The sequence below is a fragment of the Strongylocentrotus purpuratus genome, unplaced genomic scaffold (genome assembly GCF_000002235.5).
Source record: "Strongylocentrotus purpuratus isolate Spur 01 unplaced genomic scaffold, Spur_5.0 spur5_scaffold_7, whole genome shotgun sequence".
In the NCBI taxonomy this organism is placed as follows: Eukaryota; Metazoa; Echinodermata; class Echinoidea; order Camarodonta; family Strongylocentrotidae; genus Strongylocentrotus; species Strongylocentrotus purpuratus.
The window spans coordinates 37,624,471-37,768,649 of NW_022145613.1; the positions used below are offsets into that span (position 1 = coordinate 37,624,471).

Here is a 144,179-nt window from a genome sequence, read left to right on the forward strand (position 1 = left end):
TAACTCTTTCTTGGCTGTTTACAACTGTTGCTGTTCCTGATGTTGTGCACTGCTGTTGTGCAATGGCGGAAACGAATTATAGCTTACATTGTTATTTTCTTTATTGTTCAGGCGCGGTATGCATGTGGGATATTGATACAGAATGAGGACAGGTTAAAGAAGGGTGCATGCTTGCATACCACTCTCCCATTGTAGATGATGACTCAGTATAGGGTTCATGCTAAACCACAGGTAACAATCTCACTACCACAGACCACGTCTCTGGCTCACAACCAAAACGAGTAAAGAAAAAAAAAGTGAACTCTGACAAGAAAGAGAAGTTTTATTTCTATCCATTTTCAATAAATGTAATGTAGGTTTTTTTGGCTTGGCTTGGCTCTTCCCGTTTGACACCGAGCCAGCTAGCGTTTTATGACCAATCAATTTACAATAAATCATGAGTATCATCATCTGAACTCTTTTCTTAAATAGCAGCTCACGTGTGAGTTCGTTCGACGTTCTCATTTGGGAACGGCGTGTTCATATTTTGATCTTCACTCGTTTCGTTGTGATGATATTTGCCCCATTACTATGCAAAATGAGTTCAAAAACATTAAAAAAAATTTTTTTTAAAGCAATCAAACAAGCAACAAACAAGCACGAAAGAGAAACGAACATGTACTTGGTAAAACATGGAAAGGGGGCAGGGAATGGATAATTGTCTATAGCTAATTGATTGAAATCTTTAGTAATAGATGTCTTCATAGCCTTCGAAAGTTAAATTAACACAAATTGTTTTGATCTATTCCTCCTGAATTCGCTCTTGAAAGCTAGCAAGCATGAAGTTTATTTACCTCAAAAATAATTATTGCCACATGTCGTCATCATAAACTGTTTGAAGGTATATAAAGATCAAGGTACCAAGGTTTTATTCATTAGCTGGCATCGGAAAAATAGGTCGATGGAGAAATCAAAAATCAGATAACTGGATCTCTGATTCGAATTTCCTGTCAATGAGAGCCAAGTTGTGAAGCTAATGTTTGGAATAAACTGTCAATGTGTTCCTGTGTTATAACGTCCTTGTTTTCACGAAGTGACGGTAGTGAGGAAAATCGTAACGCAAAGTGAATGCAATTTTTTTTCACTACCGTCACTTCGTGAAAACAGCGACGATAATATGAAAATCCTAAATACGACGTCATAGTGCTAGACCCTATAGCCTATTAACAAAAGTATGCAATGTTTAGGTAATGTTCATATGTTTTTAAAGGGGTTGCAAAAAATATACCACAGAATGATACTTATTTCACGGAGCCATTTCAGCCTTCTTCTCATTCCATGTTGCGTTTTTTTTTGTTGTCAGGCTTCTAATTTCTTGTCAGTAACTTTTTATTCCGTAAAAATGTCTAAGGAAGTACGATGTACTGACGGTGGGCAGTGTGTACACAATCATTTAGTCAGATATAATTATTCAGTCAGTTGGTGCACCCAGTGTTCATGTATTTTTTGTGTGATTTGCGATCAATTAATCATTTTTATTTCTGCATTTTTATATCATGTGTTTTCTGCCGAATAAAGTAATAATAATAATAATAATAATGTCAACTAACTAACCATTCATTCAATTAATCAATCAATATCAATATATAGATTGATTTTGATTTAATATCAGCAATGGCATACGAAACTGCACTTATAACACAACTGCCAGCTTTTCCCTAAAAAACATCCAAGACACTCTCGCATTAGCATAGCACCTCACAATGAGTGACACATTAGTGAGTAAGAGCGCAGTTGACTCCACACTTTAAATCCTATAAATCCCTTGGTCACGTGATGATCTATTTATGTCGGACTGACCTTGCTGTCTGCCAAATATGGGGACAACATTAATTCAACAAATGAATAAAACCAACAAATATTTATGATATTATTAGTTTTAAGTGTATTTCGACGGGGCCCTTGTGACTTTCAGTGTATCCGTTGGAATGTATGGACAAAGGGTAACAAGGACTTCTTATTCATTTTGTCCTAAGAAAATGTTGATTTTGCAGTTCTTTTGATTGCACTTGCTCTTATTAGTTCTAGTCCATTTATTTAGAGGTTGGGAGAGATGAAATAACACACGATGGTTATGAACAGGGAGCAATATGGAGAGCCGAGAGGGAGAGAAATGAGCAGGGGGAAGGGCGAGATGGAAATACAGATAGACAGACAGACCGATAGACAGGCAGACGGACACTGACATACAGACAGACAGACAGATAGACAGACAGACAGACTGACAGACAGACCGGGAGACAGATAGATATTTATATTACGGATATTAGGGAGGGAGATAGAGGTGATAGAAGAAAGAGAAAGGAGAGAGAGGCAGAGGGAAGGGGGGGGGGGTCGGTCGGACCGTCGGAGGGTATAAGTGCAGTGGAAGGAGTTGATTTGAAATTGAATAGTGGACGGGTACTGTCAATATCCCGTATTAGGTATACGTATAGGTGGGAAGTAAGTGAAATAGAAAGATCATAAATTTATAATTATTACAAGTTTATCTTGTTTATATGATTATTACACAGCGTGTTAACATACTCTCTCCCACATCTTCCAACTCTGTTGATTCCCCCTTTTTTAATATGCCGACAGTTGTGATTTTCTGGCACATCAGTGTACCCTTTTATCTCCTTGATGCGATTGTGTGCGTAAATCCGGCATTTGTCAGAGGAATTGATGTGGTGCCTTTCACGCAAGTAACATAATTCGTCACGTTGAGTAATTCTGGCAGTTCTCCAGATACAACATTTGCAGTTTCCAAAAAAGTTTCAGCAGATTATATGATTAGCCGCTCCTGGGCCCTGTTTTATATCAAGAACAAGTTACAATATGGGCTACTGAGATTAATGTATTTGATTGATTGCGAGCAGTGTTGTCAATGGATTGTGGCAGTTGTTATTAAAAATAAGTTTTATGAAACGGGGGCCCGGTCTTTTAGAATAGAGGGAAACTGAGGCCAGTTCATGTCTGTGTTTAACACGGAGACAATACACTTGAATGTCATAAAGAGAGCGAGTTGATACCCCCAAAGTTCCCATGGCTTTTTCAAAGTGAATGACAAGTTTTATCAACAACTATTTCAAGATAAAATATGTAGAATCACAGATGAACAATAATCGTGGGTGCAAAGAGGGATAGCGTCTCTTGCCCTTTGAACGACCAGCAAAAAAAAAAAAAAGGGGGGGGGGGGAGGGCGGAGAACCAGATATTTATCATACATAAAAACTGTAAGCTACTATCAAAACTCAAATCAATTACACACATGCACGCAAAGATATTATGCGTCTTAAAATCTCTTTATTTCTGATTCATACATGAAAATTAGAGCTGTTTTATTACAAAAAGAAAAGAAAATCATCTACAAGCAATAATTTCATTACAAGGAATTTTAAAGAGTATTTTCATTCTAACAAATAGCAATACAAAAATCACAGGAAATTCAATTGGAATAAAAAGCAAATAAAAAACAAATTGAAATAAAATCTGCAAAGTGCTATATAGGAATCAATCCACGCAATAGTATAGGTACATGTAGTACATATTAAGCAAGTTTCAGATATCTATGATAGCTAATTTTTTGTAGTACTTATCTAAAGACAATAAGAAATCTGTTTTGCTTCCAGGCAAAACATGTGGAAGATAGAAAAATACGAAATTAAAATCCTTCACAAACTAAATTGATATGATGACTATCCAAACCTTGTGCACTTTGCAAATCAAACAATGTTTTGAGCAAGTCAAATACATAAAAGAACGTGAGTATATTTTTTCTTTCAAAATAAGTGTAATTGATACATTTATCTCCACTATAAATTGCAATCTGACACTCAGATCAATGATAATAATAACTCTTACCAAAGTGGTTTGAAATCTTGATATGCCATTACATGTTCATGTATAATGAGCATAATGTAGTTTTGTACCTGCCATGAGAGCTTGCCGATCATCTATGATTCACACCTGCTCTCCTTTTATCCTGTTTTAATTACAGAATTTGACAACAATCATTAATTTCTTTCGCTCTCTCTTTCTTCACTTGAAGATAAGGTATTTTGGTAAGACATGAGAGGTATCTTCCAACTCAATGCATTCATAAGCTTTGTTATTACATTCAAATGCAAGGGAAAACCTTTTAATCATAAACTAACGAATATGCCTTACTAAATTAGCAATAAGAGCTCTTAAAATGTCCCATATTGATATAGACAGTTACATAAATTTCAGTTTACATTAACATATTGTACTTCAGCCATACCTCTAGGCACATTTCTGTTTCTTTTCTACAGCAGGAGAAAGTTTGAACAGCTGGATTCTAAAAAGTTAACCTTTCTTTCCATTAGTAACATTGCACCATTCCTCAAAAAAAAAATGATTATAATAATTAAAAAATCTTTCACACACATACAACCCTTTCTTCGTCATAATCTGAAAGAACTACGGAAATAGATAGAGAAGGCCAACAATAATGTTATAACTAACAAGTTGTATTCTTAAGTAAAGATTATATGCTGGTTAAAACTATGCGAAATATACATTTCAATTCCTCTTTGTTTCACACAAATACCTCCATTGTTATTCATACAATATTAAAATTCAAATACAATATTTCAAATCACATTGCATCTTTTAAAATGAAAGACAGCAAATGTCACAAAGCAAAAGACTTATTTCCCGTCAAAGACACACTATCCTTTGGTACTGTAGAATAAAGCAGATGGTCTTACGATTATATTTAAAACAAATTTTGATAGTCCAAAGATTGTACCACTTTTTGTTTACAATGCACAAATTAAATCAGTTTAACAAAAATGTGAAATGATCACATGATACAACATGTAATAAAACAAATTAGGTTCAATCGTCACTATTACTATATAACCTAGTAAGTTTGTTTGCATATCAGTAAGTAACAATTATACATAGAGATTTCAAAGTCTCTGAACACTTTTCACATGTTTGCAATGATGCATCTTAAGCATATAGAAACTTCTACAGGTTGTGCTAGATATCATATATACATGATGGTGAAAGACTGGAAAAGAAAGAATGTAAAAGAAACATGTGCAGCAAGCAACAACTTAAATTTGTGCTCATTCTGGTCATTTAAAAACAGATACCACACACATTTTAATTGAGTTTTAATGACATACATTGTATTTGAATGTTAACTTTTGTAATTCACATATATGTAGCAATTTTCCTCCGAATATAAATATACATGTATATATTAATGTATCTGTGAAATGCACAATTAGGTTTATATATATATTAAATAGACATTTACCCTGGAAATTTCATTTTCGTTTTTTACAAAACTGTGCGTTGTTCAATTGTAAATTCATTTAAAAATATTTCCCTAATTGATATCATAATGTAAACACAAAAATCAAAGATTGGCATATAGAATAAAATTCTTAGTATTTTTGCTTATAAAAGTTCAAGGCTTTTACCAATGTTTGGTCTTCTTCAGAACAGTTGAATACTAGGCACTTTTGGTTTAAACAGTGAAATATCTGACAATTTTTTCCTCATCAGTGAGTAAGGATTGAATAAGTAGTCGCATACAATCTACAAGTCATATCAAACTCTATCCAAACATGAATACAATTCTAAAAACAGATTTTTGTTTTTTTTTTGTTTTTTTGATTACAATTCTGATTGAGAAAAAAAATTGTACCGTATACATGTATGTAGCTAGCTGAAGCAATTAAAGCAATCTATTACTGGTGCATCTAGTAATCCAATAGGATTGGTGTGTGCTCAACAATGCTCAACAATCCACCCCCCCCCCCAAAAAAAAGAGAGAAAATTGCAGTGTGTCTCTACGACTTATAGTTACTAGTTTGTGGATACGCCACTACTCAGTAGAAGTGGTATCAGCATAGTGAATACAAGTGGAATGGATTACATGTCCCATACTTCATTGTAAGTACTATTTAAATGGTGAATACAAATGGAATGCATTGTACCAAACAAGCTGAATTTTTTAGACATTGTGAAAGTACTGTGATGAATACAACAATGAGTGCATTATATGCATAACATTTCTAAAAAGAATGTTATACATTCCAAGTTGAATGAACTATGACATGAAATCAGAATACAATATACATGTTCACGAGTGAAAGATATAACAACTGATGAAAGACACTGCTGATATATATAGCAAACAAAAAGTGAAAAGTTATGTTATGTCAGGCCGTCGTCTTATGATGATCTGTCTAACAGATCAACCCTATTTCTTCATGGAAAATTTGTATTTTCAAAGATTTTTGTTTAGACCTAAGGCAGTTTATTGACTAAAACCTATATTCATTGTTATATAACCATCATTATCAACACCACAGCGAATAGACTGATTATCTGAAGCGAACCTTGAATTTTCAGCATGTTACATTGAAAGTATATTAAGAATATAACAACTCTTGATAGGTCAACAATAAATCAGTGAATTATTGTACTCATCTATTTAACATAGCATTCAAATGAGAGATCAGTGAGAACTGTTGATTGATCAAATTCAAAATCAATAAGAAATACATAGTACTTGACATAAATCATGACATGTACCATAAGACAGAATTATTAGAAAAGAATTCATTCTATAATGGAAATTACAAAAATACATATCTATTAGTAAGCAAAATATACAAATACTGTCTTCCTTTGCTGATTTAATGGAATTATCATTTTTGGTACTAAAGAATCAATTTGACAACTGAAGACACAGTGACCCTATTCAAGTAAAAATCTGCATCGTCAAAAATGTTGGATGCAACTGCTCAGATTAAAATAAAGAAAGAATACATCTGTCTTCTTTTGAGCATTCAATTTCCAAAACAGTCTTGTAACAAACAAGGTACTCATCTAGTCATATATACAATTTCAATTCAAAAATTTCTGTCTTATTCTTTTTAGAATATATATCTACAAGGCTAAAATCTCCTTTAAAAATACATACAGAATATTTGATAATTTGATTGATAGTGCCTGCCACAACATTCACAAGCGTTTATCGACATCATTACCTAGTACCATACATGTATATCGTCTGTTTGGTGCCAGAAGGGCATTGAATCACACAGTAAGTGCTTTTCTTGCTCTGAACAAACAATATGAGCCTAGATCTGTTTTAAACCATCCTTCTTGGTACTGAATGAATAAGATAAGGAATACAATTTTTTATAAAGCATTTTTGAGCAGTACTGACGGCAGAATGTGCATAGATATGCATACATAACTCAACTGTGCACTGTCTTTATGATGTAATGTACATTACATGCTGGAAATGTTAAACTTAGAAAGTAAAATCCAAGCACTAATTGGCTACATTTATGTTTCCATGAAAAATATACCAAAACAATAAAATGTAGTGGATAAGCAGGACATTAGGATGACAATTTAAATGAATAAAAAAGGACTGTGCCTTATCATGAAAAAGGCAGTACTGAACATACATGATAGTACATAATCAAGCCAAGGTACATGTTGTTTAAGGCACTACTGATCTATCACACAAAGAACTATTTAAGTACCTAAGTTAAGAAATAGGATACTTGTATAATATTTCTAGAAAAGTTTTCAAAGATAGTACAGGGGTGATTACAAGTGGTTTATCACTAATACATGGACCCTTGATTCAAGTAAGCATTTACAACTCCTGCTCACTCACAAACTTAACTCTTTGCATGCTAGTTCAGCCTGTGATATGGGCCTATCATAGTGCAATTAAACAGAAGTCATTTCAACATTTTCAGCCTAATATACCTAAATTAGAATGTAGAAATGTTACTATTTTGAATGATGCTTGAGTAAATTGAGCAACATTGATATGAATTGTGTGCAGTACATCGTTGATGTCATCAGTTAGTCTTGACCTTCATTATCTACCAGACCCCGTTCATCATTGCCTGAGGTTGGAGCATCGAGGTGTACATCATCCACCCTCTCTCCGTGCCCTGCCTCAGCCCTGTAGGCCGGGGGAGGTTCAGGCATGTGGGCATGGGGCATGGATGGAGGGGGCATACCCACGTAGTAGTTTGGTTGGTTGGGATACATACTGCTATACATGGCTAGTTTCTCGGCATCGCTGAATTCTTTGTCCGGTAGAGCACCTGCTTCCAGGTCTTCATCCCCTGGTAGACCAGTCTTCTGAGGTCCGGGGTGAGCTGGGCCTCCGGCTGCTCCCATTGGAGGTACAAAGCCACGGTTATCATAGGTAGTGGGTCCAGGGTTGAAAGTATTCTGAATAAAGAAAGTATTGGAGCAATATTAGATGAAATCAACAATTCCTTCACTAAATCTTATACAGATGAAAGGAATAAGTGAAAGAATGGCTGGATGAATGAATGATCGGATGCATGAATAATGGCTGAACCACAGGAATGAATAAAAGATTGGAACTTGAATTATTTAATTAATGAATAGATGAATAAATGAAAGAAAGAATGAATAATTTATTGAATGGATAAATAAATACATGAATGACTGAAAAAATACATGTAGGAGAATGGATCCATGAATGAAAATATGAACAAAACAAAAAATGGCTGAATGGAAAGATAAACAAATGACTGAATCAATGAATAAATGAAAGAAGTTACTCTTACATCATAAACAGGATTGGATGCAGTGGGTATATTACTAGGGAAGCTGTTGGCATTTAGCTGTACATTGGTATTGCCATTGTTGTACGATACTTCTCCCCCAGTAGTTTCTCGCTTGGACTTTGTTCTGAAAATAAACACATCAATATTAGGTTTAGAGAAATATTTCTATATTTCTTGGTTTATTCTATCTAAGAACCAGAATAAACATGAAAACAATTACAAAAACAACATTCTTCTTCACAAGATACTTGTCAGGCCTATGCAATCACACAATTACTGCATCAAATTGGCTTGTCACAATCTGATGCTGTGTATCAAAATGTGAGCTTCTGTTACTGGCACCCTTGTATGATGTTGAATGGGCCTTGTAGCAGTGGCATCACTGTACCATTGACTAGGAAATTAAAGAGAGTGAAAAATGTTCATTCTTCTTTAAAAAAGTACTATTACATCAATGTTTCTCCCCATTCTTCATTTAGGTATAGTCGTCTGCAGAGATTTGTTGTCACACACCTGTGCACTGCTTAAAACAAGGGTGCTAACCTTCATGTGAGAGTATTATTGAGAAATCTATTAAAAGTCTCGTTTTTTTTTAACTCAAAGCTGTGTAAAAATATTTATCCAATCACTTAAATCCATAACAAAGGCAATTTTCATAACGGCTTTAAAAGTTACCATATTAGATCTTCAATAATAATATGGCAGTCATTGTGAACTTTGAACTTTATAGTTGATGCAACTCTATGACAGGTGCAGATCTAAGGGGGGGGGGCAGCCTTTTACCTCCCCCCCCCCTAAAAAAAAATATATACATTCACATAAATGTTCAGTTTATTCATTCAAAAATGCCTCTGAATGTACCATAGAGCAGCTTAAGGTTCAAATTTGTTACCTGACCCCACGCCTTAAAGGCATTTAATGCCCCCCCCCCCCCCCATTTTCAGAAAATCCTGGATCTGCCCCTGCATGGTAACCAGAGTTGGTTATACTTACTTGCGTTTGTAAGCATAGAGGAGCAGTAGAAGCACCAGGACAATGATGATGATAACCAAGGTCGATGATACACCGGCAAGGAGAGGCACCTGGGATTTGGCTGATCAATCAAAAGGAGAGAGAACAAAAATCTTTGTTAAAGGTAAAGACCAGTATTGGAAACGCCCCAATTTCAAAAAATAAAATGGAAGCTCTCATTACCAATCATGTGAAAGAATATGTTTTGACTAATACATGATGATAAAAAATTTGCCGGGAAACCGCCTACTAATTCATATATTTGGTAAATTTGTTTCTCTCATGGTCTGTGAGAGATATAGGGTAGTCCCATCTTTCTGTGTATAGTGCTTGTAACTTTACGAAGAATGGGCCAAATTTCTTATCATTTTGATGATTCCAGAACCTTGCAGATGCTAGATGCTAGATGATCAACCTTTTCTGATCGATTCCACAACGTTTCTTTCACAATGCAATCGCATGACCATAACTGGTCTTTACCTTTAAGAAATGTAATGTTCTCCTGGAGTATGAGAGTGCTTGATTGGCTTGAGAACTATGAACTAGTGAACCTTTTATTTCACTGCCGTGCTAACCAGTCATTCACATTAATACCATCAAGCACTCTCATTATCAATTTACTTTTATTGCTTTCTTATATTCACAACTATATTCTCTATAACCTCCTGTCCTCAGCTGTTCTAGTTCACTGCTGGTATGTAAACATGTGGTTTTGTATGTGTGTATTGATTCCACATTGAATTTACTTGGTCGTGATAGTTGCAAATTATACTTGCATAAATTATTTAATTGAATGATAAAATATCTTTCCAATATTTGTAAATTTTAATCTTTTAACCAAAAGTTAAATTTTTTTAAAAGAAGGTTGGTATCCCTTGATTCCACATGAATGTGTCTCAATGAAAAAGTTGAAATCGAACTTTGCAGAAGAAACAGGAACACAAATGGAAAACCCAACTTGACTCACTTTGTTTGGCAGGACTTGTGCAGAATTCACCACCCAGGCCATTGGGGCACCTGTATGAACGAAAGAAGATGATATTGATGTATTGATTCGAAATACACTCCTGAAAAGTGCTACTGAATGGTTAATTTCTATATTTTAAAATCTAATCTTCTTATAACTGAATCCTAACATTTTCCATCAACAATGTCCTATTTTTCAATCTTAATGAAATTTCCTGCGGTAATTATTGTTTTGATTTCTATTAAATATGTGCTTTACTTTGTGCACCTACATGTATGTGATGTCACTTCATTGCCACAATAAATCAATCTATCTGAGGCTAAGCTCCACAGATATTAGCAAGAATGTTACATGGAAGGAAAATAGTATTGAAAGCAAGTTATATAACATTTGAGTGCACTATTGATCATTATGGAATATATTAATTACACTCTTTCTGTAGTGTTATTCAGGAGAATGTGATTTCCAAAGTGTTATAAACTTTGGCCTATATGCAATCATAAACTTCATACAGAGCCATAAAGTTCTTAATTGTTTAACTCAGAGACATCAATTTAGATTAGACACAGAAGGGAATCAACTTATTGGTCAGATTTAGTCACAAAAAATTAAAGGTTCCAAAAATTAAACTTGGATGAGGCTCAACAGTTGAACATTATATTGTAAGGTTTCTGAGTACTAATTAAATAGAATCTAAGAACAGAAGTGCCATCTTTCAAGGTTCTCCTTGAAAACAGGGGTTCCTGTATCTGACTAGCAAACTGATCACTTGATCAACTAGTCATTTCTTACCAAATATTTTGTATGCACCAAGACTGAATTTGAATTATATTGATGCAATAACCTGCATGGTCATTTGTACGATTATACATATGTATTTGCATGGACCAAGGAAAAGTCAACTTCATCGCAAAGATATATTTTCAGGTTTGCTTCACTGTCAAATAATTACAAAAACATTATTCTGACAGTTTGATTAATTTTGTCATAATTGAACTGATTAATTGCTCTTTGTTGAGTTGCAATTGTCCAACTGATTTTAGGCTGGTGGACAATCTGGTTAACTTGATGAGCTAAAAAACTAATCAGCTGTATAGCAGCATGTTTAATGGACTGATTGATCGACCGACTGGCAAAATCTAGTGCTTGTTGTCGGAGAAATAAAATTTATAAAGTTATCATCAACATTATCATTACACTGATATCCATTGACACAACCCCCCCCCCCCCACCCCCCTTCCCGGCTAAATTAAATATTTTCAATATTCCCTTCTTTCCATTTTGGATTGTGATAATGATTTGGATGTAATTCAACTTACCTGCAGCTACCATCACTTAGACATGTACCTCCATTCTCACAATTGCAACCTGGAGAGAGAGAGAGAGAGAGAGAGAGAGAGTATAAGAGAGAGAGAGAGAGAGAGAGAGAGAGAGAGAGAGAGAGAGAGAGTATAAGAGAGAGAGAGAAAGAGAGAAAGAGATGGAGAGAAAGAGTGTCATAACTCAATATTCTGACAGCAAAAACTTGTACCATGCACTCAGTATAAAGAAATATTCTGCATGTACTGTATATACTACTGTTTATATTTCTAAATTCAATGTTACAATCACGTCATAACTATATTATATTGACTGGGCTTGAGGGGCACATCAGAAATATTGACCAAGCTAAGACCATATCGCCCTGAGTCGAAGACGAGGGCAATCTGGTCTTAGCGCGGTCAATATTTCTGATGTACCTCAAAAGAAGCCCTGTCAATATAATTTTTATTACCTTTACAAGACATTTTTTTACAAATAATAAACAAATTTGATATCAAGCACGATTTTTAGCACACTGATGGAATATGGCAGAATGTTGCCCTCTGATTTAGTACAGTGGTCTACAGTGAAAACCCGGAAGAGGGCGATATGGCAAATGTTGCCCGCTCCTGTTTTGTATTCGGAGTAGCGTGCAAAAGATGACTTTTTATTTTGCAGCTAAAATGACTTGTATGAGTAATTAAAAGTCAATAAATATGACATATAACTAATGTTTTTGTCTAGTGTCACTCTGACATGACTACATACATTTATTCATAAATTATGTGTATGTGTAGTCAGTAGGCTAGAATGTATTAGTCTGGTACAGAATTGTCTATTCACATCATGTTCAATCCTAGGTATAGTGTACATATATATATATATACTAACCTTCATCACATGATGCTTCTATGCCCTTCCCTGATAGACTGGGGTGTAGAAGACACAGATCTCTGCAGTTTTTACCTGAACAAGGATTGTCAACTGCAAACAAAGATAGAAATTACAAACATGTCATATTATCTTTTTTTCCAATATGGTGACAGCATTTTTGTTTAAGACATAATGGACAATTTTTTTTTTAAACTGGAAAGCTGTACACACTGGAAGATAAAACACATTATTAAGGCCCATATTCTACTAAAATCAAAACCTGATGCTTGATTTGAGCTTATGTTCGAAATTGAAAGTTACACATTCATTGAGAAAGCAATGGTCACCAAAGAGGTTGGTTGAATACTATCGTTTCTTGACAGTATTGTGACTCCTACTTCTAGTTTGCGCTATCGGATGAGACCATGGAAGTCTTGTGATATAAGTGTTGAAGTACACACTTTAGAAGTATGGTCAATCTTGTATACTGAAGACACCCAAGCGAAACAGAGAAAGTGGCCACTGTAGACAAGTGGCCTTTCTGGACAGGTTCTACATACATTTCTTTCTCAAGGGAGACAAAAATACATGGCCATTACAGACAGGTGGTTTTTGTAGAGAGGTGACCACTTAGACAGGTTTGATTGTATGTAAAATAAAGGATTTACTCCACAAAATACATATGTCTCGTTCTAAATAATTTGATTTTACTCACTGTTTTGAGGATATCGATTGACCTGGAACATCTTGAGTCCACCAGGGTTGGTCAAGCGACTGACCTCGGTCAGATTCTTAGATGGGTTTAATCGATTGGCCTTTCTGACCTCTCCGCTCGAGCTAGCTGTCCAGTAGAACTGGTCTTCAAACACTTCTAGGTGGAATGGATTATACAGGGCTGTAGGAGAAGTGAATCACAAACAAATACAGATGTAAATTCAAGGTTGATAGCAGCTTAAACTTCACATTATGAGCACCCCAAAAATTAAAATGACATTTGTTTCCTGCTTGTTTTTCAACTCTTTACCAATTTTGGTCAGCTAATAGAACCGTGGAGAGCTGCGGTCGACTCTTGTCACATTGACAGTGTTTATGGAACATATACTCCAAAACAATGTGGCAGTTTAGGATTTCAATGCACAGCAAATAAATCCATCTATTTGCTTGCCCACGGTACTCTTTTTCTTTCTCTTTTTTGGACAGGTTATGAAATCAAAAGTCAAGTCAGGGTATCGAGGTTAATTGATTTAATCCTCGTTTCAATAACGAAATTGTTTTTCTTAATCAAAGTAATGTGATCTGACAGGTATTGGAATTGCCTGGATTCATTGGTCATTGTAAAGCCTTTTCCAGATATGGGGCAATAACCCATACTTGCTGAGTACTTGCTAAATACAAATGGAACACCATGAGTGAGGTGGATGTAAGCACTTTTCTAGATTACATTACCAAATTGAACTTGCCATGATGAAAAAAAGCAAACCATAGTAATATTCATATATTCCTTTTGAACGTAACCTTTGGTAGCAATTAATAGGAAAACCTGTATAAAATCAGATAATCTCCATGAAATGAACCTTTGTAGCCCAATGGAATATACATGTATCAAACAGATTAGCACAAAATAAGTGAGAAAGAAAGGATAATCTGTTTCTATTATTAAAACTCTCTCTCAAGTAGACACACAAGTGCTTTATAATCATTAGAAAAAAAGAATGCATTTGGAATAAGCTAAGTCACACAGTGATGAAGATTCAGAAAACTATACAGATAATGTTTAGAAGGTCTGACAATGACAAAGTCAGAAGAAGTACTGCTCGTTGATTAACAATTCACTACCTATAGCAATCTTCACAGGTATATGAGCTTATATTTATCTTGTTTCAAGGCAAGACACATGATCCTTTGACATAGACTGCCTTCGAATTGCACAAGAGCACAGGAAGTAAGAAGTCACTGAACAGTTTCAATCTGTGTGCTTCTGAAACAAGTGATCTGTTTTGCATTCACACAATCTAACACATGTACATGTGTATATTAATGTACTGTGATTATATGAGTACTCTTCTGGATATATCTGTACAAGAAAAGTGCAGAACCATAATTTAAATGATTCATTATTAGCATTTCAACATAAGCTCCTATATACATGTACGATGGATGTATGATGGATAGAACCCTTCTCTTTACAATTAGTATAGAGATCCACAGAATTACATAGCAGAGAGTTTCTTTATCATAGCACCCGGTATAGGTTTTTTGGTTTAAAAGATTTTAGGATTAGGATTTATGAAGAAAGTGAGAATGTGAAGGTTCCGAGAAATTGTAGAGAGTAACATCAACTTTGGTACCATTGCAGAACATGTACATACACACAGTGTATCAACTACAATGAACACCAGCTAAAGAGGGCAACATGTAGTTTTAAATATAGAAAATGGAGAAATTTTCAAGATTGAGAGATTGAGAGAGAGAGAGCAATTAATGAAGAGAGAAGATGATATGAGGTTTTGTGAAGCAACAAGGAAAACATTAAACTGAATTCTCCTTCATGGTTCCTGTCTTAACTGTGACACATCCCCACAATTTACATGGTAAAATTGATAAGAATTATATGAATGCATTTCAACATATCTAAATTGTATAATGACATATTTTGTGATGATTCAAGTTTCGACAGGGGATATTTTTCTCAGATATGACCTAATCTTTTCATGCAGTCTCTAAACTCGTGGATACTATGAAAATATGAACTATGGCAATGAATCACTTTCTTATTTGTTTGTTTATAATACATACCCTATATGAATTATTGTATTCAGTGTACATTAGTTATATACCCCCAAACCTGTGAATAATGCCCAGAACCTAAAGCCTGTAAAAAATTGCCCAGAGTGGGTTTGGGAGCTGATATATGTTATACAATATGAACCATGAACATAGCCAATCAAAAAGGGAGGAAATGTTTTGATAAAATGCCACATGGAAAGGGGAGGGGGATGTTCCATCCTTATTAATACACCACATCATATCACCCTTGAACCTCTTAACTAACTTACTATTGAATAAACTACTACGTTTCAGAAGTTTATCTAATGATTTTTCAAACATAGTAGAATATACTAGCCCCTCTCAACTTATGAACCACATAGATATCACTGGACAAGAGATGGCGCTATAATATTTTCTCCATTCTGAAAATTGCTGAACTGTGCTGAATGGTGACCACACCGAGGGTAATTTTAGGGGAGAATAGTCCCATGAAAGAGGGGGGGGGGGGGGGGGGGGGTAATGATAATGATTATTAGTAGTGGTAGTTGCCCAGATGGGTTGTGGAATAGCTAGGGCATGCTAGTCCAGGGTAGATTTTCTGTTAGGCATTCTAAAATGTACAGACAACAAATAATGTCTCAAATATAGACCAAGAACATGACCAATAAATAATTGTTTTATATCTCAAAGTGACCAGATTATCTGCAGCTGAGCATGACCGTGTCTCAATATGAGACCTAAATCTAGCTTGATCTCACCAGCATTTACCACGCTTTATCATTTTGTCTTTTTTTTAATGAAAAGAGGTATGAATGTTAAGAACTCTTTTGATTAGAAAAAATGTGATTATATCAAAGAAAAGGGCGAGTGTCAAATTAAAGAAATGTCACAAAGTAAAGGTAAATATTCAAATACCATGTAAATCACCACTCAGATCTGCATTAAGTGGAAGCAAACAAAATCAATACATGGTAAACTGAAAGACTATGAAATTAATCACATAGTGAAGTTATCAGTCCTGAATGCATGCAATGATACATCAAAATATTAGAAAAACAAAAGAATTCTATATTTTGATATCTGCTACTTAAACCTTCACCACATACTACAATGTCTACACAACATAAACGTTTGCAAAGTGAAGTGACATGTAAAAATATCCCCTTCACTTTCAGTGAGTTTGATGAATATAAAAGGTACACATCTCCATGACATTCTGGTAATAGCATTGCAGATCACAGTAGTAAAGGTATCTTGTCAGCTCTTGATTCAGTGTTAGCTCTAGCTACAAAACATAATCATGGTTTTCAACAAATCATGCACTTTCTATTCAGGACAGGTCTTTATATGCAGTACTATCTTTCACTGTGCTGCTGTACATGCATGCACCTAACCTACTTTGTATATTATATCATTAGTGTATGCACATTCTACTTAGCATTGACTACATTGTACATGTAGATATTAGTGATTACATGCAAAGCCTTCATGCTATTACTGTACTTCATGCTACAATTAAATAACAGAGTTTCAATAAGTGATTCAAGAAATCATGCTAGGTTTGATAGTTTCAAGAAATGATTCTTTACAAAATTGATAGTTTCGAGAAATGATTCTTTACCTCCACTCATGAGAGTTTTCCTGTTGGACCCATCAAAGAGCATCCCTTGTAGGATATTGAGCTTAAAGTCAACCCAGAACACACGATCGTCATTGCTGAAGTCAACGGTCAGTCCACGTGGCTGGATTAGACCGTCAGTGATGACCTTCTCAGAGTTCTCTCCATTCATGTACGCCATAGCAATGAAAGCATTGCCCACACGAGAACTCATGTCGGCCCAGTAGATATACCTGCATCAAAAGTCAGATAGTATGCACATAAATACTGATGGAAAATAATCATACTTTAACACACTGACTAAGAACATAAATTTGTGAGACATTAAAAAGCAAGTAGCAAGAGTGCTGGAAATTAATAATAGATGATAAAATCAAATGAAATTAGTTTGTATTCATAATGATGAGACACATACCGACATGGAAAATCATGATCTAGGACTAGTTCCATTATTATTTGATTATTATTATTACTTATACCGCGCTTTTCCCATAAGGCCCCTAGCGCTTACAGTGAATGAAAATCAAAATTACATAAATACATATAAGAAAAACATTCTTACAACTACAAACTACAAAAAAATTGTGTTTTAAGGCCTTTCTGAAGGTAATAACTGATGGAGACAGCCTAATTCTAAGTGGTAGATCATTCCAGTATTTTGAAGCAGATACAGTAAATGTCCTATCACCGGCTAATGTGCGGGTAACTGAATATGTGAGAAGGAGAGACACTTACCCTCTTCTTGGATTGACAGCAACAGAGGTTGGTTTCTCTACATTCTCCTTGGTGAGAGTTCTCTCATGTAAACCCTCTAGATCAGCTACGGCAATCTTAGGGTATGGATCGGCTACTATCTGATCAGATTGACGTTTGGATCTTGAGGATTGCGTTACTCCCTGATCAGTGAAATAGATGTTCCTACAATGTGAGAGCAAAACAACAAATAATGTTCAATATTAATAATAATATCATCTATGTACATCTGTAATTTAATGCTCCATGTGTATCTACGCACGGAAATAAACACCTAGAAAAATCTAGTATTTTTGCTATGTAAACCGAAATGAAAGATTGCATTTTCTCAATGAAAAAGGTTATTTCTCAAGTGAGATATAATGTATAGTGAAGGAACAAAACAAAACAAAACAATACAAATATTTTGGGCACTGATTGAATGCCAGGAATTTTATTTATATAAACTTTTATATAGAGAAAATTTGCTCTGTCGACAGCAAGGCAGTGGTGTAATCTCTGAAAATAATTAATCTGGAGGGTTCAGATATCAAGAGCTAGATTCTCAGTGCTATTCTACTTTCAAATAGTAAAGAGTAGGCACATTTATACTGTCAAATACCCCATTAAAAAAAAATTAAATACAAAATATATAGATTTATTTTCCCCCTACCATTTACACTTGCGCTGAAATATCACTGACTGAAAAGCTCAGTGATGTTTTGGCGTGTTTTGGTTTGTAATGCGCATGTGCGGTCTACCCGACCTTCGACCTTGGCCCTGTCATTAAAGTGGTAACAATCAGGAAGTGCCGAAGGTCACGTGACAAACATCGCAATTTTTCAGCTGCTACCGTTTACCTTACCGAACATCACGCAGACATTTAACAAAAATCACACTTTGGCGCAGTTGCCCAGCAAACTTCACCGAAAGATCGCGGTCAGGCCCCATTTAATCTTTTGGCATGTTTGGTTGCAAGTGTAAATGGCCGTAGTGTCATTCAATCTTACCTTCCTATCCAATCTACTGAGATATCAACAGGCAGATATACATTATCAACAGCCAGATTCTCAGGAGCTATATCACTGTTATACAGTAAAGAGTGTCGTTTGATAGAACGCGATTCACTATCTGTGAAGTACAGAGTATCTGCAAGACAAAGCAATATAAAAGAAGAAGTTTGAATAAGTTTGTGATAATTTCTGAGAGAATGAAGGAACATATACCCTCTATTTTGGAGTCGGAAGGGAGTTCTGACTCGCATCATTTTACAGTGTTAATGCCCTTCTGGCTCCAAATAGGCACTATTCTATTAGCTCATAATGATGCAAACTGCTAAACTATCTGCCTATAGTTGATTACAGAAATTCACAATGATTATACCAACAACAACAAATATATCCATGAGAATACATTATACAAGGTATACTAGTACATGTATCTAATCCTTATATATCTCTGTAATAAATACAAGAATATACTTCTATCTTACAATTTAGGCAAACAGGAGCATGTGTCACCAAGGTATATTTACTCCTCTGCTTTAATGTAAGTGGTAACTTTATAAAGGTGGGAATAACACTGTAAAAATCTTAAAGGAGTATTAAATAGAAGTGTCGTGGTCTAGTGGTTACTCCGTCGGACTTAGGATCATATGGTTTGTGGTTCAAGTCCAGCCCGGGCACTAATGTCCTTTGGCAAGGCATTAATCTACTTGTACCATCCTTTTTGTTTGTTTATTGTACATTTACAAATATCATATTTTTGTAATGGGGTTTGCCATTGATATGCCTTTGGCCTTTGCAAATCCCACCTTTTTTAAAATCAATTTGTGTTTTATACTTGTTATTTTCTTGTTTAATCTATATGTTAGAGTCATTGTGATTGTTCTTTTTATTCAAATGCGAAAATAAGATGAATTGAATTGAATTATTATTATCATTATTATTATTACTTGTTTCAAACATATAGTCCAGGCCTTCAATTCTGCTTTGGTGATCCACGATCGTGTCTCTACCTCCATCCACATGACGGATGATAGACTGCCCATCAGATATTATCAAATACTCTGTTGCTCCTGTAAGTAAAGAGATGAAAAAATGCAGCAGTGATCAAATACATTTTCTATCTTGGTCCTTCATCAATGGTTCCCTAGCTGCACACCATAAATTACAAAATAGTGAACTGCTTGAGAATGGATATAAGATACATATGTAAGCACTTTCCATAAAATTGACATTAGATTTGAGTAATAGAGATTAGCTTATGCAATAACTATAAATGATATACATATTTGAAATAATCATGAATATTATTCACTAGTATGATGTAAATTTAATGGCATGTGCATTGATTCAAACAGGGAACAATGCCAGCCCCCTTTAATAATTCCATTTTAACCAAATGTAGAAGTCATAAATATGAAGTCATTAGATTAGTGAATAACATTCATGATCACCAATCATACCAAACGACAAAAGATCAATGATAAAAGAGCAAAAGAGGAAGTAAAATCATATGATCTGAAGACCTGGAAAGTAGTTAACCAGTTGCCTCCCAAATGATAACCAGAATGCTCCTTTATTAGGCTCATGGCCGGGAATGAGAAAATTCAGAAGTCGAAGGGTTAATTACCGTTAGCAAAACAGCTGTTGTTCTGTCCAGTGTAGCCCTCTGAGCAGGAGCAACGGAAAGTACCCTTAGAGTTGGAGCAGGTTTGGATGCAGTCAAAACCAAGACACTCATTCACATCTAGTCGTAGTACAGGATAGAGTCAAGAATTAACATAAAAAATATAATCCACATCAAGAGAAACATTAAAAAAAAAATTATTCAAGTACACCTGTACATAGTCCAACGCTTTACCCAACAAGGTACCTGATTACAAGGTAGGTTCTTTTGGAAGATATTTGTCAGAGCAATATGATAGAAAATTTGATTGTGAAATGAATAGAGAAAAACTTTGGTACTAAAAGAATATCATTTGACTTAAAGTCTGGTAAGCACTATACATCCACATTGCACATATACATTGTTTTCTTTCAAATGTTGGTTTTCTTTAATATGTAATTGTTTGTCATTGTATTTTGTTTGTTAGAGCGCTTAGAGCCTTCGATCAAAAGAGCTTTATAAGAACCTTTTTAAAGATTATATTTGTTATTATATACATTGTTTCTTAAGAGCCAGAAGTAAGTGCGTTAAAATCCTTCTGGCTTTCAGCAAACGATAAGAGGGATTCTTACCCACGCAGTTATGCCCATCTTCCGCTAAGACATAACCTTGCCTACACTGGCACAAGATGGCACCCGCTGAGCTGATTGGTGTGCAAATATGCTCACAATCACCATTGTTTACCGAGCAGGTAGCTTCTTTATCTGAAAGTAAAGCAATTATTTACAATTCAATGCTTAAACTTCAAAATACAACAACACCAGAAACTTTCATGTGCTTGAAACATTTGAGAATCATTTGAGACTCTTGTAACAGCTTCAGATTCCCAACAATTTCATACCACAAAAAGAAATGAATTATCACTGAAAAACAACAATGATTTGGGGGACATTGCATTAATTTACTGAATATTGTTGTTGGATGTAACGCACAAAAGCTTTCTTTTGTAAAAGTTTCTGGTTATACAGTATTCTAAAAAAGTTTAGGTAGGTAAAATGTTGAAGTCTTAGCAATAAACAGAAATTAATTAAGTAATTAAACTCAATAAACCCTCAAACTTAAGCATAAATGGTATTCTAGCAACAAATACTTTATGAAAGTTTTGTAATTTTATATGCAATAACTACTAACCCTCTGGTGTGTTTTAAATACAGCATTGAAAGTGAGTGAAAACTTACCACATCCTAATTCATCATAATTATCAGTGCAGTCATTGTTGCCATTACAAAGAGCAGAAAATGGGACACAATCACCACCTGAACATCGGAAGCTGTCCGCCGTACAAGCTGTTGTTGAGCCTAGGGTTTCAAGAGTGAACGATTAATATAGGTATGTATCCAACTAATCCAAGCAATGTTTAGAAGAGTGCGGAAGCCTTTCTACATGTACATGTATATAACATATGTAAAGTACTTTGAAGCTATTCTCCACAGGTGTTGTTCTTATTTCATATCAATCACATATTCAAACACACTAATCAAAAACATTATAGGAACTATTGAAGTACAGCTTATGGCTCTCAAGTTATTGCATTAATAATGTATTAAACAAAAATCTTTTGATCCATCCATCCATCCATTCATTAAAGCATCTACCATACTAACTTTAAGAGCTCTTTAATAAATTCCTTTATAACAATTAGATATGCATCTCTACAGTTATTAAACCCATCACATATCCATCATTTATTCACTTGCTCACTTGAAATTTCCCTCAATCAATCAATCTTTCAATCAATCAATTAATAAATCTGTTAATCCATCCATCAGTCAGTCAGTCTATACTTCAATCAATCAATCAATTAATAAATCTGTTAATCCATCCATCAGTCAGTCAGTCTATACTTCAATCAATCAATCAATTAATAAATCTGTTAATCCATCCATCAGTCAGTCAGTCTATACTTCAATCAATCAATCAATTAATAAATCTGTTAATCCATCCATCAGTCAGTCAGTCTATACTTCAATCAATCAATCATACTAAGTTTTTATATCGTTGTTCATCACTTAAATTTGAATCTCCACAGTTGTACCCATCACATATCTATCACTCATTCACTCAACCAATCATTCAATCAATCAATTAATAAATCCATCCATCCATGCATCAATCACTGGCACTGGCTGGAATGCTCCCCAGGGAGTGGAGAATGTGCATACACTGTGTGCGGGTAAGCCTGAATTCGATGACCAGGTTAATAATATGATTGCAGGGCCCTCAGGGAGAACAGTATGAATACTGATGAGGCTACCCTGGGTAAACAAGACATATTATTATTATTATTATTATCAATCAATCACACTAAGTTCTTACATCGCTGTTCATCACTCAGATCTGAATCTCCACAGTTGTTGTACCCATCACATAGCTGATCAACCCAGATGCACAGCCCAGACGAAGGACACCTGAATCGCTCTCCTTGACTGGTGTCACATTGGCTGGTAACTGTTGATAGAAAATACATGTTTTTATATTTTTCTGACATCTTTATTATACGTGCATACTGGGCAAAAGTAAAAGAGAATATCAATGAGCATAGAAAACAGTGTACATGTACATTAACTATGTGCCCCTCATGTTTCAGAGATGCAGGTGAGGTTACAGTGGAAAACACCGTCCCCTGGATAGGATGTTAAACGGAGGCCCTGTGTCACCACTTTTGCATGTTAGGAATTCCTTACACTATTCAAATAAGAGCAAGGGGGAACCAAGTGTAGTAGTTCATCTGCACATCACAATCAATAATATTGGGAGGAGATAACAAGGGGTTACTACGATTTAGTTTGCTTTAAGGCACAGGTCATACCAAGTAATGAATTAATACCTGAGATTCTATAGAGAGGATCACAGATTATATGTTTCATGAAGTCCTTCACTCTCATGTGGTCGAAACCCTAGACTTACACATTGTTCATTGTATCTAATACGGTAACACTGTATGTGCGCCACAAATGGACTGTGGCAGTCCATTGCTTGTTCTATTATTCAACCAAAGCAAGGAATGAGTTAAGGAGATCAAAAGTACTTGAAATTTCAAGTTCACATACTTAATGTTTATTTAGAGTTTAATAAGGAGATTGATAGTACTTGACATTTTAAGTTCACAAATTGAATGTTTACTTACGACATGCTTCTCTGGATTCATCACTTCCATCACCGCATTCATTACCTCCATCACATTTAAACTCTTCTGGGATGCAACGATTGTTGGTACATCGGAACTCGCCTATCTCACATCCTGGATTAGTTGTTGCTATAAGACACAACAGACAGATTAACAACAAAATGACAGATTGTGTTCCATGCCAAATCTTGTCTTACTGTAACTCTGCAGTCACTATGGAAATTTCATACTGCTTCAATGTTTTGGGTATATGATACATATATAGTACATGTATATGTACATGTGCTAAAAGTCACCTGTGGCATCTAGCCCACTCTTTGTTTCATTAGTTGACCAAAGAGGGCAAAGAGTTAAAGGAAATCTTCAGTAGATGCACAAAAACTAGATCAAGAAACTCATGTGATCCTATATCTCTGAGTGCCATTACATGATGACTAACAAGAAAAAAAAGGTGCCTATATATCGTGGGGATATATTGGGGATTCAAGGTGAACAACCATTTATAATTAAAGGATATGTTTATTACTTCTCCTAAATATAATTATGTCAGTTGACCTTGTTGAAGCAATAAACGGGAGCTGCACACAAAGAGTAAATGTCTTTTTGTCCCCTCCCCCTTTTTTAATGGGGGGGGGGGGTGTCTTCCTGAAAAGGTATGAATAAATAAGCATTGAATTCTACTGTTGTAATAGTTATGATTTGTTAATCTTAATATCAACTACATGTTGCATTTTGTTGTTTAAAATATAATGAAAATTGAGTGTTGAAAGGGATAGTATTGAACATAACTTGAAGTATAAATATAACAAGCAAATACAATGGATATTTTTTTAAACAAATAATTTACTCATACATTGCAAGAAATTATATTTGGGAGAGAGGTAGGGAGAGGGCAACGGGTAATACGGCTGTTTTTTAACATCATAACATTCATTTCATTTTTTGCATTCTATTGAATACAAATTATTGACAGGAAGAAATTTAAGATGAATTCATTTCAACCAAATTAAGCCATTTAATCTCAGCAAATCATAGTAGAATTCAAAAGATCTACACATAAATCTAGATGTAGAATAAGGCCAGCATACCTGTCACAAACTTGTAGTATCATTCTTTGGAATACATCTATAAAATCCATCACTTTTGCAGTGGCAATTAAAAGATTTTTTTTTTTTTTTTTAAGGGGGGGGGGGGGTTGTTTTGTTCTGCCAAGCTCATCCACAATTCCATTTTACCCAAACTTTTCTTGCTCATGCAAGTCTCAAAATTAACAGATTTGAATGAAATAAAAGGAGGAACTGGTGACAGATACAGAAGAATGAAGAGGCTAAAATCAAAAGTTGCATTGACAATTGTAATAGATGAAAGATAAGATACCATCATTTTTTTAATAGGAAGAAGAGAGAGGGGGCTGACAGAAGAACCAAAAATAAATTTACAGAAATATAGAGTGGCAGAGAGACATAGATTATGAGAGAAAGAGAGACAAACAATGTGAGGATAAGAAAGATAGAGAGAGAGAGATAGAGAGAATGAGTGCGACAAAGAGAGGCAGAGAGGCAGAGAGGTAGAGAGGAAAGATGTAGGCTGGGAGGATGAGAGAATTTGAGGGAATGGATATGCAGCTTAAAGGGATATCTTTGATGCAAGAAAATTCAAATATTCTCCCAAATCCTTTATGGAAAATGCAACACACAGTACCTAAGTAGTCGCTATGGTATACAGGCATACCATTTTCCATTGAAAGTCGTACAGGTATGACAGCTTATCATACAAAGATAGATGAAATCATAAAGAACGAAAACATGGAATTACAAACAAAGGTATCAGAACTTAAGAACATCACCAACGTCAATGAGACAGTACATGTATATCATTTAATACAGATTGATTACAAATAAGAAAAAAGGACAAAGACAAAGGAGAACTTAAAAAAGAACTGTTACAATGTTGGAATTAAACTTACAGGTATTTGTACAAGTTCTAATCATTGAACAAATATAAACCTACTTAATTCAATATAATTTCATCCATTACCTAACCACAATTACTCCAAGACTTTAACCGTACACAGGCAGTACAAAATAAGAGCTACATGTAATGGCTCACATAGATCTTCTGATAATATAAGCAGGACTAGCTAATGATAGGTAAAATCTAAACTGGTAGGACATCTATTTTTACTCAAGAAGCTGCACATCATTTTGGTCACTGTTGATATTCTTTATAACGACCATTACAACCATGCACATAACTTGGACAAAAACTGCAACTGTAAGCCACAAAATGTTAACGGTCCCGTATAACATAGCATTTACACACGTTCAGTATAACTCACCATTTATAGTTCATAGAGAAAGTCATAAAAAGAAGATTTATTTAGCAAATATCAATCGATCATACATACAGCTAATTGCATGCACAAAAGAACAAAGATAATTGCGAGTGATTTTTCTCTGCAGTGATGCTCTTCAAAAAAACATTACGGCATTCTCAAAGACAATGAGTTATACATGTATTTTCCCTTTTTGAAAATTAATGCGCAATTCTACCTAAGCCAACTTGGAAATTTAGGGTCAATGTTCCATATATTCCATGTCTTTACTTATCTTTAAAAATGAACAAATGCCTTGTTAATCTTAGACTTATACATGTACAATAAAACAGGTATACCCTGTATGCTACTTTGAGGTATCATTTAGGATAGAAACAGATTGCAATCACTATATTTCTTAACATCTATCATAACTTTACCTTTTATATTGACATGCATATTGGAAACAGGACAACATGCAATAAAAATACATAAATAACATATATGTGAGCATTCCCTTTACAGAATAAATATATAGGTGTATATGGTTCCTGGTGTATTTATCAAATTATTAGAACATGTTATGCATACAATTGTTGTTATGACAAGATATTTAAAGAACTAGAGATGCATACGTACCACAGCCACTTTCGTCGGACCCATCGAAGCAATTGCGGATGCCATTACAGAAGAGGGTCGCGTTGATGCAGGTTCCAAAGGCACAGGCTCTGTAACCATTTGGGCAATTCACATCATCTGCAAGAGAGAGAGAGAGAGAGAGAGAGAGACTGTAAGATAGGACATGATGGGACTATCAGGTAAATATCATTTTATGTACATGCAGTATAATGTCATTGATGATTGTCATTGATGCTTCAAACATGTACAGGTAGCATAATTAGTAAGTTTCCCTTATTATTTTTAAAATTTTAGTTAACTGACTTCATATAAAGGTAGCTATATTTATTTATTTTGGAGCTTTTGAACTGAAAAACTATAGAGATGGAGGCCTACATGCGCTAAAATTCCTAAAAGATTGCTCTATTCCATTACCACCTGCCTGGTTTCTGTGTCATTATATGGACTAACAAGTCTGTTGACATGTATTGAAGAAGAAGAAGAAGAAGAAGAAGAAGTATGTGCACTTCATAAAATATTGTTGTTATGAATATTAATAGTACCAGACAATAGACTTGGAAGATTAAATACTAACACATGATTGGGCACTACAAAGAAGAAAACAACATTTGGGAGGTACTTGTACTTACTGCAATCATCTTCATCAAGACCTCCAGGGCAATCAACGGTTCCATCACACACCTTCCTGCCTTGGATGCAACGCTCATTCCCACAGCGGAACTCACTCTCACTACAATCACGATATACTGTAAACAGGAACAAGGATAGACGTATTATGGATTGCTTCAATTCAATTCAACATGGTATTCATTTAAAACAATCTCACATCATGATTTGTGCATAATTCTTTTTTTTTTACTGTCATAAAAAATAACAAGCAACATATAAGATACATACAAAAGAATAAATTAGATGAGTGATGATTGCAAATTTAACGCTGCATAGTATGCGTAGCCTATGTAAACAAATAAATTACATACAAGGAGGATTAGCATGGGTGTTGCTTACTCCAACAGCTCCTACAATAAAGAATAATTGCTGCGATACAGACATGTGTTGTATCGATCAAAAAGTATAAAGAGAAGACCGTCTTTTATACTAGCTGTATAACTTTCATATCAGGCTTCTAATATGATTTTACATTATGTGCGAGTCTAAAGGGCATTAAACTTATACTATAGGATAACATACAGATTTAACATCCTTTTTGATATAAGCAGACAGTACAATGAACAAACCACTGGCAGAGAAAGAATATAAAAAGAATGGATGGGTTGGGTTACCCATGTTACTCACCACAGCCCTCATATTCATCTGATCTGTCTCCACAGTCATTGTTAAAATCACACTCCCATCGTTTGGGAATACACTTGTGGTTATCACATCGGAAATCTCCAATGGGGTCACAGGTCACTTCAGCTATTACATAACATATGAATCAGGATTAGAAAATGAGTTCAAATTTCAAGGAGTCAGTATTGTAATGTTTTATTTATCACTGATTTATCACCTCCCCCAACAACAATAAACAAATATTAAAAGAGGACACATAACCCTCTCTGAAAAAGCTCTAATCCTTCATCAACAACCCAGAAAATAGATTTCATTACATCGCTTTTTATTATCCTTTATTATATTTTCCCAAAACATCCACTGACCTTTATCTTTCATCTTTCTGTTTTTGTTTAATAGCAATGTGGAATCAATTAGGACTTCAAATTTTGAATGACATCATAATGAATACTTACGACAGCCTTCTTCATCACTGTCATCTTCACCCCTGCAATCCAGGAAGCCGTTACATCTCACGTAACTTGGGATACAGCGATAGGAATCAGCGCAGGAAAACCACCCAGGTGCGCATGTAGATTGGTCTAAAAATACAAAGGAGATCAAAAATATGTGACATGTGTTCTAAGTCTGAACTTTTTAACTATCAAAATAAACTGATTGTCCAATTTTTATTCAATATTTTGATAAGTACATCCCATGATATTTTTACAACAGCTACATGATAAAATATGTTGATGATTGATAATGATACAATGAATTTATTTTGTGCACATTTCAATGTCAATTAAGTGGGATATATGGACTTTACATAGGATATATATGTCAATGTAATGGGACATATCTGTCAATTAAAGGGGATGTAAATTAGTGATTTAAGCATAATTGTAACAGTACATATGCTACACAAATGTGAAGACTGTGTAACAACATTCACACTCATAATCTTCATAATAGCAGTTATTGATAATTAGATGGTGGATAACTTACAGCATAAATGAGAGGGTTCGTCAGACATGTCTCCGCAATCATTATCTAGATCACATACCCAGGCATCAGGGACACAGAAACCATTGGCGCAGGAAAAGTAACCCACTTCACACGTTCTGTTGGGGTGTGCTGCAGAAATAAATAAACAGTGAACAGTTATCAGGAAATAATCTAAATCATCTAAACTCAAAAGCAATTCATTTAAAACTCATGAATTAAATCATCTATATAAAGAGTAATCATTCACTGTGGTTTCAATGGATATTTTAGCTTGCACTTCTTCATATCTTGTAAACAAAATTTTAAAAATGGTTTAGTGATCTCAATCAGCTAAGTCTTCATCTGTAGTACGAACCTTTCTATGGGTGTTCCCCAAGGCTATATACTTACTACACATTGCTCCTTCTATATCATCTCCACCTGGGCAGTCATCATCTCTATCACACACCTATCTATGGGTGTTCCCCAAGGCTATATACTTACTACACATTACTTCTTCTTCATCATCTCCACCTGGGCAGTCATCATCTCTATCACACACCTATCTATGGGTGTTCCCCAAGGCTATATACTTACTACACATTACTTCTTCTTCATCATCTCCATCAGGGCAGTCATCATCTCTATCACACACCTATCTATGGGTGTTCCCCAAGGCTATATACTTACTACACATTGCTCCTTCTATATCATCTCCACCTGGGCAGTCATCATCTCTATCACACACCTACATGTATCTATGAGTGTTCCCCAAGGCTATATACTTACTACACATTACTTCTTCTTCATCATCTCCATCAGGGCAGTCATCATCTCTATCACACACCTCTCTACGTGGGATGCACTTCCCGCTGTTGCATTTGAATTCCCAATCTTCGCACACATTGGTAGCTGGATATAAAAAACAACAACATACAAGATGAATTTACAGAGACATTGCATAACAAAAACAATCTTCCCAATTTACCATAAAAAATAAATAAATAAAAAGTAAAATATAAATAACAATAATCACATCGTCGAGGTCTCTATATTCACTTTGGACAATTCTATATGTAAGATTTAACTACATGTACTTGAACAGTCACGATGCAATAGTACTGAAAGCACAAAATGATTTTCCTTCCAACCACAGATGTATGTGTGCCTGGGTCAAAAGAGAAACCTGTATATAAATTTAAAATAATGCCAAAGTGAAGTAAAGAGAAAGATAAGTTGTGGTAAAAGTATTTTTTTTCTTCAAATCTCCTTCTCTTTCAGCAGTGTAAGCAGTGTTTTTCACTGTTTCTAATTTCCAATAAAATTGAGTAAATTGGTTGAAAATCTGCAGGTGATATGAACACACCAAATCACAGTAATGCTGAGATATGATTGCGGTCTCCTGCACTTTTTCAACAGATAGTTTAGATAATACTTTAAATTTATAATAATATGTTACAGAAATATTAAGTTTCGTTATTATATGTACATATGTAAACACAAAGTTATTATTGTTTGTATATTTTGTATTATACATTTAGGTTTAAATGTTCTTTGTTATTCAGTTATTATATTTTAAAAAATTAAAAAATCAAGAAAACAAATTACTTACAGCAATGTGATTCATCTGATATTGTAACATCTTGGCAGTCATTATCCCCATCACATAGCCAAGGAATAGGAATGCAGCGGTCATTACCATCACACTGGAATACAGAGGGATCACATACTCTCTCAACTACGGGCAGAATCAGACCAAAAGAAAATACAAAGTAAATCACATATGAATTTCAAACTTGAACTTGGCATGTATTATCTAAGAATAAACACATGAAAAATATTGTAGAAAGCAAAATGAAAAATGATTATGTACAAGGAAATAGGAAATAACATGAATGCTGATCATCTCAAGTACTTTCATGGTAAGCAAAATACTCAATCTCAATACAAAAAACAATTTTAGGGGAAATGATATGATGCTTTTCTGATTGAATATAATAAACCAAAAAAATGTATGTTACATGGTTAAATTAGCTACTTTTGAATAAGAATATGATAGTACTGTAATAGGAATGAATGAAAATAAACTATCAAGTACTTTCTTGCAAAATTGTCATGAAATACTGACAAAGCGGTAAAACAATGAGAACAATTTCTAGAAGTATTCATTCCTTTCTACATCAAAAGATGAATATACTAGATACCTTGACCACAATCCCTCTCGTCCTCCCCATCGGAGCAATCATTGTATCCATTACACTCATAGTACCATGGGATGCAGTCTGCATCAGCTGAGCAGTGGAACTGACGATCAGAGCATCTCTCTACACAGACCCCATTCTCCAGGACATAGTTGTCAGGGCAGAGACAGGTGAAGTCGTTCCCTCCTGCTGCAATCACACACAGGTGGCTGCATCCTCCGTTGTTAGTTCCACAGGGATTCTGAAGGGCTGATTGGATGGATGCAAAAGAGCATAGAGATGATGAACTTATGGACAAAAAGGGAGACGTGGTGAGCCACGAGGGATTACTATTGAGGGACTTGGAATTTATTGCAAACTTGGAATTTATTCCTTGAAATGCTAGAGCGCCGTATGGCAGCCGTGCTAAAGCCAGGGTAATAATCGGGAGCGCCAGGAGGGTCAAATCTGACTGACATGAGCGCTATACAAGAACCCACTATTATTTATTATTATTATTATTATTATTATTATTATTATTATTATTATTATTTATTATTATTATTATTATTATTACCACCCACTACTGAGGAGCTGTACTTACTGGTGTCTTGTTTCAGGGAATGATAGATATTGATATCAAATGGACGATGGATCGTAGTGACCAGTTCCATCTCGCTTAGTCCTGTCAGCTTGTGAGCACGGTAAACCTTTTTGATGTTCCATTCTGTCCAGTATACCCATTCGTCAAAGACTGCTATACTGAATGGATGGGCGATACGGTGGACGGAATCATCGTTGGCTAGCTCATGAATATTGTTCCCTTCCAGATCAGCAAACCTGCAATGTTTGTTTAGTGAAAAGTTTAGATTGTAAACACAATAACTGCTGTCCAAGCTAATCGTATAGAAGGATAAATCAAGGAGGAGGCATGATGGCTCAGTAGTAGAGTATTGGTCTTGTAACCAGGGGGCCCTGATTCATAAAACCTGCTATCAATAACACGATACAATGATCATTTTTATAAGCTACTGAAATCCTTATACTTGAATTGCAATTTGCAGATTTGTCATAGATCTGTAGCACTTTTTATTGATAACGATTTTAATGAAACAGGGCCCAGTTTAAAATCAAGTAGATGCAATACTGCCCTTTGTTAAGGCATCAATTCTCATAACAGAATCCTTTGGATAAGGCTCAAAACCCCAAGGTATCCCTGTCTGCTTTAATAACAGTCATCAAAAGATACATTCTAAAAATGCAAAATACAGCTTTGCAAAAATGGTAATTTAAGTGCCAGTTTGGATATATTCAGTAACTGTTAGAAATAACAAATTTTGGATTTGCCCTAAATTTTTGTTGACAAGAATGCAATCTCTCTTCTGATACGAATGAAATTTTCATAAAAATCATCATTATTATCATGGTTTATTCCCCCGGTCTTCAGCATTCTCCCTGATGAGGCCAGATGCTCTCATGTCTTCTTCTCCTAAAAATAAGAAATAATTGGTCTTTCTTTACCAAGCCAATCAAAAATTGGAATATCATACATGAAGCATTCTATTCATCTTCCTGCCTACAGAAATAGAAAAATGAAGTCCACAATAAATAAAACGTACGAAATGTGATCAAGATGTGCATCCGTCCAGTAAATCCTATCTGCTGTGTAGTCTACAGTGATTCCATTGGGCCAAGCGATGTTTTCATTGTGTATCTCAATGGGGTTAGTGCCATCCATTCCCATACGTCCAATGTAGGCTCTCAGTCCCCAGTCAGTCCAATACATATTCCTGGAGGGAGATATCGAGAACAGATCGCAAAAAGGTATCAAAATGGAGATGACTTTATGATAATAATCAATAATGTAATCAACTACATTGAACAGAAGAAGTCATATAGACAGTATAACAAAAACCAGCTATCCTAGGTCATTAAAGAATGTACCAACGTTAAAATAGGAATGCTTACCCATGTTTAGGGTCTACTGCCACTGCTCTGACCTCAAATAGATTGGTTCTTTTCAAAACTCGGCGGCTACTACCATTCATCTCAGCTACTTCTAAGATTCTCCTAGGACGATCTGAAAAATAAATTTTCCTACAAAAAAAAGTAGAAGAAAAAGAAAAAGAGCGCAATCAAGATTTAAATCATGCTCCCTCATCATTTTTTTCTTTTTCAATGGCAATGACTTGAATTATATTTTTAATAAGCTTTCACAAGCACGTTTAAACAAAATATTTATCTGATATAATATACATTGAAAGAAATTGAGAGTGCCTGCACATTTTACATACATAAAAGTAACTCTTCTGAAATTCCCTTATGGTACACACAACATATATCATCCATAGCAGATAGATTGGGAGTATGAATTGAAGCATACAATAATCTACAAAATTTTGTATGGGGTAGTTACTGCAGAAAGAAAACTTGAAATGTGGATGTTTCTCCATCTTCTCTTCCTCCATTATAAACCTACCTTCCAACCCAGTCAACAGCAATGCCCTCCACGCTACCAGCATCATCATCGATGATCACCTCTCTGTTCTGAGCATTCATATCCATCCGGACGATAGTGTTAGCAACAACATCGGATACAAACAACTTGTTATCTACTATATCGTAGTCGAGTGCAACAGCGAACTCAAAGTCTTGGGCCACGATGTTGTTGACATCAGAGGGCGTTTCTGTGTCAAATTGTCTGACGTAATAGCGATTTGCAATCAACACTGTAGGGTCCTCACCTGTCAAAGCATCATTGGAAAGTGATCAATTAGAGGTTACCATTTAGGAGTATCAGGTTTAAATGCGTATCATAACCTCCAATTCTACTGCTGCTACATTAATAATACCACATTTCTGCTTGTGTTGTTCCCTCTACTATTACTACTTCTATTACTGTTATTAATATTATTATAACTGCTATTACTGGTACTGCTACTGCTATTACTAATTTTAATGCATTCTGTGGACCTGGTAGGAGACTAAAATTGGTCCAGAGCAAAGGCTAAATAACACATCCAAAAAATTCAATCTTAAAATTCAAAGAAAACTATCACTTCCACTACCATAAAACTAATTTATAATTGTACTTTAATTTTGCAGTTTTCCTTACCAGTCGTTCTCATACAAGATCCATTCGACTGCAGTTGATATCCTGTAGTACAGCTACATATGTATGAGCCTGGTGTGTTGACACAGACTTGACTACATATTGGCGTCATCGTACACTCATCAAAATCTAAAACAAAAATGAATACATTAAAATTCATCATTAGATTTTATGTACGTCCTTGATGATTCAATCTTATGCAATACTGTTATCCATATATTTTGTTTTAATTAAGTGCTTAAAAACATAAACGCACATGTTGGAAAATTTCCATCAAAATCAATTCATTTTGTGAGATTAAAATACATTTTGCTCTTTTGCTAAAATAAAAAGGTTAATTTCAATAAAAATTGATTCCAATTTGAAAAAAATTAAAAACAAAAATCTTGTTATTTAATTTTCTCATTTTGTTTTTAGAATTCACCGAGCACAATTAATTGAAACTATACATTTTCTCTTTGTCAACAAATTCTGTATTCTCCGTCTGTCTTGATGATCTTGGTGCCAAAAATTAACCCTATTCTTGCTGAACTTTGAAACAAACTACATGTACCTTCACATGTCAAAAACTGTCCAGACTGTCAACCAATCAAAATTTGTTGTAAGACACATTTATTCAAAACTACTTTTGATGATTGTAATTTGTAGTTTTATTTGTAATTTTGTTGTCTAATATATAATTGTTTGTTAATGTATTTTATTTGTTATACCTTAGAGACTTTGGTGGAAAGCGCTTCATAAGCACCGTTTTATTATTATTATTATTTATATGTAGATTTAATTCTTACCGATACAAGTGACTCTGTCTGAAGCTAAGACAAATCCCTTGTTACACATGCACTTAAAGCTTGTTAGTGTATCAACACAGGTATCCGAACATGGTCTGTTCATCATGCATTCATCTATGCCTGAAATTCAAACAAATCATGGAGGAATACAGACATTATAATCATTTCAAAACCTATTTCAAGAAAAAGAAGAAAGAAAAATAACTTAAAGCCCCCGGCCTCTAAAGTGTTGGGAGCCCCACAAATTTTATGGCAAAATTTCACTCAAATGTTATCATAATATTATTATTTTGTTGGGCCTTGTCTTACAAAGAGTTGATATCAATCGCAACTTATTTGAGATTGATATCAATCGCAGCTATGTACATGAGAGATAGGAGAATGCAAACTTGCGATTGATTTGGATCAATCATATCTCTTTGTAAGAGGTGTGCAATATCATAATACATACAGAGCAAATATCGGAGCACCATGTGAACAAGGATTAATGCTGATATAAAATTAAAATAACAATAATTTCTTTTGTCTTACCACAGAATCTTTCATCTGAACCATCTTCACAGTGTACAGAGCCATCACACACCTGGCTAATAGCCACACATTGACCATTTTCACATGTGAACTGGTTATCATTACAGCTGGCTGCACAAAAGAATAAAGAAATATGGGATAGAGAATGCAATGTATACCACATCAAACATAGTTTCTACAGTGCGGTACAAATGACCCCCTTTTCACTGTAAATCACTGTTGATACGTGTATTATGAATATTTACATGTATACCCTAGATTATGAATGGTGAAAATCTACCCATTCTCTCCTACATGTGTAGATTAAACGTGTAGTATGGATACAGACAAAGAACAGACATTTCCAAGATGCATTAGACATGTAGTTTTCACCATGAACACAAAAATCTTGCTATATAGAGTTATTAACCCAGGCCGAGTTGTATTTAACATACAAGAGAATTCAGAGTGAATTAACATGGAAATCAAAATTGTAATTGATCACTAATGATCTCAAGGACACCTTGTTGACTTCTTCCTTATCTCTTCATATGCCAAAGAAATCATCTCCCTGTGCCACGTTGTATTCATCATATTTTGATATACCCAAGGGTTTTAAATTATTTACTGTTTCTAGTGCACGATTAATCTACAACGGTGTTAAAAGGGTTCACATGGAGCTAATCAATGGGCAGTTTTGCAAAGCCATTCTGTTGCACAAACCAATCCTTAAGTCAATAGGCCATTTTCGTAATGTAACCAAATTTAATGCATAAATCTTTGTGAAGTGCCTCAATACAAATTATTTCATTCACCTGATAAGAATAATAGTATTTCAATAGTCAGAATGCAAACTGCATATATTAAGTGTTGCTAGGTATGTCAAGCCATAATGTTTGTCTAACCTGGCAACAACTAATGTATGCAGTTCGAATTCTGTCTATTGAAATACTACTATTCTTATCAGGTGAATGAAATAATTTGTATTGAGGCACTTCACAAAGACTTATGCATTAATGCAAGGGTCACTCTGTGGCCTGGACCCACCCTCCTCAGGTCATCACCTTTCTTCACCTGAGCCAATTATTTGTAACCTCAGGGTTTCACCATCACTTCATGTGCTTTACAAAAAACAAAGGCAAAGCATCACTCTTATCAGCAAATGTGTTAGTCCAGGCTTCACCCTTTAAATTATTTGCATAGTTGATGCTTCACTTTTGTCAGTTTTACATAGGTGAGGCTTCACTTGTGTCAGTTTTCCATAGGTGAGGCTTCACTTTTGTAAGTTTTCGGCCGGTCTGAAGCTTCACCACTGTTTCACCATACTGGCCATTTGCATAGTTCAAGCTTCACCACTGTTTCACCATATTGGCCATTACATATTTCAAGCTTCACGTTTTGAAATCAAGCTCCACCAATGTTTACTTATAATAGTAGACCATGACTGCAATGGTCTATAGTCATGATAGTAATTCCATACTGCTCAATAAGTACCAAGTCAACCAGGTTTCAATTCAAAGATACAGTAACATGTTTATTTTGTCAATCCAATGTTTCTACAGATATGTTGTTATGAAACTTAAAACGTTTATACAAAAGTTGTTTTAACTACAAGTCTTGTTTTCTAATACTAACTCTTGTTTTCTAATACTAACTCTTGTTAACTATAAACACCAACTCCTGTTACCTATTAAACTCTGTTACTTGGAAATGAAAGAAAATGTTCATTCCAGACAAATTTCAGGTTTGCGTTGTTAGATTTTGACATTGTGTTCATTAAAACTACACTATAAAAATAATGAAGTTGCACAAGTGCACATTTCTTTTTATACAGGCAGTACTGTCACATTATTTTTGTAGTGTAGATAAACCAAGCTAAAACTCATTTTTGGTCTGGTTTATAAAATGTTAGCTTATCAAATTTCCTATTCACAATAGCTTGGTTACACCTCATTTGTTGTAGTTGAATTCAAGAAACTTTTGGCCGGGTATTGTACGACCACCTGATGATGGACCACACAATTCAGCCTTGCCCATAACACACTAATTATAATTGGTCCGAAACTATTCAAGCAAAGCAAACCAAAAAAGAAGTTAACTCTTCATTACCTGAGAATTTATGAAATGAGAGCATTAATTATAGAGAGTAATATGCATGATCAAAGTGTACTCAATGCTTTGCTTACTTAGTCGTGGTCACTACTATGAATAATTTTATTCACAATTTTATTTTTAATAATTATGAAAGTCTAAAAGACGATTTAATAAAATAAAAATTGTACCCTCCACGCAAGTTCCAAAGATGTTTAAATTTGTGGAGGCCTACGCCGCTACGGCCTACGCAGATACGGCCTACTAGAAATAAATATGAACACCAATTATATTAATTGGGGGGGGGATGGAAGTTTTACTATAAAAAAAAAAAAATGACCCACCTGATGGGTAAAAAATAAAATTGACCTACCTGAGTAAAAAAAAAAGAAAAATATGCCCAGCTGATGAGGACAATTACAACAGAACATTGTTGTAATGTCAATGAACCTAGTAAAATAGCCCTGTTGTTACTGTTGACTTGTTGTTGTTGTGAATTAGAACACAGTATAGTAATTCCACTGGATTACTATTATGAATGAATAATAATCAATATTACTACAGTCAACAATGTCAATTTAATTGGTTTGATCAGAGAAGATGCTTCTCTGGTTTGATACATGATACTCTATACTACTGTACTAAACTACACTACAGCCTACAGGTAAACAAAACATCAACAATATACACACAAAAAAGCTTGCGATATTGTTGTGTACAATTAAAATAATACATCATCCAATGTTTATTATTATTTTACCATGATGGATTGATGAAGATGTTTACAACAAACAATACACGACTAACACAAACCATCACAAACGTACACAGTATACAGTGCATATCCGCAGAATTTGTAAGGCTTCGACTCGAGCGCACGGCACTGCTGTGGCGTAATACCTTTGTGGAATACGTCAACATTGAAATCTCGCGAAAATATAGGCTAAGTTTTATGCACAGATTTTGTTAATAATCAATCGTAAAACAGGGTCGGAGTAGTACCGTCTCAAAATGATCGGAAAACTCTGAACTTTCTATTTTTTTTCAACTGGCTCACCTCGAAAAAACTTGGGGCCAAAACTTGGCACGATCTGCGCTGCGCATGCTGGGTACAATACCGACAGCTCGTAGGCTACTAGTCTCGTTTCCAGACTTGAGGCTGGCCTTTCAGGCACGTATACTGCGAATACTCACGCAACTAGTTATGTGTAGGAGACTAGTAGACCTAGACTACTCGAAAACGATCTCGTGAAATCTCGAAATCAGTTTCGCTGGAGAAAAGTTCGGTGACCTCAGGACGATCACTCTGCGAGTGCATGAGTGACCGGAATAAAAATTAAATAGTTGTTTTGAAACGCACGATTTCGACATGATTTCGACATATTTTCGACGCGACCGGTAGTGGCTTCGATGTCACATCACCTGAACAAACAAGGCGACCGATTGGATTCGATGTCACATCACCAGAAAAAACAAATTACTCGTCAAAGCTTCACACATTTCATCAATTTGTATAGTAAAGCTTCACCCAATGAAGAAAAAACGAACGTTAGGACTTCACTACAACAACAAATAGGTCAGGGTCAGGCTTAGGCGTCGAGTCGACGTCGATATTTGGCGACCTCTGAGGAGGGTGGGTCCAGGCCACAGAGTGACCCTTGCATAAATTTGGTTACATTACGAAAATGGCCTATTGGTGTCTATGGTTTTGTGCAAAATTGCATGTATGGCATATGAACGAAGAAAGCAATCAAAGGGTTAAGGAAGGTTACTACTTACGGCAATCACTCTCATCAGAACCATCTCTGCAATCATTGTTCCCGTCACATCTCTGACTGACTGATACACACACTCCATTACCACACTTGAACTGAGTGACTGTTGAACATTCAGGATAGTCTGAAAGGATATAAAGAATATAGCAAGCCAATGAATTATAAAATAAGAACATCACAACCAAAGCAATGAATGAAATATGAAGAACATTAATTGCAAGCAAAGCAATAGAAATGTAATATGGCAGTTTTGCAATTATATTGTTGAAAATGGCTATAGTTAGTTTAGAAACCCAATTTGAAAACATCCACACACAAAAATTCTTTTTTCATTGGTTGCTTTGTTTTAAACAGCTATATATTGTAATTTATTCTCAAAACAAAGCTTGATCAATATAATTTTTCAAATCTGTATATTGATCCCCTAAAAATCCAAGACTTCCACACTTACAACTACCAGAAATGAGTGAAATTGAGTGGAATCCAAGTGAATAAACCACTACATCACTGCATATTACACCAATAGTGAATGACTTACCACAGGCATCATGTTCATCTGATGAATCACCACAGTCATTGTAGTGATCACATTCATACATCATTAGGATGCACAGGTCATTGGCACAGGTGAATTCATTTCCACTGCATGGAATGTCATCTAAAAAAGAAGAAAAAAGGGAATAGATTCATATATATATACAGTGAAATTAAAACAATATAAAAAATATACATGAGTAAAGATCACTTAAGCTCAGGAAAGTTCAAAAATAATTCTGGTCAACTGATGAGCTCTGGTAAAAAGTAAGTTCAAATGAATCAATTGCTGTGTTTAAAAAAAAAAAAAAATCAAATTTGTACAAGAAAGATCTCATTAACAGAAGATTGTCTAGATCAGGCAATTTATGTGTTGGCTATAAACAGAATTAGTAAGGAAATGCTTATAACTGAAAAGAAAAAAAGCACAATATTAATCTCAATACACAAATACAGTGGAGTGCCGAGAGTGTCAAGTCTGACAGACATGGGCACTTTACAAGAACCCACTATCATCACTCTTATTATTACTGTTAAAACTTGAATAGTATAAAACTGAAGAGTTACATAATGGCAGCTTTTACATGTACTGTATACTAGTTATTACATCATCGATCTTACTACATACCAGGGAAGTGTTTCACAAAGACTAAGGTCGACTGAAGTTGGACTCAAATCAGGGTAGGCCCTCCTTCCATGCCACTAGTTCCTCTAACCATTCCTGGCATTGGTTTCTCAAGGGACGTACAAATCATGGTCACAAATCTACAGAATTTACATTTTTGATAGTTCATTATTGAAGGAAAAAATCTAAATATCATAATTTCTAAGGTTATTTTCCTCTAATTATACATCTGGTTCAAAACTTATTCAGGGCATAAATCGCATACCGTAATATAAGTCCAAATCTTAAATATAACTACATTATTTTTAATTTTTAAATCAAAAATCAAAAATTTAAACTCTGTAGAATTGCGAAGTCCCTTGAGACACCAATGGTGAGAGCAGCCGGTGGCATGGATGGCCTACCGTAGCTCAAGTCCAACTGTAGTCGATCTTAGTCTATGTGAAACACTCCCCTGGACTGTACATGTAGTGACTTACTTGTTCCCATGCATGTATCATCATCTTCATCTTCAGCGTATTCACACTGAGCTACACCATCGCATACTTGGTTGGTTGGTATACATCTCTCCCCGTTGAAACGCTTCACAGGACAGGTAAAGTAACCCGACCTACAAACGTGATCACCTGGAGGAAAACAGATCAATGAGAAATAAAGAAAACTTGCTTAAAAGGTCTGATCTGAATGAACTGCACCATAGTTATAATGAGTATATACATATGATCTACATACCAATATGTACTCAAAAGTGTGATATTGAGATATACAGTGTACCCAGTAGTTAACTTTAATAATAATAAGTAATCATAAAGCGTACTAACTACAGTTAAGATTTAAGACTGTAGATTTGGTCTACTGACTTCATGGAATACCAATCATCAACCATTTCATAATAAACAATATTTCAATTATTTAAACATATTTGTGGCAAAGAAAAACAATATTTCAGTACGGTAACTCAAAAAATAATGACAATAATATTCTGGATTTATATTGCGCCTAATACATCTTTGACATCTAAATCAAAGTGCTTTACAAGAATAGTATGACCCCATTCATCACAATCATGCTTGCCCTCATATAATTTATATTGTCAGCTCCACTTTCTGGTAAGCATTTCAGCCAGGCAATGCTTCCACTGCTGAACAATAACCTTTCACATCCTAACATTGTTCATTTTTATTCAATTTCATTTTGTTATAACAATCAACATTATTTTCTTGAACATGAAAGATAAACATAGGTTTGAAAAACATGACCCCAAGTTATTTTCTCTCCCTCCAAATCTCAAGTAGTCTTCCACAGGATGAAACAGAAACAATACTTCTCCCTCAGTCTGTTTACTTTCTTATCCCCTTCAAACTCAACGGTCCTTAACAGGACTATACCTACATGGTGAAACTGCAAACTGAATTGATGCTATACACAATACCATCCAAAACTGAACCTCCAAGGATCATCTGACCCAAAATTATAGACCTCTGGGGAGTTTTTCACAAAGATCATAAGTTTAACTTATCTCTAAGTTGGACTTAACAATTATGGAAAGCCATTAGCATCAATGCAAATATTTTGTAAAAGTTTTTTTTTTAAAGGCATAAAATGTTGATTCAAACATCAAGGAGATTTCATGTTCTTGATTTGGAATTTATAAAAAGTCTAAAATACTTGATTCTTCGCTTTTGAATATATTTTATTTTAAGGCTACAAACGGCTCTCCATAATTTTTAAGTCCAACTTGGGATCTTTGTGAAACACCCCCCTGGAGTAGTACTTACTGCAGTCCATGCTTTCATCTGATCCATCTGTACAATCATCGACCCCATCACACACCTTGAGATCTGAGATGCACCGACTGTTATTGCATTTAAAGTGAAGATCAGGACATTGCCAGGTAGATGTACCATCTATGGTAGAGAGAGGGTAAAGACAGGGTAAAGAGATGGTAGAGACATGGTAAAAGGATGGTGGAGACATGGTAAAAGGATAGTAGAGACATGATAAAAGAATGGTGGAGACATGGTAAAAGGATAGTAGAGACATGATAAAAGAATGGTGGAGACATGGTAAAAGGATGGTGGAGAGATGGTAAAAGGATGGTGGAGAGATGGTAAAAGGATGGTGGAGACATGGTAAAAGGATGGTGGAGACATGGTAATAGGATGGTAGAGACATTACAAGGCTAGAGTAAACATTTATGGAAAAGATTACCATGTAGTCACTCTCTCAGAAATATAGCATACATTTAATAAATTGTGTTTAATGAGTTACATAGTTATTTCTTTTGTCTCATATGAAGAAGTTGATGGGCATACAGCGGCAAACAAATGAGTGTCTTTCATGAAAAAGGTAATGTCTGTAGTATGAAGAAGGTATATCTTATATAAAAATCTATACCGGTATGTCTCCAACAAAACAGACTGTGTGTTCGTACACATGCAAAGAAGTCTATGTCTACAACAAACAACTTTATGTACATGTATTATACAAAGAAACCTGTATCTTACACGAACAAGCTTATAGAAGCTCAGTTTGGTCTCCAGACTAAGACATAATTTAAATCATCTTCTTCCTAAACCAACAGATCAGGTGAGAAGCTTTATAGTAGATTAATCAGTTTAATACAAAAACCTCCTCTTGATGGTTTTTATAATTACCTGTGCATTCTGCTGGTTCATCAGTTCTATCAGCGCAGTCATTCTGGCCATCACAAAATTTATCACCAGGGATGCATTTCTTATCAGATACACAAGAAACAAATGAGGAAGGACACGCAGTAGTGGCTGGAAAAGAAAAAAGAAAATCATCAAACCAAATGAGTCAAAAGGCAGAATGGTGTAAAAGAACAAAGCTGATGTCCATTGAAGCGAACCTTGTCAGGGAGGTACAGGTACATTGTTTAATTGTGTGTTTAGCCAGTTGATTTCTCTATTGTTTAATTCATTGGCACATAAGAAAATCTCTAGCCAGAAGACTCTAATGGAATAAAGGGCACTGATCTTATGTTTGGTATTGTTCTCTTAGCCATGCAAGTTTACTTGTACCTGTACACTTTTATTTTCATGTAAATTCTGAGTTTGTAGAGTAATTGGTACACTGATTTATGTAGTGTCAAATCTCAATCTTTTCATTTGACATTTTAAGAAAAAAGGAAATTATGCTTTTGAAATGCATCATCTTTCATTAATCTGTGTTTCATACCATGCATTAAATTTGCTCTTGAAATATATAAAGACTAAGGAAATGAATTTCATCAAACACCATGGCAACACAAATCTGTGCAGATGCCATAAATGATCATTTGTCAGTTTGATGAAACTCTAATAACAAGATTTTTTTTAATTCTCACTATATATGCAAACACAATCATTACAGCTGAATAGTTTATCACTGCATGATTAATAAAGCAAACTGAAAAGTAACAAGCCTGTACTACTGTATGTATACACATACATGCATCATAGATGCACATGTAGATGTGACTGGGATGTAATATGTCATGTACTTGTAAAGCTTACTCTTACCATAGACGTAATACCAGTTGTAGTACTGTTGTTAAAACCTTCACAACATTACATGGGTATTTATAACTTTTACTGCAAGATATCACAATTAACAGAGGAAAAAAAGTACAGTCAAACCTACTTTGGTGACTACCTGGAGAGAAAAACCAACCGTTTAGAAAGCTAGAGTGCTTGTCTATAAAAACATTTAATTCCCCTTGAGTAAAGTTTCCCTTTTTTAAAACTTGTATCAAAGGAAGTTGTACATAAAGACCATCCCTTTCCACAGACTGTTTTTTTCTTCCTTTAAACTACCATTATATTCAGGTTTCACTGAACTTTATATCAAGCATGCCATACATTACTCTTTTACTGATTTGTATCTTCCATGGGGGGGGGGGGGGGGTACTACTTTCAAGATTATTAGTAATGAATTCTTGACATTGAAAACAATCAATTGCAAGTTCTAGAGTATTATTAATGTTATGTTTTATTTTTACTCTTTTCAACTACTACATGAATTGATCTGCACTTCATGAAGATCTTTTTTTCTTTCTCCAAAGATATATATATAGTCTACTGCAGTCAGACCTGTCTATAGCGACCGCCCAAGGGAAACACAAAAAGTGGCCTTTGTAGACAGGTTCCTTCAGTACATGATTCAATGAGAAACCCATTTTCAAGGGAGACAACAAATGTGGCCTATGTAGACAGGTGGTCTTTGTAGACAGGTGGTCACTAAAGCAGGTTTGACTGTACCTACATTTTAAGATGGACGGCATCTTTTAGAAACTTACCACAAAAGTTTGCATCTTCATCTGAATTGTCTTCGCAATCATCTTTGCTATCGCATCGCCAGGAGGGGTCAATGCAGAGGTTGTTTTGTAACCCAGGGCAATGCTCATAATCCGCACGGCAAGGTGTTCGAATCGCTGGATTGGGCAAGAATTATTGGGTTATTACATGTGTATGTAGAGCATTCAAATAAGATGTTAAAAGATTAAATAGAGGATAAAGAAAATTGGGATTGAGTGTAATGATTTATTCAAAAGAGGGGAGAAAGATAAACACAGAAATGAGAAAACAACCAAGGAAGAAAATTAGTGAGAGATGGTGAGGAGGAAAGATAGCAACGAAAGAGAATTAAGGGGATAGAAAATGAATCTGTTTTCTGATCGTACATGTACATGTACGTGACGTCAAAACAGAGAATCCTTATAAATTCACATTGTTTGTGGCAGAATCATTGGGCCATGGCTTCCTGGGGTTCTTGAATGATTATCTCATGAAGTATTGATGGGCACATCTGAACAGTCAGAAAGAAACCATACTTTGGTTTTGGCACAGTCTTATGATTAGATGTGCAAACTGAAATTGTCAACTGCGAAAGAAAATTAGGACCCTAGTATGGTCATTCCTACCGTGACAGTATACTTGTTTTACCTGTTTTTAAAAAGCAACCTACCACCTACTGGTAACATGCAGCCAGCCAGATTTCATAAGGCAAGCTAAAATTACATGTATTAAGTAAAAAGTAGATAAAGTGCAGTTTCTTGGTTATGTTTTAATCTTATTAGATGGATGCATACTGCTCCATCCCTGTCATGTCTTAGTTTGCTTGCTTGTTTCCTTTGCTTGTTAAAAGCCAATCTTACATGTACTTAAATCTATATGCTTCTGAGTTTGATGAGAAAGTAAATATTGGGAATAAGAACAAACAGATTGCACAATTTTATTCATGGAAACAGATATATTGGAAGCAGAAGGGTATGTAAATGCCCTCAAATTTGACAAAATGTTCCATTGTCCCTGTATGTTGACCTGGAATGCCCATAATGTTTTTAGTACTGTGGTATTCCATGATCTCCAAACAATATTGTTTTTATATTTCTTACCCCTTAAACAAACTAATTAATCACCATCTGTCTAGAGTATCAGGAATTCCACTGCTAATGCTCTTTTGCAACACCCGTCATACTTCTGACAACTCCAAAGTACAATATTACTTTGATAAATCATTACATTCCGTCCAGATCTTTAGGTTCTCAAAACTCCACAAACTTCCTGTTCTTCCAATAAAGCTAACTGGGAGGAAAGAACCTTTGCTCATGCAGCACCGGCCTTCCCTGCTAAATGCTCTCCCTCAAGAGAGTTGTAATAAACACACTGCATCAGTTGAAGTGTTTTAAAATAATCTTAGCACGTATCTGTATAATTTGGCATATAATTAATTGTTCTGTAACTTTTTAATGTTCTATCTTACTTTTGTTCATTGCAGATGCTTTTATGTGTTTTTGTTTTCTTCACAAGTGCGCCTTGAGCATTTGATATCAAGTGGATTCATCATTATCATTATTTTGTTTAATTATTATTATGATTATGATTATGATGATTATTATTATTATTATTACTATCATTACTTTCATAATCATCAATAAAATCATTATTATTATAATCATCATCATTATTATTATTATCATTTGATCTGACTTACAACAACTGAGTTCATCATCAGCTCCAGGACAGTCAGCTACTCCGTCACATCTTCTGGATGATTCGATACAAGTCCTAGACATTACACATTCATACTGCATGCCATCACACTCACTATGCACTGTAATAAAAAAGAAAATAGAAACAAAGAAGAATTCAAAGTTAAAGACTAAAAGTACACTTGCTATATATTATCATATGTGTATGCAATGATACCCAAGTAAAAGAGCAGAAATAGTATGAATATATATGTAGTATATAAGTATTATATATTAGTATGAAGTATAAAGAATGTAAAGATAATGAAAGCTAAAGTATAGATTTGAAACTTGTGTAAAAAGAAGAACTATTTTCATTTCATCTTATTTGGTAATAACATCTTCCCAGGGATTGATGGTAATGATTATAAACAATCAACAACAGAAAAACAACAGAGAAATCTAATAATATGATATGTTTCTTTGTTTTTGCCTCAGGGGAATACTACTATTTTGATAATATTTTCCCCTTGTACAGGTATATAAAATAAACACAAAGATATGAGTAGGAAACATTACTACTGGGTATGATTAAAATGTTAGAGGAGGATCAGACTGAAAATTCTCTAACCAGCTCTGATCTATTTTTTATAGGGGGGGGGGGGGGGGGGGGACTGAAAATGACCACTGTGTAAACAAAAACAAGTTATAATCACTTTGAATGCACAATTACAAAGACGGGGTAAGCATTTCTTAGGTCGAATTTCGATGGCTATTCATTTTATTTTCATATCACAAAGAAAAAATATTGGTGTCTATAAATAGGGTAGAGAATCAAGCTGTTTTTCTCCCAACTCATTGCGTGCCCTTGAGACGTACACAATGCATGGCTAACCCAGAAAAGGTTTGTAACTGTAACAGATCCGTTTGTCTACTCCAGTCTGCATATCCATTGTCCTACACAGAATATTATATCATGACCTTTTTTTCATTGGACATTATGGAACAATTTAACACATATACAACAACCTTGTTCTATATATTTTTTCATTGATATTGATAAATTTGTTTAATTAATGGTATAGTGAATGCCAGCAGAAAAAACTAATAATTATGAGGAAAAAATGGAAAGGAAAATGTTTCATGACAATGAACCAGGTCCATTCATAACAATTAAAACTAGATGGAATTCGACTGCGCGCAGTCGAAAATGATGCCTCCGTTATAGAGCAATTTTACAAACCAAAACAAATTGAATTCACGTTCAATGGTAATCCATTGACAGGTTCTCAGAATATTGTGATTACAAGCAATTTCTCATATACATATATGACCCTTTGATCTTTGACCTCATGACCATAAAATCTACTCAGTTCATTGGCTCTGCAAGATGTTCTGAGTTAAATAGTAATCCATCTGTCAGTTCTAATGAGAATGCGTTCACAAGCTATTTTTGCATACATAATGGGCCCATGACCTTTGACCTTTGACCTTATGAACCAAGAATCTACTCAGTTCATTGGCTCTGCAAGTAACAAACATGACCTAATTTTGGCATGAATCCATCAATCGGTTCTTGAGATAACGCGATCACAAGCTGTTTTTGCATTCATAATGTGCGCTGTGGCCTTTGACCTACGTGCTCCAAAATCTAATCAGATTGTCTTCCTATGGTGATACACACTATCATTAAGTTTGAAGTTTTTACATCTCCAGTGGTTCTTGAGATATCATGATAACAATCTCAATGTATGGAATTTCATAAGTTGACCTCTGTGACCCTTGACCTTTGACCTACGTGCTCCAAAATCTAATCAGATTGTTTTCCTATAGTGATACACACTATCACTAAGTTTGAAGTTTAAATCTCCAGTGGTTCTTGAGATATCATGATAACAATCTCAATGTATGGAATTTCATAAGTTGACCTCTGTGACCCTTGACCTTTGACATACGTGCTCCAAAATCTAATCAGATTGTTTTCCTATAGTGATACACACTATCACTAAGTTTGAAGTTTAAATCTCCAGTGGTTCTTGAGATATCATGATAACAATCTCAATGTATGGAATTTCATAAGTTGACCTCTGTGACCCTTGACCTTTGACATACGTGCTCCAAAATCTAATCAGATCGTCTTCCTATGGTGATACATACTATCCTTAAGTTTGAAGTTTAAATCTCAAATGGTTCTTGAGATATCGCGCTAACAAACTCAATACAAGGAATTTCATAAGTTGACCTCTGTGACCTGTGACCTTTGACCTACGTACTCCAAAATCTAATCAGATCGTCTTCCTATGGTGATAAATACCAATCCCGAGTCTTAAGTTTAAATCTTAAATGGTTCTTGAGATATTGTGATAACGGTCAAACGGGACGGACGTACGGACGGACGTACGGACGGACGGACGGACGTACGGACGGACGGACGTACGGACGGACAACCCGAAAACATGATGCCTCCGGCACCACCTTCGGTGGCGGAGGCATAAAAATGGCTATTCAGAATAGTGGTCATGCACACAGAAAAAAAACTGACTAGATTTGAGGAAATTCTGTAAGTGAGGTCAATTTAGATGCTGACAAAAATAACAAAATGAGCCTTTAAATGATTAGGATGAAATATAGCATGACTCAAACTGCCGATAAATTGTTTACGTTTCAAAGGTATTGTTCAGTCAACATTAGAATACATGTATGCCAATTATTCTATCTGGTTTAAAACCCTCCATACAAATAGAATCTTAAATATTTAATTGCATTATTCTGAATCATTATTCCTGAAATCCTGTGTTCAGGGAAAACTTTAACAATCAGTATCTTACAAGTTCAAGAGAAACCCCACAAGAAAAACAAACATCCTGGATCTTTGCAAATATCCATTTTGACCTAATATTTTCAATGTAATTAAAATAAGTGATTAAATGAAGAAGGCAACCACAATTTCCCACTGATATTTGCTACTCAAGAGAACTGCCCACGTTTAGTTTTCAGTTGCTCACACAAAGGAACAATAAGTCAATATTTTCCAAAGGTTGAGCAACAACAGAGGCCATTTTAAGGGGACTTTTATTCTCTAGCTTCTCAAGATGCTACATGTAATATATCAATGGGAATACCCTTAAAAACAATTTCTTAGTAGAGAAGGACAGTGCATGAATGTTCACCAATTTTTCTTTAATGATTAATAAAACCTGTCAATTTATTTGTAATGATAAAGAGATCACATTTCTTTAAACCAGGCGTACCTCTAGAGCTAGCAAAATATATAGGTATATGATACATGTACATGTACAATGTAGCTGCAATGGGAAATGGTAGCAATTAGGCTCTGAAAAACTTATTTTTTTTAAAGTTTGATTATCAAAATGATTATAATGATTATTACTCTTTTTAAAACGTATTATCATTATTATCATCAGTACTATCAGTATATTATTATCATTACTATTACATCCTTTTCAACAGGACAGCATTTAAATAAACATGCAAGAGGAGGATGCTGCCCTGTAGATGTCTAACAAATGTTTTGGAAATGCCTGATGAGTTCATGGTGATATTTTGGCACAATATTTGTTCATCCACTTTAATACATGTACATGTAAATAGATGTTTATCATGCATAACCCTCAACAGTAACCCCTCAATATTTGTACATGACATGTAGACATACATATATGTACAGCTGTAGCTAATGTTGTATACATTTTTTCCTATTTTTTTTCTCCTGGGCAATATTCATAAAGGTGATATCATTGCCTATTTTTGTAAAGAGTGGGTAATGTAGCTCTACTACATGTTGGTGGCTTACAAAGTCCAAAAAACCTAGACACTCAAGGCAAGGAAAATGTACCGTGACTATTTACTTGCTATTATTTGTGACTTATAATCCTACTCCTCTAATAGTCCTACAATCCTTGGAAAGCATGAATATCCTTGTGGCCCCGCTTGTTTCACTTTCAAATAATATGCTGCAATGTGTACATGTAGAGGTGTCGGGGTCGAGTGGAAACTCACCAGACTGTAGATCACAAGGTCCACGGCGGCACTAATGTCCTTTGGCAAGACATTGATCTACATTTGCCACATTCGACCCAGGTGATGTAAATGGGTAACAGGCAGGAATTAGCCAAAAGAAGATCCCTCTAATCTGGGCTGCAGTATAATGATTATGTCCACTCTGACATCAATTTGAAATTTATAAGATGAAAAAATGAGGAAGAAAATTGGGACAATGAATATTTGAGAAAGAATACCAGTATGTTCCCATTGATGATTTGTTTACACTAGTATGAGTCACTATGAGGATATATTGGAGAAAACTTGAAATCTATAGCATCTTGTTCATAGAAAGAATAAGAGCTTGCAAAGGAAATAATATAATTACAAATTGCAGAACTTTTACCATCTTACCATGATCTTCTTTTTCTATACTTTTTTCTAGAACTTCACCTTCACTGTACCTTACATGTAACACTAAACATAGTCTAAGACTCTATAATAATACAATTGAAGTACTGATGTTTAGCAATGCCCTGAGCAAGCACAAACACAATAGGCCATTCTACATTGTAGTGCTGTATTGCCAATGCTTGCCTGCTGCATCTATCATAAAAGCTCCAGGTTCCCCCGCAAAGATGGTACAACCTGGTACTGCAATGATGTCAGCAAAAACCAGGGTAAAAGGTTGTTTTCATAAATAATTTTTTCACTGTTCAAGGTGTTACGCTTGGACTGTTCATAAATGGTTCCCAGGAATGAGATCTTGTTTTGGGGGCAGTTCAAATATGTTTGTTTCTATTAAAATCAATGGAGTATGCAAATTAATAATCACTGCATTAAGAACACTATTCTCAGATTCTGTTAACACTTTGAGCAATATGGCATTGTTCACATTCAGACTATTTACAACAATCAGTGGCAGAGATGAAACTGATAACAAGTATAAAGATATTTTTGGCTGAAACCAATACCCGGTATTGTATAAAATCAAGTACTATTACTTTTCTTTTATCCAAAGTAAAGTGAACAATATGAATAATATCATCCAATCATTCCAATGTTTTCTCAAATTTATAGAATCAATGCAGTACATTACAGCCAACATATACAGTACATGTAGTTATTAATATTTAAAAAAAATAAATATTCTGTGATTTTAAATTAATCAGTGGTTTCAGTGCCATAATTATGTAAGTATCTTGAACCACCCAGTAACATTTGTGGCAATACAAAAAAAAGTAAAAGAGACATTGCTGATTAAGTGCCTGTTTCATGCTTTTGTAATATTGACTTGATGGCACAGTAATATCATACTGTATATCATATTCAATTCTTGCAAGATTTATGCAAAAAAAGCATGTGACAACCTTAACAGTTACATGCATGTATGTTAGGCACTTACTGTACATGTAATTCCCAATTTGATCCTGTATTAGATTAATCGAACCGATCTGTGATTCTTCATATTACTATGGCAACCATTGATTGATGCTTACATGGTATGCCTAATGGCACCATCAGATCAATAATGACACACAAATATATAGTGCCAAACCTTAGTGGAATCAAAGGATAATACAGTGAGTAAATTGTATCATTCTAATATAGTGTACAGTATATGGAAAAATCTAGTTACCATTATTTTGTAAGCATTGTGAAATAGAATCATGAGCATGTAAATGTTCCAAGAAATCAAAATTCTGTAAAAAAAATTGCACCTCGAGTTACATGTAAGAGAAAATAAGAGTGTATTTAAGGAGAAAATGTATTCAAAGTACTTTTCAATTTTTTTTGAGATTCGTTTGAGATATACATTTTGTAAATATATTATACAATTGAAATGAACACAAATGATTGAACACATCTTTTATTCTATTATCACTCAGTCATGTATCACGAGTGCAATGTCCACATGTTTACCTACACATACTCAAGCTCACATGATTCACTCAGCATTTGTAAAGATGAAATAATATTTAACCTCTCAAAATATCATTATCAATCATCAATTATATAAAAACAAATATTATGAATCAATTAAGTTGTGTTTACATACATGTACTGTGTATATAGATCGGTAAACCACCTTGTTTCCTGTTTTTACACATAAATAACTGGCAATTGGGGATGACAGAAAAGTAGCTGAATACATAATACACATAGTAGCTACTGTACAATAAAGGGCCTTTATACATAAGTACTCATTTATCTCTGTTTTTTATATTCAGAAATGTAAGGCACACAACGATTACCATCAGTTTTCCCACGGCAAATGTAAATGAGGCTTTGAAGATTTACCGTACTCCACGTTGTGGTGAGGCATAGTATCTCTCTATTATATACTCAGCTGAAATAGACAATGGGTCATTTTGACTCACTATGATTGTACACTGCAGTTATCTAATGTAGATATCAAGTTCTACATGTACATGACAGCCATGCACACTACCGGTACATCTAATTCATTAGTCTTTCTACACAACCAGTGATTGTCTCTCAATTCAATAAATTAGCTGAATCCACCTACAGTACTGTCAAGTTTTTAGGCTATAGGGTCAGATGCATCACCATAATAAATTTCAGGGGAAAAATATATTTCGCTCTCTCTCTCTCTCTCACTTAATTTCCTTCACATAATATACATGTACCTACATGTACATGTACACCTGTGTACATAACGGCACTACCGGTATATACCGGTAGCTACATGTATTTAGCTATTTTAACTACCAGAGTGATCAATTCAAACAAAAAGTAACTTGACTAAGCTGAAGTTCCTCATCCCGGATAATCCCTTTCAAAGTGAAAGTTTATTGAACCTGTTACAAGAAGCTTCCAACCCACACAAACACCTTCACTAAAAGCTTTCTAATAAATCTATAAAGAGCTCGATGGATGATTCATGCACTGACTAACCAGATGTCCAAAACAAGATCATTTCAAAAGCTTGATATTGGGGTGAAAAGGGGGAAAAACAGCATTACCAATGAGAAACTTTGGGCTTACTCTCTCAAAATGAAACAGAGTCAGTGGAATTCCAAAATAAAAGAAGTACAAAACATACATTTCTCTCCTGATACCAACCTTATGAAAATGTAAAATATTATAACTGTACATGTACAGTACAGTGTATGTGTAAAATGAAAATGGTATGATAACTAATAGCAGTAAAAGTAATATACCGGTAACAGTTCCTGCATAAATCTACAGATCTTTGGTGACCTCCCTAAAACATGATTAAAATCCATTTATTTCAGCTGTACTCTATATTCATATTACAGACATACAAAGTGTTTTGTATATTATATCTACAGATTTATATATTTTCTGTACTTCATTAATCTCATCTGGACTTTCCCTTTCATCTGTCTCCCACCCACTTTCAACATTCCCTCACCCAGTAAAGAGGGCTATATTTACATTTCCAAAAGAAAGTAAAAGTTTCTACATCTTGACTTTTTATCACCCAGTGTACATGTACATGTACATGTACTGATATATACAGTGTAATAAAGACTGCAGTCTCAAAAACCTCCATTTGCCACCCTCAAACAATAGTGTTCTCTTTCTTTTGATGAAGCCAAGAAGTTACTTCTTGATGAAGCCTTGTATTTTTTTTAGAAACTCAAGGTTGCTCCACCATTCACCATTCAGAGAACAAACAACCCGAACCCTGAAATATCTGTTACTTCTGAAAACCATTTCCTTATTATTAGAGACCTTTCCCACCAAAAGATTGAAAGCAAACGTAAGTCCCTGACAACGACACATACAAGAACAGAAAGTCTGGCACAACTTAGAAACTACCTTCACCTTGGCTGTTCAGTAGGCTCAATTTGTAGCAGTTACCATAATTATTATTTTACTCAAAATGTTTTACGTACATATTGGGTTAGGTTTGACTCATGGGAAATACAGATTTGTGACACAATTGGGTTTGTGGTGGTAGACTACTACATCAGAAGATGATGTCATACCTGGCTGTACAGGCATGATGACTCCATAACTGGGTGGAGCACTGTTATTATAAAACCAAGAAAAGTTGTACATTCTGTACTGTGGGAAGAAAAATCAATATTCATAAATGACATAGACCTAATATCATTTATCAGGGCGGCTACCGGTATTTAAAATATACTCAATACCTACACATGTACAGTATGTAATGAAATTAAATTTAATGTGATACAAATAAGTACCGCTCCCTCCCATTTCACTGCATGGCTACACAAACAAGTGGAGTATGACTAATTAAACTATACTGCTTACATGTAGGAACAGAGGAATATTTGCTAATAAACCAGTGCATCTACATTTAATTACAAAACTAATGAAATGTCTCTTTGTCAGAGAAAATCTTTGAACCAGCAGAATCCAAATGTACTACTGCTTTCCCTGTACATTTGATGTCCTTTAAGGCTTTAAATATCAAAATTTGTTCATCAAGACCCATGACTTGAGCTTGTCTGAGGTTTTCCCAACATGTAGCAACATCAAATATGCATGCATGAAGTCTTTCATCTATGGCCGATCGTCAACGAAACAGAGTCAAGTCTTTTGTCAATTATATTTGTTGCTATGGCAGGCAGCCAGTGAAAACAATTTTGCTTGACAAAATTATGGAAATGCAAGGATTACTTTAAACAAACTGAACTTTGTTATTCCTTGCTCATTTTTCCTTTTTGAGGTGTCATATTATGAAAGGGCAGAAAATGAAGTTTCTAGAAATGTGATTTCCTCTTTGAATTTCAGATACCGCCCTAAATTTGACTTTTTGGTACCCTCTCTTCAAATTGTTTTTATTCACTCATGCGTGAAATAGGCATCATATGAGTTGCATCAAATGAAAAGGGAGGATCTAAGCTTTACAAATATATGTCATTTATTAATTATAATTGTGATTAAGTTATGATAACACATCAATAATTCTCGGTTTTGTTTTTTCTGGGACGCACTGTACAGTCAAACATGTCTATAAAGGTGCACCCAAAGGAAACAGGAAGAACTGGCCACTGTAGACAGTCTAGTCCTTTCTCGACAGGTTCTACAACACGAATACCATATGGGCGACCGCTATAGACAGGTGGCATTTATAGAAAGTAGGCCATTAAGACAGGTAATATTAGCATTATTCTAATTAGCAAACCTGTCTAGAGCATAATATCTTGTTGTGTTTTAGGCCTATGTTAACCCATTGTATACAGGGATCAGGTGTGCCCTGTACTAATCCTGTGAGAATGAGAGAATCTAGCAGTCAACAGATTAATATGAAATGGTAATGAGACTAAAGACCACTAATTCCCAGTACAACTCATTATTCATAACAAAGCCCATTTAAGGTATATAAGTAGCTTAAATCTGTTATGAATGGTTTAATCCCTTACCCAAGAGGATAATTGATCCTGTAACTGTCACACATGTACCAGCTTAAGCAATTCCCACCAACATTGTACATGAATGGTGATAAGCAGCTAGAGGACAATATTCTGTTAACACAGTACAGTACTTTTGTGAATCCGAACGACTCACAATTTTTTTTATTACTTGAGGCCCATGCAGTGAAGGCTGAAAAGATCATCTCTTTTGTCCTTTAAACCAGGGATCAACACTATTGTGTACATGGAGTCGGGCTACCTCGGACCAGGGGACAACTCGGCCCAGGTACAAAAACGGTCAGTTTTTGCATGTTTAGGTTTAGGGTTAGGTTTAGGGTTTAGGGTTAGGGTTAGGGTAAGATTTAGGGTTAGGGTTAGGGTTAGAGTTAGGGTTAGAATTAGGGTAAAATGACAAAAAATGACCGTTTTTGCAGCTGGGCCAAGTTATCCCCTGGTCCGAGTTAGCCCGGATCCGTATACATGTACCGGTAAGAGATACCTGGTGCCTGGTGCACCAAATACCCCCCCCCCCCCCCCCACCTGCCCAACACCACCCCAACTTCAAATACATGTGTATCTTGCAATCCCAAAAAGAGTGCATGCTGCATACATGCATGTACATGTACATCACAGACACAAGTCTAGAGTTTATGATGCAGTGAAAAAAATACGCAGGGGCTCGTTGCAAATTAGCCCCCGAAATGCCAAAAATAGCCCCTGAAAGACATAAAAGAGCCCCCCAAATTTGTATAGAGTTCAATGCAAAACAAATTGAAGAGTATTATTTTCATGCAAGCAAGCTTGAAAAGTAGCCCCCAAATTGTTAAAGTATTTTTTTTCTGTTATGATGTGTCCCCTTCCAAAATGAAACTTTGTCATTGTTTCACATAATGCCATGCATACAATGTATCTTACAGGAGGCTACAATGTAGATGGCTCAGGGGTAGAGCAGTGGTCTCATAATCAAGATGTCTCTGGTTCAAAACCAATTTAAAGCTCTACCAGCTCTAGTGCCCTCTGGTAAAGCATTAATCCTCATTACTAAATCCCATGGAGAGGGGTTAAAGATGCCAGTCCCATGGTTGCTTACTTACAAGAATATACATAATACATGTATATGCTTTCTTTACAGTCAGGTCACAAACAAACCAACCAAAAAATAAACACATGTCCAAGCTTGCAGTCAAAAGAGACTAAAGTCTTTTTGTCTGCAAGCTTGGACTTAAAGGGAAATCAAACCCCAAAAGACAACTTAAAGAAAGCAGAAAAATCAGAGAAGCAAACTGATGAAAGTTTCAATTAAATCTGACTAAATATGAAAGTTATGAATTTTTTAAAGTTGTAATCACTATACATATGGGTGCTTCAAATTGGCTGAAGCAGTACTTATTACATGGGTTGGATTGCCCTTTCAGAAAGTTCTGTGAAACGACAACCACACAAATTGATGACTCGTTCACAACATAACATTAAAGCTGCAAAATACATACTTAACCTATTGAATACTAATCCCAAGATACCTCAAACTGGTCTCTATTGGAACTGTATCATTCCAGGGGTACAACAATGAAGAGCTTCTACGAATCCACCCACTTGCCAATCCAACCATTTTATGTACATAATACTCACCCACAAAGCAAAATCACAATAGGGCTGTAATAACTCATAATATAGAAGGGAGAGACTTGCATTCAACCAGGGCATGTGAGTCTCACCTCCCTGATTCAACATACATGTGTATGTATTTAGCATGTGTAAACCCTGGTAAGAAATTTGCACAAAAGGTGGAACAATATGGCCAATTGCATGTCACTTTTAGTACACATGTTTACATGTACATGTGAGAATCTGAAAGGCTTGAAAACATACAAAGTCTACAGAAAACAAATTATATATTAAAAGTCAAGATCTACAGATATATTGTTAAAAGTGCAGAGATATCTCATATTTTGGAAAACATACCTTGATAGTGGGCTTAAAGTTATATAACACCAAACTTTTGTCCCCCTTTGCAACCACACAGATAAGTATGTTCTGAGTGAAAATGAACAGTTGAAAAAATCATTTCCTGGATGATCCAAAGTTCTTGAAACGTGTCTTAATACATGTATGTTCATTGATGGGTTTTCTTAACTTCATGAGATGGTAGATTATTTGACTTGATAACCACTCTTTGTAAAACAAAACAAAAAGAGTTTTGCTGTAACTTGCTATTTATTTATATTTTTATACCCTATGCACAAAACGTTTTTTATTATAAAATATTTTCAACAATAATTTAAGTAGTTTCCTGCATCATTTTTGAAAAGGGCTATTACAGAGTAGATATTCCCCATAAAGTTTCATATTAGTTAGAAAATCTGAGTCTGTATTTCAGCAATTGCAGACTTTACATTAGAGGGTCTGTATTTGCAGACTTTAAGACTGTATGTTGAGCAGACTGTACATGCATTCATATGATGGGTCTGTATTATTCAGACTCAGCTGCCAGGGACCCCCAATAATTCTGAACAATAGACCTCTCCAGAAAAAGTCTGTTTGACCAGGAAATCTCAGTGCAAACTGTGCGACAAAGAATCACACAATGCAAACTTTTCTCCCCTTTTTTATGAAATAACAATAGTCATTTTGGAAGCTACGGTAAATTGACCCCAAAATTAAAAAACTACCAGATATATTGATGTTCCAGTCCACTTCCCCAAAGAAAAAAACAAAAAAAAACAAACTACAAGGTACATGTACATGTATATTGGTGTTCAAGTCAACTACATGTACCTACCAAAAGAGAGAAAAAGCAAACAAAAACAACCAGATATATTGATGTTCCGGTTGACCTCCCCCCCCCCCCCCCCCCCCCCCCCCCCCACATTAAAAAAAAAAATCAATACATATAGTATTGCTTGAAATAAAGTCCCGGTAGACACATTACCACCAAGTCACACCAAAGTCTATGGAATAATACATGCAGTCATGCATGACACAGTGTGAGATTGTCTACTTTATTCCAAGCATTACTGTATGCAGGTACATGTAGGAGTTGCTACAGTGTAATATCAATAAATGATGGGAATAGATGACATACATTATTGAAACAATTGGTTATTCATTATTCATCAATATGATATGTGCACCTATTAACCTAATCTTTGCTACTGTCTGTATCTGTGAACAACCCCTTCCCCTCCCCCACACACACATCCAAATGTTAATTGCCTCAAGCTATATTAATCATCTTACTATTAAAAAAAAAAAAAATCTAAATAACCATGACAGCTAGTGCTCATTCTATTTCCACCACCATCATTTGATGAAAGAGGCTGTGGTAAGAAATAAAAGACTGCTCCATGTATTGTACTGGTATGCATGATCGACCTTGTATAGACACACTGTCTATCTAGCACAGTCACTCCACCCATTAAACTCGGCCAGGATGAACCCAAGCGTAACTGAATGAAATGTAATGATCACTGCATGTTTGTGCAACTGAACCCAGACCAATCTGGAGGCATAAATATCATTATATTAATAATAATTCTGAGGTCAAACGAACATGATGTTTACAGGGGATGAGAAGAGTATACATTTTAAAGAACCAATCGTTCCTTCTTCTTCAGGTTACCTACTGTACATGGACACTGTAGACTAATAATGTATTTTTATAGCATACTGTATCAGGGCAAATGCAGTCCCTTAATTTTTGCACATTTATTCAGAGAAAGAAGAAGGAGCAATTTGGATCAAAGTAGAATATCATGTACATCTGCCTTCTTCCGGTTTGAAGATTGTTGCAGAAAGAGGGTTAACCCAGTGAGTGTGAATCACTGAGTTCAGGTGAAGCATGCAGACGGAACTGTTAAAAGTTTTCTGATTTTTTTTCTTCTTCTTCTTCTTCTTCTTCTCTCTCTCTCTCTCTCTCTCTCTCTCTCTCTCTCTCTCTCTCTCTCTCTTTCTCTCTCTCTATGCAGCTCTATAAGAATTAGAACCCTTTATGCTCAGAGCAAATTTGCATAGGTGGTCTTTAATTCCTCCTATAGTGCATGAACCTTCATTTAAATGTATGCAAACACATAAAAAAAAACACAAAAAACAGCTTTACAGAATAATGCTGTTGTTATCTTTTTAACAAAAGGTGAAACACACAAAGCTTATGTATTGAATACATGTGTTCACAGTTCCATATCAAACATATCAGCATCATGTCATCATTGCGGTACTATCTGTGCACTTTTGAACTCATCTGGGCCGGGCCTGGGGCCCAACAATGTAAAGAGGAATATCTAATAGCTAATACTCTTAATATTTAGAAAGTTGTTGGAGGATTTCATATTACATGACCTGGGAGATTATTGAGTATCAAAAAATACAAAACACCACCAAATTTCTTTATACAAAAGGAAATGGCATCAACTTTCTTTCTTGAATTAGGCCTAGGCCTACTCAATAGTTATCACTATGAACATGACGAACAAAGAAAGAGGACAAAATATACAGTTCCTCATTCTACCCTCAACAATTGCTATGGTAGATAAAGGAACATCCCTTCACTGCTATTATGTAAAAATCTGTAGTACAGGTGTCACATGCATATTCACCTGTTCTACACATTTGTACATAATAGCAGTGAAGGCTTGTTCCTTTGTCTACCATAGCAATTGTTGAGGGTAGAATGAGGAACTGTATATTTTGTCCGCTTTCTTTGGCCGTCATATTCACAGTGTACATCATACATGCCCACAATTATACAAGTTTCTCACAACTATACGGTAAGAGTGTCACTTTTGACAGACTGGCACATTAAAAATGATCACTATTATTTATTAACACCAACTAGACTATGTTATCATCACTCTCACGTTGATTGTAGCAATCATGGACAATCATGACAATGATACACCTCGATAGCACCGCACACTCTCTGTATGTAAACAACAACCTCGAACATTAGATAACAACTCACCTGATGGATACACGGCAAGGAGAACGGCAAAATATCTCAATAACACTTTGATGTCAGCCATATTGGTAACTTTCAAATGATTGTCCGAGTTATAACCGATGCATGATATGCAGTCCTTGAGCAGCTTAATTCTTGTAGGGCTGTCCAGACAACTTTTTCTCGAATCAATCTGACCAGTTTTTTTCGTCAGTCAGCTGCTCTGCTGTTTTGCTCACTATGTCCACACACGGAGAAAGGGTACCGGGTACCGCGCGGGAGACAAAGCCTAGAGAAACGGATCACTGCACATCGACAAACAAAAAATACAGGGGACTTTCTTATGGGAACAGATGAACAAAGGGGAGGTTTTGTTGACTTAAACCACGAAATACGTCATCGACTCACTGTTAAATGCCTAGGTTGTCCTTACGATGGAAAACAGGCTTATGTTACCTAACAGTAACAGTGTGGAGGAGGTTGAGGCGAGACCGACGTGGGAAATAATATTGTCTGAAAATATGTTTACCGTAGCGGTGCGACGGTACTCGTCGGATTGGCTTAGCGAGAGGTGGCGCCCGTCAGAATTAATTCAGCAGGTGGTGGAATATATCGCTACACTATACTACCGTGCTTTCTAATGAAGATAGCGCTAGATTTCCAGGGGGTGGAGTTAACGATTGAAACTAAAGGCCTTCATTTCAATCGACTTTAAAAGTTCAAACAATATTCTTGGAAACCCCAAACATCTTTTTTATTATTGTAAACACTTGTATTTATTGTATTTTGTCACCTGCTTGACCCTTTCCGCTTGCCAGTTTTTCAACACCTGTCCAGTACAAAGAAATAAAAAGAATGAATATATAAATCGATGGTATCAAAGCATCCATGTATAGATTTGGAAATGTGCTCCCGATCGAACTACCATACTCTAGAACTGTTATGTTATACATCATTACATCTCTATAGATGGGATCACTTTGCTTACATTGATGCCTGGTAAGCCTCTGGAAACCTTTTTGACTTGTCGAGGGAAACCTTTCGTCAAGAATGATGCATAAATTTAGTTAAAGTATCTATTACCTTAATTATGCATAAGCCTCACCGATATAGCAGCAATCGAAAGAGCAATAGCCTATATTAAAGTCAGGGTAAATATAGCAGAGCTGGTAGAGCGCCCTATTTCAATAGGTCACATTTATCTTGTACCGAATCATCTAAGGCTCAATAGCAGAAACATTTAACTTACTCGTGACCAAGGGCGTATCCAGGATTTTTTAAGGCCCGTGATTTTGGCCCGATTCGTGAGAAAATATTTAGCGGCGAATCAGCCAGGCGAACACTCCTTCTTTTTTTTTTCTTAACACCCACTCGCCTCCCCTTGACCAATAACAAAAACAAAAATTTTATTTTTTACTTTTTTATTGTAACAACACAATGGAGACAAAATGAAGACTTGAAGTTATTAAATACCATACGTGTCGATGTTCTTTTAAAACCATCTATATTCCGATATGATAGAGTTGGAATAAACATACAATTATTGTTCCATTATTCGGATTTTGATTGTTTAATCAAATCTAATTTCTTGTAAGCTTTTTTAAAATTTCTACTTAACTTTGCGTTGTGTCCAAAAAAATTGATTTGATTTCCATTAAGTATATGGGATTTCTCAGTGTTTTTGCATATGAAAACTTCCTGATTAAATAGACATCACATTTCTTATTGATGAAATTGCCTCACATTTTTCAAAATGTCTCTTACGTGCCATTTGTTGTTGTTCTTCTTTCATGAAAGCTAGGGAAACTAACGTCATACGTCTTTTGTAGCACCAGAACATCACTTTAAACTTCCAGCTTTGCGAGAGAGCACAAAATTAAATTAAACGTTATTTAAAGGAAATGGGTAAATTTATACATTTCGAAAGCTAAACAAATGATAACATAATCATAATTTTTTCTCACTTTTTCAGTATTCCTTAAATTCCTGGAATTATTTCATTTCCTGAATATTTTCTTCACAAAGCCGGAATGCTTTTGCATCCATGCTGTCCACTAAGTGGACATTGTAACGCCCCAAAATCCAAAGTCTTGCAAAAACAATACAATTCTTATTTAGTTCTTAAAACGCCACGTCCAGCAGGAACCCCTTCCCCCACCCCCTTCCTGAAATTGTATTGATGAAGTACTTTATGAGATGTAGAATGGTGCATGCTTTCTAAAGAACTGGAGGACACTTACAGAATGGTGAGAGGAACAGGAATATTCTGTCTTTAAAACTTGGCCGATCAGGATTCTCTAGAATGGGGTGTGAGGGGGATGGGGGGGGGGGGCGCTTCAAGTCCCAAACCCTCCACTGATATATCACACGACCTTTTCACGATCTATTAATCCAATGATTCACTTTGGTCAGACTACAAGAGCTCCATCTACGACGAAAATGGTTTTAAAAAGTCACTCTGGTCAGTATGTTCGCTATTACATTCAGATAATTATATACAAATTCATGTAGGTCGCGCAAATTCAAGATGCAAATGTATAAAAGTGACACCCATTTCCCGACATTGGAAAATTGGTATATAATATATATTTTTGTTAATCAATTTATTAAAAAAAAACCGAGAACGCATCATTATAGTCTTATAATGTTTAATGCCCCCCACCCCCCCCCCCCCAAAAAAAAGAAGAAGATTTGTCTCGTGTATTCGCTGTTTATTCTATCAACAGAAATGTAGCACTATTCATGCAAAGCTGTTGATCGCCTAAATTAGAGTTGTAGAAAAAATTACAAATATAAAATAGACCGATTTACCCGTCAGTCATGATCTAAATCACACTCTTAGTTATTGTTTGATTTGTACTCTTTGTCGAATTTGTGTGCCGTTATATTCAAGCAAAATTAATAATAAAGATGAATTTATATAAGGCATACTGTGCGTTTATCAGGGTAAACACAACTAGCAACGTGTTTGTTTGTCCAATCCTTAATTAATTATGTGAATATTTGCACGTTGTCATGGTCTCATGGTACACTAATAGCCACTTATTTACGTAATTAAGTTACTAAGTGTTTGCGGGGGTAGGGGGAAGTGAGAAACATTAATCTGTTTACTTGTTTGTTTGTTGGGCGGGTGTCTTGGTTAGTATTAAAATTGTCTAAAGTAGTAGATGGGAAAACAAATTAACATTGTGAATCTTTCAAAGATCTACATTTTCAACAAAAAATCAGATCTTACCAGCGGACAGAAAACTGAGTACTGAGTCTGCGCCCGTGATATGAGGGCATCCATTGGACTCCATGCACACACTGTTAATTTATGACGTCATATCCTTGCATCATTCGACCGCACGCATTCAACACAGTAACGGGGAAACACCGCTTCACTGCATGCAATCACTTCTCTTCCCAACACGTCATTTACATACCGACTAGCAACAAGTGAAAAGCGCGGGAATTATACTCTCTATCTGCATGGAGATTGGTAAAATAAAGGTTATTAGACACGCATTAAGTTGATATCTGTTTATCATTTTGAAACCAACTCGGAAGGAAATTCGACCTATATGCGACACAACTATTGTTTCAGTGATTGAACTAGAAAGGGTATCGGGAGAATATTTTTGAGATTACATGTCAGTGACTGATATACTTTACTGTGCATCATATTACTTGTGAAATCACAGGATTTAGAGTCAACGTCAGCTCAACATCGTTTAGAATTCCTCAGCGGACGGGGGTGATGTGAATCGTATTTTGGAGAATTTTACAAGCCTTTATTACAAAATAATCTTCATGATGAGAACTCTAGAAAGAAGGAAGAAAACATGCAGGAAAGAATCTCTTTTAAATACTTCCGGACTTGTAAGTATATGCATCATATAGTTTTTCAGCTTCTTATATCGTATCGTGTTAGAAATGATAGCAATGTGTATTTTATATTTCATATTTCATTTCCAAAAAGGTTTTTGCATTTCTGAATTATAAACTGTATGGGTGAATGTATGTAATGTCATCGCGTCATTTGTTTGAGAGGATTTACATTTTGTTTTCCTTAAGTATGTCAGGCTAACAAAATGGAGAATGTTTAGTTGCCATTTCTACTGCTTCTCGCTCAGACTTCACACCTTTATACGCCCATACCTCAATTAGTAAACAAGATTGTAAACAATTATCCCTATAATGTGATTAACCCACCCGCCGTAGAGTGCGATAGGAGAGAGGGGGTGGGGGGGGGGGGGGGCTGGAAGTTCACGGTTCTCTTCTTAACCCTAAGAGGTGTGAATCAGGATATCTTACACAAGACCTAACACCGTCCTGTGTCCGTATAGAGGCAGCCAATGACGTACCTGCAAGAGGTTCTTCCTTACCTACCTGACGAGGATCACTCGTCGGATATTGTTTAGGGTTGGTTGTTTTCAGGATGAGTGAATCATAAGGTGAAAAGTGAGTCCCGATTATCGCTTTGAAGACCAGTCTCCTGTTATCATAGAACACGTCCATGCAGGGACAGACATCACACACACACACCTCACCTGTCGAGAGATGCTGTGTTCGGTGAAAGTTCACCAGGACTGGTGATAATCCTGCAGTAGTCAAACCTAGGGAAGGATTACACGAGGACCTAACTCAAGGGGGGGGGGGGGGGGGGGTGTTTCACAAAGATCCTTAGTTGAACTTATCTCTTAGTTGGACTTAACAATATTATTATGGAAAGCCATTTGCATCTTTGAAAATATTTTGTAAAATGTTGATTCAAAATATTTTCTATTATCAAGGAGATTTCATGTTCTTGGTGTGGAAATGTAAAATTTGTGAAAATTCTAAAATAGTAAAATATTTGCTTTTGAATATATTTATCATTATGCTACAAATAGCTCTCCATAATGTTTAAGTCCAACTTAGAGTTAAGTTCGACTTAGGATCTTTGTGAAACACCCCCAAGGTGTGATAATTTGACACTGGTATTGAGCATTGCGGTAATGTTGTTTTCAATATTATGAGAATTGCATTTACAACAATATGTGGTTTTGTCCAGAATGTTCTCAAAATAAAAGATAATTGATGTAACTAGCGGTTTCTGGTTGTGCAAAATAAATGCCATGCTTTCTGTGACGTCTAAACAAAATAGCCGTATTTGAACCATCTTCTCAAGAGAACTTGATCCATATATTCTTTTAACACAGGTTTGAGAGAAGATTACTGAAAATATAAATCCAATAATCACTTCCTCCCACTTTTTCGATCCCCTCAACACACACTCTCTCTCCCTCTCTCTCTCTCTCTCTCTCTCCCCCTCTCTCTCTCCCAACCTCTCTCTCTCTTCTCTCTCTCTCTCTCTCTCTCTCTCTCTTTTCTATCTCTCTCTCTCTCTCTCTCTCTCTCTCTCTCTCTCTCTCTCTCACTGTATTTCTGTCTCTTACAATAAATGTATTTTTTTGTACGAAGAGGATTATGATTTGAGGACAACATCATGCACATAAATTATGAAAACTTGCCAATCGTTACATGAATAAAATGCATGTTTATTATTGCTTATTTATCAGAGAAATAATAATAGAAGTGGAATATATTCACATCATTGCAAGTAACCTGAACGTATTTAAAAACATTTATACTTTGATTTTAGAGGCTTAAATCATCAAAAGAGATGACATACATCTATTATATGACACTGTGTAAAACAATCCATGCCAATAAATTCGAATCCAAGGCAAAAATTTACCACGTGAACAACATAACATAATAAAGTTTTGAGTATAAATCTTTGTTACATTATATCATAACATGCCTCATGGAAAATTGCCAACGTTATATCTTCATCGAACTATAATTTGCCATTACATAGCTATATTTGCCAAGACCAGGAAATCATGTTTTTGAACAGAGAAAATCACTTTGAATCAAAGTGAAATTGAAAAATTAAACGGGGGTTCCATGAAATGTAAACAACAGTTTCGGATGTACTATCTTACACAATTTTCCCGGGAATTTTCCAGCGAATTAATTATAAACTATATCACTGGTAGAAACATTAATAGAAAACAATAGAAAAGTAAGTATCTTGAAGATATCCTACACGACATGTAAACCATGCGTGTGATTTTTTATTAATAAAGAAAGTTGATGATAGATTAACCTTTAACGAATGATAAAGGAAATGTAATTTCAAATATATTTCATTGCCAAGATCGAAACCTCAAACAAAGTTGACCTCTAAACTAAGTTCTTGAGGCTCTCACGTCACATCCTGTATTGACGCATTAATTACTTACTTTAGTTGATTTAGGCATTATTGACTTTGGAATGAGAATGATAATAATAAGGTTAATTTTTAAGGCGCCTAATTTCTAGGCGCCAAAATTAGAACCAAACTAAAGATGTTTATTTTATATAACGCCTTTAACTTTACTAAATTTTAATAAAATGATAACCTTTTCGGTGAACATCCTTGGGTTTTGCCAAGTAAGATTACATGAGGTATAAACAATCCACTCTATACGATACTTTACAAACAGGTGCGGGGGATATGTTTAACATAATTTTCCAGGACTATGTTTATTATTTTTGTCGTTTTCTAATCGCTTTTGTTTCACAGAGTGATTACATAGATCATACTGAAAGCAAACATACGACTCGTTCAACTTCCGACGTCTCCGAGTACAACCCAGTTTCAACCCAATCCCATAAACATAATACCTCTGATGGGAATACTGGGAGGAGACTTTGGAACTTTGATCCAATCATAATGTTGACCATGGGAAGACAAACCTAGATATAATCTCATCAGAAGTTTAGTTTTGAATCACTTCTGACATGATTGACACAAAACGTGCTCTCAAATATAAACTTACAGGTGAAACCAATTCTGGTCATCTATAGATCTATATATCTATCATTGTACTGGATAGAATGATTATTTGCTTGACATAAAAACAAATTATTTTTAATAATAATGATGATAACAACAAAAAATTTAATAATAAAATAATGATAATGATAAAAGTAATGATAATTGAAAAATAATACCAAAACAAATCGTGGTTCATATAGCGATTAATACGTTAACGACATCTCTAAACGCTTTGCAGTACTCTAGGCATATAGCTCTGATGTGCATGTTAATCATACATCTGGATAATGATTCGATAATTAATATGATTCTGTCATGGCAACCGTTATTCCTAATAATCGTCTTCGAACAAAATAAAGCCTTGCATTAAAAAGTTTGTCTAAAAGTTTGTGTCTAAATCCTGACGGATTACATTCGTGCTTGCATAACCCACGTGTTATAACGAGGGTGGAAGACGCAATTAATGAGCTTTATTGAAATAATAAAAAGCCTTTGAGAGGGAAGGATAGAATATAATCATCTAATACTAATCTAATCTTAGCAATCATTATATGCAGACAACAAAATACATGTCTAATGGTATATTGCCTCAGTCAAGGAACCATTACTCATCGAGCTAAACTCTCCTATACATCATCTTAGTCTTAACAGTTGTTTCATTTCCATGTCTTTCTGAATTATTCTTGTAAATTAAGTGCCCCACCCTACCGTTTCAAGTAATGTTATGTTGTATACTGTTGGATTTGCTTGGCAAGAAGTCAGAATTCAGTCGTGTTTTTGCCACTTTTATCCTACAGTTTCATTCTTCAAGGTTCAAACTGATAATATAAATATATACATGCCTTTTATTTCTGTATTAACTGCGCGATAATGTCATTGATTTTGAATCATGTAAAAATCCAATTTTAATTAGAATTTATTCATCAACATGAAAAACTGTGAAATTCTTCAGGCATCTTTCCCGTTTTTACAGATCAAAATCTTTTTTGCAGTGGGGGGTTAGCAAGTTATACTTGAAAATCGCTGTATATTTTGTATTCACTCTTTAGTCCATAATAAGTGGAGTTTCGAAATTTGTTAGAAGTAGTAAAATGGCTCTGCAAGGGCAACCTTTTGATAAGAATCAAGCAAATATTACCAACTGACATGCAAATAGAAACTATTGTTGGAAAGTTTTTTTACGAATCGAAAGCTATGTATCATCTCACGTGCTTTTCCTGTTTTACAAAAAGTACTGTTTATTAAACTTTGTAGAGGTCATTTTGTAGAGTTGAGTTTGTCTGTAATTATGATGTTTCATAGGTCGGTGGCAAAAAAGATACTTAACATAATTATTGAACTGCCCCTTCTCTATCTGTATGTACGCCCCCTTGCTCTCCCTTGCTCTCCCCCTTTCCTTCCCCCTCTTTCAATCTTTGTATGTCTGTCTGCCTGTCCCCTCCTCTCTCTCTCTCTCTCTCTCTCTCTTTTTCTCTGTCTCTGTCTCTGTTTCTCTGTCTTTGTCTCTGTTTCTCTGTCTTTGTCTCTCTGTCTCTCTCTCTCTCTCTCTCTGTCTCTCTCTCTCTCTTTCTCTCTCTCAAACCCAATTGACCGCCTCTCGTCCTATATCTCTATTGTCTAATAATATTGGATATTTATATAATGCACATATCCATTATTCAGGGTGCTCAAGTCCCCCCTTTACTGTCAGTATGTAACTTTTCTTTTCATGTGTCGATAAGCCTCTCTCTGATTTATTTTTAAATCCTTTATTTTATTTTTAAATTCTTCTTCGTTCGTTATTTATTTTTTGTCTATATAGAGGTGTTCGTCAACACTGGTTAGACTATTGTCATCTATTGTGTTGTTATTTAATACGATAAAATGAAAGGTATGATTGAATCTTAAAGTAATTTACTTTATCCCTGGAAGTGATTTTGTTATCCTTGAAATTGTCATCATATGCTTTAAGGGTACAGGTTTCGAAGAAAAAACATCAGCTGAGTGGCTCGAACATCGAATAATCAAACAAACACATCGTAGCTTACAATTGAAATAACCTATCTGCTTATTTTCAATGTCAAACATTGCATATTTCGTCTAAAGGCTAAGGTGTCAGAAAACGTGTATAAATATGTTGTAATATGATTGACCTTTGATGTATAACATTGAAATTAAATAGCATCAAGACAAGTGTGTGAGTTGTATGGTGCTTGATAACTGGTTTTTAATACAAATCAAAATGATTTTTTTTTTCTAATGCCATTGCAGGAACGCTCAAAATGAAACTGGCATTGAAACAATTGCACTTTCCTAATCGTAGGCAAATATTAATTCGGTGTTATACCGAGAGATGTTGTAAATGGATATATCACAACAATGTAAACTGATAACCAGTCGATTCCATGACATTTGATCTCCTTTCTGTTATGTTGTGTTTACGCAGCATTGCGATACAAGTCATGTGAGGGAAGTCATATCCTTGTATAAAACACATATTCCTCATTCAACGATACACGTCATGCTTGTTGTATGTGCATGTATATTGTCGGATTGAGGAATGCTGCAGTTTGAGATAATGATCATTATAGTGCCAGTATGATTAGTTTAGGCGATGGTTCGTTTGATGAGTTAATGTTTACATGAATATAGTGACTCATTATTCTTGTTTTACCCTTTTCTTACGTTGAAAATGACGAAACAACAGCTAACAGAAGAAACGTTACAGGACAGACTGATCAAAACAGATGAAAGAGAAAATTTCAAGAGGTAAGAAACAAACATATATATTCATAAACTGTATATCAAGATGTCCTGGAAAATAATATTGTATGCTATAATACTTTATGCTTGATTTTCATAACCATTTTAACAAACTAAGACTCCGAAAGAAACCATTCTAAAAGTTCATCCACTTCACCTATCTCATCTTTTCCCTGTCATGTGATATGCGACTTTCTACTGAAATAGACGTGTTTGTTGTATATTATAAAGCGCCTTTCCGTTAGACACAAAGCGCATAAACAAGAAATACTTACCAACAAACAAAACTAGAGAATATTGTCATACAAAGCTTATATTAATTACAAACAGAGAGCAATATTACAACAAATTAGAAAAGATGTATTTTCAGACTTCTTGCAAACTGTGAAAGTATGGCAATTCTTAAGTACAGGGGGTAGGAGTTCCGGGTTTCAGGGGGCTATAACAGAAGAAGAAAAAAAAAGCCCTATTACCTATCTGTTTATAAATAGTCTTCTCCTTTTCATATAAATTTTGGTATTGTAGTTAAAATGGTCCATGCGCGCATTCAATGATCTTGACACACGTGATACTGAATTGTGTTGAAATGCTTCTAAAAGAGTAGGAATATTTTCATATTGACGGGACTTTTGCATTACAATGTTTGGAAAGGAAGGAATTCGCGAACATGAGCCAATGATGATAAAAGAACAATGTTGGATGTAAATTGGGTCCTATAGCTGTCAGCAATATAAGCCACGTGGGGGCTAAGATAATTAAGACAGAGATGGGGCCCTCTGAAGACAAAGAATTAATTAATCTGTTAATTAGACAGAGCTCAATATTGATGTTATGAGGCAACATGATCATTGGGGACTCACGGCAGTTATTAAGTTGAGGGACGCCATGGCAAAGAAGTGTTCATTAAGTTTGTGACCTCAACACCCCCTTACAATAATAGTGTACAGTCACCGAAGAGAAGTGAGAGAAGAAGAAAGAGGAAGAGAGAGAGAGAGAGAGAGAGAGAAGACAAAGAGAGAGAGAGAGAGAGAGAGAGAGAGAGAGAAAGAAAGAATGAGAAGGACAGAGAGAGAAAGACTGAGAGAGAGAGAGAGAGAGAGAGAGGAGGGAGAGAGAGGAAGATGGTTTGTAATGTGCTATTTTTTGGCTATCCGTTTTATCTGTTAAATGGGATCGTTCAGAGACAGAGATGAACTAAGCAAAATTTTAATGCATTTTGCATACAATTTTATGTATTGGTTTGTTCATTTAAAATCCTGGCATGTTTGTAAAATTCTAATCATTTTTATTTCAAAGTTTTATATTTAGCCCTTTTATAATGTGTCACAACAGATGATTTTTTTTTTAAATTTGAAATCCTGACATGGGTTAAAACAATTTTATTTCTAAACCTTTATATTTTGCCGTATTATAATTTTTCACGAGATAATACCTGCATCGTGATCAAACTAAAATTAAGACGGTGATAATTTCTAATTGGTTAAGATAATTACCCATTCGTGAGTAGCAAACACCTGTGTGAGTGTATACGTCTTCATCTGAAGGTTCTTGTTCTACTTGCCAAGTTTATTTCCGACATCTTCTTGAATACAAACCACAAGATTATCATTTGACGTTTGTGTCAGACGCACTTGTTCATGATAAAAATAAAGTAATTACTTATTGCTTTGGGGGGGGGGGGGATTAACCACCAGGTTAGACTTTGATTACAAAATGGTAAGGAAATGAATGGAAATGGGCGGTTAGATAAAGAGTTGAGTGTGGGAGAGAAGATAATAGAATGACAGATGTAGAAAAGATCTTTCTCTTAAAATGTGGTTTGGGACTAATCAAACCTTAAAACGCCATTTCCTCTATTTATAATTTCTTTGACATTATTTTGAGACACATGACATATCCCGAAAGAATCATCCTTCTGTTTATAATCAGTGTGGGGTTTGTCCATGTACTCATTGAAATGCTGGTGTCATTAGAATAATATATCTGTCAAGGTATTTTCTGTAAGTACGAAGGTTGATTGCAACATTTTACAACACATCTCTGTTTTCTGCCATCCCAGTGCACTCTGGCAATGTCATTCTACTTCTGGGTTTGCCTCTTGGTCTGGTACCGTCTGCTTTTACTTCTAACAAATCTTTCAAATTGTATTGCAAGTCATGAGACCAATACAACGATATATATTTGTTTTAATGGATGTATATCCAGCATCACGATTGTCTCCAAAACTATAAAAAGGCAACAGGGCTAAAGACCTGTCGTTACAAAAAGTCTTAAGGGTTAGCATCTGTTTTTAGATTATCCTTCTATTCACAACTATCAAGAATATCTTATTTCATGTATTTTGTATTGTACTGGATGTCATATACCATGCTTTAAAGATTACCCCTGATCTCGAAGTGTGTTCTTTGAGCAAATATCAAGGTCTGACATCTTACTCCAAAGCCTCCTCACATCTTGAAGATCTTCGAGTCTTTTTATAAGCGGAAGTTAATTGGTAACCATCACTCAAGCAATCCATCCCCCAAATAGTTGCTAACTTCAGCCTTGGGATTGAAACCTTACGTCTGAAACCCCAAGCCCACTGTCTCAAAGGTTTACCTGTCAGAACCGACCCGACCTCAATCTCCTTCGTATTGAAAGAGTTTCGTGTAAATCCTAATAGTCAGGAGACACTGTTTCCCCCTTTTTAGGAGAGAAATAGTTAATTCTAGATCACCCCATATATAGTCCTTGGGAATACGGTCCTCTCGTCAAGGAAAGATTGGATAGTCTCCCAGGGAGCAGCATTGTCTAGTGGACCCATCCCAGCTTGCTGAAGATGAGTTCACGCTCTAAACCACTAATAATAGAAGATTTTACTCCTAACCTCATCCTTTCCAGTCCAGACGGACTCGATTTCACCCTTAAGCATTAGGATGTGCGAAATGATAACGCGGTTGATTAATCCTGAAATGCCCTTGACATTATTGTCAATATTTCATCAGTTAGATCACCGCAAGGATCATAAATTATTACCCCCCCCCCAAAAAAAAAAAAAGAAAGAAGAAGATTCCTACAGTTTGTATGACATTGCAATTGGATTGTTAAAGGCCGGTTTGTTATTTTCTTATTTTTTAATTTTTATAAAGATTAAACAATGAGTCTTCTCCCGACCACAGCTTAAAGACCTCCGATTAGTGGGAGGGGAAAAGGGTACGAAGCGTAATTTGTTGGGTTCGTGGTAATTTCATAATTTGTCTGTCTAGTGTCCATCACGGTAAGTTACGAGAAAAGGTATGAGTCACAAACAGCGTAGATTAATCTAATTTTCCTTTTCTAACAAACTGACACCAACGGTCACCATACACGACCTCTTCGTTATTCATTATCCGTTCAATTTATCACTGGTAGACATTTAAAAATTTTCATTGTAACTTTACCAAAAAATGAACTTGTGATAGTGTAAAATTATGATATAAACATCCAGCATCTGATGAAAACCGGGGTTGTTTGGTTCTTATTCAATCTTATTCTAAGTTCTCGAGTCGTCTGCAACATAATCCATAAATCAAACACCTTAATGAAATATAATTAATTGTTTTGTCGGCCATGTACATAACGACAGCCCAATACTTGCCTGAGGGCGTGTCCCTCTCTGAACGCAGAGTATCCTTATGCATACACGGGATCAGAGTAGAACCTTTTACGATAGTCCCGTGCTAGATCGAATCTCAGATTCAATAAGAACTATTCGTCTTATATAATATAGGGATGGACACTGGGTGCCCTAATAAATAGCTGTTTCCTACAAACTAAAAAAATAGCGCTTAATACATCAACGATGCGTCTCAGTGCTTTACAGATAGATATATTATCACATGATAAATGTTATATATATATATATATATATATATATATATATATATATATATATATATATATATATATATATATATATATAATTATATATATATATATATATAGCTGAAATATTCCACGACTTATGTGAAAATTGTCTAATGTTGGCTCATGACATTACATCATGAGTATCTTTCAACATTACTGTTCTATTTTGAATCATGAGTGACATTGCTACATCTTCTTCGAATTGAAGATGGAAATGAAACGCTAACTCATTCATGCTTCACTTGCAGTCCCTCAGGAATCATTTCAAATGACACGCAGGTTTGGTTATGGGTGATTCATGCTTAGATCCAAACGAAAGACCTCTCTTTTCCTTCGCCCGCACTCCTGGCTATTTCGGTTGTGACTGCACTAATTGATATCTTGAGGTGGATTGTGGCTCGTCAGTAACGTGTGGTAGATTAATCATAGACCTTGTACGCCGTGCATGTAAATCATGCGTTTCGTGCTCATCCTCCGTCTGGATGTACAGTAAGGCCTAGGGGTGATGAGAGACAGAACTTAACACGTGTGTCCTTGAAAAGCAATCACTTTTCATTTACATCTTACAGGATTAACGACCCGATTTATAGCAATGTCAAACAAAATATGGTTTTACGATAATTAAAAGGAAATTTTAACTACAGAAGAAAATGAAAAAAGAAAGAGAATAGAAACAGAAAAAGATAATCGAAAATTATCGCAGTGCACCAAATAATTAAGCGCTCATAAACGGAAAAGGAAGAATAACCGATGTCAGGTTACCATGGTGATGAAGCTAATTAACGCACAACTGGGCGACAACCAGGCAACATAAGTCATACAATGGCAATATAACACATCTGATAATAATGATAATACAACGGATATGAATGTGAGCTATAGTTCTGCTATAGTATACCTCTTGAACACATGGAGTACTCGAATCTAATAATGTATACGACTAATAATTATCAGTACTTCCGACGTTCAGATTTGAGCCTTAATTGGTGCATGCACTGTAAAGTGGAATGGTATATGATTACAGTTATCATGCAACTTATATAGATCAGATCAGAGTCATTGAACTGTTGTAAATATCAATGCACTATAATTATGCAGAACAAGAACGATACACATGAGTGTGCAAAGCAAACGCAAACACTGTATAATGTATATCATTCAGACTATATCAGTGTATTAAGAATATTTCATCTTTTTGCCTGAATATGATTTACCTTTCCAACGATTAAAATGTATATCATGTTTATCAGCAGAGGAGAGGTATTCAGTTTGGAAACCACATCCGATCCCGTACAGGATTCAGATACCTTGATTCTTGAATGAGTTAATGTATTGAATTACTAGTATTAGCTCAGCTGTACAAGAAAACTTCTTCTACGGCATGAGCAAGGGAACGCCAAGTTTCAATTCTAACCAAGTCAGAAAATCATGAGGGGCACCTCTGTAAACTACATAATTTGATTAGGAAGTTATTAAGTCATACACAGTACATGCTTACCTTACACTTTCTTATTATAAAACAAATACGTCGGAGGTTTATTTTTATTTTTTTATTAAGAAAAATTAAGATTTCACTTGAAATGTTGGTCGGTTTACTGTTTGCCATCAACCGTAATCCAATCGAATGTTTAATGACTACACAAATTATGGTTAATGTGAGTAATAAACATACGAGGGTCCTTTCCTGGGTCGTTAGTTGTCCGAATAGCCTACCAAAGTTCTTGTTGTTTGTTTATTTGTTATTGTTGGGGTCAAACATTCACGGATATCCCCTTCACAGCGTTGGCTCACTCCCCAAACAAATTAATTTGAAGAACCACGCCCTTCGTTCAGTATTCTTTATCTTTAAGGGTACACATCCCGACACCCTAGTGGGAACTCGTATTCCTTGACATGGGTGAATCTCAGCGGGTCGACCTAGACTAGGAAGGGTACGTTTTCCGTTACTATTATCTGCCCCCATTGGGCATTCCGTTCTACCCGATGTTAACCCTTCCCCGCCTACTTAAAACAGGTGCGTGCTAATTAAAGAAAGGAACAGCGTATAATATTATCCATAATACTCCGACAAAACTGATATAACCGGTCATCATTATTTTATGCAACTGGCATTGCTTACTTGCAGATAGTTAAAATATGCGATTATCGTATGTGAGAGCTAAATGGTTGAAGCTAACTGGGAGGTGAATTTAAAAAAAAAGATAATAAGGGATGGGGGTAAGAAAAAAAAAAGGGTAGGAAGAAGAATGGAGAGGGAAGACGCAAGAAAGACGAGCAGACAAGGACTAAACCTAAGGTGTGGACAGATTAAGAATGATGAGACCATAGATTTGAAGACAAATTTAATAACTGATTGTGAGGAGAATAAGATAAAGAATATTGGCTAGAGCGGTTGAAGATAGTGACCAGAGTTGAGAGGTAAATGAAGAGCAGGTGTCGTCAAATCACAAACAGGCCACATCCGTCCGGGTGGCGTGTAGCAAGCTGAATATGACGACGATGATTTGTTTAAGGCAATGTGCGTTGCCAACCTACTGATTGATCTTGTTGAAGTCAGAATTGTTTGGCTATTTTCCATTGATACCGCATCATTGGTCATCGTGTATGAACGATTGGTTCACTTGCTTAATGTTTCTTCTTCTCATTCCTAAGGGCAACGCATCAGACGGATCAGACGGTGTACGTAAAAAGCGATAAGATTTATGGACAGGGTATACGTGTTTTTAATTAGTACATGGATATAATGAATATTAAAAGGAGGGATACATTTGAAACTCAGAGATAGTAAGAAGAAAGACAAAGAAGAGAAAGAGAGAGAGAGAGAGAGGGAGAGAGAGAGAGAGAGAGAGAGAGAAAGAAAGAGAGAGATAAATGGAGACAATTAGGCTAGACTAAGAAGAAGCATGTGGTTCCAAAAGGAGTGGGGGGGGGGGGGGGGAGCTGCGGCCCCTAGCCCCCATTTCGGGACTATTCGCTTCGCTTCATAAAAATAATGATATAAATTTCGTGGCGGAAATATTCTTAGTACCTTTATACAGTATAAAAGAACCGTTATGTATCAGTTTCTGATTGCAATAATTTGCATGTTTCACATGATTTTCTTCCTCTATCAGGAGAACAATCATCGTAGAGAAGCAACTTGGAACGTTTGGTTTCGAGCTACAGACGTATGCTATACATCACAAAGGCCGGAATGAAGTAGAGCTTTGTACCTATGTTTGTGATGTTCATCCTGATGGGCCAGCATACCTATCTGGAATGAGAGCAGGTACGTAGACACCAGATGAAATGATATCAAATTTTTGTTTACATGTTATTTTTCTCTATCATGATTAAAGAACTGAGGTATTAAAGTCCCATCCTCTTCTTCTCATCTTCCTTTGAGTCTTTTAATGTGTTTTCTTGTTATGACATTACAACATTTTCCTGTTTCATGCCCTCATCAATATGACAATGCACCCCTCCTTATTTAAGACCAACTACCTTTTCTTCCAAATGACTGTTTGCGAACCTTTTGCTGAGTACATTGGTTCGAGTCCCTGTCTGGAAAGAAGGGAAGACATTGTCGATTCGAAGAGTGTTCCATTTGTTGGGACATGTAGCACCAAGGACCAAACTGAATCATCACCATGCACGGATAGCCAGCTTCCTGTAATAGAACTCTTCATGCCTCGACTAATCTTTTGTCATGACATAGTTACCATGACAACCAGAATGAATTGTAATCAAACGCGACAGTCCCTGTCTGCTCTAGAATGCATCGTACCCGCCCAATCCAGGCCATAAACAAGGATTTAGTGTCATCGAATTGATCATCGCTTTCATATCCATGATGTTGCATAATTTGACCAATATATCAAAATATATCGTTTTTTAAAGAATAAATAGCTGAAGAGTGACAATTGATTATAACGACAATATATCATACAAAGCGGTGAAAAACTTTAGCAAGGCATCAAAAGGAAGCACGTGACGAACATATTCAAGTAGGAATTCACTTTTATGAAAGACCTTTAAGATGAAAGATGTGTTTGAAATGAGTTTGAGATTGAGAGAGAGAGAGAGAAAGAGAGAGAGAGGGAGAGAGAGAGAGAGAGAGAGAGAGAGAGAGAGATTAGATGGGGGGGGGGGGGGTAGGATCAAAATGTAAGATAAGAGCACACATACAAGGCAACAAATTCTTTTTTTCTGTAAAATTTGCATTTATTCGATTATTCATCAATTCTTTCTTAGATTATTTCGAAAATAATAATACAAAGGATGTGATCTAAACATTGAAACAGATCGAAGTGCACAATGCAATACCTTTCTAGATGTATTTCGTTGGCACCGGACGATGTACAAGACTGCTACCTGTTTACCGTCGTATTTAAACACATCTTTACGAAAACTCAACGTAGTAAAAGTCACATTCAATGAACGTCAACCATTCTCCTTTCAAAACCACTTACACCTTCACCCATTTCGAGGATGATTTTGCGAAAAGAGGATCATTTTGAGATAATCTCTAAGCAAAAGTGGACATAGTGAATATAAGGAGGTGGTTAGAGCTTTTAATGATGTAGGTCATCCCTATCTTCTGCAAAAGGAAATTGGACGATTTTCAGGCCATCGGACGTACGCTACAAACTTAGGGAATGAGTTACTCTCCCTCACGGGTTCTCAAATAATTTGTGTCTCCTTGCTTTTAGGATGGGGTCGGTCATTATAGATTGATGTCTTGGGATATCTTTTTTGTTAGGGTGACGTCGTTTTTTGATCAAGGATAGAAAATAGATGAGCGAAATGAGGCTAGACATGCGAGGACAAAGGTGACGGCATAAGGGACTTCATAATGTCTTAATATCGTTAACATAATTATGAGTATACAAGGTATAGATCAGGTCACTAGTCATGCTGTAAAGCAAACTGTGATTGAATGCTACACCTTTAATTTACATTATATTAACGAAACCAATGAAATCCCTTAGAAACTGTTGCGATTGAACGGAATAATAAGTAGTAACCCAACTTGTGTATCGTATTAGTCCAAAGACAAGAAATAGTCTCTTGAAACTTTGTGACTAGTTCGGGATGTGCGATTGATTCGCATCAATCGTAACTCCTGGACAGGATGCATCATAGGTCTACGTGATATTTCGTCCGGTTGTTGATCAAAGTCTTGTTCTGATGATTGTTAAATATTGGATAAATGAAGTTTTGAAACATCGAATCCATAACCAACAATGTTCCTCATTGGTACCCCATCTTTAACTTTGGTAACATGGTCGACTTCAATTTTCGTCAATATTCAAGTTCATGGAGATGGTCATGACGGCCTTGTCCAGGTCAGTGCTTGTTGAGTTCTTTAGAGGCATCGCTCCCAGTACTTCCGCGGGAAGGAAAGCTGGCATCCCGATTATGTCTACTCCTCCTGCTGGCAAACATGGGGTTATAGAAGTTCAGGCCATGACATTAAGACGAATCTCACGCATGTCTCCACCTCTTAAAGAATCTTCGAACATACTGAGAAGTGCTCTGGAACATCGATTCAGAGTAGACTTGCGTGACAAGAGGGTTTAGGAGGAGTTCCTTCTGTAACGTGAGTGGTAGTGAATGATGACAGTGAGTGAAGGAGGAAAGCAGTGGTGGAAATCAAGATAAAGAGAGCAAGAAAGAGAGAAGGAGAGAGAGAGAGGCGGAGAGAGAGAGAGAGAGAGAGAGAGAGAGAGATTATGAAAGGTAGGGATGCAATAAGAAAGACTGGGGAAAGGCAATGAAAGATAAACAGATGGTGATTCGGGAGAACACGAACAATACTTTCCCCATTTGATATCCCTGGAAATGAAGCGAATAAAATTTCGAGATGGAACATGAACCTGGTTAGGAGTTATTTTAGGCATGGATGATCCAGAATCCGATTTTGGCGATTTACAATTTCCTTCTTCACAGGCACTTTGAGCCTGTCCATGTCATACCTTGACAGAATTAGGTTAGACGAATGGGAAAGATGTTCTCAAACTGTCATACAAAGAGCGGAGCCAAACTTCCTATCACATCTCGCATTTCTCATTAATCCTAAAGGTATATTGCACATTGTCATTGACCATCATTGCCAACAAGGATCTGGGACTTTCTCGTCCTCTTCGAGTTCCGGTACATTTGGTTTGGACCCAATCGCATATCATAAATTAGAGATTGCTTGTAACGGATTTCCTTTAAACTTATTTGACCGATAAATATTCTGAAGGTCTAGTCGAAAGGTCCTTCAAGTGCAGCTGGCCATCATCCAAATTCTCATTTTCAAGTTGTGTCTCTTTCGTAACCACATTAACACACCCAATGTACTGAGTCAAGGAATGCCTGGTTTTACTGTATAAATTCATTGTATTATAATCATGCCAACTTGTGTGGTCTTGGCTAACCTTCGGAAGTCTAATGTTCTGCAGAAATTGACCATGACGCTGCCTTTTTTAAAGCACTGTTAAAAACGATTTCGAGTTTTATTATGTTATGTTCGTGAAGTACCAAAAAGGCACGGAATACGAAAATAACTTCGTTGAACAAAAATAAAAGAGTGCATTTGACAGTACTGTTATTAAAGCAAGCACCTGCTTTTGCCAACAGATGTACGTCTTTAAAAAGTAAAGAGATGAATATAAGAGCCCTGGACAGCGGAGGCTACCATTTTGTCTCTTTTATTTTCACTCTTTTATTTTTGATACATGAACTAGGAATGTCCCTTTACTGACCTCGAGATAACTGGTCCATACTGAAATGGATGCCGTGAATATCGTGAGAGTGATTAGGGGTGTATCTGTCTCTAATAATGGATGCTGTATGTCTCTAATAAGAGAGGAGAAGCCCATGCGGAAGTGTTCAATGAAGAACACGGTTTAGTTGTCTGAATCATGGCCCACCACTCAAGCATTCATCCCTCATGATTTGATTTGATTTGACAGCTATAGACGGATGCTCTCATACTACTTTATCCCTTTATAACTCCTCCTTTTACGCTCTCTTTGTTATCTTTCCCCCTCTCTCACTCCCCCTCACCCTCTCTCTCTCTCTCTCCCTCTCTCTCTCTCTCTCTCTCTCCCCTCTCTCTCTCTCTCCCTCTCTCTCTCTCTCTCTCTCTCTCCCCCCCTCTCTCTCTCTCTCTGTATAATTATTTATACTATCCCTTCTCCTCTTATTTTCCCTCTTTTTATGAAAATAATGATTGTAAGAATAATGTTTTATTCCCGCTAGTCAAAGTACATATCTCCTTAGAACTTTATTGATTAATCTAAAGAGTCATATTGATTGATCAACAAACTTCAGAAAAGACATAGATGTTTTGTAATCAAGAATAAACCACATTGTCGCGATTATTTCATGAAAAGTTCTACCTTCTCCCTTTCCTCTCAATTCTTTCTTTCTTCTTTCTTTTCCCAACGTTTTTCCCGTTCTCACTCAGTTATCGTTCCAAGCACAACAATTTCTGCTTCCTACTACATAATTTATTTTTCTTTATCTTAAACTGTTTCGTCTTTTGATAACTAACATTTCACCTTTTATCAAAATGATGTAATTTCCCTTTAATATCTCGTATGTCCTATGTGCTCCATGATCATATTAAGTTCTCTATCTTTCATTTATCTTTTGTTTCTCTCTTTAGGTGACATCATTCTCTCTGTGAATGGTATCTGTGTAGAGCGAGCATCGCACGAGACTATCGTCCACCTCATCACCGTCTCCCCAAACGCTCTCAGGTAAAGTTTATCCCCAGTTATCTCAGTTATAACGAATGTTAAATTCTTTGGATATGAGATTCGGAAATGATTTTTTTGTGGATAGTTTTGGAAATGCATGTTCATGGATAAGTTTTGGAAATGCATGTTCATGGATAAGTTTCGTTTTCCAAATTGTACCTTAAGAAGAGACAACTAATGTATCATCCAAAATCTTGAATTTCTTCTTGGTCACTGCACTGAACATAAGAAAGATTCCGATCAAAGCTATGTTGTCGGGTTCAAATATTCGACTATGATCATCGTGGGAAATGAAATTGAAATGTATACATGCACTGCATATAACTCAAGTTTGTCAGTTGATCAGTTGGTATTTCATTTACTTTCGGAATATTCTTCCTGTATATTATACAATGTTCTAGAATAGATAAGGACTTCACCAAGTACTTCATGCCAATACGACAGTCTCTGAACTTAGTAATTTGAGATGGATATGCCTACATGGTTCGTGCTCATCACTTACTTGATAAAATGTCAGCTGGGCTTCCTGGGAAGGATTTTTCGCGCCAAATTGGCATAGTATGAAATAAGGAAATGATCGTCTGTTCTGTGTTTTCAACGCTTATTTAATGTAACCAGCTAAACCGTGGTGCGATGCCTGTAGCTCCGGTGCGATTAGAATATTGACCAATCTTCACTTTTTTCTCCGTTTCAACATAGTGTGTATTGCACATTGCATGCTTTAAAAGGGTGTTCCATGATTCATTCAACAAAAAAGCAAATTATGCATAGTCTAGTAGGAGGGAAATTGTGGTATCGTGTAAGTCATAAAGAAAAAATGGTAATAATATTAGGAATACAAAACAACAATAATACAAAATAGTAAAATTAAAAAGAGGATGGGGGAGTAAAGTGTTTTTTTTTTTTCACTAACTAAAACAAAACATGAAAACAAAGAACAACAACAACAAATCATGCAGAAACAGCAACAAAGAAATATGAATGTTTGACCCGATGATAAACAGAAATAACCATTATCTCATGCTTTATATGTCGCCTTAACTTTTTTGGCGGGAAAGCCCGATATTTTTTGCGCAATCATCGCTGTGCTGTCTGCCTTAATCAGATGAGCACATTTTGAAGGTCGAACTGTCTGCTACAATATCATTAACGCTTTCCGTTTGGAATCATGGGAAACAAGTGCACTTCTTGAAAGGGTTGAGGGTTGGGTGTGACCAAGGGAGAGGTTAAATCCATGAAGATTCTGGTGATGATATCATTAGAGACCATCCTTCCTGACAATCATGTGATCACGTGATAGAATCATTACCATAGATATATAAATTGGCACGACGCATTGTTCCTCACTAGCTTTATTTCTGCAAGTTTTAAAGTGATTGTGCTGAAGTAATGTGCAGACAATCATGCTACATTATCATAGTTTTTTGCGGGAGTGTTGATTGCAACCATTAGGCGGTAAAAATAAATAATAACGCCGCAATCACCAGTAAAGATGTGCGGTAGTCAAGTTGTTTGAACGCTTGCCGGAGATATGAAGGTAGGGGTTTCGAGCCCCTGCACTAATTTGATTGTATTGTTTGCTAATGAATGTAATATGTTTTCTTCCATAGACTGGTACTCCTCTTTGAAGACTGTGTAAAGAAAGTGGAACACAACAAAAAGCTCGTAAAATTAAAGGTAAGGTAAAATCCAAATCACAAACCAAGGATCTTCATCAAAACATGGAAATTACTTGAATTCATGGCTTATTCTAAAAAGTTTCCCGAAATCTGAAAACAGATAATAGGCCTATTTTGTACGGCGTTGAGTCATCCACAGGTGGACAGTCGCAAGACATCGATCAGTCGAAAGTTGGATGTAGATTAAAGCCATGGGCCTTTTCTCCATTATAGGGTTACGCCAATACAAACCCGTTTTACGAGGGTGGGTATGGTAACATAATTATACTATTTAAACAAAAAAACATTGTTCTGTTGTATTTATATGACCTTTAATAAATATTGTGAATATGTCCCTCCTGTACACGCATATACAATTCACTTTCACTTTTGTGTTTGGAGTTTCGCTAAATGCTTTCTCGTTCTTCCTGTTTCTGTAGGTTATTGCAACACAATAATTAATCGAATCCAACCATACGCTGTAAAAAATAATTTGTTCATTGGTAATTTTTACGTATTTTTTCCATGTAGAATTTACTTGTAAACATTAGTTTTGCCACTTACGCACTAAATTTAAGTCTTGTTAACTCAAACTTTCAATTTAGTAGAACATACGTGGAATATTTAAGTAAAATCAAATACATAAGAACTTTAAGTAATTTCAGCTTGTATTAATTTAGTAATTTTAACTCAAAATCAGAAATTATACGTATTACTCAAACAATTTATGTTGATTATTCTTATCTTTTTAAAGTAAGGACCGATGCAGTGCGTAATAGAAATATTTACATAATTTATGAATATTCATTAAGACCAAATTAAACTCTTTTTTAAATAAAACAATTCTTTTTTGTGGTTGAATGAAAATTTAAGGACTTTAAAACATTTACTAATTCATTTAACATGGCTAAGCAAAGACAAGACAATTTTTAATTGTTACCCAGTTCAAAACAAATCAAAACTTGATATTTCAGGAAATTGTCAACCAATTTTCCTTTTAAGATGCTACGATCAAGTATATATAAAATTTGGAGCCTTTCAATATGTGTCGAATTGAAGCGTATGTAATAGTTTGTGATGGTGGTAGATATATATATATATATATACGGTTAAATCTTAAATAGAAGTAGTGTTAGTGATTAGTTATTAATCTTTAATAGAAGTAGTGAATGATTAGTGGATGTTACTTGTTAGATTAGATGGGTACCAAATCGTGCAATATGTAATCCTATCATAGCTTATTTTTATTTATCTAAAATGATTACAATACTTAAATTATTTACGTTAATGTAACTCGATTTAACTGAGTAAAAATGTATTCAGCAAAATAAGTAAATTCTACTTAAGATGCCGTAGGTAATATTTACTTAATAAAAATAAGGCAATTCTTTTCCTCAATTTTATTGAGTTATTTCGACTATTATTTTTTTACAGTGTAGTGTTCATTTATTATTTATTTATTTCTTTGGGGGGGGGGGGCACACTAGGAAGAGCTATTTTCCATGTAACATGTAAACTGTGACCTCGCGTTTAAGATAAAAGGGAGTCGAAACAGAATGTTGAAGTAATGATTTGTAAGTCTCCAAAAAGTATATTATTTTGTGGAGATTTAAACATATAGAGAGCATTTTAATCGTGATTTAAAGAGGCGCGTAACGCTTTCACTGCAAAGAGAGGCACTTTGTAACTACAAATGCCCCTTAATAAAATTGATATAGAAAATATTAACATTTTGTAATTTGATATATGGTGGGGCATTTTGACTGTCTGAGTTGCATCATTGTTATTAACTGGGAAGGAAACGAAAAGGGAAAGTTTGGATAAGGATTTATAAACTGAGACAAATCGGAAATATGTGGGAGATCCAGGAACCTGGTTGAAAAAAAATGAAACATGTGACTTGTCGATGTGTGAAACATCCATGGGAACATTACAAGCGAAAATGAAGTATTGATTTGGGTAACATTGGTAGATGGGGGATTTTATTCACGTCATTGGGAAATGTCTTTTTAAAATTCTTTTTCAGGAGTATTCCATAAATATAATGATGATTTATTTTCTTCTTCTTATTTCCCATTCTCTATCCCTTTTACACTCACATTCCCCTCCGTTCTCCCTTTCTGTCTCCCTCTATTTTACCTTTTCTCTCTTTACCCCCCCCTTTTCTCTATATTTGCTATCTCTCTCCCTCTCTCTCTCTCTCTCTCTCTCTCTCTTTTCCTTCTCTCTCTATAACAGAGAATGCTCTACGATAAGAAGCTGGCATATCGCGCCCTCCAAGCCCAAGAGAAGAGGGTGATGCTAGGGCTAGCTAGATACGAACTCAATAGCATGACATCGCTAGCCTCTGATGACAGCGGTTTCTACTCATCCCCTGGCTCGTCACAGCTAAGCAGCAAGTCACAGTCTATGAGCTCCATCAGTTCAGGAGGATTCAACTTATCCCAGATTCCTGGCAACGAGAGTCTAGAACAAATTGCGCTTTTGGACGTCTAAGAGCTTTTGGAAATGGACATGGCGTTGTGAAACGTTGCTCAAAGATGAACTGATTGACTGTGCCAGTCATATGAATGATAAACGCAGGACTGAACATATTGTAGAAGACTTTGCTTTGATAGACATGACACGAACGTTTGATGAGGTCCAAAATATGACAAAATGACGTCGACCATCGTTCTTTACGACACGCATAACCATGATAACAGTAACAAGAAATATCAAGCCAGGACATTGAAGATACCACTCGCTTCCTCTCTATGCATGCATATGATAACTTATCCAAGTTAAAAGAATGCTCGCTTTCATAAACCAGGGTTGATCTAATTACTCTTGGAATTTAGAAGCTGGAAATATTCAACTAGCAGTGACTAGTGGCAGATGTCTAGTCCTCACGTTCTCTCTTTTATTTTCTCTCCAAGAGCAAGCCCCCCCCCCCCCCCCCTGACTACGTCACTCATTGCCTCTTCATCTGAGTGTAATCGTGTACCTGTTTGTTTGGGAAATCATATGCTTACATGTTAGAACTAGTCTTCTAAACTTTATGGAAAGGTTTCCTGGACGATGACCAAATTGAACCCAGTGAAGTTGGCCCATAATGAAGATTAATGAATATGTATGAGGAGAGAAGCCTGGTCGTTTGCTACCGTAGATGGTGCAATATACGTTTGAAATTGGAGGCTCATGGAGTATAATGGGCATGATGATCACTGATCTCTCCGATTATATTTTTCTTCATAGATATGTCATTGATATACATAATATTATACTTCAGCTTTGTTGTAGTTTTTCATGATACTCAACTTGTAAACAGTATTGTAATAATAATAATAATAATCTTTAAAGTCCACTCCAAGTTTTATTAAGTTAAACCGAAAATGTAGGTGTCATCAAAGTTATTAGGCATTCCCGTACTTGGTGAATTTCTCGGAAATTAATCTCCATTGAACGAAGAATAATTATTATGCGATATACCATACGATTACGAATGACATTACAGAAATAGTAAAGAAGTCAAATTTGTTTTTTTTGCCCTTTTTACAAATGAAAAGGGGAAAATACTGCTGATTCGTGCCAAAGTGACTTGCCTACTTGGTAAAGAAAAATGTAAATAACTTATTTTCTGATGAGAAGGAAAGGAATATATTATCTATGTGTAAAGTTTCATAAAGAAATGATATCGTATTACATGATTTTGTGCAATAGAGATTATTAAACATGCTAAAATAATACAACTTTAATTCAGTTCTCCGGCCAACGTTCTTGCCTGTTAACTCACTGAATTGTCACATTCCTCATAGATTGAATACAGTAACCACCCGGTTCCAGCAGACAATGATCTTTCATAAAGTATGTATTTAAATGCTTCCTATGTATTGTTATTACTGAGTCTGCAGTGTCCCATTTCGAATCAAATCGTATTAAAACGATTATACAACCAAATCTCGAATGATTGTTATTATCAAAAAGAAATATAATGATCGTTTTATCTGTGTATTGTCTATTCAACTAGGCCTACAACAAATATATTGTTCTGTTATTATCTCTTCTTTTTTTAAACAAAAAAAACTTAAGGACTAGTAGGGTTTTGAAAAGAAAGGAAGTAATAATATATTCTTAATACTGCGTAAGCTTAATTTCACTTTATCCATTTACACCCGTTTTTTGTTTGTTTCTCTGTGTGAATATTTTTATACCATGTTGTGTTGTAAATAACGCTAAATGTAAATAACTATTTTAGTACGAGATGAAATAAATTGAATGAACAAAGAGTGAATCTATATGAACACCGAATGTGATGTGTATCTTATTTTCTTTATTATTTATTCGATATATGGCATCCATTATTAATACCACGGGCTTTGCTCTTATTCCTTTGGGAAGGGAGATATCAAAGGTTCATTTCCGACATTTTAAGTCAAATGCAATTAAATACAATTTCAGTGTTGTTATGAAAACATGACAAAGTTCTAAAGATTAATACATAGTCATACGTACAGTGAAATGCTAACCAATTTTATGAAACAAACTGACGAAGTAATTACAGAACTGTACATTAATTTGTTTTTTTATTAAAGTCCTAATGCATATACAAAATAAATTAGGATATATTTGAGTAAACGTAGTCATTGTAAGAGTTAGATTTACAATTTTAAAAAAAATCGCGTGTTTAAAATGAAGAGAAGTGAGCATGTCATTGCATTTTTTAAAGTTTCGTATATAGGTACATAGTTATTTGGAACGAAATGAAACAATGAAGGGATGTATCAAAGTGTCATGTCATCCTTTATTTTTATGTGGTTAACTCTATTTTTTCTTGTTAGCGTTGTTGATTTAAACTTTGAGTAGGAAGTAATGCAAACATATATGTTCCCACGAGACAAAGTATTGTTTATGTAACGTTGCAGCGAACTTTCTAGGCCTACATACAATACAATACGCCTTTTCTGAGAGGTATACAATTTCAGGCAAAATTGTGGGAATTGTAACTGTCCGTAGAATCACGGTAATAATCTAGGCCTAGTATGCAAAAACAGCCGGGGTATCTGGTATGACCACAGCATATAAAGGTTGGAACAACAACAGTGTATAATAAAACCTTTTCATTTGATTTTAGGGTTACAAAATGATAAATTATGTCTCAATCAAAGCCACAATGAAAACGGGAAGAAGACGATACCAATTTTAATCGGTTAATGAAATACTTGAGTTGTTCAAACATCTAAAGTGCATATTCTTGTAATATACCTCAGTTTTTAAAGTTTATATCAGTGTAATTGATTTCACTCTCGCGGTGGGGTAGCTGGGCCGCACCCGGAAAGAGAAAATTACAATTCACAAGGCTATTCATTGGAAAGGGTTCGGGAGGTGTTTCACGCGTTTTCATCTCTCTCCCTATTCCCTTTCTTATTTTCCTTTCTCCCTTGGCCCCGCCCCCATGTTTTGCCACCACTAAATGGGGGAACGTCCCCCGTGCCCCTGCAGCTATCTGATCACATGGATATGCCGTCAAATCGGGGCAAGCCAAACCATTGGACACGTCAGAAACAAGGAAACATTTATATTTATATATTTTTTAAATAGGCATTTGGTATTGCCATGTAGCAGAGATAGTGGGATATCCTGAATCCAAGGTGACACGCCCAGATTCCCAGACGTTTGTGTAGATAGTTGCCGGATGTAACGAATATGCTGTGACACCAGTCCCCTGTATATAGGCGGCGGGCTAACTCTTTAGTGAAGTGAATGCTGGTCAGTTTACTCTGACAATAGCGATCAAATCCCGCTACTCATGTAGAAAGAAGAGAACTTGTATATTTTATCCACTTTGTCAAATTTGTTCAAGACTCGTTTTCTAAAAAAGCATAGTAAATTCAAATATGAAATGAAAAACACACACATTTTTGTATTTCTTCAGCAATACACATAATTATAATCATTATTGTTAAGAATACTGCTGGATAATTTATTACCCCGGCCAATCACTAGCGGGAGAATTACCCCCAAAGGCCCCAAGGACGATAACCCCCGGAAAATGCACCCCCGAGGACAACCATCCCCGAGGACAATTACACCTCTGAAAATTAACCCCCTAGGATAATTACCCCCCGGAAAACTACCCCCTTTGACAATACCTCTCCCCCGAGGACAATTACCCCACGAAAAGAAACTCTGCTTTTATTAAAATAAAATGAACAGAGGGGGGGGGGGGGTAATTGTCCTAGGGGGAACTTCTAGGGGTAGGGAGGAGGGGGTGGTTTTATTGTCCACGGGGGGGGGGGGGGGTAATTGTCCTCGGGGAATGGTTGTCCTTGGGGAATTTTTCTTTTTTTTTCGGGGGGGGGGGGGGGTATTATCCTTGGGGGTAGTTTTCCGGCGGGTGATTGTCCAGGGGGTATTTGTCTTGATACGGTCTCAGCCATCTTGGTATACAGTGCGACGCAAGGTGCAAGATTGTTATGCACGCGTGTACACATCTTACTTCATTAAACGTCAGGATACTTTAGATACCCTCATACTTCTCATTTAGCCAACTCTCTTTAATTTTACTGTTATTCCTAAATTTAGAAATAATTCATCTGTCAGACTGTGATAATGTTATTCATAACCGTTATTGAAATCAAACATCGTGGTGGTAACCAAGGCAACCATGATCTCATTCATGATGTGATGAATAACATTACGGCATAATGATCATGATAATATAACGAGCATCCCTTGAATCCGAAATGTCATGACAGGAAATATCTAAAATAGAAGTTTCTATTATGTCAGAGTTATGGGAAAATGAAGTTCATGAACTTTTCGAGTCGACTGTCATTTATATAATTGAATATTGATCTTTCAACCTCTGCTAAGTTTAAAATTAACATTTCCATTGAGGGAATTTTGTTTATTGATTTGTATTCATTTGATGCACCAAATAATGAAGTAAGTGCAGGGGCGGCGCCAGGTTATTGGGTGTCACCAAATTTTTCAGAAGGGTTGTTATAGAGATGAATTTGTCGTTTCCATTTAGCGATCAGCCATAAGGTTTAGGAGAGACGAGGGATTAATTTGATTTTTTCATTTGGCGAAAGGTTTTTCATCGTAAACCAATGTTTGAACTTCCGCCGGTAATTTGAATGTAATAATGACGCGTCTAAATCTGATCGCCTGATTTGGCTTGCTTTTTCTCTCTTTTTCTTTTTTTCTTCTCTATCTTTATTTTCCCCCTCTCCCCTGCCCTCCCTTACGTCATATTTTACTTATTATGGTTCTCATTTTCCTGGCCTTTCTCCTTCTCGTCCCCTTCCTTTTCTTTTATTCTCCTTCTTTTCCTTTCTTTTTCCTTCTCCTTTTCCTCTTTCTCCTCCCCTTCCTCTTCTTTTTTCAAAATGATAGGGGGCGGTCGCCCCCTGTCCCCATGTGGCGCCGCCCCTGAGTAAGTGTATATGGGAAATAATTGAATGGATATATTGTTTCTTAAGTTTCGACATTCCTCTCCCACTTAGCCGAGTTTGAGCCTCCTCACTCGACGAGTCCCTGTAAAGAACCATACATAATACACGGCGTATACGATGTCGCCACAAAGCCAGCAGTACCCAAAGCGACTTGCACGGATAGAGAAGCAACATTAAACCATTATACAGGCTGGTGGGAAATCGATTTCCCATGCTACCAAGTCTTGAACAACTTCCATGTTTATAGCAGCAACTGGTGTAAATATATGAAAAAGAAGGGATATTGTCTGCCCTCATGCATTGTGTGACTGGTCAACACATCTGACCTGGTAGTCAGGTTCAGGTCATACTGTATTTGACCTTGACAATCAAGGCAGGCAATGAATGCCTTTTATAGTATAATAATACTTTATCCAATCTTTGCCGTTGTTACCTAGATTCAAGGTTCAAGGTGGCGAAGTGACCGAATGTGTATATGTATATATATATATATATATATATATACACTGTTGGTCATAATGGTGGAATATCTATTTTAACCCCAGTTTAGGGAAGGATTTAAAAAAAAAAAATATTTCTAATAGATCTAGATAATGGCATATATTCTGAGATTTTATTGAATGTTAATTTGCGAGTGTTTGTTTTGCGTGACTGCTAAATCATATGTGTGCTACTATGCTAATCAGCTAGGGAACCTACGTCCTTAAATCATAATTGACAGTAATGAGGATTAATGCCTCACAAAAGGGCACTAATATAGCTGATCGACAAGATTTTTATCCTGGGGCCTCACAGTAACGAGGCCATTGCTTAGCCCCTGAATCATGAATGTACGCAGTGTTTGCTAGGGTACGCGGCCGCCCCCACAAATCCCCCAAAACGAAGAAAATGCAATAAATTGTCAAAAATTCATTGCATTTTCCCCCGGCCCCCAACAGGAAAAATCCCTCTGTGTGGCCATGCCTTGAACCATAATGCATGGCCCTACAGAGAAAGTTAGATTCAAAGAGAATGTATGCCATTATCTAGATCTATTAGAAATAAATAATTTTTTAAAATCCTTCCCTAAACTGGGGTAAAAATAAATATTCCACCATTATGACCAACAGTGTATATATTGTATCTAATGAATGTTGATGATTAGATAACACTTTAAACACAACAAAATGTCATTTTGCTCTTTCGCTTTGGCTAGCTTTTCGAAAGCCTTTTGATGACCACTTTAAAGGTACTATGTCCCATTTGCAGGCCAAAAAAATGAGAAAGTTAGATTCCAACTGCATTTGAAAGATAATACTAATTTAGAACTTCCCTAAAAAAGGTGGGGCTTGAAAATGTCTTCAAGTGGGAAAATAACGACTATTAGTTGTCAAATCGACTTTAGGGCCATAGAGCCCAAAAGTAATAATCCTGATTTTCAGACAATTGTACCGAATGGTCATATGTTTTATGCTGCGCAAAGATTCAATCAGTTTAATCTTGGCCATCACAATAAGTGGGTTATTGATGTAGGCAAATGCTCATGTACCCTTTACAACTCTTTTCATGTATGTTATTACCAAAGAAGAAAAAAAGGCAGTCAGTCACTCAATAGTGTCTGACAGTGAAGTCTAGCAAGTAAACGGGTTTCCTTGCATAATTTGAATATGAGGATACTGCTAACGTTTAAATTTCACAGATAGGACATACATGACATATTCATAATTCCTGCAAAGTTCTACAGAATTTGAGGTTGGCTGCAAAAGGGACATAGTACCTTTAAGCACTATCAAGTCTCTTTCGCTTTGGCTAGCTCGTAAAATTTGGAAACTGGATGAAAAGTTGATAATCGGGCAAGTCATCGGCAAGAGATCGGTGTCGGCCTTCACATATTCATCAATGCTAACTTTTTTGGTTTCAATGGAAGTTCTTTGCGATACAAGATGTAATTAAGACCTATTTCGTTTCCTTGAGCTGTTATGTCTATCTCTCGTGTTCTAACCAACTTTTCTTTGTATAGTCTTCTTCCGATTCAGTGTTTCCAAAGCAGCTTTTAAAATACGTGAGCATATATCAAGCCTTCTGAATATCAAACAACAACAACAACAACAACAACAATGACAGCAATAACGTAAACGACAACAATTTATAGGATGATGGCGGGGGGGGGGGGGGGGTAACGTATTTTGTTCTCAAATTCGTTTGTGTTTTAATGTCCAGTATAACACTTCGTCCTACTGACAAAGTTTTGGGGCATTGGTTAGATAAGGTGATAACACGAGCCGGCTTTGGGGGGGGGGGGGGTGAGGGGGGGGGGTGTTCTAAGCTACTGTAGTGCGATACGGTCAGACTGACAACCATTTTGTCAATGAGTAAGATAGTCTTAGTAACTTTGAGGGTTCACATCTTATGGGTAAAACAGGACGACTATTTCGGGGCCAGCTTTAGAATTCAACATAATGTGCTTTATATATTATTTGTATTATCAAAGACGCAAATGACCACCAACAAAAAAAGCTAGATGAAATAGCAAACTGAGAACGTGGAAGAATGACTATGAATCTCAATGTTTTTATTACCAGCGGCCTTGCTACAATCGAAATTCCGAGTCGGAAGTGTAGGTTTAAACTAGTCTGTAACATAACACGTCTGAAAAAAGGTTTGTTTTTTTCCAATCCTATATGCCTACGATATATTGTATCTACTGGGTACAGCTGAAATAAAAGGCATTTGTGCCTGCACAGTAGGCCAGGCCAGTCATCTATTTTCATATCGAAGTTCGGCAAACAACAACACAGACGGAAGTGTGAATCCTGTACCATCTCCACTCTTATCAGTTTTAGTAAGTGACAAACAACGAGTTGGATTTTGGTAGTTACTATAAATCTACTAAATTTACAAACAGCGGACCATTCTAAGCGAAATCGAACTATTCTAAACAAGGAAGGAACATGGCAAACATTGCTTACATCTTGGCTCTCTGGACCCTGTTACAGATATGCTTTGGTAAGTCTCTTTCATCCTATTTTAATAGCAATTTTTTTCTTCAAAAAGGTCGTTCGAATTGTTTTATAGATAAAGTTGACATATTAGGTTCAAGTTAATAATTAGGTTGTATAAATTTAGTTGAACAACTGAGCCTTGATAATTATGATACGCATAAATCACTGCAGTATTACAAATACTTGCACATTCCAATCAATTCATTAAAAAAAAACAGACCTGCTTTGTGAAAGAAAATCCTCTTCATCAGTTGCCCATTCCGTTATATTTTGTGTTATTTTGTGTGTCTGTATTATGCTTAGGAAAACCGAGCCAAGGTATATTACCGCTGTTCTAATTTCCGTGCTATTGTTATCTTTAAAACATTACCAATATACTGGATTGATGAAAGTAATATTAACCAGATGTGGCGTACATTTTTGTCCTGGATATTTTGCGATTAAATGTACCGTATAACGATAGTGTAATACGCATTGTCTGTAAAGGTTTGTTCATTCATGTATTTTTGTCTCCTATGGGATGGACCCCCCTAACATCAAAAGCTGATTTCCATTGGGGGCTACCAGACTCTACCAAGGATCATAAGATGTCCTTACGGTCTAAATATAATTCAGATGGATTCAAAAGAATGATCTTTAGAGAGAATACATTACTTGTATAATCCTCTTTTGTTTCTCCAATTTCAAACCAATTTTTTTCTTGTTACTTCGCGCCAATTCGATTTGAAGTAAATAAGAATTCACTTTGCATCTTATGCAAATGAATTTGAGGGTCAATGCTCGTAGTAAGCGAAAACGGCCAGAGATTTATTTGTAAATGATTTTGTGTGCCCGAACAACTGTGGTTAAAATAGTTTTTTAATATATATATATATATTATTCAAAATATCAGGTGCCCTAAAAAGTTACAACAATGATTCCTTTTTAACTGACGGAGCTTTATGTCCATTTAGACTGCAAAAACCGGATGCTTTACTTTTCCTTTGATGACATTATATTAGAACCATACTTTTTCCTAATTGAAGCGCGAGAACATATCGCGTTCAATAATGATTAATAATCATTCCAAAAAAAAAAAAAGCAAACACACAAACAAAGCAAATTAAGCATCGGTATTTACAAGGGGAAAACAAAAATGGTTACCCTTTGTGATATTGATAGGGCGCGCGCTATTTTGAATAATATATATATATATATATTTAAAAATATTTGTGGCGTAGCTAGTACATGACAAAAGGTCACGTGCCTCAGAGCCTATTGTATTGCGAAAAAAAATACAAGAGGGGGGGGGGAATGGGAGAAGAAAATGTAAAATGAGGTGATGCGACCCCCTCCCTCACCCTCTTATAATTCGTCCTTGTTTTCACGAAGTGACGGTAGTGAGAAAAATCGTAACACAAAGTGAAAGCGGCAATTTTTTTTCACTACCGTCACTTCGTGAAAACAGCGACGAATTATTATTTCATCCTCATTTTAAGACCGATGCCCCCTCCCCCTCCATGATACCAGCGCCCTCTAATAGTTGGACCCATACTAACTACGCCTTAAGCCCCGGGGGATACTCAGATTTGGTTTGGACGGGGGTATGCCGCTGAAGCCTCGAAGCCCCTACTCATTACTAGGGGTCATTGTGGGGCATTTTTCTCGAAAAAAGACACATTTTCACTATTTTCGGGTGTTTTTCGGGTGTTTGCATGAACATTTTACAAATTTCGGAAATTTTGAAAAAACGGTCCCATTTTAATGGTATTTTTGTCAAAAAGTGGGACCCATGTTTAGGGATTTTTGGGGAAAAAGTGACCTATTAGAGCGGCACACCCCCGTATGCCCTAGTATATGAGTACCCCCCCCCCCCCCGGGCATTAAGCACTCATACGGATTTATCGTACTGTTCCAGAGAGTACAGACTTTTAAAATGAAAGCCTATTAAATCGATCAGTTGGTCTTATCATTTTTCTTCTATCAACAGCCAGTGGACAACAAACTGATCCTATCCGAAGCGCATGCCCACTTTTAGGTGAGCCATTTTTGTTCCGATTTATTCGTTAAAAAAATTAATGTCGACTTTCATCAATGGAGAGACTAATAGAACAGATCAGGACTGTTGTTAAGAAAGCCGGTGATTGTACAAACATATTCCCCCAGAAAAGAAACAAGCAAACAATGCCGGAGATCTCTACTCCTTGAAATAATTTCATGAAATATTTAGCGCACATTGACTCTGATACAACACAATGACTAAGATTACTTCGAGAGGATAGTCATAATGTGCTCACACTAATAGTCACAGTTAATAATGAGGATATAATATAAAGATAGACAAGAATGTAAGAGTGTGTATCTTTAAACAACGAATAAGATATTTTTCGGTACGCTTGCACTTTTTACAGTTGAGTAAACCTCTAACCAATTTTTTTCGTAAGAAGGGAACATTTTTGTTTGTTGAGTACAATTTAATAGTTTTCTGTGTTCAGTAAAATTAGCCACCCTTTTTCAGAGTGTATATTTTATTACAATTTCAAAACAATGACAGTTCTTTTTTATCCTTTTCTTTAATTAACTTCATGGATTATTTACCTCATAGTTTCATTAAAATGTTTGAGAAATGTATATATATTTTTAAATTTTCTAATCATGCACTTATAAGGATTTGTAAACCTTTCTTTTAACGCGATTTAACATGTGAAGTAATCCATCCACATACGCACCGGGTATAATAATAACGGAATCGGCTTCCTGTATAGGGATCAACATTTTCCCGGTCCACCCAAGAATGATCTGGATATCCGTAGCACAAAACAGATTTACTTATCGATTACTCCAGATAAAATAGCGAAATGAACATTTGATAGCTGGATTGACCCAATTTATGATTTATGATTATTGATACAACATGATATCAATCAAAACAGATCTTGATGATTTATAAATCATGTTTATTTTACAGCGGCAGGGACGGGATGCAACACGGAGGATATCAATATTGAGTTTAATCGCTCATTGAGTGAAATAGAGGCGGAGTGTACAAGAATCTTACCAGGGGAGCAAGTAAGGGTGCGATGTGATGGGGTGAGGTATGGCTCACAGGAGGTCAGGTGTCTAGAAGGGGGTATCTGGAGTCCCCCTTCTGTGGTCTGTCTGAGTAAGTCCATCCCAAGTTACCGGAAGTGATCTATTTATCTTTTTCGTCATTTGCTATAAATTTGTCTTGCACCATACTTTCTTCTATCTTTTTTTTTTTTTTTTTTGTAAAATGAATTTATTGATAAATATATGCTGTTGAACAAATCAAACAATCATACACAATCGATTGGAATAACATCGTGGCTTCTTAACATAGTTCAAATAAAACATGTATCGTTTTCTTCAATAACAGTGTTTTCAAAAATGCATAGCTTTTTTGTTTTACAGTTCCTTTCGATCTTTAATCGGTTGTGGATTAGTCTTTTGAAAATACAAAGAATAGAGACTTCATGAAACATGAGTTTGCGATTTTCTGCTTGCATAAATGTTAAATAAACTGCGTATTTTGCATATATGATAAGAAAATTTAAACTTTCTTATACTTTCTTCTATCAATCTTTTCGCATTTTATTTTAATATTTTAATCATCGAATATTTTCTATAGCGATTATTCCTATCATAATACTTTCGTTTACCCTCCCCCCCCCCCCTTTGTGATCTTATTCCATTTAAGTCGCGTAAAGGAGCAAAAATGACTGTCCACTGTCCTCATTAACCCTCTTAACCGTATGGTATATCGTTTCACTAGCGCTTAGAGACTTCGGTATAAGCACCGTTTTATTATTATTATTATATATTATTATCATTATTATTATTATTAAGATTAAATGGGTTTGTCAACTTTTCAAGATGTTATGGTACTCAGGGGCCTACTTGCCGAGATCGTTAGGTGATATCTATCTATTTCCTTTCATTTTATCTAAACTACTATTTACCCCTTGAAGGTGATGTTCAATGCCCCCTTCCTCAGGCTCCGCAGAATGGATATATACCCAATCAGAGATCGGAATACAACATATTCGATAGTATACAAATCAGTTGTAACGACGGGTTTGATTTGCTAGGATCATCGTCTGCCTATTGCCGCAATGATGGTTACTGGAGTCGAAAAGTGCCCCAATGCACACGTAAGTCATACTCTAGAGAGAGACGCCCCTCTATCTCTCAGTTAACTCTTTGTGCTGACAGCTTTTCATATTATGCGCAATCACGTCTCATGTCACAAGTTACACGGACATAATTATGCTTTTAAACTTCTAAAGGCATTAAAGATCAGAATAATAATTCAAAAAGATCTAGATAATACTATTTAATTAAGGGAGTACCTCGAATTGGTTATACGTCATCGCACTCATTTGAATGTGGCGAAATATTCGCACTATTTTTCTAAATTTATTTTGCAGTCAGTGCTTTCCGTCTCTTTAACGTATTTATCAGTGACACAAACTGGCTTTAGAAAGCTCAATCTCCTTCTTTTTCCAAAAGACTTCCATGCCTTGTTATTTCATTTGTTCTAGCTGCTTTGGACACCCAGTCATGTGACCCCCCTGATGTATCATCCAGCGTGACAGTGGTTCCGGTTAGTAAGGTGTATACCAATGGATCGGTCGTCAATTATTCTTGTAACATTCCCAACCATGGGCTTCTTGGTAAGGCATCATCTACCTGCATCAATGGAAAGTGGTCTCCAGATCCAGGGGAATGCTATGGTGAGTTTGATCATCAGGGATCTATTAGCAAATAGGAGGGGGGGGGGGCACGTGCAAAATTTCCCCAATAAGTTTATTCATACGCTGTTTGTGCCCCGAGTCCTCCTCGGTAAAAGTTGAGAATATTTAAGGCCGGGACTTGTAAATTATATTTTGGTCATACCTCACCGTTTAAATTTGATACCAAGGGAGGGTGGGGGCTGATTATCGTTGTTTTCTGGACACGATACTAGGGCTCCGCCACTACAATCTACAGTGGATGTTTAGACTATAGATTGGAGAATTAAGAAAATGAAGTGATAGGAAATAATATTGAGAGGGGTAAAATATAAAGTGGAGGAGAAACAAAAAAGGAGATGGAGAGAGAGAGAGAGAGAGAGAAAGGAAGAGAGGAAAAAAAGATGTGTGTGTATGTGGGGGGGGGGGGGGGATGAGTGGGCTGGCGGAATGATCAAGGGAGAAGAAGAAGGCCCAATCGTCAGTCATGAATACGGGGACAAGCATAATGAAACGCATCTTTCTTTTCGATTCCTTTCTGAAGTTCTGTCTTCCGACGAAATTCAGTTTCCACGAGAGAACTGCCAACGCCCGCATCTCGTACCTGAGGGCGTCCTGCTGTACAGTCCCAAGCAGTACTCCTACCAACCAGGAAGGTCAGTGACCTTTAGCTGTGTTAGCCCTAACTACTCTCTAGTTGGTCAACCTATCTCGACATGTAGATCACGTAGATGGGATACTCAGACACCCGATTGTGAATGTAAGTATCACTACAAGAAAAAGAATCATAAACAAATACAGGATATGACTGTCTATGAGCACCACCTTCGTTGGTGGATTGGGGGGGGGGGGGGGGTGGGGAACAACCGGACCATGCCATCATGAAACCCAAATTGGCGTATCGTATGTACACAACAATAATTGCCCCTTAAATTATTGTATTAATTCCACTCAAAATTATGCCTCCCTTATTGCATTACAGTATGGCTCCGAATAGTCTCATTGGACAACGCCCCCTATCGTCAGAGACCAGCAGCCTAACATGTTAGCCTACTGACTTTTACCCAAAAAAAATCGTTAAAAATTCACATCCACCCCGACGTACGTTGACACTAGCTCTTTCATTGGAACCCTCATGTCCCATTGACTTTTGAAAGTACACCCACCGTAAGTCGCTAGCTCGCTATTGCCTATAACACATGTGAAACAAGTCGAACTTTGGACGCAATTTGCCACGCGATTGTAAGGTTATAGATCAAGCACACGAAGGATAACAAGCATGAATTATCATAGATCAGTTCTGATCGGTTCATTATGTCCATTTCAGCCAGCCCCCCCCCCCCCACCGTAATTTGTCCATTTAGTGTAGGCAAGCATTTTGCCGAGGTAGGCAAAAACATGAATATTCATGATCGCCATGGACTATTCGATTATTTACAGAGGGGTCCAATTGTGCACCACATCAAACTTCTCTACTTTAAGTCAAGTATTTCATTGTATTATGTAGTTTGGTAGGTTTATTTTAATAACTGTTTAATTAAAAGATATCAATGATAGTTTAAAGATATGGAAAATGTTCTTGTATTTTATATTTAGCAAAGCAATCTCACATACAAATTCACTACCAAGTGTCGTCTAATCCGCCGATTGCCGTCTGCTATATACGTCCAGCGATCGAAAATGAGACAACCGGAGCAATATGAATCCCGATTTATGAATCCCAGGTTAAAGACTCGAGGTAGAAAATTTAATTTTGTAACGAGAAAATTAAACAAGTGGGGAAAGCATTTTGCAAATATAATAACTCATTTATATTCACTTATTATCAAACGCTCACTCTAATTTCTTTCAGCGTATGGAGCGATACATTCCATATACAACATATCGCCCTCTTCTTGAGTAAGATCAAGGACCCAGTTTTCACGAAATGCATCCTCCTCGAACTAAATAGTGAAGGGGCTTTTCGATCGGAATACAAATGCAAAATACACGAAATAACCCTTTAAAAGCCACTGTACATTTTTCTTTTCTTTTCTTGAAACAGTAAGATGTCCGCAGCCTAGTGGCAGGAGCTACACCACACTTCACCCCGATGGCCCGCTGGAGTTCAGGCACAAAGATCTCATCGTTCTGGAGTGCAATGGTGAAGCCAGGATTTCAAAATGTGTCAACGGTATTTGGACCCCCGAACTTGATTTTTGCTCCAGTAAGTTCAATGATTATAAGATAAGAACTGAAGTTTTGTCAGGCAAAGCAGAATTAAAAAAAAAAAATTGTCTGAGTTTTCATAACCGATTAATCTCGTAGCAGACTCACATTAAAACAAAATATATTAGTTCACTTTAGGGAGTGTTATAATGTACATTCAATCAAAACTCTTAACCCCGTATGACTATCTTGAATTAGCCTATATAATTATTATCGCGGAAATGGGATCGGGGCAGCTGGAGTAGATTTTATGTTTACATTGTCTTTATGTTTACATTGTCTTTTTTAAACAGAGACACGATCACGAGATGTCGATATAACGACGACCCCGGCAACCAGAACGGTTAACAGACGAATCGATAATCTTTTAAAGGTTTGTCCTTTTTTGGATAGTTTGATTTGTTATTATTATTTTTTTCGGTGGGAGGGGGGGGGGGGTTATAATTGTTCTTTATCATGGCATGCATATGGACGTATTTGCTATATGCGCTATATAAGTTTGGTATGTTATTATTATTATCATTATACGATAAATGTGTATCTCAAAACTAAGAAGTCCGAATACTGCAAGTTTAGCTTGACCAAGTGTAAGGTTAATTAATTTAGTCCATTTCATGTTCTATCTTCCTATCTCCGTTGTACGACACTTGTCCCTTCGACAATTGCTCCTCGGTGATTTCCTGCACTAACAGAATCCTTACCTTCAAGCCTGGACCCAACACTAAAGCTAACCCTAACCCTAAACTTATAATTACGACGAATTAAATTCTAGATCAATAATTGTCGCCGGAGCTAATATCAAAGCACCTTCTTCCTCATGAAGGTTTCCCTCATAGTATATTAACATGTTTACCATTATGTTTAACGAAACAAAATGTTTTGACTAATGATATAACTATGCTCTTCGTATATTGTTTAATCTAATGTCAACCTTCTCTCATTCTGGTCTTTCTCAGGCATTAAGTTGTTTCTCTCTCTCTCTCTTTTCAGTACATTCATTCAAACCTTCAATTTAAATTCTAAATTTCTCCCGCGATTTGGCTCATTTTCGTTTTAAGCTCAAGTATCATGATAAGATCACTCAAAACAATGGATACAAGTAATACAAATCGAAGAATAGTGCATAAACTTATACATGTTCATGCTAAATGGATTATGTTCAATAAACATTATTAATTTGTTATCTCCCCTCACAAGGAACCTGTGACAGCTACTTCCATTGCTCGCCAGCTTCCATTCCTAATCTCGATAACAAACACACCTGATGAGAGGATACTAGCAGAGGACGTACACAATGTCGTGACATTCCTCGAGAAAGTCGCCAATCTGAACTCCTCTACTCCAATGGTAAAATGAATTACTTGATCGAATGATTTGTTGACACGGTTGGTTTGTGTTTTGGCTTCTTTTTTTTCGAAGGGGGGGGGGGGGGGTTAACATTTGAAAACCATGCCTCAGCCAATCGCTGAATAAGCGGGGGGTAGGGGGGGGGGGGGTCCAGGATTTGATGAAAAATTTCGCAACGACTCAGCCAGCCGCTAAAAAGCGGGGGGAGGGGGGTAAGAGCACATGGGGGTGGTAAGGTCATCTTTTTATGGTCACCCATTAGCTCAATTTTTTTTTTAATTTACAAAAAAAAAAAAAAGAGGGGGGGGGGGTTCCTCCAAAACACAAACCAAAACAAAATTGAGGGAGGGGGGGTTCGACCCCCGACCCCCCCCCCCCCCCCCTGCGTACGCACCTGGTTCCAACTGAATTCGAGACACATTCGAGCGGCAATATAAAGATTCCAATGGCATTCGAAGTGCATTCCAGTTGGATTCTTTTAGTACCGAAAATATCGAAATAGATTCCGGCGGCATTTGAGATGCATTCGAGGTGCATTCCATTCGAGCGGCAATCAAAGATTCCGACGGTATTCGAAGTGCATTCCATTTGGATTATTTTATTAGTACCGAAAATATAGAAATATATTCTGGCGGCATTCGAGATGCATTCGAGGTGCATTCCATTCGAGCGGCAATCAAAGATTCCGACGGTATTCGAAGTGCATTCCATTTGGATTATTTTATTACCACAATTAAAAAACAAAAAAATCCAAAGGGGGGGTTTTAAGGGGGGTTTACGGGGGGGGGGGGGGTTTAACACACAGAAAAATACCAAAGGGGGGGGGGTTAGGGGGTTATGGGGGGATTACACACAGAAAAATACCAAAGGGGGTGTTTAACCCCCCCCCTCCCCTGTGTACGCGCCTGTTTAGATGTACCACAATTAAAAACAAAAAAATCCAAAGGGGGGGTTTTAAGGGGGGTTTACGGGGGGGGGGGGTTTAACACACAGAAAAATACCAAAGGGGGGGGGGGTTAGGGGGTTATGGGGGGATTACACACAAAAAATACCAAAGGGGGTGTTTAACCCCCCCCCCCCCCCCCCCCCCCCCTGTGTACGCGCCTGGTGTCCCAACCAGGTTGCAATACTGCATCTCGATTGCCGTCGGAATCTATTTCGACCCTAAAAGAATCCAACTGGAATGCACTTCGAATGCCGTCGGAATCTGTAAATTGCCGCTCGAATGCGGCTGGAATGCACTTGGAACGTCCCGAATGCAACTCGAATGCACTTCGAATGCCGTCGGAATCGTTAGATTGCCGCTCGAATATGGCTCGAATGCAGTTGGAACGTCCCGAATGCAACTCGAATGCACTTCGAATGCCGTCGGAATCGTTAGATTGCCGCTCGAATATGGCTCGAATGCAGTTGGAACGTCCCGAATGCACCTCGAATGCAATGCACTTTGAGTGCCGTCGGAATCTTTTGATTGCCGCTCAAATGCCGTTCGAATGCAGTTGAAATGTCCCGACCAGGATATACATGAATGCATCTCGATTGCCGCCGGAATCTTTTTCGATATTGTTGGTACTAAAAGAATCTAGCTGGAATGCACTTCGATTGCCGTCGGAATCTTAAAATTGCCGCTTGAATGTCGTTTTGGTCACCCATTAGCACAAAAAAAAATTGAAGGGGGGGGGGGGGGGGTTTCCTCCGAAACACACACACACACACACACACACAAAAATCACCTATTCAATATCATTATTATACATCTAAACAGGCGCGTACACAGGGGAGGGGGGGGGTTAAACACCCCCTTTGGTATTTTTCTGTGTGTAATCCCCCCATAACCCCCTAACCCCCCCCCCCTTTGGATTTTTTTTTTTTTTTAATTTATTAAAAAAAAAAAAAAAAAAAAATCCTATGGCTGACCTAAAAAAGCTGACCTTAACCTCCCTCCCCCCCAACGGAGCAAAATGTCAAATTTTCAAATTTCGAGACCCCCCCCCCCCCAAAAAAAAAAGTGTCCTCTTACCCCCCCCCCCCCCCCCCCCCCTCCTTGAAAAAATCCTGCGTACGCGCCTGCATCTAAACGAGAATGATCATTTTCCTGTATTAATAAGTAATAATGCATTACAGCGACTTATTTATTGACATGATCAGACTTTGTTGGTGTCCTTTTGTTAATAAAAAGAAATTAACCAATTTTAAAATGACGGATAGCTGGATTTAAAATTTTAAAAATGGAGCAGAAAAAAGGAAAATATTTTCCATTCATGTTTACGTTCGAAAAATTGAGATTTCTGAGAGGCAGACTGTTAATCAATGTCTTGAATGTTGTTGATTTTAATTAAATGTATGTTTCTTGATATTCAGGTGACAAATTCCATGCTCGAGGTCATCAGTAACCTGATGAATGTAGAAGAGATTGAATTACAAATTGCTCAGCAAGACAACAATGCTACAAATCGGGCTTTGGACATCATTGCTAAGCAACTTAATATAGTAGACATATCATCGGAAAATGGAAGCTTTAGCGTTGCTCATCAAAACATAGCCGTTCGGGTAAGATAATCTACCTTTCTGACATCAAATTCAACTTTTCTTACTATAAGATAATTATATTTTATGTCCACCTCACTCCCTTCTTCATGATGTTAGTCTCTATTTTTCCTGTCAGTTGACATCTCTTGTTTTTTTCTCCATCATGCTCATCTCTTTTTTCTCATTTCTTTCTCTCTCTTCAGCCCCTCCTTCCCCTCCACCCCTCTCTCTCTCTCTCTCTCTCTCTCCCTTTTCACTTCCTCCCTCAATGTTCATAACCTCTCTTTAGGTATCTCTTCATTCTCCATTTTAAAATAACCGAGTGCATTAATATTAATTGTATTTCCTTTAAATATTCGTATTGATGTCATTGAAGGTTAGTGTGACCACGATATCTGAAAGCACAGACGGGTCGGCCTTCGCCCTCTATCGCGGTGATGACCAAGATGAAGACGGTCTCTACAATCAAATAACCTATGGCTCCGTCAACGAGGACTTCAATGACAACGAGAAGTTCCAAGCTTCAGTCATGCTGCCAAGTCTCGTTCACTTCGACTCGAAAGCAAGGTGGGACATCGGTTCAAGTTGAAAAGCCAAACCTATTGGCCCGAATTCACAAAGGAGGTTTGTCGACAAACCTAGGTTTATGTACGTCATATTACGCGTTTTTACGCGTTTTTTTACAAACCTGGTTTGTAAAAAGCGCGTCGAAACACGTCTGACGCACGAAAACCTAGGATTGTCGACCAACCTCCTTTGTGAATTCGGGCCGTTGTATTTGTGATTTTCATTAAGCAATAAAATGATGAAGAGATGGTATTATCAGGAATGTAGATTAAACGCATCTGTTTAATGCCTAGGGTTCTTATTCTTAGTTCATTGTCTCTTGTATAAAAATATGTCTACTGCTATTAGTTTTAAGATTGTTCAAGAAGGTGTAAATTGCATTTAAGTTTATTTACGAAAAATAACACTGTGTTACTATAGATATAAAATGTTGTGTTGTTATTTTTTATGATACAGATTTACCGGCAATGATACTTACAGGGTGTCCTTCGTGGCTTACCAAAAGACATCCCTCTTCTTTTCATTCTCGCTCAAGGCTTTGAACTCAAGAGAAATATCGTTCAATCGTAGACCTTTGACGCCGATCATCGCCGCCACCGTTCACGGTATGGATGATGAAATCGATGACAACGACAAGTCCGTCACTTCAACGTTTGATGTTGCCATGGTATTATAAAAAAAGTTTTTATTTCTACTTTTCTTGCTCGTTTTCTATTTATTTAGTTATTTACTGTTCTATTTAAGCAGGGTTGCTTCTTCAGGTTACAAACTACTTACCCTGATAGCTATGGCATGCAATTAAATACAACATGACTAAAATCGTTGAATGAATTTGAACATTTTTCTCTCTTCTTTCCCCAAAACATGACGTAGGCAGTGGCAACTTTCATTCCCTCAAAGTAGTTTAACTTTCATTGACCTTTTCAATCAATATATTTGTTTACATTTAAATTATTATAAAATATAATATTAGAGAAACATCAAAAACTTTCAAATCTACTCTCAACATAGCTACGAGATCAGGATACTCACCAGGTGTGGATATGATGCACATAATTTTATTGCCAATTCGGGGCATTGTGTAAATGTACAGTATCTGATAAATACTGAAATCATTCTTATTTTACTATCTGATACAGGAAGCCGATATGATAAAGAATTTAGAATGTGTTTACTGGGACTTCAATGGAAACCAGAGACGAGGAGACTGGTCTTCAAGAGGTTGTAGACGAGTGCCCGGCACTTCTAAGAGGAGACCTGTTTGTAGGTGTCGAAGGCTGGCTAACTTCGCTGTCCTCTTGGTAATTTGTGATGTGATCTTATTTAAAATTATGAAAATATAACGACAACAAAATCTGTATCGAAATGGGAAGGGTTGCAGAGTGTGAATGGGATATGTTATTTCTCTTTTTTTAAATACATTGTTCATGTTGGGAAAAAGGGATTACAAATGAGAAATCTTATTTAAAAAAAAAAGTTTTACTTAAGCGATACCATGAGATGTCGCTTGAAATGATAGCAGTTATGATAGGACACAAAACTGAGAGAGTTGAGAGGTGGAGAAATAAAGAGAAGAGGAGAAACATAAAGAGAGAGAATGATGTATTTTTTTAGAGAGAGAGTGCGGTCGAAACAGAGAGAACAAACCTAAATATGGTTTTGCATGTTAAAAATCTCTGTTCATATGCTGTTTGCTCACTTTATAACACTTTGTTGTTTTCTCCAGGACGTATATAACGAAGATTTCCTTCCTCTAGAATTCCAATATTTCGCTCAAATATTGACCTATGTTGGTTGCGGCCTGTCTACATGTGGACTCATACTCACCATCATCGCCTACGCATCATCCTCGTAAGTAATCATATACCATCTTCTTCTTCGTCTTCTTTGATTTCTTTTTCTTCTTCTTCTTCTTCTTCTTCTTCTTCTTCTTCTTCTTCTTCTTCGTTTTCTTCTTCTTCTTCTTCTTCTTCTTCTTCTTCTTTTTTTTTTTCTTCTTCTTTTACTTCTTCTTCTTCTTCTTCTTCTTCTTCTTCTTCTTCTTCGTTTTCTTCTTCTTCTTCTTCTTCTTCTTCTTCTTCTTCTTCTTCTTCTTCTTCTTCTTCTTCTTCTTCTTCTTCTTCTTCTGCTTCTTCTCACCCTCCCTGCTATTTCCTCATCTACTAACTCTTCTTCTTCTGGTGCTTCTCATTTTATTCTATTGTTCTCTCTTTTGTTTTCATACATGTACTTAACCTCTCAAATCACTTGTATTATTTCCAAAACATTTGGGATCAATTCATGCACATTACAAAAATGGAATATTATGATCATTATTGCTTATCCTCTCCTTCGTCAACCTTCCTATCTAGGAAACTCCGTACCAAGCAACCAAACCAGATTCTTCTCTGTCTCATCTCCTCTCTCCTTGGTCTCTATACCATCTTCATGTTGGTGATTGGTATTGGTCCTGGTCTTCCCCGCATCCCTTGTGGTATCCTTGCAGCTCTCCTCCACTTCTTCGCTCTCTCATCACTAGCATGGATGGGCATTGAGGGGGTTAATGTCTATCTCCTCTTTGTCCGCATCATCAATTCCTACATTCCACGGTTTATCCGAAAGGCAGCTATCTTTGGATGGGGTAAGTATCTTTCCTAGCATTGATCCCTGTCCCGCGGATCGGATACCAAACCGTATACTAATAATTACTAGTGGCTACTTTTTTCATTGCAAAGCATGTTTAAATGATGATGATGGTGATCTACAGCACTTGTATGGCGCCATTTATCTGTTACAAAATTCAAGTCCGCCCGCTCCTCCATTAGTCATGGACTACACATTATTTTACCCGAAAAGTTGGGTTTTGCGGCCTTGATTAAAGCTTCTAGCTTGTCGGTGTCGCGAAGAATATATAGGAGGGAGGGAGTTCCAGAGCGTAGAGCAACTGAAGAGAAGGCACAATCACCATACATCCGTAGTCGTGTACGTGGAACTTGGAGAAGAAGTAGTCCAGACGAGCGTAAACCCAGACGAGAATGATGTTTTTCTACCAGGGAAGCCACATTATCCTGCCACGTTCTTCAATAAGTCTCTTACTTTGCACAGTGGTTTCTTTTGAGTCAGGATTTATTGAAACATTACAATTACAACTTTTGAGAAAAAAGCCTCTCTGGAAGAATTAAATTTACAATTTATCATCTGAAAAGCCTTTCTGGAAAGTTTAAAATCCGGGTTTAAAATGTCACCTAATCAGCTTTTAGCTATACTCTAGGAGGCCTATATAAACAACATATGAAAACACATGTCCCCATCCTTCATAATCAGCAGAAATGCACTTGCTGGTACTTTTCGAGTGCCCCATGCAATCATAATCGCAACTTTTAAAAAAATAATAACGTAAACTATAATGTCATTTTTTTTGTTAATATCATTATGTCAGGTCTTCCTGCGGTCATAGTGTTTGTCATCGGATGTATCTTCAGAGAGAATTATGCTCGCGGAGATATGTAAGTATAGTTGTAACAAAACAACACACAAAAATCGACTCCCTCTAACTCTCTCTCTCTCTCTCTCCTCATTTTCCCATTCAATTTTGTTCTCTCGCTCTTTGTCCATGTGTCTGCCTGTCTTGGACTCTCATTTTCCACATCTATCAAGTTTTTTTTTTTTATTCCACACTAATTAACATTATGAACATTCAGAACATACTTATATACATTGGCCCGAATTCACAAAGGAGGTTTGAATCTAACCCATTATGTTAATTGGACTTAATACAGACAAAGAGGAAAACACAGGTACAAACATGTCGTGCGATATACGGAGAGAGATCTGCAACTGATCACCCGTGGTATTTAAAAGAATAACTTGATCCACTGTATTTAAAAGAGTAATTTGATTTCGTTCAATCACTCCCAGGTGTTTGATACAACGATGGCCTAACATAACCGGTTTGCTCATCCCTGTTGGTCTCATTCTCCTCTTCAACATCGTCATCTTCATCCTCGTCATGAAACGTATCAGTTCGACCACAACTGGTAAGGTACAGGACAACACATCGTCTCGACATCGCGAGCGAGTTCGGCGATTACGGAATGCTTTCATCCTCATGCTCTTGCTCGGCATAACCTGGGTTTTCGGTTTCCTGGTTAATATTAGACATGAAGGGATCATTGCCTTTTCGCAAACCGTCTTTGTTATCATGAACGCTTTCCAAGGGTTTTTCATCTTTATCATTTACTGCTTAAGGCTTCCGCAAGTGAGGATGCAGCTCGTCAACTGCTACAGCCGTTATCTGTATTGTCCAGTTAATATTCCCAGGACATCTACAAGTGATCAAAATAAAAACGCCAAAGATTCCAGTGGAAAGGGCAAACAAAACCAATTAAAACCACTGGCACTGAAAAAAGGTCAAGCATCACAGGGTGATTCGTGTGACACTGTCACAACTCCGTAAATAAATCCCTACAAGCCTTATAGCCTTAATTGCTTTCGAATTATTCGTCAGATTGAGGGTAGTCATGCTATCAAACTTTGCTTACCTTGTCAACCCTCCTGTTTGATGTTTTCGATTAGTTACAACCAGTCTTTTGTCATGATTGTGTAAAATTTGCAATGTTGTTTGTTATATATTTGTAAAAGTGCAAAAGAAAAAGAAAATAAAACAGAAATAAATAAATAAAATAAAATAAATCAAATTTTCACAACCATTATCAAACTTTTCAAATCGTTAACTTTTCAATATGATTAGAAAACAATGCTCTTTTTAGTTATCTATACCAGGCTATACTGTGCTCAATATCAACATTTTAGTTGATATGAATGACTTTGTATGTAAATATGCTTTGATGTGGGAGGCAAGGAACCTGCAGTTCCCCTTCTATTTCCGATGATATTGAAATGGTGTTTTCATATCTTATTCTGTATTACATGTTTTGTCATCAAAATAAGAGTTAAACAAATCCCTCTCACTCGCGATATTTAGAAATGGAAAGTTGATTATGCGAGCAAAGTCAATCCCCGATAAAATAGGGCCCTTAAGCCCATGTTTATGTGAGAAAAGTGATTACATTATACCAATACATACATTTTGTATATTTGTTGTCGACAAAAATGTAAAGTTGTTTAGTTTTAAATAGTAATGCTGATAACCTGTATACTTCATCTATTTTTCGTGTAATAAGTATGTCTTCTTACATACATGTAGCAGTACATTCATTTCTGTTCGAAGATTGTATATAGTATTAAACTACAGGGCGTGCATGCTAGAATATTTTTCATAATAAGCTTACCATACTGTGCAAAACAAAAATTATGAAATAGATGGATAAGTATAACAGTACTATAAAATGATCATAAATATTATTTGCTGCCACGTACATAAACAACAATAACTCTATTATATATATATATATATATATATATATATATATATATATATATATATATATATATATATACACACTGTAAATATGCTTATATGTTATTTCGAAGACAAAATCTTGAAAATGTGAGTTTTGTACGAATATTGTAGGAAGGCATTATCTTTCTCTTGCTTAAATGTATACAAAATGACATTTTAAAAGTAAAGTTTGAAGCAAACTACATTTTGACTGTCTTTACCCTGCACATCCTTACTAAGCGTACATTGTAGGTGATTATCTCACATAGTGACAGACTGACAGAGAAAGACAAGTGAAATGAGGATGAATGTAATAAGAAAGAGTAACATGAGGAGAGAGTGAGACAGAATAGAGAAAAACTGAAAGAGCAAAAAAGTAGAAAAGGAGGGAGGGAGAGAGAGAGAGAGAGAGATAGACTGAGAGAGAGAGAAGGGGGTGTAGTCGAGGCGAGGAAGGACAGAGAGCCGTTTTGAGAGAGTAGAGAGGAGAAGGGGGATACTGGGGGAGGGAGGGAGAAGCGAAAATGTGCCAAGCATGAAGATCCTAGAAAACAAAGCGATTCTCGATCGTCTTTCGAATTAAATGTTCTTTCGAAGAAAAAAAAGGACATTATCATATTTTTCTTCCAGCTTATGATTTTTCAAAGACACCATAAATAAGGATGAAATGCGATTTCGGTCGGCTTGATTTTACACACAGCTTCGATTGCGCAAGACAGTCGACATGCATATTGATGGTGTGTTTGGTACCGGTTCCGCTATTTCGGTATTTCTTTTGTAGTTGCAATAACCAAATTAACCTCAGCGAACTTTAGACGAATGGACACATCTTAATGAAGTTACTCAGATATATACAGAATGCATTGGCTGTGATTGTCCCCAGAGGAAGACAAGGAACACTGCCACTGAAGCTAGCGAGAAGATCTCTCCCGGGATCTCTACTGGACAAGATGGGGAGGGCCTACGTGAGATGCGTCGAAGGGGAGGAGAATATGAACATATCCTTTTCATACAGAAACAAACAGAGCAGTTTGAATCGTCCACAAAATGAAGCTTTAGAAAAAGCTCTTGCCCGTATCCAGTGTACCTTAAAGAAACATATGGATAAGGAATTGAAGAAAAGGAAGAAAATGAAACTGGATGATTCTGTTGCTCCTTTGAATCCAAATGAGAAGCCGAATGATGAGTTGAATGTATTTCTCATGTCTAATGATAACACGTTCATTGATGTCAATGTTCTGAATGAAAAGGCATGGAGAGATGGAGCAGTGCTGTCAGTTGGTGAAATGCAGTATGAAGTATGCAGGAATTTTCCCTCCGTTCTACGTCTGTGTCTACCATCGTTTGTATTGGTTGGTTGCCCTGTGTTTCCACGCATCACAACAGAGTTTGTCAAAGAAGAATGGAATACTTACCAGTGGTTTCGACAAGTTAACAAAGACATGAGCGAAAAGGATGTGAATAAAGAAAGCTCCAATGATGCAACAAAAACTGAACATGATCTTGAATGGTTAGAGGTGGGACAAAGAAAGACGTACACTCCAACATTAACTGATGTTGGGTCAAAGTTGAAACTTCTGTGCACTCCTAAGAACGGAGAGAAATTTGGAGAAGGAAAGGAATGTGTCACCATGAGAGCAGTCAAGTGCGGACCAGAAGTGTACCCATTTCAGAAACGCCATGAATTCACCAAGAATAGGACTACACCAGATTGGTAATGATTCATACACTTCTTAGCAAAACATGTTTTTGTCTTTACCTATTGCACTTTTTCAAATTTAAGTTGAAGATGCTGCCAAAGAGTATTTCAATATAATGAAATGTAAATTACCACATTTTTTCATTTCTTCCCATTGCCTCACTTACAGTTTACGTATCTTTTCTTACAACATCCTTGCTGACATGTACGCTGACTCTGACTTCTCTCGAGACTACCTCTACCCATACTGCTCACCTGTAGCTCTTGATATCGACTACAGAGAACAGCTTCTGCTCAAGGAAATATCAGGTAAGAGATTAGGTTACATTGACAATAGCTTAATAGTCAACCAAAACCCTTGCATAACAAAAGGAACTTTAACTTTAGTGCTGGTTAGAACTCAAGATAATACTAATTGCTTGGTTGGTTCGTTATGTTTTACCTGATTACTAGAAAAGCATTTGTATAAACAATCGGGTGACCGCCTGCTGTAAGTTTTCTCCAAGGGACTGATAATGAGGATTAATGTCTTACCAAAAGGCACTAGCACAATGACTTAGTTTCAAACCTGGGACCTCTCGATTTTAAGAGACCACTGCTCTGCCACTTAGCCAACGCACCTAACAATGATAATGACATTTATTTAATGAAAGGTTCACGCTACAGCTATTGTACTATTAAAATGAACATTTTCACCTTATCATTAGTGGTAATGTCCGATCAGCTCTTTAAAGTAGACACCATCTAGACCAGATAAAATAATGAACTAAGGACACGGTTGGCTATGAAATGTATATGTGCTGTGGAGGAGTTATGATTCATTAACTGTTTCTTTTGCTTAACATTCCAAAACAGAATTGCTGCTGTAAGGTTCTATATTATCGATGGTAATAGATAAATAAATGATAATAGTAAAGCATTTTTCATGTAGCAAACTATGTCTTTATCTCTCCTGTTTCAGGTTACAATGCAGATATCCTGTGTCTTCAGGAGTGCGGGAAGAAGTTATATGAGTACAGCTTGAAGCCCGCCCTCACTGACCAGGGTTATAAAGGTCTGCTCATCTGTAAGACAAGACAAACACCAGAAGGAGAGGCGCTCTTCTACAGAGAAGATAGATTTAGGTTAGTGGCCCTGTATAAATTATACACTCAACAGTTCAAATTAAAATTACATTATATACAGGTAGTACAAAATCAACAAATAAGGTGACAAACAGAGTACCAGTAACTAATTTCAAAATTATATTTTATGTAAATTCTGTTCATATATTAAATATGACATTTAGTTTTTTAAATGTCTCCAGTCAATACTTAACCCATGTTGCACTGTACCATTTCTGACCAGGTTGCATGAGCAGTACGACATCTCCTTAGCTGAAGCCTTCCAGAAAGAATCCTCAAACAGTGATCTTGTAGAAGCTGTCTCAAAATCACCGGCTATGCTCAACCAAGTCCTCACAAGAAGCAGTGTACTACAGGTAAGTACTCATCTCATTTTCATGGTATCCAAAACCTAATGCATGTATTTCACTCAAAATCAAACGCACTGCTGGGTTGGAGCTTGGTCTAAAGTCAAGTTTAACAAAAGACATTACACCAAGGTCTCAGATTTCCATTTGATAAACATGATTTAATCCCATGGGGGTTCAACTGAATTTGTAGGACACATACGTATAGGTTTACACTATGTCACTATTACTAAACAATACAATGTGTTCAAGAGAGGGATTTATAGATGTATTCAATTTAATTCAATGTTTATTCAACACTCTTCATACAAACATTTAAAACATACAAATACAGAATGGAATGATAAAAAACAACATAGTGATAACAAATAACAATGGCAATTTATGAGAGCATTTGGGATAGGCAGAAAGGAGGGATTCCTTATATGAAAGCCTACCCCTAAACACACACATACAGGAAAAAAAGAAACAAGATCAAAAGAATAGAATAACAAAACAAAAATACAAACTAAAACATATTGTCATGTACAATCAGAGTAAATAAGTGTCAAACTTGCCCCTGCTATTCATACTGATTATTATACTTATTTAACCGGAATTGTTATATTTAATTATTATGGATTTGTATTCATTATGGGTTTGTTGATTCATCTTGCTTATCCATCTAATAATTTCTGTCTTGATTCTCAAGGTTGCTGTCTTGGAAGACTGTCATGATCCAAGACGAAGGATATGTGTGGCCAATACACATCTGTATTTCCATCCTCGAGCAGGTCATATACGGTTAATACAGACCATCACCATCTTGAGACATCTACAGAAGATTCAACAGCAACACCTGGAGAAGGTAGGCAGGTTCATCTAAGTACTAGTGATTGAACAGGGTTTACGATCGCTTCTAAATAGTTGAGCACAAATGTAGAGAGGATTTCACCAAGTATGGCTTTCTAAAGATTACAAACATTATCAGGAAAGCAATGAAAATGAAAGGAGAGAGATGCTGATTGTTTACAATTTGTAAAAAATGATAAGCTTTATATGTTTTGCCGTTGACAGCTAACATTAACATCATAAGAGATAGTTAATTGGAAAACACTGAATTTTTCTGAGCTATGACTGTTGTATTAACGAGGAAGCTAACCTATATGTCCAAAAGTGATGAAGGAGGGATAAATATTGTTTCCATAACTTCCATATGAAGTACTTGTATAGAGGTGTATTGTTAATGTTCAAGGATGTCAGCAACTAGAAGAAAAAAAAATTGTTGAAAAACTGTTCATTATCTTGATCAGAAAGTTGAAGGTTCAAGACTAGGTCCCGTATTTATTGCAACCAAGAGGTTGGATTTCAACCTCTAACTGGATTGTTTACAGCTCTATTTGTTATTTCTCACCCTTTATATTGACAGAATCCAGATATCAAATTGGCAATGATACTTTGTGGGGATCTGAACAGTGCGCCTACTTGCCCTGGTGTGTTTGAGCTCCTCTCCAAGAAACACATACCAGAGAATAATGTGCAATGGTATTGTGGTAAGTACCCTTTCCAATGATTTGATATTACTTTTAGTTGGTTTGGTTAACAATCGTATCATCTGCTGAGAGGAAGAAAGGTTTTAACTTGTTTAGTTTAGTTTAACACACAGTCAACGCCCTTCTGGCTCTCAACAGATGATATGACTGTATACAGTGTGTAATAGGCATATCTTGTTCAAATATATGTCAGTGTTGTACTGACATGGACTTAAAGCCTGTCCGTACTAGTTTAGCCAGGTGGGATTAAACCACCCAGCCTGGTCACTGACAGGTGGTTATCTCATCAACTCAGCTCTCAATTAACAGAAGAAAAAGAGAATCATGGGGGACCAACGGGCACCGCATAGGCATTGGTTTCTATATAGAGGGAGCATGTAGCTTCAAGTAGGACAGTGTGGCTTTCTAGTCAGACGTGAGTAAGTTCTGTTGAGCTGACTTGGATCTACTCTAATTAAAGTTATGAGAGATTAGACTCAAGACATGACACAACCCAAACAGATACTAGGATTGCTAACTTGACTTGAAACATCAGCTTAGCTTCAGTGTCTCTCTTTCAACAAGACGTTTTTGTAGTGGAGCCAGCTGGACTCAACCTGCTGTTAACTTGGTTCGGCTTGGGCCTCCTAATTTAGGATCTAGATTTCACCACTAGAGATTTGATAGGAAATGATTGGCCAATGGTTACAAACATTGTAGCTGTTTCATGATTTTCCTTTTTTTATTTGTTTATTATTTTTATTATTTATTTATTACAAAAAAAAGGTTTCTGCCTTGAATTTTAATTTTTTCTTTGCTTTTCCTGCACAATATGTGTTTTCATCTTTTCAGCCTTTGTTTATATCCTTGTTATTACATTGATTTAGGCTATTTTCTCTTCCATCAATATATTTTGTGATTTGACTTTCTTCCGTGCCCTATATCTTTGAATTTCTAGTCCTCTGTCTCTGTTTCTCTGTTGTTGCTTTCTGTGCATTTTGAGGTATCTGTCACTTATGATTGTGCCTTTTCTGCTATTCCATTCCCTATTTATTAATATACTTTTATGAGTACATCATTGGCATTTTTTTCTCTTTCTTCTTTAATGTTTGACACAGGAGGGAAAGAAGAGTTCTGCGGTGGAATGACCCTAAGTCACTCTCTTGACTTCACCAATGCCTGCACCAGTCAAGAGTACACCAACTTTGTAGCAGGGTTTGTGGCTTCTCTGGATTACGTTCTGATTGATAGCAATCACCTAGAGGTCCTCAGGGAAATCCCCATGCCTGATCATGATGATGTCATCGCTCATGTGGCTCTACCCAATGAAGTCTTTCCCTCCGATCATCTAGCAATAGGCTGTGATGTCAGATGGAAGAATACTTAGTAGCTATCATGCCAGGCTTTACTTCTCACCTCTTAAGAGCCAGAAGGGCATTGTTGTTATTAATTCTGTGTTAATTTACAAATACATGTAGATTGTTATTGATAAGATACTGCTAGCATTGTATTTTATAGAATATAGGAAGAGCTATATCCCTATAATAATGAAATAATCTAACTATGTTTTTAATAAGTAACTGACTTTTGATGATCATTTATTGGAACTAGCAGGGTTGTTTAAATGAACTGCATGCATTACACATTGAAAAGCAAGTCTTTCAGATTAGCTGGTTAGTAATCTCTTGATTAATTTTGAAAGTACCTATAAAACATTGATTAGATGTTGGAATCATCAGATTAAACTTGCTTGTTACTAACCTTGATATCTGTACAGATTTGGAAAAGCTTGATTAGATTTTTTTAGGAAGCTAGTACATGTATATTTGAAAGCATTCTTCTGCCTATCTGGCTGTCTTTAATAAGTTTCTGTCATAACAGTTACTCATTTTGATTTAAGTTAACATGGCCGTTTTAATCTTGATGGTACATTGATTTAGTATAGAAGATTCTCTCTGTCTCTGTCTCTCTCTCTCTCTCTCTTTCTTTCTCTCTCTCTCTCTCTCTCTTTCTCTCTCTCTTCCTCTCTCTCTCTCTCTCTCTCTCTCTCTCTCTCTTTCTTTCTCTCTCTCTTGTTCTCTTCATATTCTATGCCTCTCCGGGCCTCTTGCATAATCTTGCATTTAAATACAGCTCAAATTTTAACGCTATTTGATTTACAATCAATTATGATAGTGTATTTCAGACTTGCGTTAATTTGTTAGTTGCGTTTAACTGCATATTTTGTATTCAGAGTCCCTAGAATAATGTATAATTTTTCAACAACAACAACAATCTGTTTTCAATCGCAGAAGTTAGGAAATAGAGATGGCATCATACTCAGGATAGGGTTTTATAATCAAATATATTTATTTTTGAAATCATCTCATTTTTAGATTAGAAATCATTGATCTTTTGTTTGTATAAAGTTTACAAATTATACATGTATTTGGGAGATCTTATATTGGTCGTCATTCAGAGTCAAACTTGTCAAATGGTTTCTCATCAATATTCATTACAATGTATAGGAAATTTTCCTATATGCCCAAATCACTCTCTAAATTATGCTGCAGTATTGATGTTGTTAGCCCCTTATTGTTACAAAGTTGTATTTAACTTATCCTGTTTAATACAGATATTGAGTTTGGTATATGATACATATTTTCCAAAGAGTCCAGTCGAAAGGTAAAAGTCAATTCACAAATCTTACATTTTGTTGATCCATCTGTGTGAAGAAGAACTTGTTTTGATACATTTAATACAAGAATCATAATCATAATTAATACATGGTAACACATACAGTGAAATATATTAAGAGTCAACAAGATATTATATAGCAAAGTTGAAGGGTTGGTGGGAGGTACATAGGTATTTTGCAATTTCATCTTGTTCACAAGGTACACAGGATGTGGTTAATATATAAGGAGTGGACACAGCTAAACAGGATCAACTTCGGATTTTTATCCATCTTATATGCTATTTTTGTTGTAGCATATGTTGTTTAATTGGAAATTAATTAAAACACATTAAAACCACAACTCTCTGTCTCTCATGTATTTCTTTCCCTTACCATTAACATTGATATGCTTCATACCTGTAATGGATGTTACAGAATCAGCCGAGATGATGATCATTATCATTTTTTTTTATAACAGTTCAAAATGGTTTCCATCATTTTTCATTGCATAAATATGATAGGATATGATTTTGATAATTAAAGATTTAATACAAAGTCTGAATGTGTATGTACAATGTAAAACCCGCTTTCATCATGTTTTCACTTCCAAACAAAACAGTAACATTTACATCTGATAATGGCATAACAATTTGTTTTAATATGATTTTAATGACAACTTTCCCTATGTCTGCTACAAGCTTGAAAATTCACTCTAATGTTAAAGGTAGACTTTACTACTTCAGCCAGAAGGGATTAGACCGCCCAGTGAGCCATCGAGGTCACTGTGACAGGTGGCTATCTCATTAACTCAGCTCTCATTCAACATAAGAAAAAGAGGATTATTGGGTACCAACAGGCACCGATTGGGGAAGTTTTCTATATAGAGGTAGCAAGTAGCTACAAGTAGGACAGTGTGCCTTTAAAGAATATGAGTGACCCCCTGCCCCTCCCCCCCCCCCTCCCTGGCTCTCAGCAGATGGGCTATGTAATGCTGTCTGAGCATCAATTGTACACCTTGTCTTTTACCTAGGAAATTAATAGGAATGAAATTTAAAATACCTTAAAAAAAAAATTGAGCTCAAACTTCTTTCCAGGCAGACAGAAGAGAGAGAGAGAGAGAGAGAGAGAGAGAGGGAGAGAGAGAGAGAGAATGTAGTGGACATAGTAGGGTAGCAGAGGTAGAAGGAATGGGTGATGGAGGTAGTAGAATTAATAGAGCTAGAAGTGGAGATAGGGCCTAAAAAAAGATGTTGTATTGACCTTTAGGTGCCAAAACATGGGTCGGTCGGTCGGATATCTTTTTTTTTTTAAACTCCCTCTTTGGGCTGATATTCCTCAGTTTTGAATGCTTTAATACATTTTTTTCATCTAAACAACGGTTAAAAAAAAAATTAGAAAAAAAACTGACCGTCGATTTCAAAAATGTTGGGTCGGTCGCAAAGGGCAATACAACATTCATTTTTATTGTTAGGCCTAGTAGTAGTAGGTAGTACAGGCAGTCAAAGTTCAAGAAGTAGCAGGTAGTAGAGGTAGTAGAAATGGTAAATGTAATCGAGGTAGCAGGTACATTATTTATTTTTCTGTTTTCTACACAGTATTGAATGTCCTCATATTTAACAGTATTTTAAGTGTAAACATTTACAACACGCTTTGCACTCTAGATCCCGTCAATGAGAAATATTAGTTCCTTTGTTTTTTAAATCTTGAATAACCATAAAAAGTACCTGAGATCAGGGCTGAAATTTGTTTGCCATTGCTTTGATATCCATTGTTTTGCATGGACATTAGTCGATATAAATCTAAAAGCTGCTTCAGGGATTACCTCATCAAATATCAAGTAATCTATATTTTCCTGCATATTAAACGTATATCCCATCAAAGCATTGTCCATTTCATTGCATTTCGTCTAATATTTATCTCAATTAGTTTTATCCATTCGTCAATCGGATATGAAACTCTAAGGTGTTGATTTTTTTCATCTGTTCTTTTGAAGACACCGTATAATGTAAATGCTGCGTATTTTCAGGCTGCACGTTTTCCAGCTGATCTCTGCACCGCCCACTTTTATCCAAAAAGTTGACGACAAATATGGCCATGGACGCGAGTAACGTTCGAAAACAGCACCGATTTGATGAGGATCACCTGCATGTGTATCTTAAGGAGAACGTCGAAGGCTTTCCTCAAGGACCTTCAAAGCTTGAAGTCCTACAATATAAGTAAGACCCAGCCTCTGTTTGATCTTGCGGCTGCTGGTGCACTCTGCTCTGGCGCCCTGCAGCTACAGCCGCTGGCGCTGGCCGAACCGGTAGCTGTGCATGACATGTACACACGCCGAGATTTTGTGGGTATATACCGTCGCGTCGTGAAGCCTGGGCATCGTTTCACGACACGGCCGACCTCCCATTGAATATTTCAAAGGGATGTCGGTGAACTTTCATGAAACGTTCCCCTGGTTCAAAACGGCCGTGTCATTGTGCGATTCTGTGTGCTGGTGATCGTGTCTGCCACATTGCCGTTGCAGATGTGACTAAACCCGGCCTAGACCGAATTTTCCGTCTCTTTCGTTCGTTAGCCTCTTATTGGGGTAGGGTCGGCCGGCTCTCTCTTTAGAGACGGAAGCCGTTTATACACATGTCCTTGCTAACGCCACGGCCAGTCCTGGTCGTAGCGTTTTGCCCCCAAAATCCCCCAAAATGTCATTTTACCTCGAGCATGTTATATTGTAAATTAGGCCTAGGCTATAATAAATCAGTTCCACTTACCAACTTGACTGAAATAATCAGTTTAATAGTCCCTTTTTAGGAAATTATGGGTCAAAATCGAAATCCATTTTGAAAATCTTTTTCAACATGGATTCCGATTTTGACCCATAATTTCCTAAAAAGGGACTATTAAACTGATTATTTCAGTCAAGTTGGTAAGTGGAACTGATTTATTATAGCCTAGGCCTAATTTACAATATAACATGCTCGAGGTAAAATGACATTTTGGGGGATTTTGGGGGCAAAACGCTACGACCAGGACTGGCCGTGGCGTTAGCAAGGACATGTGTATAAACGGCTTCCGTCTCTAAAGAGAGAGCCGACCCTACCCCAATAAGAGGCTAACGAACGAAAGAGACGGAAAATTCGGTCTAAACCCGGCCCTGCCTGCTTTGTGTGTGTGTGTGTGTGTGTGGGTGGGGGGGGGGAGGGGTCTATTAATTTTGTATTACAAATCTTCATAGATCTATATCTATGTTTTGGAATCGTTAAAAGTGTATTAAAATGTTAAAGCAAATCATTTTTCCAAGATTCATTCAATTCATCAAACCCACAGGTCTGGTCAGTCTAACCCGACCTTTTATCTGAAGAAAGATGGGAGAGAGTTAGTGATGAGGAAGAAGCCACCTGGACAGCTTCTCAGAGGAGCTCATCAGGTATGAATAATTTCAGTCACCTTATTTATTGATTAGGAAAGGGGGGGGGAGGGTGGGGGATAGGGATAGAAAAATAATGAGATCTTATCTAAAATTCAAAGTTAATCACTCCCAAATGTACCTTATTCAAATTTGTTAGATAAATCATAAACATGCTTTAGTTATCCTACAAAATACCGTGATTAATTTGTAATTAATTGTCACATGCTATTGTGTATGATGTAATTCTGATTTCAGGTTGGTAGAGAGTATCGGATTCAGAAAGCCCTATACAGTGCAGGTTTCCCAGTACCCAAGCCAGTAGCTCATTGTAAAGATGCATCAGTAATTGGGACAGAGTTTTATGTCATGGAACATGTTAGAGTGAGTATGAAGCTACATTTTCATCTTTATACATAATTACATCATTGTCAGAGAAATCTCAGGATAAATCAACTTCAGGGATGTTTCCAGGGATACTTTGAATTTTTTTAGTGGACAGGGGTAGGAATTTAGGGAATCACAATCATATTTGAACCATAAATCATGAAAAATGATGAATATATTATTTTTCGTTTTAAACTGTGCAGCACATAATTTTCCAAGGAACATGCCCTTTAACCTCTAGCAAGTTCAGAACATTCCATTGAACTCTATTTTAGATCTTCATCAAGCAGCTACAAGTAGGTCCCAGACAATTTGAAGATTAAGCCAGGGATGTAGATGACCTATTATCTGTTTGGAGTCAGAAGGGCATTAAATAAGGTAACTGTATATGAGCTAGCGCCTTCTGGCTCCAAACATACAGTGTTTTCTTATTCTTTCCCTTATCTACAAATGTCCTTGGCTGTTTCATTTCAATTACTATTATAGGGTCGTATCTTCCGAGACATAGCCTTGCCTGAACTTTCTCCTGCTGAGAGGAAAGATATTTACTTTGCTATGATCAACACCTTGGCCCATCTCCATAGTCTGGACTTCAAGAAGTTTGGTCTCCAAGGCTACGGGAAGGAGGGAGGATTCTGCAGGAGGCAGGTGAGTGTCTTACATACTCAAACTTGAATCTTGAGACATATAACATTAAATCTATTTTACAATCAATTGTGAAAATACCGGGTATTTCTAATCTTGCTATGTATCCTACCATGCACTGTACCGGTATCTAGATCTGTAACTTAAATGTATCGCAGGTTACTGATTAGGCCTAAGAAAAAAGATGTTGTATTGCCCTATAGGTGCCAAACATGGGTCGGTCGGTCAGAAATCTTTTTTTTTTCTTTTTTTTTTCTTTTTTTTCTTCTCCCTTTTTGGGCTGCTAGTTCTTAGTTTTGAATGCTTTAATATTTTTTTTCTCTTAAAAAACAGTAAAGAAAAACAAACTTTTTTTAAAAAGCTGACTGTAGATTTCAAGATTTTTGGGTTGGTCGCCAAGGGCAGTACAACATCTTTTTTTTGTAGGCCTTATTGTAAATTTAGGATTGATTGAAGGAGATTAATTTTGGGGAGATACAATTAATCATAATTTGTTTATGTTACAGGGCCCTGGTGTAACACTACTGGAGGTTCTCACTCTATGATATATGAGAAATCTAGTTTATTCCTAAACTAAGTACTGCCTAAATATTTATATTGTATCAGTACAATGTATTTAATAGGACAAAGAAAAGCTTGTTTTGTCTTCTTAAATTCCAGAATTGGTTCTTGGGTTGTGAAGTTCAGTATCATGAACAGTAGTTGCTAGTGGCTATATTACGATCTTCTTTCAGGTAAACACTTGGACAAAACAGTTCCAGGGTGCAATGAAGATAGCCTCTTTACCAGAGGTTCCATCTGCTACAGAGCTGTTTGAATGGCTGCCTAACAACATTCCCAAGAACACAGAGAGGACCAGCATTGTACATGGAGACTACAGACTAGAGAATATGATCTTTCATCCTACAAAGGTAATTAATCAGGGTTCATGTTATCTTCAGTAGGCATAGTCAGTAAAGTCAAGTTGCTGTCCCAGGCCAACAATGTTCAAAAGAGCCATAAGAGTTTCTATTTGTGTTTTTGGTAGTTAATGGAAAGTCAGATAAGGAGAGGATTGCCATTCACATGAAAGGTAATTAATTGGGGTTTAGGTTTTCTTCAGTAGGCATAGTCAAAGTTTTTTTTCTCAGAACCAAGATGTTAGAAAGATAGAGTAAGGGAATTAAGATTTGTGGCTATGGAATTTCATTTTAAGTCGGGATAAGAAGTGCCTGCATCCATGTGGTTTATTCCTAAGCTATGGTTTGATATAGAAATGCACTCCTACACAACTGTGAAATCATCAAAAATATTTTTAGTTTGAACCATTTCTTCTTTCTATCATTCTTGCTCTTACAGGAAAGACAACGATTATCAGAAATATCTTACATGTATGCTTGAAGACCAAGAGATTAGGAAATCTTTGTCATTGACATATAACATTAAAAAAAAGCTTGACATTCATTTACATGCAATTGCATTATCCTAGAAACTCCTTACATGTATAGTAGAAAAAGGTGATTGTGCTTTCTACCATTTTTTCATGTGTAGAGATAATGCATATTGTTAGGAATGGCTTGAAACAGTTGATGTCAAGGAGATGCTTTCCTAAAAAAAAAAATCACCCAACAGATAAACTTTCTTTTCCTTTTCCATGTAACACTTCTTCATCCTGTAGCCTGTAATAATTGCAGTGCTTGACTGGGAGCTGTCAACCCTGGGTGATCCATTGACTGATCTGGCTTATAACTGTGCTGCATACTACTGGCCTGAGAACATGAACAGCGGAGCGGGCAATCCAATAGGTATGTCCAGTTTCCAACAAAAATATCTTTTAAAACCGTTAATGATTGATGATATGAGTTCTTAGTTGCCAGTGCCTCACGTTTCAAAGGAATGTTTTTTTGAACATACATTGTATGTGTTATGCTCACTTATCTCACTATAGATCAAAACCTCAGACTGGCATATTTTTTTAGTGAAAAAAGTTGACTATGCATCTCATTGTTTTTTCCTTCCATTATTGGACAAGAGTCTTTATTGTTGTATCAGTTGTTTCAAAGATTTTTTTTATTTGTCTTAAGAGTATGTAAAACCCAGAAATGTAACAAGTTAGCTTCAACAGGTGACAAACTTATGACATTTGATTCAATTCAATTGATTATTTCCACAATTTGATAAAAATGTCAATAAGACATACAAAACAACCAATAAACACAGCAATGTAGTAAACGTACAAGGAAATTCAACAAAATAAAAGTACTGTACAAAATTATAACAGATAGAAATAACAAAAATGTAACAAAAACTGTAAGTACAGAAACCAAATACATTGATATATTAGGATTTAGACTGCATTAAATAGATTGCAATTGTGAAAACTTTATTTTATGTGTGATTTGTTTTTACCAGCTGGTGGTGGTGATACTCAGTTTAGTGCTGTACCAGGGATACCAAAGAGGGAGGATTACATGAAGGTCTACTGTGCCCATACGGGGGTGCCTTACCCTATCCAGGACTGGCAATTTTATCTGGCACTGGCTTATTTCAGGGCAGCATCTATCTGTGAAGTGAGTTCAAATATGAGAGTGAAGTAACTTATTGAGGTATGAAATTCCTCTGAAAGGTCCATCTGGCAGTTCTATTTTATGGTATAATAATTATGTGAATATGACTTGAATTGCAGGTTAAACTATTGTGTTGCCAGAACCATAGGTTGACTGCCCATATAGATTTAATTTGTTTATGTTAAACACACTTTTGATAATCTTGATCTGCATTTCATATCATTTAGGGTTTATTCACACTTGACCATGAACTCTTACATACATACCATAAAACATGGACAGTATCTACTGTCATGGACAGACCAGGATGTTATTCACTGCATTTATGTGTGAGTGTGAATGCATCTATCATGAACTTTCACACATATACTGGATGATGCTCCAGCTGACCTGGACAGACATGAAATGGTATTGATTGTGTTTGTGTGAATGCATCTATCATGAACTTTCACATACGTACTGGATGACGCTCTAGCTGACCTGGAAAGACCTGAAATGGTATTGATTGTGTTTGTGTGAATGCATCTATCATGAACTTTCACACACATACTGGATGATGCTCTAGCTGACCTGGACAGACCTGAATTGGTATTGATTGTTTTCATGTGAATGCATCTATCATGAACTTTCACACACATACTGTATGATGCTCTAGCTGACCTGGATAGACCTGAAATGGTTTATTGATTGTGTTTGTGTGATTGCATCTATCATGAACTTTACCCTGGGCAAACAACAGAATGTTTGCTCTGTGTTCCAGACTACTAGTTCTTTTTAGTACAGTCAAATAACCCACTTGTTCATTCAGATTTTTTTCTTCAAACAAAAACCTTGATAATTTTTGCATTGTACTGTTTCCTTTGATTTATATCTTTGAGTGTCTTTCAAATTTAACCTCATCATTGATTAAAGTCAACATTTTCCCCCTTATGAGGGGTTTCTGACTTTCACACCATGATGACACTGCCTCCCTCCACTTCTTCTTCCTCCTCGGCACCTGTTAGTGAGAAATATGTGAACACATCCCATACCCACATGGACTTTGCCCCTCATATTGAGACACTGTTTACATTGCTGCTCTCCTATTATCTGTATTACTAGGGTGTCTATGCCAGATCAAAGCTAGGAAACGCCAGTTCTGAGTCAGCTGAAGCTGCAGGACATGTAGCAATACTTTGCTCTGATTCTGGTCTTCAAATTGCAAAAGGGTTAGTTCACGTTTGATTATTTGATCAGGTTTTGTTTTCTTTCTTTGCTGTACTACTAGGGTGTGTATGCAAGGTCAAAGCTAGGTAATGCTAGCTCTGAAACAGCTGAAGCGAGAGGAGCTGTAGCAAAGCAACTTTCTGATGCTAGTCTCCTTATAGCTAAAGGGTTAGTTTATTTCCACTACATATTTTGCAATTTTTGATCTACTTTGCAACTTCTTTTTAAGTGAGTTTTAAAAGATCTAATTATCTCAATCGTGCATACATTTTGCCAAACATGTAGAAAATAAACAACATGACATCCAAAATATTGTTCATTCTGGTCTTCTTTTAGGTAATCTTCAGTGTCAGATAATGTCTTGAATTAAATGGAAATGTTGTTTTCTTTGACTTATAGAGTTCTACCCCAAGGAATTCTATTTTTCTTACCCATTTGACATTGCCAAATATATGTTTCTCTTTTCAATTGGGGGATGATACCGTGCTTGAAATGAATTTAAAAGCTCTGATTCAGATAAAGGAAAATTCTCTACCTTGCATGTCTTAAGAAGATGACAACGATATTGTGTCACAATTCCATGTCATTGTCAGCCTTCCTATCTACTTGACTGTTAGCTTGACTGCCCTTGTGTCTGTCTGTATGTCTGTCTGTCTGTCTTACTCTCTGACTGCTTCTGAATGTATCTTTCTCTTTGTCTTGGAGGCAAATTAATCTTATTTCACATTTTCCACTTCAGATCCGTGTCACCACCCAAGGGATCAGGGATTTCAAGGATTTCTTTGAGTGAAGACATCAGCCCTGCCCTAGCCATGGAGCCGTTATCAGGGAGAGGGAGGGACCTGCTACAGAAGGTCAAGGACTTTGTCAAGAAGGAGATCATCCCAGCAGAAGCAGTGAGTCCAGATATTTACATAGAAGTGTCATAGTCGAGTGGTTAAAGCACTTGACTTGCAATTCAAAGGTCTAGGTTCGATCCCCGATACGGCACTAATGTCCTTTGGCAAGGTATTAATCTTCATTTGCCACACTCGACCCAGGTGAGGTAAATGGGTACTTGGCAGGATTTAATTCCTTGAAATGCTAGATCGCTGTAATGGCAGCTAGGCTAAAGCCGGGGTAATAAATAATGCGCTCGGAATAGAATTTCTGGATAGACGGCGCTATAGAAATGCCTTTAATTATTATTATTATCATTACATGGATGAAAAGTGTCTTTGTTTGTGATAATAATAAAGTCAGTAACTCCAAGAATTTATATTTTGTATACTATTGGGCATTACCTCATGGTTTGTTTGGGTTCATTGGCATGAGGCGGTAAACTGCTTCAGAAAAACCTCTGCAGAAAAATGCAACATGCTTGGCATTTCTTTATCTTGTACCACACATCTAAGAGCTGGAACATTGCTGCTTATATTTCTTTACCCCCCCCCCACAACATTGCTTCTTTTCTATTTCTTTACAGCACCTAATATTTTTTGCCATGCCTGTTTTTTTAAATTTTTAACAGTGGTTAATGATGTAATGGCTGATTGGATTTTAAGTTAGAATAAAACTTGCATGTATGCTATGGTTGTATGTGTATGATGTATGAATGTTCAACAGCCATGATACAATTTGATAGATTACAAATTTGATGACACAAACATTACCTAGCAATGTATAAAAGAACATCACAATGTTTGTCTCTTCAGATCTTGAGATAAATTGTGATGGAAGAAGTATGACCAATAGGAAATGACAGTAAATCATTTTAACTAATTGATTATTTTTTATTCTGTTTTTATTCAGGTGTATGAGAATCATGTCAGAACTGCTAAGGATCCATGGACCATACCACCTGTCATGGAAGAACTTAAGGTGAGTCTCTGTCGTAGTAGTCCATGCTTTGCCAATTATCCACCACATGCTAATGTAAAGTGGTGAGGAAATTTGCTATTCCAACATTTATTCTGTAGCAATGGTGGAGGATTTGATCACGTGTAGGGTGACATTTGGATTAGGTAATTGTCTTTCCTGAGACTTCTTTTTCGATTGCAGTCTCCAAAGGGTGGGGGATGGGGGGGGGGGGGGCTGCCTCCTCAAGCCTGAAAATGCATGTTTTTCATGATTATCTTTTGCCTCTGGGGCTGGGGATGTGACCGATTGTCCCCTCTTTAACATGCCTGTTTGTGACCAAAGTATGGATTGAGCAAGATTGAGCCGTGATGTGCTTATTTGCTCAAGACTCTTTTATGATCCATTTAATTATCCGAAAGCAAATTTTCCTCACTCTTCAATAATTTTGATGATGATGATTTTACTTGACTGCTAAGAAAAAATGTGTAGGCTCGTAAGGAAGCAACTAGGGGACCAACAGTTATAAGTTCTCTCAGAGGGACTTGGTAATGAGTATTAATGCCTTACCAAAGGGAGCAAGCACATTGACTTGGTTTCGATCCTGGGACCTCCCGGTTACAAGACCACTGCTCTACTAATGAGCAATCGCACCTCCTCCAATTATATCAACCTATTGCAATATTCATCTATTTCAATCACTTTAAAACACTCATACAGGCAAAGGCTAAAGCAGCAGGATTATGGAACCTGTTCCTACCATCTGAATCCGGTTTAACCCAGTTAGAGTATGCATACATGGCAGAACAGATGGGACGCTCTCCATTAGGATCAGAACCATTCAACTGTGCTGCTCCAGGTTTGTGTGCTTTATACCAGATGGAACTGGTTTCATCTTGCAAGAACCACTTAATTAAGTTTCACTGTGAAATGGTAGTAGATATTTAGTACTCATTTTGCAATAAATTGGGCAAGCCTTGAGCACCCCTTGTGATCCAGATGGATAAAGGGGCAGTAGAGGTGTTTTAGTAGATGTTTCTATAGACGAGAAGGTCTCAGATTTGAGTCCCTGCATGGTAGCCATTTGGGAAAACATTAATCTACATCTGCCACCCCATACCCAGGAGAGTACAAAGCCATGGTGTCTGTTACTGATATTTGTCCTGAAGTTGATCATATCATAGGAATATTATGTAGGAAGTGAAGAGATATATTGTCATCAGGATGCGAAAGTTAATGTGGTTAGATGAGCAAGTGTGCGCTTGTAAAAATGATGCCTGGCTGGAATGCTCTCCAGGGAGTGGAGAATGTGGATACATTGTGTGCGAGAAAGCCTGCCACCCCATACCCTGGAGAGTACAAAGCCATGGTGACCGTAACTGATATTTGTCCTGATGGTGATCATATCATAGGAATGTAATGTAGGAAGTGAAGAGATATATTGTCATCAGGATAATGATACATGTATTCTGTATAGCACTTATTTCATATTAAGTGCTATTTGAATCCGGATTAATCAGGATGAATAATGTTGTTGTTAATACTTTATGAATCATTGTTGCAACCCCAATTTTATTGTCCATGAATCGTACTTTTCCTCTTTAGATACCGGTAACATGGAGGTACTGCACCTGTATGGCACTCCAGAACAGAAGGAGAAGTGGCTCCGTCCTTTGCTAGAGGGTCGCATCAGATCCTGCTACTGTATGACCGGTAAATAGCAACATTAGTTACCTAAATTTAGGGATAAAATGTAATCCAAAGTAGAAACCTCCAAGTATTTAGACATTTTGGTTATAGCGAACCAGCTCTATACAGGTTTACCTGAGATTATCTGGGTGCTCATATTTGGACTGAACTAATGTCATATACGATGGGTACATGAATATGTCACACACAAAAATGACCTTGTGTATAACATTTTCATGTGTTTTCAACAGTAATACCTGGTGTTTTGTTTTCCCTATTTACCCTATTTGCTAGGAATTTACTATATAAAGGAATGTACAGCTATGCCTATTTTCTTTGTTGCATTTCTCCTGCACTGTTAAAACATACTGATCTACATCATTTGTTTGTGTTATTTCACATTTTACTTCAGAATCATATGAAAGGATGATCCTGTTTCCTCCATTTGTTTATCTTTTTCTGGTAGAACCTGATGTTGCTTCTAGTGATGCTACTAACATGCAGTGTACCTTCACCAGGGAGGGAGATGAGTATGTCATCAATGGCAAGAAGTGGTGGAGCAGTGGTAAGTCCCACTCATAGAAAATGGAGGATGGGAAGTAGATTCTAAAGATAACAGAGACATATGCACTTTCATAATAAGATATATAAGAAGTCCCAGTAATGCATTAAGTTAAAGAGCAATCTATTTTTAAACTCTTTTCATTTTTTTGTTGAATAATGGAACAGATATTGGACTGCCACAGTCTACATGTGTCACCCATGCAGTATGTACACTCCAAACTGTGTTGCAGTATAGCATGTGATCCATTTCAAATAAAAATGTAATTATAGCCGGATCGTCATAGTTAAGTCTGTCTCTGTGATTTTCAGGTGCTGGTGATCCAAGGTTAGGCGTTGCCATAGTAATGGGTAGGACTGGAAACAAGGAGTCTTCCACGTGAGTAGTTAATATTGTGATTTTTATCTTTCTGTTTAATAGTTAGCCATGGTCATGGATTTTATGACTGAAAATGTGTTTTAGTTCACCAATTCCATAATAATTGTTCTGCAATATAAGCTTTAATTGAAAGATGTAAGCAATGTATACTACTCACTTGTGTTTTCTCTTATTCTGTGTTTTGCAAATTTAGGTGAGCATATGCATAGACAGCATCCATGTTAAATGCTCTTTGATGTATGTTGGTTTCCGTCATTGTTTTATTATCTCACAGACATAAGCAACACAGTATGATCATCATTCCAACTGATGCACCAGGTTTTGTTAAAGTGCGCCCTCTATCAGTGTTTGGGAGCGTAGGTAAGCTACTAGCAAGTTGATAAGTGATGCAGATGTGTTTTAATTCCATGCAGTTACAACAGTGTTGTTGTGCCTCTCTCCCATTAGATTGGCATGGTTGATAAGTGACAATCATTATTTTGTTAGACCCGTTGTCATTTATTACAAATATATCTAATAGATTTTAGGCATCAGGAGTTCAGTATAACTAGGAAACGAACCTAGTGGTGGATGATGCATTGGTGTATTGTATTTTGAAGTGCATATGTAATATGATTATGAACATTTTTAAAGTTGCTGCCTGATTCTACAATGTTTATAGAAGACCATTTAGAATATTTACTTGCAAAACCCAATTTCCTGTTCGCTTTCAGATGCACCACACGGGCATTTTGAAGTGAGATTTGACAGCGTTAGAGTGCCTGCATCCAACATTATACTAGGTAAGATTGATATGAACTTTTGTTCCAGGAATTTTGTTTTAATTTGTCAATTTATTGTTGTTGCATTGTGTAATTTTTGAACTATTATGTATCTGTGTATGTATCTTTGCCTATGTTGTTTTCTATACATCATTTATCTCTGCCTATGGGTAGGGTTGCAATTCTGTATTGTATTGCTCTAGGGTTTAAGCTAGGAGCAACCCAGGTTTTAACTTTGAGCAACCTTCAACAGAAAATGTATTATAGAATCACGCTGAATAGTTTAGGACTTCAGAGAGTGTATCATTGTGTGAGATAGTTGCTCTGTATAACCCTTTGCCATGTTCTTTCCTCTCACTCTCTAGGTGAAGGAAGAGGATTTGAGATCGCCCAGGGTAGACTAGGACCGGGTAGGATCCATCACTGCATGAGATTACTGGGGATGGCAGAGAGGTCGCTAGAGCTGATGTGTCAGAGGGCGGACGAGAGGGTAGCATTCGGGAGGAAACTTAACAAAATGGTGAGATAGTACAACCTGCAATATTAAACAAATATTCCATGCACTGAGAGGCTCTAGTTGAAATTATGGATCAAGGTGGCAGGAAGAGCACTATTTCTGTCGCCGAGGAATCCATGATTTCACTAGCGGCTTGAAATAGTGCATGAGATATTTGTTTTATATTTTTTGAACCTTAATGATGATAATGATAATAATAATGTTTACTGTCACTGAAGTAGTGTAAAGTGCAGTGAGAGCAGTGCAGACGACAGTACTGCGACCGCGACTGATAACATATTGATCTTGATCGATCGCATATATATGACGTCATCCATGATGTAGTGCCATGGTATAGTGCACTATGACGTCACATTTACATCATAGCAATGTTATGTTTGGTCACATGATGCTATGTTGACCAATCACTGAACAGGATTTCATTGATCAAAGATATAATGCTTTATATTTTGGAAGATAAGGCATTTTAAAATTGACTGATCTAGACCTCCATGTGCCTATTTCATGAGACATTTCTTGGCTTTCAATCGCTAAAGATTTGCTAAGAGACCTGTGGGTTTTGAAGATGTAGCTTTGTCAACTTGTGTGACTGATTAGCGGTTATTTTCATTATTGCACATGTGATAATGGATTCCTGAGCATGACCGTGACTTCAGTCAGGGAAACTTCAAAATTTAACTCTTCAATGCATTACCAGAAACCAGAAACTTTAAAAGATGAATGAAAGGTCCAGAATCAAGAGTTGAATGCTGCATATAACATGAATTATCCAACCAAATTTGTGCAGTTTGTAACAATTTATTTGTCACATATATTTTTTGTATTTTTTGTATTTATTTACATTTATTTCCTTCTCAACAGTACAATATGAAACACAATGTATATATACATGATATATGTAACAATAATTTCAACATAGAGTGTACAGTATATAATTCAGATACGGAAGGAGACGAAAACCCGAAAAGCATAGCTTGAGTTGGGAACGCCCATAATAAGTTAACACAGTTACTGAGAGAACATTATAGATATTATTATGAAAATTACATATTGTATAATAGGTATAGGAAAGGAAAAAAAATTAAATTGGAGAAAAAATTAGAAGAGAATCAAGTATAGGAAGGCATGTTCACTTATAAAGAGAAACTTAACTCAATTGGGCTGTGCATGTGTGTGCAATTACATCATAAAATAACAAAGTACTACAATTCTAAAATAGACAGCGGTACATATCATTAAGTACAAGCAAAATCAAACGGCAGCTTCATCCCACAACATTGTCCTGGGGAATATACAGATTGTATATGGCAAGTATTGACAAGTTGTTGTTTTACAATAGTCACTGAAGAATTTGTACCTTCTAAGTTATATTCCCAAGCATATGATTATGGGAATAGAACATAATTTTCACACAGAATCATGGGATAGGACAGCTATTTCATGAGAATTGTATAGCGGTAGACTTCTGACAAGACAAATAACTTTCAATTTCTTTTCTTCTGCTTGCTTGCTTTGTCTGTGTAGCAAGTGATACAGCACCAGGTAGCAGAGAGTCGTATTGAGATAGACATGGCTAGACTACTGGTCCTGAAGGCAGCTCATATGCATGACAAGTATGGCTCCAAGAAAGCAAGAAAAGAGGTAAGTATATTACATGGATATAACTCTGATGTCAGGGGGAGATCCAGGATTGTCAAAAAAGGGGAAGGGGGCTCAGTTCTGATAATCAGCCCCCCCCCCAAAAAAAAAACAAAAAACAAAACAAAACAAAAACAAAAAAAAACAAAAAATGAATATGGTTGTCACAATTTGCTGGCGTCTTTCAGGTTGAAAATCTGAAATGGGGGCAACATTTATTTCTTTGTGCACTTCAGGTTTGCCAACTGGATTCTAAAGAGGGGAGCATGGGTTGCTTGTGCCCCCTCTCCTGATACTGTCATTACTGCAGAGTATATATCTGGGAGTAGCGCTACCAGGTACCCTTTTACTCCACCTGGTTCGAGTGTAGCCAGTCTGTTTATCTATCCTCCACTAAAACTTTGTATTCAATAATTTGTTTTCGTTCTATGTATGTTCTCATGTACTTTCTTATGTTTAATGTATTTACCTTATTAGGCGCCTTGAGCATCTCTTGGGGTGGATATGTGCGCATTATAAATGTTGTTATTATGATTTGTTATTATTACTTTGACCATCTACAAAGAATTAATCAGTGAGCAAAAAGCCTATGAAGGTTATGAGCATCATAACACTAGGTAGTATCCAAGGGAATAGCATCTCAATTCTATACTTGACATCTATTTCAGATTGCTATGATCAAGATCGTTGTACCACGTATGGCGTGTCAGGTTATAGACCGAGCTATCCAGATCCATGGTGGTGGAGGTGTATCGGATGATTTCCCTCTCGCAAGGTACTATGCTGGGGCCCGGTCTCTCCGTCTTGCCGATGGTCCTGATGAGGTCCATCTCGCATCGGTAGCCAAGCAGGAGCTCAAGGATCAATTCCAGAAGGCAATGCTTTGATTATGTTGCATGGGTGCTACTAAAGAAAGCAGGACATCATTTCATGAAACTGTCTGAAGTAGAAGTTCACCGACATCCCACTGAAACATGTGTTAAATTGATATGGTTTTTATGAGTTGCTGTCGAACTTGTACTTAGGACGGTTTTGTGAAACACTGCTCTGGTATCAAACAGGATGACTGATCAGTGATGGCTTTATGTTGTACCTGATTAACCTGATTAACCTGATGAAAATTAATGCCTTACCAAAGATTATAAATCATTGCCATGGTAAATAGCATTATTATTCATTGAATTGAAGGACCAATTAAAGAATAGCGCTGTTAACTGAGTATATTATCATAGTCAGGTATTACCATGGTAACATGTTAAAAATTCACTACAGTGATCCATAGATGATGTAAGATTTTACATGGTGTAAGATTTTACATGGTGTACATGTATTTGGTTATTGAAATGTTCGTTGTTTATAAACACAAATGCGTGCGATGAAAAAGGAGAATATATTTTTTTAAAAATTATTAGGTTAATATCATGTTAACCTAGAAATTATAAGTTGTATGCGTCATGAAAGTGGTTTACAATATTCCCACCTTTAGCATCATTTGTTAATCATTTCATGAGCAATATGCTACTACCTGAAAACAATGAACAAAATAACAAATTGTTAACGTTTATTGTGCAAAACCATGTACATGTAGCTCAAATATTGATGAGATTGTGTTTTATAAAATACTTCATTAATTTCTTGATTGTACATGAATATATGTACATGTACTTATATATATAGTGTTGGATGATAATCTACCTCCTGGTTGTCAGATGTTGAAATATTGGACAACAATTTTGTTAGTGTGAGGAAAGAAAGGATTGTTTGAATATTTTCTGTAGAAAATTTTAAGGTATGACTTACGGTATGTTTTTTCCATCAACTCAGCACTATCTGTGCACTACGTGCGTTACTTTAGTAGATATATATTTTATCACATGTGTTATTAGTGAACTTGAATAAGATAAAGCTTTATGTTTTTTTCATGTTTATGATATATTTGCATTGTTTATGAACATTGATTTTACTTTTTGTTTGAACATTTTATTTTCACTGGTTTGTGCAAAAATCTATCATAAATGTATTTACAATAACAGATTAACCTGTCAGGTGATCAATGATATAATAATGAAATTAATTCTTTAAAGTAAAAGCATTATGAGCTGTTAGTAGTCCCAATATTATACATGAGTGATGATACATGTATATTTTGCATTTCCCAGAGATATTTGTACAGCTCAAAGTATTGACTTAATCACGCCTGTAATTGACATTAGTACACTTATATGTATAAATAGATATGAGGAATGTTAAGGTGGATTTCTAAGGATCAAATCTGAAATAATATATGTGATGTAGATGTATACCAAACAATCTTAATGTTTGAAAGTAGTACAGAATATGATGTTGGTGCTGCCCTAAACATTCAACTTTGGTAGGTTTCAAAGATTGTTGTATGATATCAGTTAATTTAAAAAAGGTGATTATACTTTTGATAATATCATGGAAAAAAATCAGGGATTATATGATTAGGACTGTAGATATTTGATTGTAAAGCGATAAAAATGTGTATACGTTGTATCATCGAATGATGGTTGCATTTGAAATTGTGAAATTGCTGCAAATCAAGTATATAAATGATTCTATATTTTATCAAATTCTAAACTATTATACTCTCTCATATAGTATTTATAATCATGTACAGCTCAAAAGTAGAATGACTGAAGAGAGAGAGAGAGAGAGAGAGAGAGAGAGAGAGAGAGGGGGGGGTGTAAAGGGTGAGGGGAGAGAGAGCAGAGAGAGATAGACAGGGAAAGGGAGAGGAGAGAGAGTGAAGAAGAGAGACAAAAGAAGCGAGTGAAGTAGGAATAGAGATCGAGATGGCAATGAAGCGCCAGCAATGTACGTAAGCAACACAAATCTTGACGATCAACAAATATGATGATGATGATGATAGAGCAGAATAGAGAAGAGGGAAAGGAGGGAGAGGAAGAGAAACAGACGGACAGAGAAAGGGGAGAGACGGGGAGAGAGAAGGAGAAGCAGAGACAGAATTAAAAAAGAAAACCTAGTGATTTTGCAACACATCAGTTCTGAAGATGTAATATCCATGGCCCACCCATACTTGACCAGCCATCATAAGATATGCACCTCCTGCTGTCTATAGCACACTACTTTCACTTTATTAACGAGATTAATTTCGCGCCAAAAATACATATAAAAATGATGACGATAATAAAATACAGACACGTACCGGTAGCCGTTTGCTGTAAATGATGACTGCGAAATATTTACATATTTTTTCTCACATTTGGATGTAAGCAATACAAAAAGACAACAGTTTCATTATTATACTGGCTTATGTGCCAGTCAATTTAAGCAGAACTATAAGTTTAATTATAAGGTTCTTCGTCAAAAGCTTAGAATTTGTTAACATAATATAAAAGCTGTTTATTTATTCATGCATTTAATTCAGAATATATGTACAATATTTCATTTGTATATTAACAAGCTTTAATCTGAAAACAATATATGCACCCTTGAACAAAATTGAAACAAATAGTCGAATGGTATGCTTTTCTGACATTGCAATAAATATATATGTAATTTGAATATAAACAAACTTGATACAATTATTCATTATATATTTTCACAATGCGTAATGGACAAAGAAACATGTATTCTACTGTAATAAAATGAATTAAGTTCTTTTTGGTAATTATTGTCAAGAATAAATAAAGAGGGTTCATGATCATTTCATATACAAAGAAAATGTTATTTGATACATCTGAGAAAAAAAGAGTTCTCCCATTTCAGTCAAAGATTTCATATTGTACCCTTCATCCAGACTAAGTGTATTTAAAAATGTGTTATTAAAGAAAATATCTCCAGGTCAAGTTGGGGTCAGTCCACTTTATATGGCACCGCCTATCTGAGGGAAATATTGTTAGTATTATGGTTGCAATCAAACGAGATGATTAGTTATGAGATCGGACATAAAGTAGGAAGTCATCGTTCCCTCTTGCTGTGTGATAGATTAGAGAGGGAGGGGGGGGGGGGTCGAGGAGGAGATGGAGGAGGGGAGGTGAGAGGAGATGGAGGAGGGGAGGTGAGAGGAGATGGAGGAGGGGAGGTGAGAGGAGGGAGACAATGAGGGAGAGAGGGATGGAGGGAGGGAGAAGGGAGAATGAGGCAGATTCACAGACAGTATGAAGATAGAGAATTAGAAAGAGAGAGTGTTAGAGATATAAGGATAGATAGATAAATATGTAGATACAGAAAGAAAGGGAAAGGAGGAGGAGGCGGGAGTATAAGGAGCCATATAAAATCAAATTAACTCCCCATTAATAATTGTTTGTTATCAATAATAGGCGTAATGGCATTGGACATGACATCCACCCTTGTGGAGCTGTTTCTACTTCTCGCTTCTCGCTGGGGCAAGGATAAACTGGGTCCGTTCCCACAATCATAAACTAAATGTGGCAACCCAGGCCATTAACTCTCCTGCTCCTGCTCTGCAACTCTACTCAACTCTCCAACTCAATCCAGTCTTCTACTCAAACCTCTCATCCTATCTACAACTCTCTGGTTTACAGTCCTGTTCAGGACTATACTCACTTCCGAAAGATACTCTTCCTTCCAACCTCCACTTTCTCGCCTTTCTATTTCACTTCTATTTTCTATCCACTTTCCTTAGTCCTTCTAGGACTTTACACACGGTGTACCGTAAACCTCTACCGTGGAACATTAAATTGTTATATGTCTTATGAAAGAGTGTTTTATCCCAAATCATTTGGTACCATTTTTGTGTGGTATGTGTTCACGCTTGGATGAACAGGAGACATTGTTTGCGAGAGTGCAAAAATCGACATAAGTTACTTATGTGATGTTTGAATAAAACAATTGGGATTTGGGTATTAATTCGGTCTTTGCAGATCCAAATAACATCCCTAACAAAATTCATCATGCCACACATATCAAATATCGAATATCAAATATCGACGAACATCTGTGCGCGTGTGTGTGGGTGTGTGTGTGACTTTGCCCTTTGCAGAAAACATATGCAATGAATTTCATTCTCTCACTCCGCTTATCCCAACATAATACATACTGTAGGCATCACTTTGGCGCAAGTCGATTTTTGCACTCTCGCAAACAATGCCACCTGTTCATCCAAGCGTGAACACATACCACACAAAAATGGTACCAAAAACACTCCTTCATAAGATGTATAATAATTTACTGTTCATAAATGATTTTTAAAATAATTAGCAATTTTCTAGGTGTAAACTTTTTTTTGACTCACACGGGTATATACAGAAATGTAAAATAGGAACTCCACATTATTTGTATCAAACACATGATAACGATTGTTTTAAAATAAACTTAAACCAATCAAAAGTTAACATGCTCTTCGACTTTAGGTAAATTTGTAACGAATGTTTATAGAATTAATCGTATTGTGGTCATAATACCATCATCACCATGAGTATCCTCATCTAGTTTGATAATGATCTTCCTTGGGGGCCTTACGAATATGTTCTTTCTAAACTCCCTCAATAGGCTAGCTCGAAAAATATTAATCCAACTCTAAAATCCTGTCTGTCAATTTTGGTATTTCGTTTTGCTTTTAAAGTATTGTTCTTCATACAAAATAAGAAGAAAAAAAAAGAAGTAGAAGAAGAAGGAGAAGAAGAAGAAGAACAACAACAACAACAACAATAAACAGCAAAGAATATGCAAAATAGCGGGGTGAAAATAATAATAAAAAGAGGGAACACTCGGACCTTTTCAGACGAAAGTAAATAATGATTGGTTGGACGAGAAGATTAAAGGAACGATTGAAATGATCGAGTTAACCCCGTTTTGGGGGAGGGGATCTTGTGTTGAAGTGTAACTGTGGCGTTTAGCTAAAGATTGACACGGTCTCACGCTGGTACTGGTAAAGAACAGGGTGTCTTGTTGCCGCGAGGCGCAAGCCGTCCTGAATCAGCCCGGGTGGAGGCGGCTGGGACTGCTGCTGAGATCCGCCTCGTACCCTCGAGCTGGCTGCACGTCAAGAAAAGAGGATGTAGCGGAGAGAGGACTTTGAGGAAAGAGGGGGAAAAATGGAAACTGTTGCCGGTTAAAATGGGTAAAAACGAGATAATGAAATAAGGGGTCGAACATTGGGGCAGATTTGGCTGTTCACAATTCCTTGATCCCTGAATGGAAATCTGGTACGTACATTTCTTTATCTGTCTATCTATATATCTATCTACATGTACATATCTATATTATATCTATTTATCTACTTATCTATCTATCTTTCAATCTATCTATGTCTATACTCTTGACCAGAATGAGTTTGTTTGTGGATGGAATTTTTACTGAACGCCTACTCACAACATATGATACCGGCATTATGTATAGAGCTGTGAAGGAAAGTAGATGAAATTTGTTCAGTAGCAAAGAAGCAAAAATTAAGAAGAAAAACTTGCATAAGAAATAACCAAGAAAGAAGAGGTAGAAGGAGAATAAGAAGTAGATGGAGAATGAGGAAGGGAAGGAGAAGAAGTAGAAGAAGAAGGAGAAGAAAAGTAAGATGAAGAGAAGAATAAAGTAGAAGAAGAAGAGAAAAAAAGATTAAGAACGAGAAGAAACAAACAGGAAAATGAAGAAAAGATAAGAGAGAGAGAGAGAGAGAGAGAGAGAGAGAGGGGGGGGGGACTGTGGTCTTGCAGTAATTGACTCACTTCTAAAGAGCCTCAAGTTGAATTAACGACACCCACTTAACAAGTTATTGACAACTGCTCGTAAAATAAGATGGACCCGCATGAAATTCCGTGGAAAGAAAAGACATCGCTTGGAAAGCATCGTAAAAGTTCACCGAACCGAAGACCCTGATTGGTCGAAATTCAGTGTGACGTAACACTATCATCCACCAGCGCATCCAGCCAATCACAGAATGCGTATTATGTTCCGCTAGCCACTTTTTTTTCCTTCTCCTGTCCCTTCCCTATCTTTTTTTTTGTTTGGAATGATTTCCAATCGTTTTACTGATCGGATTGAATTATCATCAAATAATGATTATCATCATCAGCGATCAACATTAATCTAAATCCCCTCTCGTCTGTGTCACAGATTCATATTTCGTACTGTAGATTCATCCTCTCTAACTTAAACGGTCGGATTTCTCGGAACTTTAAACCAAGTTTTCATCTCAGTCGTTCCCTCGGCTGTGCCGACAAAGATCAAGTTCTTATAGCCGCCCGACCACCCCGAGTTTCTTAATTCTACCTCTCAACTTATTGGATATAAGTCTTTTGGATCAGAAAGCTTTGTTGGATTTAACGCAGGTGACAGAATCCGCGAAGCTATTTCTTTCTTTCTTGTGTGATTTGTTTCCTATTGTATACTTCAAATCGAATCGACTAGCAATAAATACCGGCATTTTATAAAGTCGATATAAAGCACACCGCCATTGGAGAAAGCTGAAAGTGATTTGGATCGAGTTCTAAATCATCAAGTTTGGGCAGACTTTATACCTTTGTGACATCTTCAAGTACTCCGGATAACTTTTCACCGACCATGTTTAATTTGTTAGTTACTGACATGACGTGCCATCTTCAATTGTTCTTGACTTCACAGATAAGAGTTATGAAGGAATAATACTTCTACTACTATGACTACCAGCTGCAATTTCCAATATAATGTCGGATTGATTATTATATACGTCTTATGAATACTCTATAAATGAAAGGGATCTCTTCTTGAATACTACCAAGTCATTTGTATCAAAATATTTATTTGTAATTAAACACTGGTCGCGACTACTAAGGAATAATGTATCAAGTAACCCTGATTTTTCTGGCCTTGCTGCCGCTAACATCAACAAGGTAATGTATCAAATATTATTTTCCTTTACTAACTATTCAATGTATCGATAGGTAGCTAATTTGAAAAATCCTTTCTGACTGTCTTTTTTAAACTTTCCGAAACATTAAAAACAATGTAGTGAAAAGTATATTACAACATTAATATCACATTCGGATCATTTTCTTTGACAGTTATCTTACTAATATGACTTTAACGCAGTTCTTGCAGGCAATAATAACATTGATCAGAAAAGGAAATAAAATAAAAATAGATGGAACGGCGGGAAAAGCGAAAAGAGAACTGAATTCAATTTCAATTATGTATCTATTAATTCAAATGATTTTAAAGTGAGTTGCAATTAATTCTGAGATATAAATAGTTTCAAAGTAATGAGAAAGTCCATCGTATAAATAAACATAATAGATTTCACTATAGTGTTTTTGCAATAAACCCCAAATAAATTATGCACATTATACTTAATTGTAATGTTCTTACTATCATGTTAATGTATGTTAATAATCAGACTTTGTTGGGAATGGTCATATATCGGTCTCAAACAAGAGTAACAAAATCACACTTGCGGTTTTATCTGTACTTGAACGTAGAGCAGTCTCTGATATAAAGCTGGGTCTAAAACACACAAGACCATTGCACCCCGCTGTCATTTAGCCATGAGCATAGAAAATTTGATCAAGTGTAATTTAGTTTAGGATGAAAAACTGTTGCCGAAAAATGGAAAGAAAAGATTGGGAACCGGTTTATTTCTATTTGAAGACAAGGAGGGACCAAGTTGGGAGGGGGGGGGGGGGTATATGAACCGGTAGGAGTCCGCCCTTAGGCTGGCACTGTTAAAAATTCTCTCTCGTTTATCGCTAACAGTGCTTTCGGTAGACATCTACATTTCTCCTATAATGAGGCACTTTAACCTATGATCACAATGAAGCTTAGATATTTTGGCATACCTAAATACATATATACATACTTATTGATAGCAATAGGACTAAAAACCATCAAGAATAAAACTTTGGAGTCTAGAATAATGACTAATAACGCTAATAATAATAGCGCGGCCTCTATATAAATATACTCTACTACGCTGTGATGAAAACGAAACTCCTTACAGTGCTACTTTACAGACAAACTGTTCAAAATCATCTGAAAACAAGTGCGTCTTCAACAAAACTTTGGGAAAAGCAACAGATGAGGCTTCTCTTATGTCTAGGGTCATTCCAAAGCTTTGGAGCGGCGCAACTAAAAGCGCAATCTCCAAGAGTTACCTTTGTGTCTGTCTTCGGTGCTTTTAGAAGCAGCTTGTTATGTACGTATAGATGTGATTTACAAGATAATAATTCAGACAAATATTTGGATGCTTTTCTTCCCACTTACCTGCATGCACGTTTACAAATCTCTGTACAGCAGCTGATATTAAGGCAAACTGATCAAACAAAAAGCAATTCAAGATGTCATGTCTTAAAGTGAGACAAAATACACGATATGACTTATATGTGAACATCGTAACTTTAACATTCGTTAGAGCCAATAACATTAATAAATAGTTACTCTTTATTCTTTTTTTTTGCATCGCACTTCATGTGCCTAAATTTGTTCAAACAAATTAAGCCATAAGCATAATGTCTATTAGTCATACAAACTTTCAAACTACCCATCTCACTTGGAACACCCTAGTCGAAAAGTTATCGTCGTCCTTTTCAAAAACCACTACAGCTTTTCATTCGAGATTGACTTAACTACTTTTCCAATAAAGTTAAGTGTCCTTATTCAAGACTGTCCCATGGTTGGTTTAATACGGTCATAAAATGGAGCTGTATAAATTGCAAACTTTTCACCGCGTTCTCTTAATTAAGAAGTTTCTTTTCTCCCTCTGACACTTGGAGATCTCAATAAAATGGATCAGTGCCTAAATGTAATCGCTGAAACATCTAGCTTAGTAGATGTTAGGCGTAAAGTAAAGGTGTTTTAGTATATAAAAAACGATTCTATAAAGGCTTGAATAATCATAATGGAGTAGAACAAGAAGGAGCAAATTTCGAGAAAAATAAGATCGAGAAAGGAAAAACAAATGTCGGAAAAGGGGGACATGTCGGCAACGACGAGATGAAAAGGCAAAATAATAATGAATGAAAGAACTGTGGAATTTAGCATCTTCAAAGAGAGGATCGAGCTAAAATATTATGAATATTAGGCTTTCAGTAATGACATGTTTACAACATTTACATATATTTTAGGGAATTCGTAAAAGGTATTTCGGGATGGTTAAGGGACCGTACATGTAATTGAACATTTGTGTCAAACTAGCTTTTTATTGGTTGGAGTGCGTAGTTGAATCATTCTATGTTTCTAAACAGCATAATAAGAAAAGAGAAGAATACAATCATTGAAACCTTGTTTTTTTAAAACAATAATCATTGCATCATTTAAATCATTGTATACGTTTAAATATACACGTTTTATTTCTACCTAGTCATGTCTATACAATATTTCTTTAGTATTATGAATATTATTGTAGTTATACTACAAAATGTGACAGGCTTCAGGCTCAAGAGATAACAAAGTAAAATTATATGCAAACGAATGCTTTCATATCGAGCAGGTTTTCG

The 144,179-nt window shown here is 36.2% G+C and overlaps 6 protein-coding genes across 12 annotated transcripts in view; 5 read left to right on the forward strand and 1 right to left on the reverse strand.

Annotated features, from left to right (window-relative positions):
* Positions 1 to 3,304: 3,304 nt before the first annotated feature.
* LOC576649 (low-density lipoprotein receptor-related protein 1) lies at positions 3,305 to 61,307 on the reverse strand. Of its 4 annotated transcripts, none has more exons than XM_030974301.1 (41): positions 60,844 to 61,307; positions 46,530 to 46,649; positions 44,833 to 44,967; positions 43,190 to 43,315; positions 42,311 to 42,439; positions 41,012 to 41,158; positions 39,912 to 40,031; positions 39,378 to 39,497; positions 35,529 to 35,639; positions 34,998 to 35,117; positions 34,213 to 34,338; positions 33,577 to 33,841; positions 33,066 to 33,194; positions 32,717 to 32,887; positions 31,702 to 31,937; positions 31,122 to 31,367; positions 30,530 to 30,655; positions 29,765 to 29,829; positions 29,422 to 29,479; positions 28,939 to 29,067; positions 28,407 to 28,532; positions 27,955 to 28,077; positions 27,288 to 27,404; positions 26,659 to 26,775; positions 23,706 to 23,834; positions 22,895 to 23,026; positions 21,757 to 21,876; positions 21,151 to 21,282; positions 20,543 to 20,659; positions 19,863 to 19,985; positions 18,919 to 19,057; positions 17,912 to 18,094; positions 17,180 to 17,409; positions 16,474 to 16,494; positions 13,505 to 13,684; positions 12,808 to 12,900; positions 11,934 to 11,982; positions 10,615 to 10,664; positions 9,630 to 9,729; positions 8,637 to 8,760; positions 3,305 to 8,271 (listed from the first exon to the last, which is right to left on the reverse strand). In XM_030974301.1, exons 1-41 carry the CDS (start codon positions 60,902 to 60,904, stop codon positions 7,894 to 7,896), a joined length of 5,523 nt encoding a protein of 1,840 aa, XP_030830161.1. In that variant the 5' UTR covers positions 60,905 to 61,307; the 3' UTR covers positions 3,305 to 7,893. The 4 variants fall into 4 exon arrangements, with proteins under 4 accessions (XP_030830161.1, XP_030830160.1, XP_011664249.2 ...); XM_030974300.1 differs by lacking the exon at positions 29,422 to 29,479 and adding an exon at positions 29,515 to 29,572; XM_011665947.2 differs by lacking the exon at positions 29,422 to 29,479 and having other exon boundaries at positions 29,707 to 29,829.
* Positions 61,308 to 64,204: 2,897 nt separating this feature from the next.
* Positions 64,205 to 87,007, forward strand: LOC753472 (general receptor for phosphoinositides 1-associated scaffold protein). 2 transcript variants are annotated; one of them, XM_011665946.2, is made up of 6 exons: positions 64,205 to 64,680; positions 70,356 to 70,417; positions 77,410 to 77,564; positions 81,936 to 82,029; positions 83,640 to 83,706; positions 85,926 to 87,007. In XM_011665946.2, the coding sequence occupies exons 1-6, from the start codon at positions 64,612 to 64,614 to the stop codon at positions 86,181 to 86,183; spliced, it is 705 nt and encodes a 234-aa protein (XP_011664248.1). In that variant the 5' UTR covers positions 64,205 to 64,611; the 3' UTR covers positions 86,184 to 87,007. The 2 variants fall into 2 exon arrangements, with proteins under 2 accessions (XP_011664248.1, XP_001182336.2); XM_001182336.4 differs by lacking the exon at positions 64,205 to 64,680 and having other exon boundaries at positions 70,137 to 70,417.
* Positions 87,008 to 93,819: 6,812 nt separating this feature from the next.
* On the forward strand, positions 93,820 to 110,050 carry LOC579186 (adhesion G-protein coupled receptor G2). The gene is made up of 17 exons (XM_030974607.1): positions 93,820 to 94,111; positions 96,077 to 96,124; positions 97,055 to 97,249; positions 98,076 to 98,258; positions 98,649 to 98,840; positions 99,382 to 99,597; positions 100,882 to 101,043; positions 101,339 to 101,418; positions 102,243 to 102,392; positions 104,754 to 104,942; positions 105,298 to 105,488; positions 105,945 to 106,155; positions 106,628 to 106,789; positions 107,215 to 107,339; positions 107,840 to 108,108; positions 108,907 to 108,973; positions 109,386 to 110,050. The coding sequence occupies exons 1-17, from the start codon at positions 94,057 to 94,059 to the stop codon at positions 109,921 to 109,923; spliced, it is 3,033 nt and encodes a 1,010-aa protein (XP_030830467.1). The 5' UTR covers positions 93,820 to 94,056; the 3' UTR covers positions 109,924 to 110,050.
* Positions 110,051 to 111,533: 1,483 nt separating this feature from the next.
* Positions 111,534 to 117,543, forward strand: LOC763013 (2',5'-phosphodiesterase 12). Its single transcript, XM_030974608.1, has 7 exons — positions 111,534 to 112,582; positions 112,737 to 112,876; positions 113,529 to 113,691; positions 113,915 to 114,047; positions 114,730 to 114,885; positions 115,447 to 115,570; positions 116,668 to 117,543. The coding sequence occupies exons 1-7, from the start codon at positions 111,702 to 111,704 to the stop codon at positions 116,934 to 116,936; spliced, it is 1,866 nt and encodes a 621-aa protein (XP_030830468.1). The 5' UTR covers positions 111,534 to 111,701; the 3' UTR covers positions 116,937 to 117,543.
* Positions 117,544 to 120,214: 2,671 nt separating this feature from the next.
* Positions 120,215 to 134,757, forward strand: LOC576062 (acyl-CoA dehydrogenase family member 11). 2 transcript variants are annotated; one of them, XM_030974626.1, is made up of 19 exons: positions 120,215 to 120,421; positions 121,524 to 121,623; positions 121,861 to 121,986; positions 122,476 to 122,637; positions 123,369 to 123,545; positions 124,292 to 124,418; positions 125,026 to 125,183; positions 126,448 to 126,554; positions 127,126 to 127,282; positions 128,178 to 128,246; positions 128,943 to 129,081; positions 129,828 to 129,935; positions 130,378 to 130,476; positions 130,785 to 130,851; positions 131,126 to 131,211; positions 131,565 to 131,633; positions 131,978 to 132,132; positions 133,654 to 133,770; positions 134,436 to 134,757. In XM_030974626.1, exons 1-19 carry the CDS (start codon positions 120,294 to 120,296, stop codon positions 134,652 to 134,654), a joined length of 2,370 nt encoding a protein of 789 aa, XP_030830486.1. In that variant the 5' UTR covers positions 120,215 to 120,293; the 3' UTR covers positions 134,655 to 134,757. The 2 variants fall into 2 exon arrangements, with proteins under 2 accessions (XP_030830486.1, XP_030830485.1); XM_030974625.1 differs by lacking the exon at positions 126,448 to 126,554 and adding an exon at positions 126,282 to 126,388 and having other exon boundaries at positions 120,216 to 120,421.
* A 5,943-nt stretch (positions 134,758 to 140,700) lies between these two features.
* LOC576131 (protein Wnt-10b) overlaps positions 140,701 to 144,179 on the forward strand; it is a 24,465-nt gene continuing 20,986 nt past the window's right edge. For both annotated transcript variants that reach the window (XM_776471.4, XM_011665942.2), the window contains exon 1: positions 140,701 to 141,581. In XM_776471.4, the coding sequence (XP_781564.2) occupies positions 141,529 to 141,581 (53 nt within the window). In that variant the 5' untranslated portion in view covers positions 140,701 to 141,528. The remainder of the gene's footprint in view (positions 141,582 to 144,179) is intronic.

Excerpts from the sequence above, each read along its gene's own strand:
- LOC576649 (XM_030974301.1), bottom strand. The coding sequence starts at position 60,904 with ATGGCTGACATCAAAGTGTTATTGAGATATTTTGCCGTTCTCCTTGCC. Across the intron at positions 23,835-26,658 it reads GTCCGACGAAAGTGGCTGTG|CAACAACTAATCCAGGATGT; the intron begins GTACGTATGCAT and ends TGTGTCTTATAG. Across the intron at positions 10,665-11,933 it reads CTAAGTGATGGTAGCTGCAG|GTGCCCCAATGGCCTGGGTG; the intron begins GTAAGTTGAATT and ends TCGTTCATACAG.
- LOC753472 (XM_011665946.2), top strand. The coding sequence starts at position 64,612 with ATGATGAGAACTCTAGAAAGAAGGAAGAAAACATGCAGGAAAGAATCT. Across the intron at positions 70,418-77,409 it reads GAAAGAGAAAATTTCAAGAG|GAGAACAATCATCGTAGAGA; the intron begins GTAAGAAACAAA and ends TTCCTCTATCAG. Across the intron at positions 77,565-81,935 it reads CCTATCTGGAATGAGAGCAG|GTGACATCATTCTCTCTGTG; the intron begins GTACGTAGACAC and ends TTCTCTCTTTAG.
- LOC579186 (XM_030974607.1), top strand. The coding sequence starts at position 94,057 with ATGGCAAACATTGCTTACATCTTGGCTCTCTGGACCCTGTTACAGATA. Across the intron at positions 99,598-100,881 it reads TCAGACACCCGATTGTGAAT|TAAGATGTCCGCAGCCTAGT; the intron begins GTAAGTATCACT and ends TTCTTGAAACAG. Across the intron at positions 106,790-107,214 it reads CTAACTTCGCTGTCCTCTTG|GACGTATATAACGAAGATTT; the intron begins GTAATTTGTGAT and ends TGTTTTCTCCAG.
- LOC763013 (XM_030974608.1), top strand. The coding sequence starts at position 111,702 with ATGAAGTTACTCAGATATATACAGAATGCATTGGCTGTGATTGTCCCC. Across the intron at positions 112,583-112,736 it reads AATAGGACTACACCAGATTG|TTTACGTATCTTTTCTTACA; the intron begins GTAATGATTCAT and ends CCTCACTTACAG. Across the intron at positions 113,692-113,914 it reads TACAGAGAAGATAGATTTAG|GTTGCATGAGCAGTACGACA; the intron begins GTTAGTGGCCCT and ends ATTTCTGACCAG.
- LOC576062 (XM_030974626.1), top strand. The coding sequence starts at position 120,294 with ATGGCCATGGACGCGAGTAACGTTCGAAAACAGCACCGATTTGATGAG. Across the intron at positions 127,283-128,177 it reads AGATCATCCCAGCAGAAGCA|GTGTATGAGAATCATGTCAG; the intron begins GTGAGTCCAGAT and ends GTTTTTATTCAG. Across the intron at positions 132,133-133,653 it reads GGAGGAAACTTAACAAAATG|CAAGTGATACAGCACCAGGT; the intron begins GTGAGATAGTAC and ends TTGTCTGTGTAG.